Source organism: Amblyomma americanum, chromosome 9 (assembly GCF_052857255.1).
Source record: "Amblyomma americanum isolate KBUSLIRL-KWMA chromosome 9, ASM5285725v1, whole genome shotgun sequence".
NCBI classification, from domain to species: Eukaryota; Metazoa; Arthropoda; class Arachnida; order Ixodida; family Ixodidae; genus Amblyomma; species Amblyomma americanum.
The window spans coordinates 77,979,569-78,122,277 of record NC_135505.1 but is presented as its reverse complement, the minus strand read 5'-3'; the positions used below and the strand labels follow the sequence as shown (position 1 = coordinate 78,122,277).

At 48.9% G+C, this 142,709-nt stretch overlaps 5 protein-coding genes and 1 pseudogene across 5 annotated transcripts; 4 read left to right on the top strand and 2 right to left on the bottom strand.

Annotated features, from left to right (window-relative positions):
- Positions 1-25,198: 25,198 nt before the first annotated feature.
- On the top strand, positions 25,199-26,471 carry LOC144103442 (uncharacterized). The gene is made up of 3 exons (XM_077636157.1): positions 25,199-25,504; positions 25,588-25,735; positions 26,143-26,471. The coding sequence occupies exons 1-3, from the start codon at positions 25,199-25,201 to the stop codon at positions 26,469-26,471; spliced, it is 783 nt and encodes a 260-aa protein (XP_077492283.1).
- A 673-nt stretch (positions 26,472-27,144) lies between these two features.
- Positions 27,145-28,905, top strand: LOC144105411 (uncharacterized). Its single transcript, XM_077638528.1, has 3 exons — positions 27,145-27,375; positions 28,466-28,639; positions 28,704-28,905. The coding sequence occupies exons 1-3, from the start codon at positions 27,205-27,207 to the stop codon at positions 28,902-28,904; spliced, it is 546 nt and encodes a 181-aa protein (XP_077494654.1). The 5' UTR covers positions 27,145-27,204; the 3' UTR covers position 28,905.
- A 446-nt stretch (positions 28,906-29,351) lies between these two features.
- LOC144105410 (uncharacterized) lies at positions 29,352-32,529 on the top strand. The gene is made up of 4 exons (XM_077638527.1): positions 29,352-29,567; positions 29,847-30,018; positions 30,091-30,239; positions 31,744-32,529. The coding sequence occupies exons 1-4, from the start codon at positions 29,459-29,461 to the stop codon at positions 31,935-31,937; spliced, it is 624 nt and encodes a 207-aa protein (XP_077494653.1). The 5' UTR covers positions 29,352-29,458; the 3' UTR covers positions 31,938-32,529.
- Positions 32,530-33,094: 565 nt separating this feature from the next.
- Positions 33,095-40,416, bottom strand: LOC144104900 (uncharacterized). Its single transcript, XM_077638135.1, has 3 exons — positions 40,138-40,416; positions 39,863-40,063; positions 33,095-33,355 (listed from the first exon to the last, which is right to left on the bottom strand). Exons 1-3 carry the CDS (start codon positions 40,389-40,391, stop codon positions 33,196-33,198), a joined length of 615 nt encoding a protein of 204 aa, XP_077494261.1. The 5' UTR covers positions 40,392-40,416; the 3' UTR covers positions 33,095-33,195.
- Positions 40,417-50,275: 9,859 nt separating this feature from the next.
- LOC144103441 (uncharacterized) lies at positions 50,276-108,532 on the bottom strand. Its single transcript, XM_077636156.1, has 5 exons — positions 107,361-108,532; positions 106,997-107,017; positions 55,925-56,012; positions 54,035-54,538; positions 50,276-50,722 (listed from the first exon to the last, which is right to left on the bottom strand). Exons 1-5 carry the CDS (start codon positions 108,530-108,532, stop codon positions 50,276-50,278), a joined length of 2,232 nt encoding a protein of 743 aa, XP_077492282.1.
- Positions 108,533-124,509: 15,977 nt separating this feature from the next.
- LOC144103440 (uncharacterized) lies at positions 124,510-133,256 on the top strand (annotated as a pseudogene).
- The last annotated feature ends 9,453 nt before the right edge of the window (positions 133,257-142,709 follow it).

The following is a 142,709-nucleotide window of genomic DNA, read 5'->3' as shown; positions in this document are numbered from 1 at the left end:
AGTTCATTCATGTTCCTTTATGTGCGCACCTTCAAATTAGAGAGGTTTTGCAGCCAGGATTTCGCTGTGCTAGCATCTTTAGACAAACAACAACCTTCGTGCACCACTTGTTTTCTGCGAAGAGTGAAGTGGCAACGACGAATTGTTACTTAGACGAGCAACCGTCGCTTCGCTGGGTGCCGACATGTCGGCCGATTCTATTCAGCTTTAGACCCATGCTATTTCGCCGGTTTCGCGTTAGCGTCAGCTGCTAACCAAAAGATGCAAGGAGCGTATTCGTTCTGCACAAGCCCACTGGCCCTCCATAATCCTCTATCCCTTAACCAATAAAACCATCGTATTTAAAAGTACGTTGTGTTGGTCAATTTGGAAGTAATTCGTGTTGCGGACCAGCGCAAAACAGACAACGGGCCTCGGAAAGAGAAGACAACACGGGCGCTGTGTAGAAACTAAATTTTATTCAAAAAAACACATGAAATGTATAAAGTCAAAAATGCACGAAACCAAAAAAAAAACAAAAACAAAACATACACATATCGAAGGTTGCACTGCGCATCGGCACGTTTTATAGAGGAAGGCTATCTCATTTTCCTGTAAAGCCACGGGTGGTTTTGCCACACACGTGTCAAACATAAACTCAAATGTGCGCAGCGATGCTCCTGCTGGTGTAAACACGTTATGAAACACTGCATTAACACAAATAATTGTATAGATATTATAGGTTTGCGCCAAACTCCCTTTGTGTATCCCCCTAATCTCATCGAATGCAGGACACTGGGTTGTGAAGGAAAAAGCAACGCCCCGCCACTCTGGCCATGAACTATTTTTTTCTGAACAAAAGGGTCCCGCGAAAGTTTTGAAACGAAATTCGGTGTAATTCACATTTGAGTTGTTTTTTTATCGGCACAGCATGTTTGGATTCAGGTCAAAGCTGTCTACGCAAGACGTTCTCCTACAACTCAAGGAGGACGTTCTCGCCAACATCCCGAAGGCTGGAGAGAATGTTGTCATGGCCCTCGACATCAAGGGGGCCTTTGACAACGTCAGCCACCCGGCAATAATGGAGGGCCTCCAGAACATAAATTGCGGAGAAAGAACTCACAACTACGTGAGGGCCTTTCTCGCAGGCAGAACTGCCACCGTAGGGCTGGGAGACGTGAGAAGCCAACCCTTTAACACCCCCCACAAAGGAACCCCACAGGGGTCGGTGATTTCGCCCGTGCTCTTCAACCTAGCCATGATCGGCCTGGCCAAAAGATTGGAGGAAACCGAAGGCACACAACATGCCATGTATGCGGACGACATCACGGTGTGGACCAACCGTAGATCGCTAGGAGAAAAACAAGAGAGACTACAGAGAGCCGCGACCTGCATAGAAGAATACGTGAAGGCAAGGGGTCTAGCATGCTCGACAGACAAGTCAGAGCTACTCAGAGTAGCGAGGAAACCCACGGAGGCGAGCCTAGAGATCAAGCTCGAAGGCCAAAACATACCAGAAAGAAGCACCATAAGAATTCTGGGCATGTGGCTGCAGAGCAGCGGCAAATGCAGCCACACGATCAGCCTGCTACAGAAATCGACCGAACAAGTCGGCAGAATGATAAAGAGAGTCTCCAGCAGAAGACACGGAATGAAGGAAGAGGACGCCCTCAAAGTAGTCAGGAGCCTGGTAGTCAGTAGGGTGACGTACTCCCTCCCCTACCACCCGGCGATCAAGAGGGAAAAAGAACAGATCGAGGCATTAATAAGGAAAGCCTACAAGACCGCACTAAACCTACCGAGAAACACCCCGAACGACAAGCTACTACAGCTGGGAGTCCACAACACCTTCGAGGAGTTGGCGGCGGCCCAGCTGAACGCACAGCTAGAAAGACTAGAACTTACAGAAACAGGCAGGCAACTCCTGAGAAGACTTGGCCACAGAGTGGAAACCACAGCAGATCCGGACGAGAACATTCCGGACGAAATCCGGCAAACCCTCAGAATCTGCCCACTGCCGCGCAACATGGACCCCAACCTACACGCGGCCAGAAGACAAGCAAGAGCAGTACACGTGGAGAGACATCTAGCCACGCAGGAAAACACGGTGTACACGGACGCAGGACTATATCCGAGGGATAGGCGCAACAACATCACGAGAGTGGCGGTGGCGGTCGTAGACCACACGGGCGACACGATCAGCTGCGCATCCGCGAGAGGACGTACGGTGGCAGAAGGGGAGGAGATCGCTGTGGCGCTTGCAGCGGTCGAAGGCTACCGCAGAAACAAGCCACAGATTATAATAACGGACTCTAAAACGGCCTGCAGACGATATCAGCAAGGAAGGATCTGCAGGGAGGCCCTACGCATCCTCCTCGGCGCGAGAGCCTCGGGATTCAAAGCGAAGCAAAAGGTCTTCTGGGTACCGGCACACACCGGAGTCGAGGGCAACTCGAGGGCTGACAGGCAGGTTCGCGAGATCACGCACCGAGCCTTGCTGACGGAGGACCTCGAGAACCCCTCGATGGTGGACCCGACGTACGCAGACATCCTAAATCACTACAGAGGCTGCAGGTTCAAGTATCCCCCGCCCCACAAACTCCTCACACAGCAAGAAGCGGTCAGCTGGAGGAGGCTGCAGACTGGCAACTTCTTTAACTTACACGTCCTACGCAAAATGTTCCCCACCCAGTACAGCGACACCTGCCCTTGGTGCGGGGACGTCCCGACACTTTACCACGTCACATGGGAGTGTAAACACAATTGCACCTTCCACAAACAGACTAACCCGAGTGCGGAGCAATGGGAGGGCCTGCTCACCAGCAGCGAGCTCACCGCCTAAAGGGCATTGGTGCAGCACGCGTGCGAGGTGGCCAGGACCAGTGGAGCCCTGGAATGAGGGACCACCCTTGCTAAGGAGCCCCCGACGGCGGCGGCGGCTGCGGCAGGCGCCAAGACGCAGCTGCAAGGAGACTTTCCGGAACTGACCAAAAGAATTCAATAAAGTTTTTCATTCATTCATTCATTCATTATCGGCACAGGGCAGCTGTTTCTCCTTTGCTTCCTATAATTGAGTCTGTCATGAAAGACACCTGATCATAGATAGCAGCTTGCGGTCTTCATCTCAGCATGGAATCGTACTGAGTACAGAATAGCATTCTCCTTCAGTTCGCAGCATTCCAGAGTGGTGAAGGACGGGATAGCAATGTCATCTCAGTCTACAGCGCTTGAAAATCCATGTCACCACTGGATGGAGGAAAGTTTCCTTGGACAAGTGGCCAGCCTACGTGAAGCAGGATATCAAGAAAGGAACCTTGCACGGTTAGCGCAACGAAGCTTGTGCAGGCTAAATGTAAAGGTGGCACCTTGTCCTCAGGGGCAGCAGCAAGATGCACGAAGGGAAGTCGTGTGCATCCCGTATCTACACGGTGTATCACATCGTCTGAAGAAGATCGCTGCCTGGCTGAAAGTGCAGGTGAGGTTCTGCGCCGAACATAAAGTTGGAAACGTGCGCGCTGCTGTGCACAAGAAGCTGGAGCCAGCCTCTTCCATAGAAGATAATCGGCAGTGCCCAGTGGCACACGCAGAAAAGATCATAAACTGCAAAAAAGGCGTCGTGTATAGGGCTCCTTTGCCTTGCGGAAAGGTATATTATGGCCAGACGGGCAGGTACATAAACATCAGACTGAAAGAGCCCGAGAGTTGGCTCGGCATGAAATAATCCCCTTCGTCCAACCTAGTGCAGCATTGCCGCGATTGCAAGGATCAAAATGACGACCCTTGCCTGCCTTGCATTATAGTGAGATCCAGTACTACAACAGCAATCAGGTAGGCAGGGAAGTCTTCGAAGCTTATTGCATCGCTCAGAACACGGACACGTGTGTGGCGAGACCCTCCGTGGCTTTACAGGAAAGTGAGATAGCCTTTCTCAGTAAAAGCCTTCCATCCGGCGCGTAAACATTAATGTGTTTGTTTTTTGTGTTTTTTCTTGGTTTTCGCATTTTTAAGCTTAAATATTGCACGTGTTTTTTTTTCCCAATAAAATTTAGTATCTAGATAGCGCCTGTGTCGTTGTCTCTTTCCTACGTCGATTGTCCGTGTTGCGCTGGTTCTCCCTATTCTAGAATTCTTGCGTTTGGTCCGGGAACCCACACACTCACAGGAGAGGTGGCTAGACAACCCCTGGCTGCTGTCATCATTGTTCTCTGCGTAGCTGACCTTCTTGAAGGTGCGCTTCGGGTAGTGCCTGTTGTCATCTCCAACACGGCCAGTTCCTGAGTCGATAAGATGGGATATTAGGGGTTACAATTTGCAATGAGGGCACAAGCATTGCGAAGCCAGCGGATTAGGCAAGATAAGTCTAGCAGCTCTGCATATCGAACTCCTTCACCCCAAGACGTCACGAAGATGCGGTGGCGCCGATGTCAGCAGTGACTTTCGCATGGTAGGCAAAACAGCTACCGCCAGCCAGTGCCTACCGCAGCTGCTGCAGATACCGGCGGCTGCATCATGCCTGCGCACCGCAGAAGCAGCATGTATTAATCAGCTGTGTCACTGTTCGATCCACGTAGTAGCATAAAAGGAAATTTAAATTAGCCCCGATAGGATTCTCGCGATAAATACCACATTAGTAAACTTGCTAATGGGGAAAGGGCAGCGGTACTAAAGCGCGAAGTCTGGGAGTCGATCGGCACTGCCACTCAATGTACTTAATAGCATGTAAGTTACTGCGTTCATTCACCTGAACATCAGCATAGTGCTCTTATAACTGCGTAAGGAAAAAAAGCACGTATGTAGCTGCGCACGCATTTATCACCTTGAGCCGGTGTGAACGGGGCCCCCGCCGGCAGGTTCACTCGCCCCCAAGGAATGCATTCTTTTGTTAATAGCACAGCATGTTTTAATGACACGTTTTATGGCATTTGATATTTACTTGAAAGTGTTTCTTTATATGGCATGTAATTATTTGATTCGAGCAGAAAGAAATCTGGTAAGTTCATGCACGGTCACGTTGGCGTGCTTAGAATAGCGTACCTTAAGTGTGCTAAAAGCCACATGCTTTTTCATTACTTCATGCATGTGTCATGTTTCATCATGCAGTCCATGACCGCGAAGCTTGTTTGGAAAGAAGCAGCCGCAGGCGTGCTACTAACAGACGTGTCGAGATTAAGAGGGGCGTGGCAATGAAAAGTGTTTTCGTTATTTATGCACGCGATATGAAACTAAATTTGGTGCAAACATGAAATTGCTACGCAAGTTTCAGTAATGCCTTTTATTTTTAGCTATACCTGGTGCAGTTCTTGAGTAATTATAATTAACACCCTCATCAAGTCACCTCAAGGTCTTAAATAATTGAGTAGAAAGTGCGCAAATTTTTTATGCCAGCATGCTCACAAAGTCCTGTTCTGCATATGACGCTATTACTTCTTTTTTTTAGATGATCATGTACTTATGCATGCATAGTTATGTGAAAACGTTTCTTACAAAAATAACGAACATAATACTGCACGTGTAAGGAAAAAATCGAGAGATAAATTACACTCCTCATCATCTCAGGAATCGTTTGCGACAAATAGAATCATTCTATTTTCATGTGTTACGAAATTACGAAGGTGTGAGTGATGCCAATCGCAGAAAATGTGAAAGGTCAGAAAACAAACCTTAACGTTAATTTCCTCGTTTTTGGCCTCTTAGCTTGCGCTTTGGTCAAAGAAATGCGGCCCTGAACTCAAAGAAAGCCTCAAAGAAATTACCTCACAATTTTCGACGACCACGCATCTCAAGAGCGTACTTTATAAATTTCTACTGAATATTAAGCTATAATTTTTCGTCACGAAACAGAACACCCCAGGGCTAAGAAAGAAAATATTTCCTGAAATCAAAAATTTTTACCAAATCGACCAGTTTAACAAGGGGATAAGTCGGCCTGGCTGGTGCGTGATCCTGCGGATAAAACCAGCGCGTAAGCGGGACAGCTAGAGGAGAATGGGGACACGACGCTGTCCCCACTTTTCGCACAGCACGACACCTACGTATGTCAGCAGATGGTGAGCGCACGTCTGCTTCGCCGAAAGAACGCCAGCACATCCTCTCACTACTGTCCCGAAGGAAAATCATTCTGGCTAGAGCAGAGTGTCAAAAACTTCCTATTTTATTCAATGCCTAGCATAGAAATCAACGCCAGAAACGCTTCCTGTTTAATACTAACCATATATACAATACACAGTGGCGAACTATTTCTCTGAATACGCCGCACGTGGCCAAAGCGAGCTGGTGTACTTCAAGAAATTACTAAGCTGTAAACGTCAACTATTGCTGTGATTCGCAGAAACTGAAAACGCGCCTGGTACAAGCCTTGAAAACCTGCACTCAACGCCTCTCCGCAACAACACTCCCTGGCCTTTTGCCTACCACGAGCCCGCTAGCGACTGCAGCGCCACCTGGTTTGTTTACAAACATGCAGGAGGTCTATAGATTGAGCTGTTCACGCATTCTATAGGGACCGCTGTATTGATCAGGTTGCGCATATCTGTCGACCGTTCATCAATATACAAGAGGAGTTTGGTGGCAATCCGACGGCATTCAACCTGCACCAATGAATGCGCAGAAAAGTCTAAAGGTGATAGTATTACTTAAACAGAGGCAGGCAGTTCAACTTCGTGAAGTCTGCAGAAACTGGCTTCGTAAAGTCTCGGACATTTTGGTTTCCTTTGGGGCAAAGGTGCGGCGGTGGCAGTGGTACCATACTCAGTTCTCCGCTTGGAGGAAAACCTCGAGCTCGCTTTTTCTTATTTTTCTCTCCTCGTTTTACCAGCCTCGCAGTTTCTCGTCTGACATTGTCAGGGACATGATTTAATTTTCTTCATGCTTCTTTCAGCCGCCAAGGTGGCATTTTGCCAATGCGTCTCCGCTTTCATCAGGGTTCAATAGACCATTTGCAGAAATCTGCAAGGCAGCTTCTCCGAAAGGCATGTTTTCCAGCCAGACAAAGAGGTCTCGTTTCTAGACGACATTCTTGCGTTCTTTGAAGGAGTGAAAAGAGTCAAGTTACCCCTTCTGAGTAAACTCGGGAATGTCGCTAGTTTACTTAAACATGGCCCCGAGAGAGCCGTTGAAAGTGCATAACGGCTGTGATGACCCCCATAATGCGCAGGTCCACACGGGACGGAGAGGCAAAGAGACACCGTATGGCTCAGTTTAAACAAACAGGTATGTTCAATAATTACACATGATTAAGATTATACATCAGAGGCTGGGGCGTCCGAGCTTACGTGCCGACGACTTCATGGGGGCGATGGAGTGGCTCCGGAGTTGGGCTCGAGCGGTTGCTGGCAGAAGCTGCACGCCGTCGGGCTTCGGCGCTGAAGGCCCTCTTGGCGAACGATGTCGTCCTGAGCGTGCCTCTTCCGTACTGCTTGTCGATTTTTATATCCTCTTCTCCACACTCCCTAGGGTGAGGACGCCCACGCCGGAGGGGAAGGAGGGGGGGGGGGGGCTAGGGCTTTCACTTGGGCGCACAAACATACCACCCACTTATGGTCTCGCCCCCTCACGTGTTGAGTCCGAGGGAAAAAAGGTTGTCTTCGCGGTAGCGCATAGCGTCGGCTGTGGTACGGCGCGCTCTGGCCCGCTGACAGTTCCCGCGGGTCACCGGCCTCCATTCTTCATCCATCAACTGACACTCGCTCCTCAAGGTAAGGCGCGCTCTGGATCGCTGACAGTTCCCTTGTCCTGGAATGTGCCCGGGAGGGCCGCCCCCTGGAACCGCCACGCCAATTGGGAAGGATAAAGCCTGTTTCCCCGCGGCGGCGGCGGCGGGTCCGGTTGGGTCCAGTTGGGCTTAGACCCCTTCGTTCTGGTTGTCACTCTCAACGAGCATGGCTGGGTAATTTATGATGCCTGTCATCTGGGTCTCCGTCTACGCCGCGCCGTCGAACGTGGAACCTCGTAGCACACACAAGGAATGTACCTCGTAGCACACACAAGGAATGTACCTCGTAGCACACAAGGAATGTCACACTCGCTCACCCTCCAGAAGAATGTTCTCCAAACATTTGAGTCCCTGCAGCTCCCCTTGTCTTTCTGAATCGCCTCGCACAGTGCGTCCGACAAAACACTTTTCGCTGCACTCAACACCACTGCACAACACCATATGCCTCCGCTGTCATAACTGGCGTCTCCAGGGGCAGCACTGATCTTCTTTTACAGATAAACATGAAACTCAGCACCCAAGCCTCTCCTTTCTAGTCCAAACTGGACGAAATAAATTTACCACAGTTACAAAGGAGCTCCCACTTCTAGCACGATCACGGCACAGACAAAAATATAGATAACGAAAGGAAGTAGGGCAGGTTCTGCATGCGCTCCGCATGCTCTCCTGTGAAGGTGTTACTTAATGACAGAAAGGTTTAACTACTAACTCCGATAACTTAACACATACGCATATAGCAATGTTATGAGCTGCGGCATTACACAATTCTGACCAGTTCACAACTCCGCTCTGTTTACACCATTAGTCCGACTTAGCTTTCCGATTTCGCAGCGGATATCGGCCTTCATGAGTCATACTAAGTAAGTCTGTGACCCTTTGTCTGCTTTGGGACTCGCGAGGGCTCGTGGCAGGAGCCTCTCCTGGCGTTATCTGCGCGGCAACCTCGCGCGCTTCTTCTTCTAGCAATGCATGAAGTAAATCCGGTGGGATTCCGGCCGTCACCTCGGGCGCCTGCCGAACAAATGCAGGAGAGGGCGTTTCTTGCGAACTATCTGCGCGCTCCGCTTCACTTCTGTCCCCATCAAAATCCACGCTTTCCCTTTCCTCATTTCGTGAATACTGAACCGGTGCCGACTTGAGGCGATTTGCGTGTATCCTTATCAAGCGCCGGTTCACGTCTCGGACTCTGAAGTTTACCGGAGAAAGCTTCTCGGCAATCTCGCACGGTCCACTCCACTTCGTCTGGAACTTACGAGCTAGCCCAATCTGCCTTTGGCAGTTTTCAATGTACACGCTGTCCCCCACATCAAACGGCGCGTCTCTAGCACTGCGATCGTGCACCTCCTTCCTGCGCTTCGCCGCTTTCTTTAAGGCCTCCTTTGCGATGTCCCTCGCCACTTGCAAGCGCGATTCTAGCTCAACCTTATAGTCGTCCAGTGAAGCGTATGGGACACGACGGGGGCCCTCTGGCACTTCACTAGGCTGGTCCGGGTCTCGGCCGTAGAGAAGAAAGAATGGCGATTCGCCCGTGCTCTCGTGTGCTGCGGAATTGTAGGCAAACATTGCATACGGGAGCCACAAGTCCCAGTCCCGCTGGTCGCGCGAAACAAAATGCGACAGGAACCCGGCCACGGTTTGGTTCAGTCGCTCCACCGCGCCGTTGCAAGCCGGATGGTACGGTGTTGTCTGCTTCTTAGCGATCTTAAGCAGCTCGCAAACTCTCCTCATTAGCTGCGACACGAAGTTCGTTCCCCGATCTGTCAAGAGTTGCCTCGGGGGTCCATGTCGGAGCACGATCTGTTCGACAAATGCTCTTGCAACCGTGTCTGCCTTCTGATCTGGGAGTGCTACCGCTTCCGCGTATTTTGAAAGGTGGTCGACAAATACTAAAATGTACTTGTTTCCGGAAGTGGTCGTGGGCAATGGGCCCATTATGTCCATACCTGTCCGCTCGAAGGGAGCCGAAACCTCAGGGAACGGCTGAATTGGAGCTGGTCTTCGTCCCTTGGGTGTTTTTCTTTCGAGACTGGAATGACACTTCGCACAGTAGTCTCTAACATCCTGTCGCATGCCACTCCAAAAGTACAAACGCTCCACACGCCTGCGTGTCTTCGCTACGCCAAAATGACCGGCGCATGGCGCATCGTGAAACGCGCGAAGAACCCTTTCTGTCCACGACCGAGTTATGACGACTCTCTCCCAAGCGGTTTTCTCTGGTCTCCCTTTCCTGGTTGGCCTCGTGCGCCGACACAGGGTGCCGTCTTTGTCAATGAAATAACCTAGCTGTTCGGGGTGAGACGGTGCGCCCTCTAAGCTTTCGATTATTCGCTTCAGGTCAGGATCTTTGCACTGCTCTGTGCGTAATTCGGCGGGGTCGACTACGGGGACAAACTCTTCTAAAGCTGCCACGGCAGCTGTGCGGCTGAGTGCATCAGCATTCAGATGTGTCTTTCCTGACTTGTGCTCAACTTCAAAGCAGTATTCCTGCAGGTGTAGATTCCATCTAGCGAGTCGCGAGCTAGGGTCCCTGACTCTCATCACCCATTTCAGAGGATGGCAGTCTGTGACTAGCTTGAATTTGCGGCCGTAAAGGTAGCATCTGAAGTGCTTTACTGCCCAGACAACGGCGAGGCACTCCCTTTCCGTAGCTCCGTACTTTTGCTCTGTGGGGCTCAGCTGTCGGCTAGCAAAAGCAACGGGATGTTCTTTGCCCTCGATAATCTGAGATAGCACGGCACCAACTGCGAACTTTGACGCATCTGTGGCCATAACGAAGGGCAAATTAAAATCCGGGTGGCGCAACAGCGGTGCACTCATTAGCTTCCTTTTCAGGGCCCCAAAAGCATTCTCCGCGTTTTCGTCCCAGCGAAAGGCGACATTTTTGGCTGTTAAGGCGGTGAGCGGCTTAGCGAGCTTGGCGAACTCCTCTATGTGCCTTCGGTAGTAACCGATCAGGCCGAGAAACTGCCGGACCTGGCGGACGCTAGTCGGGGATGGAAAATCCGAGACACACCTTAGTTGCTCAGGGTCCGGTCGCACGCCGTCAGCTGAAACAACGTGCCCGAGGTATTTCACCTCGTTTTTGAGGAATTGGCACTTAGAGGGCTTCAGCTTGAGACCCGCTCCTCTTAGTCGCACCAAAACCTGCTCAATATCGCGCAAATGGTTCTCAAAACTGTCACTGTATATGATAATGTCATCCATATACACGAAGCACAGCCTCCCCAGAAGACCTGCCAGGATAACATCAGCGGTTCTCTGCCAGACAGCAGGGCTGTTGGCCAGACCCATCGGCATTCTTTTCCATTCATAGTGCCCTGAGGGCGTGTTGAATGCCGTTTTCTCGGCATCTGCCGGATCCATTGCTATCTGCCAGAATCCTGCCGCCATGTCCACTACCGTGAAGTACCTGGCAGACCCCAGCTGAGAAAGCGTCTCCTGTATATTGGGGATGGGGTATGGATCGATGCGAGTTACGGCATTTAGTTTGCGGTAGTCCACTACCAATCGATACGAGCCATCTGGCTTTTCCACCAATAGTGCTGGTGCTCCCCAGGGTGACTTTGAGTGTTCGACAATGCCGCGATCAATCAGGTCCTGCACCTGCCGCTCCATCTCCTCACGTTGGGAGTAAGGAATCCTGTACGCACGCTGGTAAACGGGCGATGAAGTGCCGGTTTCTATCCTGTGCTTTATAACGCCTCAGCAGCCCAAATCCAGGTTGGACGCGGCGAATACCTCCTAGTAGTCGTTCAGCAAACCAGCCAGAGCCTCCCTCTCCCTGGATTTTACGTGAGAAAGATCGAACGACACCTTTGGAGCAGCCGAAGGACTAGCATGCTCTACAGTTGCGAGTACCGTATCGGTGGGCTCACGTTGCTCTATCGCAGAGGTGAAGAAAGCCACTGTTTTGTTCTTGGGAAGGCTCAGTGGCTGCTGGCTACAGTTAACCACCCGTAGGGGCACTCCGTGGGCGTCATTAACTGTCACGAGGCACGCGGCTGCCTTCAGGCCATTGCTGAGAGAGTCGACCGGCTTAAGCACTCCCACGGCGCCGCTCTCTACATCTGAAGGCACAAACGCGTACAAAATGTGCTCCGACCAAGGAAGGACGACCGCCTCCTCGACCAGCCGGACGGCAACCCGCGAATATACCTTCTCCAATGATCCCACTGTTTGACGGGGGTCAATATCGGTAATGCGAATCTCAACCCCTCTCCTGTTCAAAAACGGAACTTTTGAGCCGCCCGCATTAACCTCTTCCTCAGAGAATGAGACTACTACCTTCCCTTTTCTCAAAAAATCCTGCCCTAATATACCTGACACTCCGTTTGGCAGAGACACCGTGTCAGGGCATACGTAGCAGGGATGCTCCAATGCAATTCCGCCGAGAGAGAAGTGTAACCGGTAGAGTCCACTTATGCCAAGAGGATCCCCCGTTATGCCTACAAATTTGGTTGCCATACCACCAGACGCTTCCAACACCTCGCGGTCCCCCTTCCTTCGAAGCGTGTTAAAACTACTCTCCTTAAGCAATGTCACCTTTGACCCCGTATCTATCAACAATTCCATACAACAACCATTTAACTTGCAACGCACAACAAAGCATGCCTCGTCGGCCACACAAACTACCACCACCTCATCATCTACTGCTCCCTCCCCACGCTCCTCAGGCTGGGGAGGACTAACTAGTTTTTTGTCTCGGTATCTGGAGCCCCGCTGTAGGCTTGCTTAGGGCGTGTCTCGCCTGCTTCTCTTTGTGGCTCCCCACGGCGCACGTTTTGGCAGAACCTGGCGATGTGTCCGCGACCCTGGCAAGCGAAGCATACGATTTCTTCAAAATCTCGCATACCGCGCCTGTAGCTTTGTGGCGGTCTCCGGTTTCCAGCGAATGGGCGCTGTTGAGCGCGCGCTTCAACCTGGCATTCTACCTGCTGAGATAGCAGCTGTTCTAAGCGATCTAACCGCTCTGTCAAGAGAGCAACCTCAGGGTTGAGCACCGCTCTCTCTATGACGCGTACTCTCGCTGCGGCTGTCGTTAACGCCTCATTTTGTTCCTCATCCAATGCGGCCTGCACGGCTTGGTCGAAATTGCTCGGCTTGCGCGAGAGCACGAACCGGCGCACGGGGTCTTGCAGACCAGCCACGAACAAAGCGGTCATTTCCTCTTTAAGTAGATCCTCCGCGTATTTCTTCCTTAGCTGGTCTCCTTCCTCCTCCCTGCTTAACGTATCGCGTGCTAGGCGCTGAAGCCGCGACGCAAATGTTCGCACGTCCTCCCCTACCATCTGTCCGGCGTCACGGAACCTCTGTACCCGCACGTGACGTGGTTCAGTGTCGAAATGCTCAAACGCAAGCTTCTTAAATTCCGCAAATGATTTTGTGGATTTTACTTTTTCGTCTCGCCATGCAAAATCATGAGCAGCTCCTGCCATCTTACACCTCGCCATTCCCAGCATTTGAGCATCGGACCATCCCCCCATTTTCCCAATCTCTTCTAGCATGGAAAAGAAATCGCAGATTGGATCCCCTGTCTTGTCTCCCGTAAACGTCGGAATGACGCTTCCTAATGCCAGCATGCTTGCTCCTAGCGACGGCTGTGGAGTGGGAGCTCCCTCAGATACAGACATTTTTTTTTTCTCAAGCCCTCCAGTGCCTCAAGCCTCTCAAATGGGGGTAAAAGTCCCACAATCAGACCCGTGATTCCCTTTTGATAACAATTTTGAAGTCATGAATGTCACAGCATTCAGAGGACATTTGCTTTTGAGACCCCACTTCTGACACCAGTGTGATGACCCCCATAATGCGCAGGTCCACACGGGACGGAGAGGCAAAGAGACACCGTATGGCTCAGTTTAAACAAACAGGTATATTCAATAATTACACATGATTAAGATTATACATCAGAGGCTAGGGCGTCCGAGCTTACGTGCCGACGACTTCATGGGGGCCATGGAGTGGCTCCGGAGTTGGGCTCGAGCGGTTGCTGGCAGAAGCTGCACGCCGTCGGGCTTCGGCGCTGAAGGCCCTCTTGGCGAACGATGTCGTCCTGAGCGTGCCTCTTCCGTACTGCTTGTCGTGTCGATTTTTATATCCTCTTCTCCACACTCCCTAGGGTGAGGACGCCCACGCCGGAGGGGAAGGAGGGGGGGGGGGGCTAGGGCTTTCACTTGGGCGCACAAACATACCACCCACTTATGGTCTCGCCCCCTCACGTGTTGAGTCCGAGGGAAAGAAGGTTGTCTTCGCGGTAGCGCATAGCGTCGGCTGTGGTACGGCGCGCTCTGGCCCGCTGACAGTTCCCGCGGGTCACCGGCCTCCATTCTTCATCCATCAACTGACACTCGCTCCTCAAGGTAAGGCGCGCTCTGGATCGCTGACAGTTCCCTTGTCCTGGAATGTGCCCGGGAGGGCCGCCCCCTGGAACCGCCACGCCAATTGGGGAGGATAAAGCCTGTTTCCCCGCGGCGGCGGCGGCGGGTCTGGTTGGGTCCGGTTGGGCTTAGACCCCTTCATTCTGGTTGTCACTCTCAACGAGCATGGCTGGGTAATTGATGATGCCTGTCATCTGGGTCTCCGTCTACGCCGCGCCGTCGAACGTGGAACCTCGTAGCACACACAAGGAATGTACCTCGTAGCACACACAAGGAATGTACCTCGTAGCACACACAAGGAATGTACCTCGTAGCACACAAGGAATGTCACACGGCACAGCATAGAAAAGAGGATTGCAGTCAACCTTCTGTAGCTCAGCAGTAGAGAATAGGCCGGAAAAAGAAGGAAAAAAGCATTTTGTTCCTGTCCCAACAGTAGTATGCTACCTGATACAAAACTGTATGAAAATTTTCTGCTGATCTACACCACCGTTGCAACTTCCTCCCTTAATCCCCTCTGGCACCCATAAAGCCAGAACAAGGAAGAACCCACTCCTCACAGCACTGTGACAAAAGACTGTCTCCTTCCTTTTCCTGCCTAGAGTCTGCTGCAGGCAAAGTGTGAGAATCCATAGTTTTCATTCGCACGAAGGATATGAGCGGGTCTTCTGGCTTCTAGACCTTTTGGTTTGAAAACATACTTGTAGAGAATACGACTTACAGGTTTCCGTTCCAGCACACGTCCCCGTTTGTGCTACCGTTTGCGCCTGTTTGATCTGATTTTTTTTAGATGCTCAGCAATGATATACTACTTCCTTTTTCTGAACCATTTGAGTTGAACTCTTCATGTGAGTACAGGTGCTGAGCAGGGTTTGGAGGCGCCTCTGCTGGGAAGCAAGCTAGAAGGCTCCTTTGTTGACACTTCGTGTTTCTTTTGATTAAGTTCCGCGATTCTTTCGCTTGCCAACTTCCATCCTTACATACCTCCGCCCGCGTAGTAAACTATAATAACCCCGTCAAGCGCACAAGATTAGTGCACTTACAGGGAGTGCACTTCGGCATCCCGAGTGACAGTTTAGGCTACACGGTGTGGGAAGGCAATATGCACTCGTAGTAAAAACAAAATTGGTGACACGAACAGAGCGGAATTTTTGAACAGGTTGACGGAAAGGAGAAAAAAATTTAAAAATTGACTGTTTCACGTGATAGCGCAAATAAAACAAGCTTAAGCAGTTCTTAACAATGAAAAAAAGAGGAATAGGAAAAAGGCTAGACCAGCCAAGAACTATCCAGAATTTTGAAAACGAACAAATGGCGGTGTGCAGCGGAGTTGCATATTTGCATGTGATCGGGTACCTTAATTATTGCGTTGCTTTGCATGTAGCTAGAATGAATAAATATGTTTTTTAAACAGTGTTATAGCAACTAAGATAAACTAGTCAGTACTTTATATGCCCACACATATTTTGAAGGCAGTGCCTTCAAAATCGCTGCTGTCGAGATTACGCACTCGGCCCTCAAAGTTTGTTTCTTGAACGCACTCCGTCCAGAGTGCATTCTTCTGCGAGTGACATTCCACTTGCGACATATAGATTTGAGAAAATGCACATATAGTGAGTGACACTCTCCGTAAGTGCACTTAACTTGCCCTCTTGACAGGCGCATTAAGTTACTCGTTCGTTGCACGTACTGCACGATGCGCCCGTTCGAAGAGCAGAACATTTTAAGTATAAATATGCGCAAGGCTTGTTTGTCCTAAACTTTGGAAGTGAGTTCAAAGCCTCCTATTCAATTTAGGATTTCGCAAGTAGCCCCCCCCCCCCCCCCCCCCTTTGAAAACGTATGCCACATTTGCAAACTTAAGTCTCGCGTCAAGCCAGCTGCTCAGGCCAGCAGAAAGGCGCTCAATCTCAACGCGAGAGCCTATACACAAAGTGTTCGTTCTGACTTGAAAATATCTAAGCGCTTGCACGAACTCTGAGAGGTATTAAAGTTTCGCCCGTAACCAAATCCCCAACACCGCAACACCTATTTGCTGGTCATCGGTGCAAAAAACACGAACGAAACATGGGCAAGTCCGCGCGACAGCGACGCGTATATGAGCAATTGGTAGGCCGGTAGCAGCGCGTCACGTGTGAAGCCAGCTTTGGTCGATAATAGGCGCGACGGGGTGGACAAGCTGTTCGTGCAGGAACTTCCGCTTAACTCTTGCCTCGTTGACACATGCACAACATATTAAATAAAGCCCCTATCTACCAGTCACAGGCGCGCGCAGGGGGGGGGTCACGGCTTTTCTAATACACATTGGGAAGGGGGCGCCAATTTTGTCCCATATTGTTATCTGCTACCAGCGAGACAAGGACGGGTGCCACGTGAACATTGTCCCGTATGCCCTTATGCTGATGCCTACGGAGCAAACATATGACAACTGAAGCCGTGGTTACACACACCGCGGAACTGGCTCAGAATCTCGCGTGTCGGGGCGCCGGGAAAAGTTCGTCAAAAGCGTCGGCAGCCAGCTCGTCGCGCACTGTTTTGACAAGCTCACCGGTTGTTGCGTCGCTGCAATTGGGAAGCTTGGCACGCATCAGAGACCGAGTAGAAGGACGGTGGCGGGATGCGCGAAGCTCCATGCCGGCTTCCAGCGAGTACAGGCGCTGCGTCACTGCTCTTCGGCACGCACTACACTGACCTCGCGCACCCATCCAAACACTGGCGGCACGGAGCAGCAGCGAGCGACAAACGCCGCAAGGGAAACAATGTGGAGAGGGTCGCCGAATAAGCCTGGACGGAAGTGGCCTGCCCTTTCCTTCCTCCTGCAGGAGGGTCGCGTGTTTGCGCCGTCGGCGCCGTTTACAGCGCACCCCTCCCCTCCCCCCCTACCCCCCTTACGTCCCCCACCCCTCCCCTGGTCCCCAAGAGTGATGCCCAAAGGATCAACATACGCCGGTACCAGTATCCCCTCCCCACCCCACCCCCGCCTCCCCTCATGGCAACAACCACCACCACAGCGCACAACCACGCAGCGAGCGATGCATACGCCCCACTGCAAGTGTGTAGTGCCTGTTGGCTGAATGCTGTGCGCGTCTTCAAGTGCTTTATCTCGTCGTGTACAGTGCGCACTGCATGCAACTCGGTAAACAGGCCAAAACGTATTTCTGTTCATTACTGCATTAAAGGAGACTCGAAGGGTGCCACGCGCAGGGCCTCCCCTTTCTGGGAAGAGAGGGGCAATGTTTTTTTTTTTTCCCTTCAGCGCGTGGTCCGCCTTCTCTCCTCCCCTCTGCTGGGGCTTGCGGCATGCAGGTTCTGTTCAGCTCATCCTCCGTGGTTCAGCTCGTCGCGCGCGCCGGCGGCCATTGCGGCAAGTGTCTATGCAGAAAGACGTTTCAAAGGCGGTGTGTGCGGCTAGCAATCCGTCAAACATGTCGAATGAGAAACGTGAGGGCAGGCTGAAAGGGCCTACTCCATTCGTTTTGCGAAGGAAGTGTCAGCGTTAACGTTACAGGGCTGGGGGGGGGGGGGGGGGCGCTTTTCTTCCCCCCCCCCCTCACTCTTCAGCCGGTGTGCATGACTTGGAGAAGGGGCGCTTCACTGGCAGTGTTAAGAACATGGTGTTAAGAAGGAACCCTATCCCTGGTATCTCTGTTTGTTGTGAACTGCACGCGGCCGTTGACCTTCGCGCCGCAGCAAGGGGCGCACGTCCTTGGCTTTGCCTTGGAAGCCTCCGTCCGTAGTTGTCTCCGGCTCTGCGGCATCGGTCATTAGTGCGTTCTGTTCCTTCATCTGTTAGTAATTTCAGTGCAGGAACAGCTTCGACAGAGTTTGGTTTTCTGCCAGTGATCTTCGAAATCCGCCCCTCCCTCGTGACTCCCGCCTCTGTTTCTAGGCTTGCGTTACTGGTATGCCGCTGTGAATCCTCCCGTGTTGTAGTTTGTTACAGTCAAAGACAGTAGCTGTGGTGGTTACCCTTGTGCTTTGGGGCTCGCGCACCACCCCTACGTGAGAGGAAAGTGTACGCTGTCCCGTACACCTTTCAGTTACCAGGCGTCAGCGAAGTGCAGTGTTCCACTCCGTAGGGCGATCTCTTTGGGCGTGCGCATCACAAACGGTAAAGTCCGGCTTCCGGCAACGCGCTCTAACTAGGGAGGTTTAGCACCACCGTACGGGTAAGCACGGCAAGTTCGGTTTTACCGTGCGGGAAATGTAGCTGGGCAAGCCTATCAACGGTAGCAATGGCAACGGTAACAACGGCAACGCGTTACCGTATTTACCGTACGTCTGCCTTGCTAGGCTCCCTCGACCCCCGTCGCGCCCCGCAGCTGACGGAGGGGCTGTTTTTGGACCGGTTACTTCGCAAAATCGGGCAGCCGGTGCCGCTGGCTCCGCTCTGCTTTTCTGTCGAACGGGGGCGACGGAGCCCGCCCTCAGAAGAACGCGACAGTCACAGGGCGAGCTCGCCTTACGTGAACCATGGCTTTTAAGCTGCGAGCGAGAGTTGACGCTGGCGAGCGTCGCGGCGTTCAACCTAGTGGTATTTTTGTTGAAAACATTTATTGAAAAAAAATAAAAGAAAATCATAAAATGAAAGCTTGCAGAGCAGGTGGTCTCCTCGTTTCAGGACCCCAGTGGCTGTCGCTGCCGGCCGGGCTTTAGTTGTAGTTTTAGGTTTAGTTCTATTTGTTGTTTTAGTTGTAGTAGCAGTTTTAGTTGTAGTGGTTTTGGTAGTGTGGTACGTTGTGGGACGTTCTTCGCACCATGGGAGGGAGCCTTCGTATCGGTCCGGGAAAATAATGTGGTACCTATATGGATAAAAGGCTAAATAAAAGGCTAAATGCTCAGGAGGCGCGCGAAAGGAGGACAACTCCAGACCGACATCTTTCCCAACATAGTGGTGCCTGCCCATTAGAAGGGATAAGGGCCCCAAGTATCGTCTAGCACTTTCCTGTCAATGGTAAAAGTAGTGGTTTTTCGGTGGTATAGAAAATGTTTTTGTTCCTTTAATGGAACGTACTTCATACTGAAGCGAATTGTATCATTGTTGCGAGGAAGAAATTGTCCTTTGATTTGCCTTAGTCTCTGTGAACATGTTTATTGGAAAAAGTACGGGGAAAAAATTTACAGAAAAATTTCCAACACCGGACAATATGTACAAAAACATCAACAATTTTTCATACACACAAAATATATAAAAAACAAAGTATATACACTTTGTTTAGGAGGTATCTGTGCAGTGTTTCACAAAATTTCGGCTTTCTATGCACAGAACTTATTGAGGCGCAAAAAAAAAAAAACGCCTCGTGGAACTCCGGAGCGCGATGCCGAGGCCTGGTTGTCTTACAGGGGAAAACACGACACTGCGCGGCCGCCGGCAAATGGTCCCTCCCGAAAAACGTTGACACAATGCAGATAAGAAATCTGACCTTCAGCACACGTAGGATATCTACAGATCAGCGTGCGAGCGCAGTGAAACGATTTGGAGAAAGCGAAACTTACCGACGGATGCATGTTGACGTTCCGGGCTGGATCGACGCACTTTCGCTTTCCGTGATAAAATCCGACGAACCGAAGGTGCCCTCCGAGTCGCTGCTGCTATCATCGGCCCTCGCAATGCCATTTGGTCTCTTTCCGTCTCCCGCCGCTCCTCAGTGGGGTCGCCACTGCTCCACCGCTCCTAAAGCCCCTTATTATAAAGGGGCTTTAACCACTCCGGCGGTGCGACCTCCGTTCACTCCCAGTTCGGCCCGCGTAAGCGGTAACCGTCAAGCCTTTATATTTTGCCCCTTACGCTTTACGCAAAGACCGCGTAGTCAGCCCCTTGGCCATGGGAGAAATCTCAAACAACGGATTAACGTTAGCGCGCTCTCTCCTTGAGCCCGACTGTGTATGGTCGAACGTATGCCTATAGCACAGACGTGAACACGTTCTACCCTTATATTTGGCTAAAAAGCAAGGCCTTCAGCTTCTATAGTTCGTCTTCCAGCAGGTTCTTTATGAGTGTGTAGAATGATATGTGGCATGTAATGCTTGGATGGCACGTTTAAAAGAGTAAATGATTCTGCAGAGCAAATATAGCTGCTGAATCTTCCAGCGCAGCTGCTTTAAATCTGCACAGCAGCGGCATTAGCAAGAATTAATGGTTCTACCCAGGAAAACGCACCATGTCATTCCCGGAAGGAATGGCTATAGACGGAACCCAACCCTGGCTCCAGGAGCAGAACACGTTGCAAGCACGCGACGTCCAAGATTTCCTCTTGTGAAGACATATTGAACTTTAGCGGCGTCTCACGACCGGCCGTCCCACCCCATGACAACGCGAAAATTAAGTCACTTGTTTACAGTAACTGCAAGCATGAACTAACTGCCAGTAAATCAAAATTAGTCAGGAGCAGCGCTCTGTCTTAATAAAATCGCCCTTTACGAGCGAGCAGACTTATCTGAGAGGCGATGATTACCAGCTTTGCTTTATTCTCCTGCATATGTGTAGCCTCGTCATCGCTTTCGATAAACCTCCCGTGAGCATGAACTTGCGTCACGTGATTCAGGAAGCAAAGTAGCGCCACAAAGAAGAAGTTTTCCACAACTTTGCAGAGCTCTACATAACCTCACAGCAATGCGCGTTATACCAGCTGAATTAGCTTACAATGTAAGGAACTAAAAATGAACATTTGCAATGCTTACATGTTAATAAAAGTCCCTGTATTTAAGAAAATAGAGGGCATTGGGAATTCAAGTGCATAATCTGATGTCCTTTACAATGATATTTAAACAAAATATTTTAGGCAGTTTCAGGACACGCCACAGGTTGAATATACGTTGACAACAAAAAATGGTGCTCTTTATTGTAGCAGAAGTGACTCATTGCACATGCATACTTTCTGAAATTTCAATACTCAGTACGCGTTAATATCTGTGACAGCATACGCAGCTTGTACTGGTTGCTTCTGTTACGTTCTATATATTAACGTTAGTCAGGCCAGAATGACTACAAGGAAGCTTGCGTCCAACTCGAAAATTGTTTGTTGGGCTAATTCGTGTCCTCAAACAATGCAGTTCGGCGGCGCAGCGATCCAGCAAGTGCTCGATCAACGAAGGTCAGAAGGACGGTCGCTCTCGGCCTTGCAAAATTTAAAGGTGACAAGGAACTTGAAACATTAGACGCCTAATGCGCTTACGACTATTTTGAAAATGAAGAGAGACTTGCACGCGGCTAGAGTCATTCCAGAGAAATCTGGTGGCATCGTATTTGACAACTTCTGTCGAAAAACTTAGACCGCGGACACACAATAGCATGGGATGCGACTCCACTATGCAATGGGGAATGCCCTTCAATGTAGGGCCTGCAACCAATGACCGTGACTGAACTTGAAGACGTCCCCGTTAATATCTTTGCACCTCTTAGTTCCCTGGTACGTCATTCTAGTACGAAAGGGGATTAAGTAAGTACGACGTCATGACACTTTGTTGCCGCCATTCGCTGGACGTCCTGCTTTACTGAGCTGTATCCGACTATAATCGTACGAAGTCCTTGGATTCCCACTGATGAAATAACCAAAGATGGTTTGGTTTATAGGGGTTTAACGTCCCAAAGCAACTCAGGCTATGAGAGACGCCGTAGTGAAGGGCTCCAGAAATTTCGACCACCTGGGGTTCTTTAACGTGCACTGACATCGCACAGTACACGGACCTCTAGAATTTCGCCTCCATCGAAATTCGACCGCCGCGGCCGGGATCGAACCCGCATCTTTCGGGCCGGCTGCCGAGTGCCATAACCACTGAGCCACCGCGGCGGCAAAATAACCAAAGAATTGAGGCCTGTATAGCATGGAGAACAAACCGCGAGAACTCCTTGTGTGGTCCCTTGGGCTGCCTGCTCGACGGAAATTGGTAATGATGCCAATCCCACTGGGCTCACTTAATCATGAATGACATTTAATGGAGAGTTTGAAACAGGAGAACCAAGGGTAGGAGCTCCTGTGTAAACTGCAAATGACAGCCTTCCGGTGAACCTTCCCGAGAGCCTAAGAATAGGGGGAGGCCGCATCTGGGTTATGTTAGCCGCTTTTAACGCCATTTAGCGTGAACAGGGAAACGATGAATTGTAGATATCGTCAATTTATTTTATTTTCGTCTTTCTCTATGTAAGTACCTTAATATTAGGGAGGTTTTGCAGCCAGGATTTTGTGGCGTTAGCACCTTTAGGCAAATAAAAACATTGGTGCACCACTCGTTTTCCGCGAACAGTGGAGTGGCACAACGAATTGTCGTTAGGCGAGCCGCCTTCACTTCTCTGGGCGCCGACACGTCGCCCGACTCTATTCAGCGTTAGGCGACCATGCTATTTCGCCGGTTTTGCGTTAGCGTCACCCGCTAACCCAAAGACGCAAAAAGCGTGTGCGTTCTAGGCATGCGCACAGGCTGTCCCTAATTCACTGTCCCCGTGATCGATAGAATCATGCTACTTTAGAATTCTTGAGTTTTGCTCCTGGAATCCCCACACTCACAGGAGGGATGGCTAGAGGACCCCTGGCCGCTGTATTTGACATCATCTGCGTAGCTGATCTTGATTTCGCGCTTGGGGTAGCGCATGTATAGTCAGCTCCAACTGCGCCCCTTCCTGAGAAGATAATGGGATTTCACGGGCTACAACTTCCCATGACTACATAGGCGTTGCGGGGCATGCGGTAAGGCAAGGTAAGTCTAGCAGCTTCGCATACAGACTCAGCTGTTCACGCATTCTAGGGGCACCTGTATTGATCAAGTTGGGTATATCATTCGTCCTTTCATCACTAGATAGGAGGAGTTCGAAACATTATAATCGTGGACATTGTGGTTTCCTTCGAGCGAAAGGTATGACGGCGGCAGTGGTATCATACTCCTCCCTCCGCCCCGGTGTTTGGACGAAACGTCGGGCTCGCCTTTTCTTATATTCCCCCCCCCCCCCCCCTAATTTTACCGGCAAAACTGTTTTTCATCTGACACTGCCAGGTTCACGCTTTCATTTTCTTCATGCTTCTTTCAGCTGCTACCGTGGCACTTTGCAAATGTGTTTCCACTTCTCCCCAGGTTCATTGGACCATTTTCAGAAATCTTTAAGTCAGCTTCTGCGCAAGGCTTGTTTTCCAAGCAAAAAAGTATCGTTCCTACACGACACTCACATTCCTTGTGGAAGCGATAAGAGTCAAGTTCCCTCTTCTGAGTAAACTAGGAAATGTCACCAGTTTACTTCAAGATGGCTTCAGAGAGCCGTCGATAGAGAGCAATGGCACAGCATAGAAAAAGGGATTGCAGTTAACTTTCTGTAGCACTGCAGTAGAGACTAGGCAGGAAAAAGAAGGAAATATGCCTTTGTTTCTGTGCTGATATTAGTAAGCTACCGCATGCTAACCTTTCTAAAAATTTTCTCCTGAACAACACCTTGGCTGCAGCTGCCTCCTTTCACCCCCCTCCCCCCGGACCGCTAGCCAGAACAAGGAACAACGCGCTCCCCACAGCACTCTGGCAAAAGGCGGTCTTCCTCCTTTTCCTGCTTAGACTCTGCTGCAGGGAAAGTGCGACCATCCGGAGTTTTTATTCGCTCGATGAATGTGAGTGGGTCGTCTGGGTTCTAGAGCTTTTGGTTGGAAAACAAGCCTTCCAGAGAAGCCGACTTACAGGTTTCCTGTTCGGCACATGTCCCCTTTTGTGCTACCGTTCTCGCCTGTTTGATATGATTTTTTACACCCTCTAGCAATGATATACACTTCCCTCTTCTAAACCATTCGAGTTGAACTCTTCGTGTGAGCACAGGTGCTGAGATAGGTTCGGAGACACTTCATCTGGGAAGCAAGCTAGAAGGCTCTTTTGTTTATACTTCGTGTTGCTTTTCATTTTTTATGGTCTTTTTTCCTTCATCCGCGCCGCCTCCCATCATTATGTTGCGCCGCGCGCGTAGTAAACTTGTGAAGTCGCTCGTTGTACGTAATGCATGATGCGCCCGTTCGAGGAGCACAGGAACATGTTTAGCACACAACACATATGCGCAAGGCTTTTCTTTCTAAACCTTCGAAACTAAGTTGAAAGCTTGCTATAGCATTCAGGATTTGGCAAGTAGCCCTCTCCCCACCCCCACCCCCACCCCCTCCTCCCACCTCAATTGCAAACGTATGCACCATTTTCGTGCTTAAGTCTCGCGTCAGGCCAGCTGCTCAGACCAGCAGAAAGGCGCTCATTCTCAACGCGAGATTGAAAAGAAATCTGTAAGCGCTTCCACGAACTCTCCGGAGCTTTAAAGGGGTTGTGAAAAGAAAATGAAGCCGCCCGGTTGTAATTTACATTGATTCAATAAATATTGTACATGCCGATTCCGAAATATTTCAGCGCAATATTGAGTCTGCATTTAATAAAGCCCGTTGGAAATCGTTGCCTTTTTGCGCTCGTGAAACGACCATGCGACCCCGGCGGCTGACAGAAGTACTACCCAACTACGTCACATTAAGACGCTTAGAAACTGATATACCTTTCAGTTTCGTTTAGCCCAAAATAATAGATTAGTATGAAAGTTAGAAAGCGAAAAAAAGTGCGACAATTATTTGCACACGGAACTTTACTCGGCAAAGAACAGCACGTGATCCTAGATCAGTCATTGACCTGGGATCAGTTTCGGTTTCGGTTACGCTTCTCCGTCCTCCGTGGGGTCTTTCGTTTACATGAACTCGATAGCGGGTGGTTCTGTCAGGGCATCGAGTTGAGAAAGGCCGGCCAAACTCGACGACTCTCCGTTTACATGCGCTCAATACGAGTGAGTCAACTCTCGTGGCGCGCCCTGCGAGGTGCGACTACACGAGTTGTCAACCGGCTCCCGCTTCTGTACTCACCTGCAAAACAAATGTTTTCGGAAACCAAAGCGTGAATGATTGTGTATTTTGCGGAGGCGGTTGCTTGTCAATGCACCCTTCGGGTGAAGTGGAAGGGTCGAGTTCAGCCCGACACGACTCGCGGCGTTTTCACGATCCCAATAGCCGGTTTGTGACCAAACAACTCAATCCAACCCAGGCCTCCGGCTGCACGCTACAGTAGCTCGCTGCTCTTTGTGTCGTGGCAGTTCCATCCAGGCTGTGGTTTTCAGCGTGTTATCCGCGTTTCAGTGCACGCCATGCCAACTGTGTGCCTTGTGAGACAGAGCCGCACGACTTACCAGAATGGAAGCAATGTGAGATTTCACAAGTTGCCCGGAGACCCGCAGCGAAGAGCCCTGTGGCTTCGAGCCATTAACCGCGATATGGGCAGTCAGACCGGGTACGTGTGCTCCGAGCACTTTCTACCGGGCGACTACGAAACGAACCTGGATGTCCTTCGAAGCCTCGGTATGGATTTGAAGAATGCTCGCATCAAGCGAGACGCCGTACCGACGCAAAACCTCTCGCCCGGCGCACCGCCAAAAAAGCGGAGAAGGTCCGAGGTAAGTTCGCGAGACGAAAATGATGAGCTTTATTACAGTTTGTTGTCCTTTCTTTCGGTTGCTAACAGCTTTTCCTTTTTTAGGAACTACCCGAACCGCAGGATGTGGAAGCAATTTTGACAGCCGAAGAGGCGCAAACTTCGCCTCAAATGGTTGACAGCTGCACACAGACCCCAAGAAACACCTTCACTGTTGCCTGCCAGACTGACGGCCGTGATGTGCGAACACGATGTAAGATTTTCCTTGCAGCAGTGGCGCGTTCGTGTTCTACCCACATTCCACAAGAATAAATTGGGTCGCAATAATTTTTTCGCGGTTTAGTTAGAGGGAAGGAGCACTGTTTGATGCATTCATTGTTCACTGGTACCACTGAATGCTTGACAAATTCTGGAGGAGGCATTCGTGTTGTCAGTTCCAATCTGGGGAAGTGCTGGAATAATGTATAAAATTTTTTTTGGCCTCCGAAGGAAGCCATCACGTATTTCACATGCAGGTAGTGATAGCATAACTGATACCAAGTTTGCCAGTCGCATGCCTATTAGTTGATAATGAGGATTCCATAACTGTGTGATATCAACATTGTATAAACAAACAGCTCTTGGCATTGCATGAGTTTCATTTTCTTCATTAACTTTCAGATACACAGGTGAACCTCCACATTTCCGTGAGAAAGGATATCCACGTGCAGACAGATGCCGGGCAGACCACCAGCGCACACTGTGAAGCTTGCACGAATACAAGCACAGCTCCAGCCTCCACAACGCAACCTGTTTCTTCTCTACCACCTCCTCCCTGCCAAACAGTCCCCTCACTACCAGTTGATGGTCGAGCACCGTCTCCCATCTCATTCGCTCCACGACAGTCATCCAGCCCCATAGAATCCGAAGCCTCAGACTGTGAAGAGGAGCATAACACTCTGCAGAGCTCGGAGTTTTTCCCATCACTTAACGAGACCTTCTTGGGGTAATAATTATAACTTAATACGTACCCCTTTAGCATGTGCACTGAATGCCGTTCCATTATGATGGCGTGACTAAAAATCAAATCAGTCATTTAGTAGGTAGAAGAGCACATAAGGTTGTCCTCCCTTTTCTCGGGCAGGGGCAGGTATGAGTATCGTACTGTCTGCGCTCGCATAATTTCGTTGTGGTGGTGCACATGTCCTCTCCCCAGCTGGCCAACTTCGCACCCTATGAATATTCATAAAGCAGCTCTTGATCCATTGAAATGCTTTTGCAATATTCCATGGCACAAGCAGCTGCTCATGCAGCATCAATGAGACAAAAAAATTTGCAAGCTTTGCAAACCTGTCATAACATTAATTACAAGCAAAAAAAATGCACAGAATGGAAAAATGCGCACTACAACACAGAAGGCGCAGTGTCGGTGTGGGCAACCATTACATTTACTGCTCTTTAATGCTGTTAAATTCTAGCTTTCAGTTATCTCGGCAGCATCACATGACTATTTAACCATTGCAACTCACTTTACTTTGTTTCAGACTTGACTCCAGCACTGAAGAAGTCCTTCCACAGGATGATAAAAAATATATAATATTTGAAAGTTGCCTGAAAGAACTATTCCAAGTGTGCCGCAAGTGCTTTGCCGCTTGCAAAAGTGTATGTCATGTGTCTGGGACTTGGCTTCAAATACAGACACTGTGTGCAAACCACCACTTCCTGACATGGTCAAGCCAACCGATGATCAATGGCAAGGCGGCGGGCAACGTGCTGATGTCAGCAGCTATGTTGTTCGCTGGCACCAGTCCCACCTCAGTGCTCCGGATGTTCAACTATGTGAACGTGCAGGTGTTCACGCCACGAACATTCTACAATTACCAACGAGGCTACCTGCTTCCTGCAATCGACAAGGTAGGAGAAAGGTTGTGCATTGTAAAATGAATTGCTGAACCCATATTTCACAATTAGTTACTTCAGTTCAAGCAGTAAGTCATCCAGTAAGCCATCATTTGGAGTCAAAGCACTGAGAAACTTGATCACTCTACCTTGCTTATAATATCGAACAACCTCTCATGAGCTGATCCCCCTCTCGGGTGAAGACCCTGGGTCTGCCCATGTGCCTGTCAACATCAAAAACCCCTCTCGTTTTAAGACACAAGGTTCTATCTGTATGTGCTGATGTAATATCTGGTCTGTGAGGCATGTGTTCTGGAGGGTCCACATACTATCTCAATCAAAAGTTTATTGGACACGAGTACATGGGAAAAAAAATTGTGGCTCTGTTGCGTAATCCAGTCGCCTGAAATGTATCACGGTATGTGGGGGCAAATATGCTCTATACCCTGGCAGCAATACCACGCAGCTTCCTCACAAGACAGAGCTGGAATAAATTTTTTTTTCGAGAACACGTGTCCCATAATATTTTGATCGTGAATTTACATAAAGGGTCCATGAAATGATTTTCTGACAGAATGACCCCAAAGCAGCTTCAATTTCCAAAAGACTCAGCAACAGCTATTCATTTTCGATCCACTACACTCACTTTTGAAGAAAACAAGGGTAGAAAATTCCAGACGCCTTTTCTCCTCGACTCTCCAATGAATGGTGCGGCCCAAACCGTCATTACAGTGACAAGTCCTGAAGTCGACAGTGCACATCTAGAACATAGCTAGCACCAGACGAGCACAATAATCAAAATAAAAGAGCAACGCTGTTAGCAACATCTGCTGCAAAACAAGTGAAGCAATTAAAGTTCTTCACGCATGCGTACAGTACTGCCCAGAGATTTCTATATGTCCCATTTTATTCAACTATGTATAACACATTAATTGCTTTTGGTTGCGAATTGCAATGGTTCTTCACCCTCATATCTTAAATAAGGAAGAGTTCTGAAAAGAGGGTCTCAAAATCATTTCATGGTACCTGTCAGGAACAGAAGAAGCAGCGTAATAGTGTTCTGCATTTGATGTGATGTTTAAAAACTGCACCTTTGTCATACCAGATCTGGCAACAACAACAGGAGGAGTTGTTTCGCCAGTTGGAAGGCTGCACTGTGGACTTGGCTGGCGATGGACGCTGCGATTCGCCAGGATTTTGTGCAAAATTTTTAACTTACTCTTTGCACGTTGCCCAGCTAAACAAAATTCTTCACTTCGAGCAAGTGCAAGTCGGGGAGGTAGGTCAGAGCTTTTTAATAAAATGGCTCTGTGATGTAACTTAGCTTTTTTTCCCGACAAAAGTGTGCAGATGTACAATCAAGCACCTCCATGGAGAAGTTCGCCTTTGTGAAGAGCCTCAACATGGTGAAGGAGCGGGGGCTGAAGGTGGCGTCAGTGACAACTGACCGGCACGGCCAAGTCACCAAGTATATGCGGACGCAGGAGCCCACCATCCGACACTACTATGATTGTTGGCATATCTCAAAAGGTAGAACCGAATGAACCTACGCTTCGCAGATAAGACTGTTTCCTGCATCATATTTTGTAGAATGCGGCGAAATTTTAGACTAAATTTCATTGTTCCAAGCAGACTTTACTACAAGAAAAGCGGGGCGCACAGCAAAATTGTAGTGAATATAGTGAAGCAGTGGGAGAGGTTCCTGAATTTGAAAAGGCAAGAAGATAAGGGAAGTTTTATCTGTTTGCTGTCCTTTTTGGCTGTGGTTTATGTCAATGACTATGAGGGAAAGGCCAGCCATGCATGCACAGGTTGCGGATGGGCACTGTGGTGTGAAACCGGATTCCTTGAGTTCTGCAGGCTAGAGGAGGGAAGGTGGGTGTTTCGGGGTGGAAGCTCAAGAGCCAGGTTAACATGTAATGACTGAAGGATTAATCTTCATTAATTATTACACCTCCATTCCAGGCATCAAGAAGAAGCTGCTGCCCATGCAAAACGAGCTGGATGCAGTGTGCTAAAAATATGGATTCAGCCAGCCAGTAATCACCTATATTGGTGTGCAGCCCTCAGCGATGGCAGTGCAGAACTACTGACAGACATGTGGAAAAGCATGGAGCGGCACGCTGCAAATATACACACGGGACATCCAGGCCTTTACACGCATTGTGCACACGATGAACTTGGAGAAAGGGAATGGCTAGTTCCTGGTGAGTAATGTAACTATTTGAAAGCAAGATATGCTCTCTGCAAGGAACTGAATTTGTTTCCTAAATGTTCATTTGCTTTCCACATTAGAATCATGTTCTTGTGATGAAGTATGGCATGCGACATGCTTCGTGAAACAGCGAAGTTGCGGGCATCCAGCTAATTTTGAACCTTTCCCAAAGAATTATTTGTTGTTGTCATTGGAAGTTATGCCCGCCTAAAAAGATGGAGAAGGCTTTTTTCGGAGAAGGCTTTCCTGAGAAATTGATTTGTCAATGCAGGGACAACTGCACACAACAAGTTTGTAGAGGTTGTGAGCTCACCTCGTATCCTGAAAGACATCAGGCAACTGGCTCCCTGTACACACACCTTCAGCTTGGAGGCTTTCCACAGTGTACTGATAGGCTTTGCACCAAAGTCTGTATGCTTCTCACCTGAGGGCATGCGTGCAAGGTAAGTAGTGAATGATGTTATGCGAAAATTTACACCTGATGACCCGCTCGAATTATTTGTCTGGTTTTTCAGAACACAACTGGCAATACTCCATTTCAATGAGAATGCCAGCAAAGGACAGGCCACCACAGCTGAAGGACTGTCCAGATGGAAAATAAAGCACCCAAAAGCAAGGAAGGGTACAGCCGTTGCTTGTCCCGTGAAAGCGGAGCCTACATATGGTAAGCAGTTTACTTAGCATTACAAAAACAATTTTTTGTAAACTCTTTAAGGTCCAAGACCTCAAAGGGATACAAAACAAAATGTGGGCTAAGAAAACAAAAACAGAAATAACTAAAGTGTAACTTTTAATATCGGCAACAAATTCTTTTCTTTAATATTTGAATCTATATGCTCCAAACCATTGTGAAGCCATATTATCAAGCACAGCGTGCCTAAGGATATCCATCATATATGGGCATGACTGCTCTAAGCCACCTGGTGGTGTCAGTGCAACACAATATCGTGGGTTGATGCAGCCTGGGACCAGACAACCCCCAATGACAGCAAACTTGAAAATGGCCATTGGCCACGCTACTATATAGAGTACATTACAGGCCTCGCTTTATGTATATACATTAAAATTTTACTACAATCTTTCACACGTGTACCAGCATCTAACTTTCAACTTTGTATTTAGAATATAGGCTTGGCCAGCATTTTGGTGGCATATTCATCCAACCAATCAAAGTACAACCTTTGTCCGTAACGTTTTGAGACTGATTTATTTTCTTCTCTAGAAATGATTCCTGAAAGGAAATGTTGGTGTGTATGTGCCATCTTTCCAAGCTAACCTGAGCAATTTACATGTAGGAAAATACGTTCTCACTGGTCGTCTGTGCATTCTACTGTGACGAAATGTGGAGATGGACGTCCACCTCGAACAGCGTGCAAACATTAAATTCTGAGTGAAGCTTGGCACGACAGCCACACAGACATATGAGCTCCTTCGTGACGTTTACAGCAACTAGACATTTTCACGGGCGCAAGTTTTCGAGTGGCACAAGAGGTTCATTTCGGGGAGAACACCGGTGGAAGACAACACAAGGCAGGGACGCCCTTCAACCTCACGGACTGAAAACAACGTGGCTCGGATCAGGGAAATCGTACCGCGATGACGGAAGGCTGCACACTGCTCTCAGCGTGATAAAATTTCTTGCTAAGCACAGCATTACTGTACTTCCCCATCTGCCATACTCGCCTGGCCTCTCTCCATGCGATTTTTACCTGTTGCCTCCTGTGAAGAGAGCCCTAAAAGGTAACTGAATTAGGAGCGTGGAGGCCATTCAAGACGCCACGACAAAGGAGCTGACAGCCCTGCAAAAAGAGGCATTTTCCAACTGTTTCCAAGACCTCAAGAAGCGTTGGGAGCTGTGTATAGACTTCAAGGGAGACTATTCTGAAGGGGTGTTGCACAAATGCTTTCAATGTTAAACGCATTTTTTTTAATGGACTCATTCTCGGAACATTACGGACAAAGGTTGTATTCAATTTCAGCCACCAAGTTCTATTGTAGGCGTTTCCAAGAAAACCTAAAATATGGGTGTGTATGGGCATAAACAAAGCAGTATCTCCTATACCCTCTTTAGTACGCTTCAGCACGCTCTTTTTGTATAACTGGTTAGTGTCAGGAATGTTGGCATTAATAATGCTGATGTTATTATATGCACGCTTGTTGTTTTCCAGATTATGTTGGCCTGCTTCTGAAGGAGACAGTCCATTGCTGTGAACAGTGGCCGTCTTTCAAGGCAGCTTTTGCGGAAAACCTTTCGACTGCCCCACCCCCCATGAGTCGCTCTTTCCCGAGGCCCTCTAAGAATGAACTCGTGGCAGCAAGAAGGTCTAGGTTTGCCAGTAGCATGGGGAGCACCACTGTCTAGTACAGGTGCGTATTCCCTAAAATTACGAAATCAGTGTTGAAGGATAGGCCCATTACTTTCAAAACAAGTTGTAGTCTGGTCGCATGTTAATACGCATGAATTTATGCAGGGCGTGTTGCTGGGCTAGTTGTTTTTTGATCAGACATCGTGGATTCACAACGCTTGCATACGAGGACACAGAGCGGACATGCAAAACTGTGCAGCTGTCTGTGTGTCCTCTCTTTGTCCCCGGCTATAAGTGCTGTGATTCCATGATGTCTGCCATGAAGCATGGCAGAGGTTGAAGTGTAGGTCGTCACACACTCAGACAAAAAAAAAAGAAATACTCTCCATCTCTCAAAAGCATAGGTTGGGATAGAGTGCGAAAATGCAATCAATCTGTCCCTACCTATGCCTTGTACGCAACATCAGCACATTAAAAATAATAACATGATAACAAAGTGGATGCAGATGAAACTTTATAAAAATATTATTCAGAAATGGATGGATACAAGTATAGGATTTTTAAAAGCAACCCTTTCACAAAAATAATGAACACCTAGGGGGTGCTACTTCTTTCAAATGCTCCCATCTGCAGCGAAACTTTTCTCACTTTGAAGTCTCTTGTCCCAAAGGTGCATTCCCCTCTTCCATACTTTTTGAATTGCATAATACAGTGATGTGCGGTTAATATGGACACTTTTGTTCCCAGAAAAAATTATTTATAATATGAGTGGTCAAAAATAACGAATGAAGGTCAAAACTCAGCTACTCAGCCAGAGTACCCTTGTTCGAACCTGACCGTGGCGGCTGCATTTCGATGGAGGTGAAACACAAAAGGCGTCAGTGTGCTGTGTGATGTCAGTGCACGTTAAAGATCCCCAGGTGGCCAAATTATTCTGGCGCCCGCCACTAAGGCACCTCTTTCTGTCTTTCTTCTGTCAGTTCCTCCTCTAACCGTTCCTTTACTGCATGGTTGGACACCTAGACATGAGACACTGCGCCATTTCCTTTCCCAACAACCAATTTTCGACTTGCATATTATACCCAATGAGCAAGGTCCCAGAGGACCAAAGCAATGTCTGCAAAACTGAGACAAAATGTATCTTTTTTTGCTTTTGGTTTCCAAATAAGCTGTCCATAGTCTACGCAGAGAGTTTATATATCACAAAGGCAGAATGGAATGGGAGGGGATCAGTCCTTGAAAATTGTCCTTATAGCAAGGTGTCCATGTTAACAAGACATGACTGCAAGTTCACAAGCATTGCTGAACAAACTTCTAGAGCCCTTGTGCATACTGGAAACCAGTGTAACCTTCCGATGGAAATCTCTCCCTTATTTGGCATACAGCACAAGCAGGGAGGACCTTCCGGTGATGTCTGCCCAGGCGTCCCCAAAGCCAGTGTGCAAGCTGGCTGTAGCTGATGTAGCGGTACCTCCTGTTGACAAGAGAAAAACAAGTCACTATTTTTTTCAGCATAGCAAAATGAAAGTTCAGTTTCAGGCTTTTACAATGCTGAAAGCTAATCATGTTATCAGTGTCTGTACAGTTAGTTCCAACGTCATTGTTTGCAAGTTAAATCATGTGATTGTCACTGTGTGTTCTTCCTGGCAGCATTGTGAACTCTGAATTCTATTGCAACATTTTGAAGTTATTGACAGAGAATGGTAGACAACAAAAATGCAACAGTGGCATGACCCCAATTTCGTGGCAGCATTGAAACTTTTTGTTCATGGTGCCACGGTTCTCCACAGGCAGCACAGGCAAATGTTGCTGAACTACTATATTGGCGCGTGCTCATGGGAGCGCGCCGACGATGAAGACGAAGTGTGCGTGTGCCAGTGGACAAAGACGAAGTGTGTGTGTGGTTCAGACAGCCATCTTGTGAGTTCCCTGCTGTGCGTTGGACTTCGCTGAGACTGTGATCTGTGCCGGTCCTGTCTTCGTTACATTTTTGGTGGAGGTGCTGGGTGCTTTCCAACATCTACGTGCCCCGAAGGCTCTCAATGAACACGGATTTGACTCCGATTCATCGCAGTACGAGCCGCCGAATCCAAGGTCAGTCACCAGAGTACGGTCCGTTATCCCCTAGGACCAGGGCTCCAGCTGCGACGCGCAGGACTGACGCGGCACCTATGGCTAGCAACGGAGACGCGGCAGCTATGGCTGACAACGGGAACTCAGCTGCTCATTTCCTGGTCCTCCAGCCGCGAACGCCGCCGACCTTCCATGGCGAAGTGTTTGAGGACGCGGAGGACTGGCTTGACCAGTTCGAGCGCTTTGCCAGGTACAACGGCTGGGATGCGGAGCGGAAGCTGCACAATGTTTACTTCGCTCTTGACGACTCGGCGCGGACGTGGTACGAGAACCACGAGACAACGTTTCCTTCTTGGGAACGGTTCCGTAGCCAGTTGCTGGCGACCTACGTCAACACCGACCGTCGGGAACGAGCTGAGTCGGCGCTGCAGTCAAGGAACCAGCGACCCAATAAGAGCGTCGCAATGTATTATGAGGACATGACACGACTGTTCAGAAGGGCGGATCCAAACATGGCCGAGGACAAGAAAGTGCGCCACCTGATGCGCGGGATAAAAGAACTGTTTGCTGGGCTTGTGCGAAACCCACCTAACACCACTTCGGAGTTTCTATCGGAGGCCACTACCGTAGAAAAGACCCTGCAACAACGCGCCCGCTATTACAATCGCGCCGTGAACATCGTATCAACTGCCGACTTTGCCCCAGCCTCCAGCGATTCCGCTGACACCCTTCGGGAGCTGGTTCGATCTATTGTCAAAGAAGAGCTGCACAAAATGCGCCTCTCTGCCCAGTCGCAGCTGCAGTGTCCATCGTTAGCACAAATTATCCGAGAGGAAGTGCAGCAGGTGGTTCCTGAACCTGTTGCCCCTGCTGCCCTTACACCGACGCCCCCGCGCCAGACGTACGCGTCGGTACACCGACAGAACTGCGACCTCGCCCCTTGGAGCACCAGCCCATCTGCATCTGCTTTCCAGCCGCGGCCCCCGCCTGTCCCTGTGTTGTCCGAAGCCAGGCTGCGGAAGACGGACGTGTGGCGGGCACCTGACCAGCGGCCCCTTTGCTACCACTGCGGTGAGGCTGGCCATATCTTGCGGTGGTGCCCTTATCGTCGAGTTGGAATTCGCGGATTTCATCCGCGAGTCCCCTATCCGCCCAATGGCGAACGGTCCCGCGAAATTGAGGAGCACCTGTCAACGCGCCGGGATCATACTCACACTGATTTCCCTCGCCCTGACTACCGCCCACCAACCTCTACCCGCTATCGTTCGCCGAGTCCCCGTCCTCCGACAAGCCGTTTCAGCCGCTCACTGAGTCCTCGCCGGGGAAACTAGACCCAGCGGCCTGCGGAGGTAAGGCCGCTGACGAGCGAACAGCCGAACATCCTCCATCGCGTTCCCGACCAGACGACGGCTATCAAACGAGGACACGTGACGATCACAAAGGATGTGCAGCTTCGAACTTACCGGTCGATATCGACGATTTAGCGGTTACGGCATTGGTTGACACGGGAGCGGACTATTCGGTTATGAGCAACGAGCTAGCAAAAGAACTGAGGAAAATTTTAACCGCGTGGACTGGGCCTCAGATTCGCACAGCTGGTGGGCACCCAATTACCCCTGTTAGCCGGTGTACGGGGAGAGTTACAATCGACGGATTTATTTACGTTTGTGACTTTGTTGTCCTACCTCACTGTTCGCGCGATGTCATTCTCGGCCTGGACTTTTTACAAGCTAACGGCGCCGTTATCAATTTACAAGAGCCGCGCGTGACGTTTTCGCCGACGCAAGCAATTGAAATAGCCGACCCAGACGACTCCAGGATACCCGCCCTGCGTATTGCTGCTGATGACGTGACGGTGCCTCCGCGGTGCAGCATGATGGTCCCCGTGCAAAGTGACTCGCCCGGTGATCGAGACGTTATGGCAGAGAGAAACGTCAGCCTTCTACTCGAGAAAGGGATCTGCGCTGCAAGAGGGCTTGTTCACTTACAGGATCGCTCTGCGACACTCTTGATCACCAACTTCGGAACAGAGTTCCAGCCTATTGCGAAAGGAACGGCCGTCGCATACGTTACCGACTTCGTTGAGCCCGCAGAAATATGTGCTCTGGGGCTACCGTCGCCGGACGGACGCGATGCAGCAACCGTTCTGTCTACCGTGGACATTAATCCCGGCTTGTCGGTGGGTCAGAAGCAGCGCTTGTTAGAGCTCCTTCACGATTTCGCAGAGTGCTTCGCCACGACATCAAAGGTAGGGCGCACCCCGGTAGCCAAACACCGCATCATCGTCAACGAGGAGACTAGCCCCATATCCCAACACCCGTACAGGGTGTCGCCGGTGGGACGGGAGGCTATACGATCCCAAGTGCAAGAAATGGGACGGCTTGCGAGATGGAGCCTTCGCCTCCAGGAATACGACATCACGGTAGTGTACAAGTCCGGCCGTAAGCACAATGACGCCGATTGCTTGTCACGTGCACCTGCCGACGTTGCTCCGGCCGAAACGGAGGACGACTTCCCGTTTCTTGCTCTCGTCACGTCGTCCGATATGGCCCGGCGTCAACGGGCTGACTCAGAGTTGCGTCTGCTCATCGAGCATCTGGAGGGCCTGAAGACGTTAAGCTGTTCCGCGGCTTTTCGTTCGAGGTTTGGGTTCCTACAGTCTCCGAGATAGCGTCCTTTACAAGAGGAACTTCGCCCATAACACGGAAACCTTTCTTATGGTTGTGCCATCCGAACTCCGTCCAGAAATCTTGCACGCCTGCCACGAAGAGCCATCGGCTGGCCATTTGGGTGTTACGCGGACGTATGCCCGCATTCGTGCGAAGTATTAATGGCCAAAGTTGCTCTCATCAGTCCAGCAATATGTGAGGACCTGCCGTGACTGCCAGCGACGAAAGACACCACCAGTTAAACCCGCAGGGCTTCTCCAGCCCATCCCACCGCCTACAACACCTTTCCAACAAGTGGGCATGGACTTGCTGGGCCCATTCCCATTGTCTTCCTCTGGGAACAAATGGATTGTTGTGGTGACAGACTACTTAACGCGGTACGCCGAGACACAGGCGCTCCCCCACGCTAGTGCTCCAGAAGTGGCTCAGTTTTTTATGACATCAATCGTCTTGCGTCACGGTGCGCCATCAGTCGTCATCACGGACCGTGGAACCGCCTTTACGGCGGCATTAATGCAATCTCTCTTCGAACTCATCCACACCAGTCACCGGAAGACAACAGCCTATCATCCCCAAACAAACGGCTTGACTGAACGCCTCAACCGGACGCTTGCAGTTATGCTTGCTATGTATGTCGATGTTGAGCATCGTACGTGGGACGAAGTTCTTCCTTATGCAACCTTCGCCTACAATACGGCAGAACAGGAGACTACCCGTCTTACACCTTTCCAGCTGGTCTACAGACGGTGTGTCACTACCATGCTGGATGCTATGCTACCCGCTGCTCACGACGACGGAGACATCGGCCCCTACGCTGACGTTGACACATTCGTCCAGCGGGCTGAAGAAGCCCGCCAACTCGCGCAAGGTGCCGGATTCGACATCAACAACAACTCGACGCTGGTCGCTACAACCTCCGCCACCGATGCGTTCGGTACGAGCCCGGCGACTCTGTATGGGTATGGACACCTGTGCGCCGCCGCGGACTCTCCGAAAAGCTCCTCCGACGCTACTTCGGTCCGTACGAGGTGGTTCGTCGTATAAGTGATGTCACATACGAAGTTTTTCCGCGGGACACAACCTCCTCACCACGTCGGCGCCATCCGACCGAGACTGTCCACGTGGCGCGCATGAAGCCCCACCATGACAGGCTGCAACCCGCCGCTTTACCAGCTTAACAGCTCTCTGTATTCTCTGCCGTCCGCCGTCTATACCGAACATTACCTTTGCTGTCCGTGTTCGTTTCCGGCGTTGGGCCGCCGCCTTGATGGAGGGGGTAATGGCGCGTGCTCATGGGAGCGCGCCGACGATGAAGACGAAGCGTGCGTGTGCCGGTGGACAAAGACGAAGTGTGTGTGTGGTTCGGACAGCCATCTTGTGAGTTCCCTGCTGTGCGCTGGACTTCGCTGAGACTGTGATCTGTGCCGGTCCTGTCTTCGTTACATTTTTGGTGGAGGTGCTGGGTACTTTCCAACATCTACGTGCACCGAAGGCTCTCAATGAACACGGATTTGACTCCGATTCATCGCAGTACGAGCCGCGAGAGTTGCGAGAGCAGGAAAGCATTTATTTACAAGGCCAAAGCGGGGATTGGGCACGTCACTGAACAGTCAGTGGCGAGCACCATAGCTCATTTTTGCGCCCACCGAGTCTGTCGTCATTTTCTCACTGCACTATAGCGCGGCTTAGCATTTCGCCCCAGGTCAGTTGAAGCTTGTCCTCAAGCAATTTAGACAGCATTGTGATGGCAGCATTTGAGGGAGGCTATGTGAGTCCATTCGGCCTTAGACACGCACCAAGGCTTCTGTCTGATGGGCAGAGCAGTACCAGTGTTAATCTATAGTGTTGCATGCCATAAATTGGCAGCGGAGAGGAAGTGGCTGGCTGAGCAAAATCAAACACTGACACATACTGGCTAAGAACAGCCTGTAATGCAAGCAGTTCGGACGACAAAAGCGACTTGTTAATCATGCGATCGATATTGACGGTGAAGTCTGTGGCTCGACTGGAATGCTCACACTTAGATATGGATCTGATAGTATGAATGTCATAAGCATCAAATCAAGTGAGTTTAAGCCCCAACAGGATCAGAACAGGTTCTGATGAGGCATTCACTGTCCACACTTGTGCGCAACCGTCATCTACGATAAGAACGACCTGTGGCACGAGAACATTCTGTTTCGCAGTGTTGTTCACATCTGGCTCAAAAAGCAAGGCTCAAAGCACTTTTTGTGCGGTGTTCAATGCAAAGCTATTTGTGTAATTAAATAATTCTGTTTGATTTTGTGATACCACCTCTTCTGTCACGCTGGTCGGCCCTACCACTTTACAACTTTAGAGCTGGTGGGTGGAGCTGCGGAACAGCTGGGAGTTTCAAAGAGGTATGCCTTGCACCGTCAGCACATGCAAGATGCCAGTGTCGACACGTTTAAGACAGCTTTACTGTGTGACTGCTGAAGATGCGGATTTTATACACCATGCTGTGGCACAAGCATCCACACATTAGTAGAAGTGATGATGGATGCAATGAAGTCTATCAGCAAATTCTTTTTAATTGAAACGATTTGTATGGCACACTATAGAATGTTACCACCTAATGCACGTTGCCAAAAAATGATGGCAATGAGGACAGCGTTGGAATGGTGATTGTTCTGGCAGTGAGTGGGGCTAGGTTACTTTGCTATGAAATTCCATTTTGTACAGTCTCCTGCGAAATAAAGGATTGATTGTTTTGTACGGATTTTACTGCAGTTCTCACAATCCTTTCCATTGCAATCGGCTTCTCTAGTGCTGCACCTGTTAAAGATGTAAACTCAGCCAATAAAACAGAAATGTGTCTGGCCAGCATCCTTACAACTATGTGCATGATCTTCAACTGCATTATCCAAGTTCACACATGCCAGAAGACACATCTCATCTGCTTGCACGTTTACTCGAGAATATTTTACCGCCTGAGTAGCAAAACATCGTGATCGTCCACGCATATGAAAAAAGACCACCGATGTTGTGTTCGCACTCGCGTGCCGCGATGTGTATACACACCGTGGCACCTAGTGCAAACACATCGGCGCATTTACGCATTTTCCTAGGGAGCGATGTCATCCCAGAAGTTATCGCTAGGTTGAAGTCTTTGATGAGCACTGGCTCCCCGTTTGATTACAGCGCTTCGCATATGAGAAAAGAGCAAAAAAAGGCGGTCGCTTGTTCATGCTGCGTCTCTCTTTGAGCATTGTTCTTACCCTGTGTGCTCGACGCGTAGCTCGTGATCGAAAAGCATTTGCAGTGCCACCGTAAGCACCACCTTGTCGAGGCACAGGGTGTAAAAGTGGGGGTGCTCCGTGATGCACCCGGACGGCTGCTTCACAGTCGCTGCAGGGATCTCGCGGCAGCAGGTGCTCTCGAGTGCAGTGGGCATCGACACGCACCGCCCGCAGAAACACCTATTCGAATGCTTCAGTTAGCGATTGCACTCTCTCGAAAACTGCTCAACGTAAGCAACAAGATTCGGACATACCAGTGTGTATTCCCGACACGACCGGGTTCGGGAGGCTCACGGTCGGGGCTTCCGAAAGTAGCGGTTGTGCCGCGGGCTACGACCGCTAGTTGCTGGCCGCACGCTCCGTCTTCGCAGCCATTATCACTGCCACCGCTATCGTCCTCTGACGACGGCTGATCTGGCACCCGCAAAGGTGTGTCGCCGTACGGCTCAAACCCCAACAGCCGACTCCTTTCCAGCAAGCGACGCTGCAGCTCGGGAAGATCGGCCATTTTTAAATAACCTTCTGCGCGTGATGCAGCGTGACGTCATTTTGACGCCACTTTTGAGTACATATAGTGCTCTGACCTCGGTCAACTATGGGCCAGCAGGCCTCGCTTAGCCGCCATGTTGTGTCGGCGACAGAAGCCTCGGATTGGCTACTTATGATGACGTTTCCTGCAGAGTTGAGGAGGACGCGTGCCGGGAAATCGAAATTAACTTTTTTTCGCTATTCGATCAACCCGGACGATGAAACGAATCACTGTACGCTATAGAATGAAGGGTCAGAATTCCAAATATACACGTCGTCCAAAATTTTCGGAAAACACTTCACGACCCCTTTAAAGTTTCGCCCCTAAGAAAATTTCCACTATCGCAACACCTATTTATCTGTCATCCGCGCGAAAAACACGTACGAAACAGGGACAAGTCGGCGCGACAGTGCCGCGCACATGGGCAATGGGTAGGCCGGTTTTGAGGGGAGCGCGCCTCGTCTTCGCGCTAGAAGATTCTGTACTCCGGTCAAGGCAGCGCACCACGCGTGATGCCAGCTATGGTCGATAGTAGTCGCGATGAGTGGACACCTTATTTCTGCAGAAACTTCCAGTTAACTCTTGCCTCGTTGACACATGCGCTACAAGTTAAAGCCACTACGTACCAGTCACAGGCGAGCGCAGAGGGGGAGGGGGGTCATGGCCCCTCTATTATACATTGGGAAGGGGGCGCGAATTTTGTCCTCTGTCCCGTATATTGTTATCAGCTACAAACGAGACATGAAAGAACGCCACCATTAACATTGCCTTCTCTCCACCGAAGCGATACCTACTGTCCTACATACTGTCACCGAGAAACGGTTGACGTAAGCAGGGCTGGTTAACTTGCTTTACTTATACGCGCAAGACGTTGGGACGCGCAAGGCAGCAGGCAGCACGAGAGATGAAGAAGACAAAGCATCTAGCCCCGAGATGACTCAATGCCTGCCAACTGCTAGGAAATGCAGTTTAGCCGCGGTATGGCGCCACTAGAGGAGTTAGTAGTGTGGCATTGCTTCCCCTCTCTTAAAGACACTGACTCGGTGTGGTAGAATTGGAGGCAGGACCACAATGGTAGTCGCACGTGTCTGGCGTATGGTGTAAACACGCGCGAGGGGCTAGCGGGCGTGTTACGGCTTCATCCGAGCGACGTGGACAACTTCGGAGGTCGGCCGCCTATAGAATAGCGAACTGTTCCTTGGGCAAGAACTTCGTAGGTAACTTGACTGAGCTGGCGGAGCATCTCGTAGGGGCAAAAGTATCTGCGTAGAAGCTCCTCAGAGCATCCCCCCATGCGGATTGGGCTCCAGACCCAGACTTGTTCTCCGGGCAGGTAACGCACATTTTGGTGGCAGAGGTTGTAGCGCCGAGCGTCGTGAACTTGCTGGTGCAGGATGCGCTGTCGAGCGAGTTGGCGGGCGGCCTCAGCGTAACGAACAAATTGGACAGAACCCATAACAAAGGGGGTAGCGCTAGCTGGAAGCAGCACTGCATCCAGCATGGTTGTGGCTTCGCGACCAGGTACTAAACGAAATGGAGTGAAGCTTGTCGTTTCCTGGACCGCAGCATTATAGGCAAAGGTGACGTAAGAGAGTATGGCGCCCAGTTCCGGTGGTCCGCGTCGACATACATAGAAACCATATCGGTGATCGTCTTGTTGAGCCGTTCGGTGAGGCCGCTCGTTTGGGGGTAGTAAGCAGTTATTTTGCGGTGACTGGTGCCGCTCAGGTGCATAACCTCCTGCGTAAGGGCCGAGGTGAACGCTGTTCCCCTGTCAGTTAAAACGATGGTGGGTGCACAGTGAGGAAGCACAATGTTTTGAATGAAAAAATTCGCAATTTCGTCAGCAGTACCACGGGGAAGAAGTTGTCTCACAGTATCGGCTGAGGCAGTCGATGGCGACCTCAATGTAGCGGTTACCCAGTGAGGACTCCGGAAATGGGCCGAGTATGTCCATGCCGACTTGGTGGAAGGGGACCTGAGGCGGATCAATAGGCTGGAGTAGGCCGGCTGGCTTAGTCGGCGGCGTATTGCGACGCTGGCACTCGCGGCAAGTTGTTACGTAACGCTTCACAACTGCAGCAACCCTGGCCCAGTAGTATTTTTGCCGTATTCGTGCCAAAGTTCGACAAAAACACAGGTGACCAGAAGATGGGTCATCATGGCTCGCCTGCAGGACTTCGTCGCGAAAGGCCGTAGGCACGACGAGTAGATAGACAGCTTGTGTTGGACTGTAGTTTTTCTTATACAGGACGCCGTCACGTAAACAGAACGAGGACAGCCCGCGCGAAAAGATTCGCGGGGGGACTGAGCGCTTCCTTCTAGATACTCAATGAGGGGCCTGTAAGGTTTCTGGCGACAGCCCGTCTGGTTCAGCTGCGTAGTCGGCCCGGGACGCCTGCAGCCGGGGTCACTGCACGGCGATAGGCATCTTGATACCCACGGCCGGTCCCCGCTTGGTTTATTGGATTCGAGACGGAGGATTCTGCTACCGTTTTTAAACAACATTGTTCCCGGAAGATCGACCGTGCGGTACGGAGGCAGTTAGCGACCGCCAAAACCGAGCAGGGGTGGCTCACCCCTTCAACTGTGCCTGCTCGCCGGCGCCTCGCCCATTCGGACTTCCTGGAAGACGCGTCCGGCTTGACAGCGTGAGAACTGTCGTTCGGACGCGAAGACAACGCTCTCTCAGGTGGGGGCGATTGTCCAGCGGCACCCCCTCTCTCCGGCGAGGCACGTGACGGGGGCGTGTCCCTATGTGAAGTGGTGCGACAGCGCAAGTTAGGCCACGCCCAACCTGGCGAAGACCTCCTCGAACCTGGGGAATCCTAGGGACCAGACCCTTTTAAATCAGGACGGCGAGTGCCATGAGGAAGGAACCCTCGATCACCCTCAGATCTTCTCAGATCCTCCGACCTTTCCCCATCACCTTGCAATGGGTTCCTAAATCTTGTAAATAATGTAAATAAAGCCCCTGTACAGTTTCCTTCATAACCAAGTCCGACAACGTCATTCAGAGAAGAGACCTGCAGCGCTGAAAGAGTCAGCTCACTCAAGGACCCCTTATCTCTAACAGGCCCTAGTTCGCTTTCGTCCGATTGGTGTTGAATGAGAATGGACGTGTCGATGGCGCCAAGAAAAACTGAATCGTCGTCGGGGTCAGCTCGGGGGTCCTCGATAGGAGCACGAGACAAACAGTCGGCATCACTGTGCTTCCTACCAGACTTATAGAGGATGGTGTCATCGAATTCATGAAGTCGAAGGCTCCAGCGTGCAAGCCGTCCCGACGGATATTTGAGGTTCGCCAGCCAACACAGCGACTGGTGGTCGCTGACGACCCTGAAGGGCGGCCATATAGGTACGGGCGAAATTTGGCTACTGCCCACACAGTGGCCACGCATTCTTTTTCGGTGGTGGAATAGTTTGCCTCAGATCATGACAAGGTGCGGCTCGCGTATGCGATTACGCTCTCGAGACCATCCTGCCTCTGCACAAGGACCGCACCGAGGCCGATGTTGCTGGCGTCTGTGTGTAGTTCAGTGTCGGCTGAGTCGTCGAAGTGTCCAAGGATGGGCGTACTTTGGAGACGAGTGCGGAGGTCTTCAAAGGCTTGTTGTTGCTCCAGGTCCCAGAAAAATGGTTCGGAATCTTTCGTGAGTCGGGTGAGGGGCTCAGCGATCTGGGAGAAGTTCTGCACAAAACGCCGATAATAGGCGCAGAGATCCAGAAAGCGGCGCACACTGCGCTTATCGGTGGGTACAGGAAAAGCAGCCACGGAAGCAGTCTTACTTGGGTCTGGGCTAACCCCTTTAGCGCTCACGATGTGGCCCAGAAACTTCAACTCTTCGAAACTGAAGTGACACTTTTCGGGCTTCAGGGAAAGACCGGCCGACCGAATCGCTTCGAACAGAGAGCGCAGGCGTCTCAGGTGCTCTTCGAACGTGTCAGAGAAGATGACAACGTCATCCATGTACACGAGACAGGACTGCCATTTGAGATCGGCAAGAACGGTGTCCATCGTCCTCTGGAAGGTTGCAGGAGCCGAGCACAGGATGAAAGTGAGCACCCGGAATTCGTACAGACCATCCGGTGTAATAAAGGCGGTCTTTTCCCGGTCGCGTTCGTCCACCTCGCTTGGCCAATAGCCGCTTCGTAAATCTAGCGATGAGAAGCACTTGGCGTCGCGCCGCCGGTCCAGGGAGTCATCAATCCGCGGGAGAGGATAAACATCCTTTTTTGTGACTTTGCTTAAACATCTGAATAAACGCAGAACCCAAGGGTTCCATCTTTCTTTGCCACTAGAACAACAGGAGACGTCCACGGGCTCGTCGACGGCTGTATCACGTCGTCCTGGAGCATTTCTTGAACTTGGCGGCGAATGGCATCGCGCTCCTTTGAGGAGATCAGGCAAGGTGGCTGACATAACAGCCGTTGGTTGGCGTCAACTTGAATTCGGTGCTTTGCGAGCGGTGTCTGTCTAACCTTGGAGGTCGAGGCAAAGCAGTCGCAGAAAGACTGGATAATGCTTTCCAAGCAGCGTTTCTGATTAGATGGGAGGTTTGGGTTCACGTGAGTTATTAATGGACTGGTCGCTTCCTCCACTGATGCCGGGGCTCCGGACAAAGCGTGCTGTCCTGCGAATTCGCTGAGTTCCCCGAAATACGCAATAGCTGTTCTGCCAGGCAAACACTGAGGTTCACAGCCAAAATTGGTCACCAAGAGTTCGGTTCGGCTATTGTTCAGTTCAGCAATTCCTCGAGCAACACAAACTTGCCGACCAAGGAGCAGCGACATGTTGGTTTCAGCGATGCCACGAATTTTGGTGCTGTAATCGCAATCTTCAGTAACAAACGTGCTGGATCTTCACGGGATCAAAACGTGGTCGTCACATACGCATAATTTAGCCCTGCGTGGCTCGGTATCGTAGTCGACAGGGCCTTTCTTGGGTGGAAAACGACACAATTAGCTCCTGGAGGTTGATAACGGCACCGTATTCCTGAATGAAATCCAAATCGAGTATGAGGCCTTCGGAGCACTCGGGTAACACAGCAAAGCAAGCAGGGAAAGTAACACCGCGGATCTGGATCCGCGAAGTGCAGTCCCCGATCGGAGTTACCACGTGGCCATCAGCCGTCCGGATCTGCGGCCCACACCAAGAGGTCAGAACCTCCCTCAAGTCCATAGCTAAGCGTCTGCTCATTACAGAAAAATCGCCGTTGGTATATACGAGTGCGGTAACGTCCTGGTTGTCGGCGGATACCGGAATTTTAGCGGAGACCAGTCGGTCGCAGCGCGTCGTCGTCGGTCGGAGCGTCGCGGCGAATCGTCGGGTGGAGGCTCTTGACTCGGTCCAGTAGCGGCCGCCCTGCCGCCGGAGGACGCCGTCTTCAGTTTTCCCACGTGGGGACGGACCTCTGAACTGGCCAGAGGATGACGGGCGGCCGGGCGAAGAGAACCGCCTTGGGGATGGCGATCGGGACTGGCGTCGCTGCGAAGGCGAAGATTGCACGTTTTCAGCCAAGTACTGTTCGATATCCAGTGGTCTTTCACCGTAGCGTGGTCGAGGTGCGTGAGGTGAAAACCCCTTTAAACCCATCCTGCGGTAGGGGCAGTGGCAGAGGATGTGGCCGGGTTCTCCGCATTGGTAACAGAATGGTCGATTGTTTAACGTACGCCCAACGTGCGCTTTGCTCACGGGGGGCCTGAGTTCCTGTGGCACGGAGGGTACTGTTGCGATTGGCTCCTGCAGGTATGGCACAGGAGCGACGGGGGAAAAGGCTCGCATCGCTGGCCTGGGACTTCGTGGCGCCTCGCTTTACGTCATAACGGAGGGCGCCCGGTGGGTAGCGGGGGGTGGCTGCACAACTCGTCGGATTTCTTCGCGGACCACGTCGGTTACGGCAGCGACGCTGACCTGTGGAGCTTCAAGGCGAAGTTTCACCAGTTCTTCGCGCACAAGGGTTCTTACAAGCTCCTGAAGCTCCTCGGCGGACAGCGACGTTGACGTGTACTGGGAAGCGGCTGCTGCAGTAACCTGACGTCCGTATTGGGCGCCCCGTTCCTACAGAGAGCGCTCGATACCCATTGCCTCCTTGGTGAAGTCGGACACTCTTCGTTGCGGGTCACGAACTAGTCCGGCAAACAGCTCCTTTTTTACGCCACGCATTAAGTTGCGTACCTTCTGGGCTTCGGGCACAGCAGGGTTGGCCCGATTGAACAGTGGGGTCATGTCCTCGATGAACATTGCGACGCCCTCGTTCGGTTGCTGTGATCTCGAGCGCAGGGCGATTTCAGCTTTCTCTTTTCTTTCGCTGCTGGTAAATGTCGCCAGCAGCTTTCGACGAAAAGCCTACCAGGTGGTAAGGGAAGCTTCGTGGTTCTCAAACCACGTTTTGGCCGAGTCCTGCAGCGCAAAGTAGACGTTGCGAAGCTTGCGCTCGCTTTCCCACTCATTGAAACCCGCCACTCGGTCAAAGCTGGCCAACCAGTCTTGTCCCCCTGGAACGGTGGCGGCGACCGAGGTGCGTGAAGGAGGAATGGCGAGGCACTCCCGGAATGCCGAGTTGTATGGCTAGCCGCGGTGGATGTCATGGCCATTACCATCGCTGTCAGGTGGCCGAACTCGGGTTGTAGGCCTCGCAGGCGGCGGCTCGCCTTGTGGACTGGAGCTGTAGCCACGCTTTGAGAGCTGACGTGAAAGGTGTCCTCGACGTCAGCGTAAATGGGCCGTTACCCAGCACCTTCACCAAATATGTCACCGCGAAACGGTTGCGTAAGCAGGGCTGGTTTACTTGCTTTATTTATACGCCCAAGACGTTGGGACGCGCAAGGCAGCAGGCAGCACGAGAGATGAAGACAAATCATCTAGCTCCGAGATGGCTCAAGGCTTGCCAACTGCCAGTAAATGCAGTTTAGCCGCGGTATGGCGCCACTAGAGAAGTTAGTAGTGTGGCAATATGATAACAGCTGAAGCCGCGATTCCACACACCGCGGAACTGAATCCAGAAGCTCGCGTGGCGTTGCGCCGCGAAAAGATCGCCACAAGCGTCGACAGCCAGCGCATCGAGCACTGGGTTGACAAGCTCACCAGTTGTTGTGTGGCTGCAGTCGGGAAGCTCGACACGCATCCGAGACCCAGTAGAAGGACGGTGGCGTGATGCGCGAAGCTCCATGCCGGCTTCCGGCGAGTGCAGGCGCTGCGTCACTGCTCTTCGACACGCACTACAGGCAGCACTGAGCTCGCGCACCCATCCAAACACTGCCGGCACGGAGCAGCAGCGAGCGACAAACGCCTCAAGGGAAACAATGTGGAGAGGGTCGCCGAATAAGCCTGGACGTAAGTGGCCAACCCTTTCCTCCCTACCCCGGGAGGGGTGCCATGTTTGCGCCGTTTACAGAGCGCAACCACGCAGCGAGCGATGCATACACCTCACTACAAGTGGGCAATGCTTGGTGGCTGAATACTGTGAGTGTCTTTGAGTCCTTTGCCTAGTCGGGTGCAATGCCACTGCAGCTCAGTCCAAAGGTATTTCTGTTCACTACTGCTGTAATGGAGAGTCGAAGGGTCCCATGCGCGGGACCACCATTTTCCGAGAAATTGGGGTGACGCATTTTTGCCTTCCGTGCGTGGTCCGCCTTCTTGCCTTGTCAGATGGAACGGAGGACAGCGATAGAGTACTTTCCCCAGTGAGAGCCCCGACCTCAGCCGACCATCATTTTCAAGCTCAACCCCGGGCAAGGCCTTCCACACCACTGGACTGAGGGGGGGTTTTGGTTTGGGGAGCGGGCATTTCCCTGCCAAGGGGCTCATGAAATCAGGCTCGTCTCCACAGGAAGGGGTGCGTAGTGCCAGCGCACCAGGCTCGCACCACTCCGATGGATCAAAGCCCGACGCGAGCAGATCTTCTAATACTTGACTTCGATTTTTCCGGCACATTCTTCAAATACAATAATTGGGCGGCCTCATTCTTCAAATAACTTCTTTCGTCCAAGATGCCGTCGCTCTCTTTCAAGGTGAAACCACAGCTCTTTGCGGGTCTTGTTCTTCACCTCTAGGAGGCTAGGTGTCAGTGCAGTGTAAGCCGCGTGGCAGCGCGCAATCCAAACCCGGTAACTCATCTTGGCCAGTGCCAGGACGAACTGCTTCCGACCTTCACTAGACAGGGGATTCAGGTAGCTCACTGTGCGGTAAGGGATACCTGGCTGTTGTTAAAGGTCTCGTAGATGCTACAGCAGTGGTACCGGTGGGATACACTCGAAGAAGGTGTGCTCCGGCGTCTCCCGCACTCCACAGAAGAGGCATGCCTCAATCAATCAATCCTGACAGTGACGCTACAGAGGCGCGGCGGCGGATGGAAAGGATGCCGCATGAGGGACGCTCGGCGTGAGCCCAGAAAATGTGCGCTGATGTAGTGCCACATTGGTCGCACTGCCGACTTGAGCTCTCTGTGCAAGTGGTCTGGAAGGGGAGGGGTGAGGAGGCCTACTATATGCTTCAGTTGGACGGACAACGGGTCGTTTACCAGTTTCCTTCTCAGTAGCTGCATGTTTGCAGCGGCCTTGTAATAAAAGGCGATAGGAGCTCCCGCGTGGGGTGTGCTGTAAGACAACGGCTGTCTTGTGAAGGCTGTGAGCCGTGTCGACAAGAAAAAGGTTGTGAACGTTATTGTGAGGGGCACATCGCACTCCACCGCACGGGCGGTCCACTTGACGTGCAGTGCTCTGGCCAAAGCTGTCAGGTCTGGCATTCCCAGGCCTCCCTTCTGTCTGGGCTGGCGGACTACGGCGCGCTTCACTTTGTGTGAGGCACCATGCCACAAAAAGCGGAAGATTGTCTGGTTCACGCGCCTATGAGTGGTGGCGGGCACTTCCAAAATGGTTGCAATGAAGCCCAAGAGTGTGATGAGCAAGATGCGAGCAGTCGCGGCTTGGGCTCTCAATGGACAGCGCATCTTGCTCATTTCGGACACCTTCCTGGCCATCTTCTCCTCAGCTTCCTCCCAGTTTCGCGTTGGGGTCCCGTCGTTGCCGAAGAAAAATCCCAGCAGCCTCGGGCCACGAACTGTTGGGACTCCTGGGACCGCTAGAATGTTGGCGCAGATGAGGGGCACGGCCGAGCTTTTGCTCTTGTTTAGGCGTGCACCACTTGCGGCGCATTACTCACTTGTGAACTGCAGCACTGTCGCGGCTGAGTGACTGTCAGGGACGATGACTGTGATATCGTCGGAGTAGCCGAATACAGGCACGTCGGGGGCTCCCACAGAAAGAACAGTTCTTGTGATGCGCGGATCGGTGGCCAGACACTGCAGGAGCAGCTCTATAGCAAAAACAGAGTATCGGGGGCAGTGGACACCCCTTACGGACGCCCCGCGTGACCGACAAGTGCTCGGAGACGCGCCCCTGGACTATCACCGCCACACGTGGTGCCGCGTATAGCGCACGCGTCATACTGATGAAGCCCGCATTCAGTCTTGCGTGTTCTAGTTGCCTGAACAGGTACGAGTGGCACAGCCGGTCGAAGGCCTTCTCCTTGTCTAAGGAGAGCAAGGTGCCTTCGAGATTCCGTGACTTGAGCCACGTTATCATGTCCTTTAGGGCGATGCCATGCAACTCTACTGATCGTCCGGGGGCGCAGCAGGCCTGATGTGGTCCGACGATGGAGGAGAGCGCCGGTGTTAGGCGCAGTGACAAGCACTTGGCGATAATATTATAATCGCTGTTTAACAGCATGATGGGACACAATGCTCTGAGTTCCATCGCCCTGCTTTGGTCTTTGCACAGCAAGGTAACCAGGCCTTCATTCATGGTTGGTGTTAGCCTGCCCTCCTCTAGAAGTGTGTTGAGGAGATTCGCGAAGGGCTTCCTCAATAGTGGCCAAAGGTCTTATAGAAAGTATGTGGGAGGCCGTCATTTCCGGGGATTCTGTTTGGTTTCATCATTTGTAGGGCAGCATCCTCAGTTATCCAAGTCCCATCGACGACGGGCTCGTCCTGTGGGCTGTGGAGTGGGAGGGCCTCTGGATTGCAGGGCTCTGTCATGTACAGGTGGTTGCAAGAACTTTGGGTCTCCTCAAGGACTTGGTCCGGGGCCGTGGTGATCACTCCGGAGGTGGGATCGTGCACTTCGGTCAGCGTGTGGCTCTTGGTGGTGAGGCGATGTCTCAGAAAGTGTCTTGAGCACCAAATCTCGCACTCCCATTTCTCAGCGCGCGCATTGCTCGCAGCTTGTCCCAGCGCCTGTTCAGGAGATGGTGCAGCTCTTTTCGCAGCGCCACTAGCGTTGGGGCGATGCTTGGCCCCTGCGACAGTGGGCTGGACAGCACGGTAATTGCGTCGGAAACAACAGGGATGTCATGACGCTCCTTCCTTGCCAGTTGCTTCCCTCAGTTCTGAAAAACCTCCATGACCGCGCTCTTCATCAAGTCCCATGCACTCCCGGTCATGGTGGGCGATATGTGCTGCTGGAGGACGACCAGTGCAACTTGTAGCACTCTTTACTCGTCGAGGAGGCGCGTGTTAAGCCTCCAGCAGCCCTTCGCGCGCGGTGCTTGGTCTACTGCGCACAGCCTTACTACGACCAGCCTGTGGTCGCTAACTGCCATGGAAAAAACGCAAGCAGATTGGAGGTCGTCCACAAGCGTGGCCTAGATATAGACGCGGTCAATGCGGCTCTCCAGACCCCGGCCTGTACAAGTCATGCCAGCGCGCCCAGGCTGCAAAGCGCGCCAGCATTCGGCGAGGCCCAGTTCATCTACAAGGGTGCCTAGCGCCTGTGCTACCCGAAAGTCGCGCCCCAAGCGACGCGATGTGCGCCGAAGTGAGCGGCGGTCCTCGGCAAACAGTGCACAATTGAAATCCCCATGAAGGTGACTCGAGTAGGGCCTACCATCTGTTCTTTCAGTCTTCCAAAGAAGGGCTGTTGTCCGTAGCGGCACGGCACGTAAAAATTGGTGATTCGCGTGCCGTTATTCAAATGAACTGGGATAGTGCGGCCTGCAGTATCGCGGTTGTGGTGCAGAACCGCGAGGCCGGTGTCGCGGAGGAAAAAAAGCCCAATTCCCCCCAAGCCCTTCCTTCCAAAGCTCCAGTACGACTTGGCATTGAATCTTGTGTCGAAATTCTCAACTTGGTCCATTCTGTGGATGAAGGTCTCTTGTAAAGCCAGGATGTGAATGCGCTTGTTGCGCGCCATTTGAATAACCTCCGCCTGTTTGGCAGCTCTTGTAAATCCTCTGACGTTAAGCGTGGCTATTACCAGACAAAAAGCCAGGATGCAGCTGTGGAGGAGGTGGGGAATGCGCTGCCACTTCATGCTAGTGATTCTGCGCCTTCTACCGCGGAAGAGGAGGGGCCGTCGGCTCTGTGGACTCATACGAGATATCTGAGACCAATTCGCAATCGCAGGTTTGATTGTTGCAGTACGGGCAGGGGTCTTGTGGTTTTGGGACGGCAGTATCACTTTCAGAGCTGCTGTCGCTCGCGATCGGCCTTATCAGGAATGCGCGTTTGGTTAGTGCGACGCTATCTGAAGATTTCGAGGAGCTTGTTGTCGTACTTTTCTTATTCTTCTGCTTCCGTGGGCTGCGCTTGCGCTTTGCCCGAGCGGCCGTCGCATCCATTTCGTTTTCTTCATCGTTCTCAGTCCCCGCGTTGGCGAGAGGGTTCGTTCTGCTGCGCCGGGCGCACTCGCTTGCTCCGCGCTGGCGGCGGTGGCGGCTAAGGGCACCTTGTGTTCTTCAGTGACAACATCCTCTTTGGGCTTCTCTTGGGTGCCCGCAGGCGGCGCAGCGATGGTCGCTACCGGCTCGCGAGCGTCTTCAGGGGGCGTTGGCGTTGGAGCTACTACTTGTTGCCTCCTCGGATACGGTCGGTGTCGTACGTTTGCTAAGGCGGATTTATAGTGGTGGCGAAGGCTGGGCCGAAAAGTGGTTTAGCGCGACTGCAGCACAACCAGAGGATGGGGGGGCAAAACACTCATATAAATAAATAATAAAACTACAAAATTGGAATGTAATCTGCCAATAGAAAAGAAAAAATATATTAGCACCTTGTTTTATGAAAGAGGTAAGTCATTTTATTAAAACCTGGCAAATTTTGTATTTTTGCAACACTCTTCACCTGCCCCCTATTCATGAGTGTGCGGTGCATTACAGCGCGTCTTTGCAGCCCTTGTTTCGATACCCGGCTAACCCGGCCACACGGGAGCTTACGAAGCGATTTCTTATCGCCAGCTGTCTGCGATGGCGCGCCTGGTAAAGCGTATAAATTTAGCTCGCCGGTCTCAAAATGCTCCTTTTGCGAAGTTTTCGTCGTCCTTGCACGTCGCTTCTTTGTCACCGTTCGGTAAGATTTGCACCCCGCTGCACCGCTGCGGCAGTTTTCTCGGTTTTGTCGTTTCCTTCGGCGTGCGGCCAGTGCGAAGTCTTTTTCCGTCTTTGCACGCTTCGCGCTCTTCTTTTGAAGCGCTTAGCGCTTCATTTCAAGATGAGCTTGCGGCATGTGAAGAAACGATGCTCCGTGGTACACCAAGGCGGTACACTGCGACAGCGTGGATAGTACCATTGGTGTCACGCTACACCGATTCCCGCTGGACTTTCACAGGTGTGTCGTCTGCTCTAGGTATGCGCGATAGCTTCGATATGGTTTCGCCGGGCTGTTCGCTCGTGTTTCATAGCTGTAACCCGTTCGTGCGTACTTAGCTTCATGTCTTTTTCAATGTATGGTATTTGCTCCTACGTTGAGCGCGTTTGAGGGTGCTAAAGCTGGCTTTAACATTGCCTTGCAGATGTAAACGCACCTGCTATATTCTTTCAGCTGAAGAAATTAAATGTGAAGAATAATCCCATTGTGCTCTATGGTCTGTATTGATGCGCCTACTTATGTCATGTTATGTTTGCTTCAATTGAAGCTGTCGTAGCATTGTTTTCTATACTTTTCAATTTCCTAACTGACAACGTTCGTGGCACTTCAGGGCTTTTTCCTTCTGCACTGTGACTATTGAGATGATTAGCCAACTTAAACAATACTGCTTGTGCTGCCTGTGACATGTATTTTTTGTTTGTGTGCCAAGGGTGTGCTTTGTGACTGTATTTGTTTGGTTGCTGCAATAAACAATGAATATGAAACTATGAAAACCATACTTGCCGTACACTCTATTGCGAACTGTGCACTTGAGCCAGTGTTTTGTGCATCATACCTTGCTGTACTCAAAAGCTCTCAAAAGTACTAGCACCAGTATTTGCACTACGAATCATGCATGCTTCGCCAGTGTCTGGAAGTGTTGCTGCCTTTCTATGCTGCCCCTCCTTTACCAGTCACTTTCATTGCGTTCCCAATTGCACATTAACAAGGCCATAACTAGAAGGAACTCGAGCACATTTGACTGGCAAAGGTTGGGGCGCGCTGAAAGGCAGCAACCTTCGAGAGATACGGGCTCGAAAACGCGGTTTCTACAGAAAGACCGCTTTATAATTCGCGCCAAAAGCATACGTATGCGTGACGTCATTCTACGTCACGTTTGCGTAGTTTGCCCCCCAAAATCCAGGGGGCGCTGGAGTGCCCATGAGCCGCCATTTTTTGGACCAATGGGCGTCTATGGAGCCTTCGCTACCAGTATACATCTACCTTGCGTTTGCGCGCTGAGGGCGCCTGACGGTTGCACCGCCGTGGGCTGCTCCCAGATTGCTGCAGGCTGTTCAGGTTCTTCTGCACCTCCGGCCACGGACGCAAATCTGCGCTTTCTGCACTCCCTAATGGCATGGTCCTGGCCACACTGGGGCATGGAGCCTCGCATAACTCATCCCGGTAGGCGCCGCAACGGCTACACTGTGCGGTCTCGCAGTTCGCTCCCATGTGCCCCTGAGCGCTGCAACGACGGCAAACGCGCAGCACGCCCTCGTACCCAAGTTGCACCGTGGTGTCGATGATGTCCAGGAAGTTCGGCACCGCAGTCTTCATCTCCATTTTTATGCGCCGGATTCCCGTGGTGACAGTCGGGAAACCGGGCACAGACTCTCTTGATACACTAAGTATCTTACCATAAGGCTGAAGCGCCGTCACCAGCTCTACATTGTGGTGCTCTGATGAGTAGCCGAAGGCTCTCACGAGCTTATCCCGCGTTCCCCGGTACTGAAATGTAACAGCCGTGCCCTTCACTTCAACCACGGGATCTTGCAGGAACCGTACCACTGCGGCTCTAGTCTTCAAAAAGATTTCGAACTTGCGCCCAGTGAAATCCTGGACGCCGCCCAACTCTGCCTTCGTGAAGCGGTCAGGTCAAGGGTCGTGGTGCCCTGCGGCACACGCGTGAAGAAAGTAAAAGGCTTGAGCCTCTTAGTTGAGGTCATCGCTGCACCACTCGCGGTACACGGCTCAGCGCGAAGAAGCGCCCTTTCGCCGTCCTCGCGTGCCGGACGGAGCGGCGACGCGACGCCCGCCCACCCTACGAGCGCGAGAAATCAACCGCGCGACAACTCAACACAAGACAACCAAAGCCGCGCCTGACCCTATCAACCAGGGAAAAGGCCAGTTGGCCAACTTTCCGAGATCATGCTGCGTAATCCAATACAGCCAGGGATCAGCAGGCCAACCGAGCGTCACTACCAGCCTCCTGACATGGTCACTTTCTGCGGCCTGACATGATGACTGCTGTATGCTCGAGAAGGGCGAACGAGGCGTGCGAGCACGGACAGGAATAGGGTGCTGGTTGATACGCCTTCTTTCCTCTGCATTGTGTCTTGCCGCGTGGCAGGTTCTGTACATCTCGTCTCCCACGTGGGCGGCATGTGTCTCTGGAGAAAGGCGTCGCGAAAGCGGTTTTCGAAGCTTGGAATCCATCGAAAATGTGGGAAGAGAAACTTGAGGGGAGGCTGTAAGGGCCTACTCCATTCGATGTGGGAAGGAAGGGTCGGAGCATGGCGGGTAAGGCGGGCGGCGGCGCTTGAGGGTTTTTTTTTTTGCCCTTCAGCCCGTGTGCATGACGTGGACAAGGAGCGGTTCACTGGCAGTGTTAAGAACGAACACGCTCTCCGGTCTGTCTTCCTATCTGTTGTGAATTGCACACGGCCGCTGAACATCGCGCCGTAGCAAGCGGCGCACGTCCTTGGCTTCGCCTCGGAGCCGGAAGCCTCGGTCGCTGTCGCCGGCCCAGCGGCGTAGGTATCTTTGGCGCTGTGTCCTTTCATGTGTTTGTAATTTCAGTGCAGCACCAGATTCGACAGAGTTTGCTTTTCGGCCCGTGACCTCCGAAATCCGCCCTTCCCCGGCCTCTTCTTGAAATGCATTTCCTGGTGCGCATGAGTGGGTTCTCCTTACCCTCTTGAAGTACTATTGGCGTCAAATGAAATGCGAACAGCAGAACGCGTGGCCAAATATCTAATCTATGCCATCTGCATGTCGTCATCAGAGACAGGCGCGCTGTTCCGGTTTGGGATTGTTTTGCTGCTGTTTACTTCGAGGGTCGCTTTCTCGCCTTTAGGGCGCCTGGATACCAGCGCATCGATGCACCCTACTCGCCTTGCCACTGGAGCCACACATTTTTGGTGGTGGTACGGCGATGAAGTTCTGCTCACTGCCAGAAACAAGCGATTCAGAGACGAACACGCTGGACACCAACCGCAACCGGATCAGTCTTTTTAACTGTTCGCGTCGCAAGCAGACGCTGATAGCAGGGCAATGATCGAAACAAAATCAAAGCGCTGCGGGCCAGGGAGATAAGAGCGTTCGCTTCATGCACGTGGCCTACAGCCGCTGATTCTGAGATCGCTGGAAAGTATAAATGTGGCGCTCCGGTGGCAAAGCGAGAAAACGAACGTCAAAGAAAACAGACGCGAAACTATTGCAAACCGGATGAGCGCGTGTATCACTGACGATGACAGGTCGACGGGGTAAGCTGGACCTTTGTCCACGCTTTCCGCAGTTCGCATTTTGTTTGATGCTGATGGAACTTTCTTATAATCAGTTGCTCACGCTGCGAATAAACAGATGCAAGTTGCGCCTGTCCAGTCTTTCTTGCTGTGTGTTGTACGATTTGGCGCCAAAAATCTTCTCTGTTGTCCCTTGCTTTTTTCACAATGGTATTTACTACGCGAGGTCACGTATGTAGTACAGAAATGGAATATATACATAGTGCTTACAAAGCACGCAGCCAGTGACGGCACTGCACTAGCTGAACAGAAAACACCATAGCTAGAAGGACGGCGAAAATAGACACCGCATAACAGTGGAAACCAACTGCAGAACGGCCTTCTCGTCATAAATATCCTTGAGTTGGACTGAAATGGGTTGTGGGTGAAGAAAGAGGTTCAGCGTCGTGGCCTATCATGCGCGTTTACCAACGGCTGTGAAGTCTACTAAGAAAAAAAAAAGTAATATTGTTCGTAATCAGGTTGAGTAGCTGCGAGGTAAAGAAAACTGCAGCAATTTAAAACAAAATCTTTCCTTGGCGTCCTCTGCAACAACTCTCAAAACAAAATCGCATCCTTGCAGTTAATAAAAAGTGTTCAATGGTTTCAGGTACATTGCAGAGACAGCAGTTAACAGAAGGCACACAAAAGCTTTTCCTATGGAGCCACGTGTTAACAGATAAATCTTCGATGTGTATTTTGTAAAAGAAGGTTTTTGGCGCAAAGAGGGATTGGCATCTTGAAAACTCGCGTTAGCACATGTCCCCTGAGGCCAAATTACAGAGAACGATACAATGGCGACGGCGAGACCATCGTTATCAAATTTCTGTACAGACTCTTATGCGGAGCAGAAAATAAGTGCTCGTTAGAAAATCGTGCTGTCAAGAACCCCACAGAAGTACAAACTTCCTGCATAAACCCAGTGAAGAGGGGCGCTCAGTAAAATGTGAAGAAATCATGAAGTATGGAAACAGGGTCATGAAAATAATCTGCAAGAATGCTCTAATGATTGTGTGGGAACAATCGAGAAAAAAAAAAGAAGAAAGGGGCAACTACCTGTCTCATATGGAGGTGAAAGCAGCCAATCCTCCTGACCAAACAGGCCTGAAAAGATTATCACCTCTTATCGGCACGAAATTGGATGCCGAAATAATTGTCTGAACTATTCGGTGAAAACGCTGGATGTAACGTATAGCGCAGCGCAAGACCTAGAGCACGTAATAAATTTTTGTTGCCGGAAAGGTGCTGGAGTCCTGAACGCGAACGAAAAGTGAATATTGATGTGGACAAAACTGAGCATAATGCTTGACTACCGAAAAACACTCCTTCCAATAATGTGCACCAGACTTAAATGCATGAAATGAAACGCCAAGATAAATGGGTCGCACACATGGCCGTTTCATTCCGGCATAACATAGCTGTGTTGAGCCCCTTGAACAGAGCCAAGGCCAAGACTTTCAGAGCGATTCATCTCAGCGTCGGAGAGAATGTCAAGTTTATCTATGCCGATACAACTTTATCAATGTTGTGCTTGTCAGTGCAGAAAAAAAAGCGAGATCGTCAGCATATGCAAGCACTTTGATTTCATTACCCGAAACAGAGAAGAAATGAATATTACTGTTGCTCAGAACACTCCATCAAAGCGGCTCCAGATAAAGAACAAAAATCAGAGTTGACATCGGACTCCCTTTTCTCAAAGAAGAGAGGATTTTTACAGGGTTTGACAAGTGACAATTTACAATTAGGCGCGTCGAACTATTGCTGTAGAAATGTTCTACCCCTTTAAGTGCAGTAAACTCAACATTTGCTCGCTCTAGAAGGGAAAACAGAAAAGAATGGTAGACGCGGTCAAACGCCTTCGGAGATCGACCTGAAGCAAAGGAAGCTGATGATGAGAGCAGTAGGAAGTTTCGAGAATTATACACGAAAAGTGTACATTACTTTAAATTGAGCGAAGCTACAAAGCTACGAAGACTAGTTGATTCGAACCGAATAAAAGTGGACCTAGTGAGTGCGTTCTAGTCTTCCACTTCGTGAGGTGCTTTGTATAGTGATGCGCACATTAGTAATACTCTGGCAGCGCTGCAACAGGCTGTCGCATTCCAGTCTTATAAAGACGAAGCTTAAGCGTCCTCCAATTTTTTCATAAAAAAAGAAAAGCCATTATATGCATATGGACTTCCAATATTTTGGAGCAGATGTGTTTGAAGGCCGACAAAAGGTGAATAAAAAAGGTTAAAGGCGATGTTGTTCGTGATGATGCCGTATTAAAGCCTTCGCAGCTCACAACGTGGGTTTTGGTATTAAACGTGATCTTTTTTTTTTAGATTTCATTTTTTGTGACCTCAACCGTCGGTCAGGGTTTGACATATGCGAACCGTATTTGTATGTTTTTAAAGCGTGCATGAAACCAGAAGGTGGCATTCTGATTTTGTCGGTTAAACAAAAATAGAACAATCTTCATGCCTTAGAGGCTTACCAGTGAAATGTGTGCTTCTATCGTGCCTATTTCTTTAAGAACTAGGATCAATAGTTCGTGAGTATTCTAAGCTTTATGTTGATCGTATGGAACCTTTCAAAACTCAGCCGTCTCGTTTTAGTAAATCACATGACTTAGTCATTATAGAAATGTGTGGAAATAAAAGATCAACCTTCGTGCAATCAGTATTTTTTGTAATTCAGCTTTGCTTACACTGCACCTTGAAACGCCGAGTTCTACCTGACAATGTAATAGGTTTTTTCCTTATTACACTTGAACGTCCGTGGCATGAGGAACAAACAAGATGAGCTGTGCATTTGGCTTATGTTCCTGTAAGTTAATTTTGACGCATTCATGTTCACAGAAACATGGTTAAGCAAAGAAGAGCCTTCCACTACTGTTACTGATTACATGCCAATGCTATTGGACAGAACTGGTAAAGGTGGTGGCCTGATTATATATCCTCAACACAAGTACGCATATCCTATTGTTGATGAGTGCACAGTTATGAATAGTGATATAGAGTGCCTAACGGTGGAAACCAGCACGTTTTTAGCTGCTGACCTGTAGAGACCACAACTGGATACAAGCGGCATTTTCTAGAGCATTTATAAAATGTAATAATCTATTGTATCAATACTTATAAGCAGTTCATTCTCTTAGGAGATGTAAACACCAACACATTGGCTGACAACTCTTCTGCGCGCGACTTGATGAATCTTTTATCCTATTATGGGTGCGAAAATGCTATTACCATGCCAACCCGAATTACTTCGCTTAGTTCTACTTCTATAGATATATGTGTTTCAAACCTGAATGCATCAGATTTCAAACCAGGGGCATTATCATGCGACAACAGTGACCATCTATATTCTTTGCCACACAACACACCCTAACCACGAACTATAAGCGCAGCAGGCTTGAATATAGGGTAGTGAATGACTCCTTCTTAAGCTATTTTCATTCTTTATTTGAGCGGGCTGACTGGTCAAATGTGTACCTACAGCAAGATGCAAATTCTGCGTACGAGGTTTTTCTTCGAGTCTTTCTTAATAGCTACAGTGATGCATTTTCACTGAGAGAGTAGAAAAAGTTCAATCGGAGAATTAAAAACGCCTGGATAGACTCCGCCTAACTAAAACGCATCAAGAAGAAAAATAGTATGTTTCACATATTCACAAAATGCAAAGACGACGACTTTTTCAAATAATTTAAAAAATATCGCAATAAATTAAACGCTGATATCACGAAAGCCAAATTTGCGTATTATGAAACAATGTTTTCCAGTATAAAAACGGATCCAGCAAACATCTGGAGGCAGGTAAATGACCTTACTGGCAGAAACCCATCGCTGGTTAAGGCTGACCAAATAATAATCAATGACTGCATAGTAGGCAAGACGCTAGCAGATGAAATTAAGGAGTATTTCATTATAGCAGCCGTACCCCAGCCGTCTGTACAACAAAGTGGGAACTACTGGCCTTCTCTTCGAGTAGATTCATTCGTTTTGGAAGCCGTTACTGAAAGAGAAATCAATGGTCTTATAATACACTTAAAAATAATGTCTCAAGTGGGTATGATGAAATTAATGTTGAACCTGTAAAGCGAGTGTCATTAATAATCAGCCCTGTCGTAGCCTATCTCATTTGTCTCACGTTTTCTACCGGAGTCTTCCCGGATAAACTAAAGCTGGCCAAGGTTATTGCAATACAATAAGGGGGTAGAACTGACGATATTACAAATTACCGGCCAATCTCAGTGCTGCCAGTGTTTTCAAAGATTTACGAATTGTCAATCATTATCCGGCTGCCAAAATACCTAACCAAGTATGATATAATATCACTATGACAGTATTGTTTTCAGAAAAATAAGACAACTCAGGACGCTTTTCTTGCTGTCAAGCTGCAAATAATCACAAATTTTGAATATCAGCTCTTCACCTTAGGAATACTTCTCGGTCTACGCAAAGCTTTTGATTCTGTTGACCACGAAAGCTTAGCTATAAAATTAGATTGCTATGGAATTCGAGGCATCACATTGGACGTTATCAAGAGCTACTTATTGTTTCGGCGTCAGTTTGTTAAAATACACTGTACCTTTTTAAAACAAATTGACATTAAACTAGGAGTCCCACAAGGTTCGATATTAGGGTGAAACATATTGACTACTTTGGTCCCTGTCTGTGTTTGCGCTAGTCAATATGTTTCACTGCTACAAACAACTAGCGCAAATGAAAGCCTTCGATATTAGGCCCGTTAATTTTCCTTTTATATGTGAATGATATTACGGAAATACAAAGAACACCCACAACAATCATGTTTGCAGACGAGACAACTGAAAATTTACACGTAGAACACTGCATGACATTGAGCAATCGGCCAATCTGCATTTAAATGATTTATCCACAGGTTTGCAACACAAGAAACTTCAGTTGAATACAGTAAAAACGAAGTGCTTGATATCTAAGCTAATCAATAAGCATAAAAAATGATTAACTTATAGTACAGAGGACACATCTCAGAACAAGTAAGTGCGCAAAAGCTGCTTTGGGTATGGTTTAGTGAAGAGTTGTCTTGCACCCCTCATGTTAATCATCTGCTCTCCGAACTCGCGAAGTCTGTTGGATGTATTTTTGCCTCTTTGGGTAAAGCAATCACTATATTACTCCCTCTTCTAATCTAAACTTTTGTATGGGATTCTGCTCTGGGGAACAACGACAAAAGGGAACCATGATAGGCTAAAACTGCTGCAAAAACGTGTCCTCTGAATTTTTGTGAACCACACCGGCCCTATCAGATTGTTCTCGACGCAACCAGTTTTCCCAGATTTGGTGTTTTACTAGCAAGTGTTACGTTTCGCCTACGACGCGCGGTATAGCCGGCGCGGATGCAACGGACGCCGGGGCTTCGTTCAAAGTGGCGGTCATTTTGGGCCCGTTCAGTGCTGCCGCAACGCCTCCCGCCAAGCGCGTCCAGGCAGGTTTCAATGCCAAGTGTCGTCGTGTTTGCGTGTGTGTGTGTGTATGTTGGTGCCCACGCTTGTCAAAGCGCGGAAGCCGGGGAGAGGAGCTCCCCAACTGGGAGGCGAGGAGGTCTGACCGGCGCCGGCCCGGCGGACGCGTCACGTCACGTCTCATCATGTCCGTGCGTCGCCGTCTCGTGCGCCCCATCCCGAGCCGTTCCTTCTTGCCCTCGACTCCTAGGGTATTGACCTCCTGCATGTTCGTAAACAAACGAGGTGGCGCTGCAGTCGCTAGTGAGCTCGTGGTACGGATAGGTGTTGGGCGCGGGTTTTCAAGGCTTGTAGGCGCGTTTCCAGTTTCTGCGAATCATAGCAATGGTCGATGCTTCCAACTTAGTAAATTGTCGAAGTACACGAGGTGGCGTTGGCCACGTGCGGCCTATAAAGAGAAATAGTTTGCCACTGTGTATTGTATATATGGTTAGTAGTAAACATGCAGAAAGCGTTCCTGCCGTTTATTTATGCGCTAGGCATTGAATAAAACAAGTTTTGACACTCTGCACTAGCCGGAATGATTTTACTTCGGGACAGTAGTGAGGGGAAGTGCTGGCGTTGTTTCGTCGGAGCAGACATGCGCTCATCGTCTGCTGACATACGTACGTGTCGCGCTGCGCGAAAAGTGGGGACAGCGTCGTGTCCCCGATCTCCTGTCTCGCTTAGCGCTGTTTTTAGCCGCATGACCACGCACCAGCCAGGCCGACTTGTCCTCTTGTTAAGCTGGTCGATTTGGTGAAAATTTTTGATTTCTAGAATTATTTTCTTTCCTAGCCCTGAAGTCTAGTTTCGTGACGAAAAATTATAGCAAAATATTGAGTACAAACTTATAAATTACGCTTTTTAGAAGTGTGGTGGTCAAAAATTGTGAGGTAATTTCTTTGATTCCAGTGCCGCATTTCTTTGACCAAAGCGAAAGCGAAGATGCCATAAACGAGGGAATAAACTTTAAAGTTCGTTTTCTGACCTCTCACATTTTCTGCGACTGGATCACTCACCTTCGTAATTCGCATGAAAATCAAATGATTCAATTTGTCGCAATCTATTCCTGAGTCGTTGAGGAGCGTAATAAATCTCTCGATTTTTTTCCCTACAGGTGCAGTATTGTGTTAGTTATTTTTTGTAAGAAACGTTTTCATGTAACTATGCATGCATAAGTACTGATCATATAGAAAAAGAACTAATCGCGTCATCATATAGAACAGGGCTTTATGTACATGCTGGCATAAAAAACTTCGCACTATCTACTCAATTATTTGAGACCTTGGGGGGACTTGACGACGGTGTTAAATATAATTGCCCAGAACTGCACCAGGTATAGCTATAAATAAAAGGAATGACTGAAACTAGCGTAGGAATTTTATATTTGCACCAAGTTTAGTTACATATCGCATGCATGAATAACGAAAACACTTTTCATGCCACGTCCCCTCTCAATCTCGCCACGTGTCTGTTAGTAGCACGCCTGCGGCTGCTTCTTTCCAAACAAGCTTCGCGATCATGTATTACCTCATGAAACATGACACATGCATGATACAATGAAAAAGCATATGGCGTTTAGCACACTTAAGGTACGTGCTATTTTAAGCACACCAACGCGACCGCGCAAGATTGGCACAACTTACCAGACTTCTTTCTACTCGAATGAAATAATTACGTCGTCATATCAAGAAACAGTTTCAAGTAAAAATTAAATGTCACAAAACGCGCCATTAAAACATGGTGTGCTATTAACAAAAACACGCATTCCTTGGGGGCGAGTGAACCTGTCGGCGCCCCGTGCACCCCGGCTCAAGGTGATAAGTATGTGTGCAGCTACATATGTCTTTTTTTTCTTTGAGCAATTATCAGCATATACTATCCTGAAGTTCAGGTGAATGAACGCAGTAACTTTCATGCTATTAAGTGCATTGAGTGGCAGTGCCTAACGACTCCCAGACTTCGCGTTTTACTACCGTGGCCCAATGCCTGTTAGCTAGTTTCTGAATGCGGCATTTATGCGCGAGAAACCTATCGAGGCTAATTTAATATTTTTTATGCTACTACGCGGATCCAGCAGTGACGCAGCTGGTCAATATATGCTGCTTCTGCAGTGCACAGGCTTGAAGCAGCCGCCGGAAGCTGCGGCAGCTGCGGTAGGCACGGGCAAGCGGAACCTGTTTTGCCTACCATGCGAAAGTCGCTGCTAACATCAGCGCCACCGCATCTTCGTGACGTCGCGGGGTGAAGGAGGTCCATAAAGGCAGCTGCCCCGGACGCCCAGAGGAGACTTCGATTTCTTCCGCCGAGTAACGTGGTCGCCCTGACCGGCTGCTCTTTTGCGATGCCAGAATAAACAAGTGGTTCTGTTGGTAGTCGACTCATCCTTTGCCAGGACCTTCGGATGTTGCCAGCTGTGCCCCAGGCCGCCAGGCCAACACTACTCTTGGGGCTTGCGACCCATTTGCAACAACTGGTTGCCAGCGGTGGTATCGCGACAACGGAGGCCAGCAGCGAAGATATGCGGTCAACTGTAGGCTGAGCAGCACAACAAACATCCGGGAGCAGTGCAACGAGCCCTGTGTGATGACTGGTTGCCTACAGTGGAACGACTGCGCTGAATTCTTGGCTGCGAGGTTTGGTGAGTGCGGGACTTTCTTCTTTTGAGTTTTGCCAGGCTTTTGTTAGTGTCAGAAACAGAGCTGGTAATTGTGTTGTCGTGGCTGCCGGGTTAGTTTGCCGCAAGACAATAGTAGGCAGTAGAGAAAGCAGCATTCGGAGCAGCCATGGATTTTGAAGTCGTTGCGCAAACCGAAATTGCTGGAGCTTGCAAGAGAGTTGGGTCTGGATGTCTCAGACAAACTCAGAAAACCAGAACTGCTAAGGGCTATTCTTGAGTTGGAGGCTGAGGATGACGAGCTGTCGGAATGCCTTGAGACCATTGAGGAGAGGGAGCAAAAAGAGAAAGACGAGCGCGAACGTAAAGAGCAAAAAGAGAAAGACGAGTGCGATTTTAAAGAGCAAAAAGAGGAGCGCGAACGTAAAGAGCAAAAGAGGAGCGCGAACGTAAAGAGCAAAAAGAGAAAGACGAGCGCGAACGTAAAGAGCAAAAAGAGGAGCGCGAACGTAAAGAGCAAAAAGAGAAAGACGAGCGCGAACGTAAAGAACAAAAAGATAAAGAAGAGCGCGACCGTCAACACGCTTTGGAAATGAAGCGTCTCGAGGTAGAGATGGAACGCGCTCGTAATGGAAGCCAGGCACACGGTGCAGGAGAACTAGTACCGTTCAAAATGACTGACCTGATGCGGCCGTTTAAGCTTGGAGAGGACATTGGTTTGTTCCTGGTTAACTTTGAGCGAACGTGCGAGAAGCAGGGGTTCTCTCGGGAAACGTGGCCACAGCGCTTGCTCACTTTGTTACCCGGCGAGGCGGCCGACGTAGTCGCTCGCTTGAAGAGAGAGGAGGCAGAGGATTTCGACCAAGGGAAATCGAGTCTGCTAAAAACGTACAGGCTGTCAGCGGAGGCGTTCCGTCGGAAGTTTCGGGAAAATGAAAAAGGCAGAAGTGAGTCATATACAGAGTTTGCCTACAGGCTTATGTCAAACATGCAGGAGTGGCTCAAAGAAGAGAAAGCGTTTGGTGACCACGAGAAAATTCTGCAGTGTTTCGGGCTGGAACAGTTTTATAGTCGGTTACCTGAGAACGTGCGGTACTGGGTCTTGGATAGGCCAGACGTTAGTACAGTGGCTAAAGCCGCCGAGCTAGCCGAGGAGTTTGTGACGCGTCGGGCTCGCGGAGCTAAGGACGGTCAAAAGGGTGAATTTGGCTCCAAGTCTGAGAGGCCGAAGTTCACACCCATGAGAGCAAGGGGGGACAACACACGTAGTGCGGATGCGAGTGAAAGCAGTCCGACCGAACGTAAGGAGACGGCGGCAGCCGAAGCCGAACGCAGAAAGCGGTTCGAGACGAGGCAAGCGCGCGTGTGTTATACGTGCCAGAAGCCGGGTCACTTTTCGGCGCAGTGTCCAGAAACAAAAACAAAAGTCGTGCGTTTGTCATTATGCAGCACTGACGAGAATATGAAGCTTCTCGAGCCTTACATGCGAGACTTCCTCGTGAACGGGAAAGAGTGCCGAGTGCTTCGTGATTCCGCAGCTACAATGGATGTAGTTCACCCCTCTTACGTAGAACCCGATATGTTCACGGGCGAGTGCGCATGGATCAAGCAAGCCGTGGAAGCTCATAGCGTGCGTCTGCCCGTAGCAAAAGTGCTTATTGAAGGACCTTTCGGAGCAATTGAGACGGAGGCCGCAGTGTCATCTATGCTGCCCCCCCCCCCCCTCCCCCAGTACCCGTACCTATTTTCGAACACCTCCGATCACCTCCTGCGCGAGAAGGGGCTTTTGTTTGGTGAGGCTAGAGTTCAGGCCTTAACCAGATCGAGAGTTCGGGAGCTCGCTGCAAAGGCGGTAGTTGCGGGGCCGACGTTGTCGAACAATGAGAAAGGGTCGGAGGCGCAGCAAGCTGATATTGAGAGCACGTCCGAACTGAATATAATTGAGCCTGTGGCGTTGAAGGCACCAGGTACTGGAGAGGAAATGCCCGACACGGGAAAGTTAGAAGAGCTATCTGCATATTTGCTCATCGCGCCTACGTCAGATGGACTTAATAGGTTGCTAAAAGTCAGCCGGTCGGCTTTGATAGCCGAGCAAGAAAAGGATGGCAGCCTAGAAAACATGCGCTGCAATGTCAAGGAAGGTATCGCCAAGAAAAATGCTCGTTTTGTGGGAAGAGGTGGGGTCCTGTACCGGAAGTATCTAGACCGCAGAGGAGTGGAGTTCGATCAGCTGATCGTGCCTCAGTGCTACCGTCAGGATCTGTTGCTCTTGTCGCATGGCGGTTCGTGGTCCGGACACCTAGGAGTTAAGAAGACTAAGGACCGTCTCTTGCAAGAGTACTATTGGCCAGGGTGTTTTCGTGACGCAGAACACTTTGTGAGGACATGTGACACCTGTCAGCGGGTTGGCAAACCAGGGGACAAATCGAGGGCGCCGTTGAAGTTGGTACCTATCATTACGGAGCCTTTTAGACGGCTCGTTATGGATACAGTGGGACCTCTGCCGGTAACAGCCACGGGGTACAGACACATTTTGACTGTGATCTGCCCAGCGACAAAGTTCCCTGAAGCAGTGCCGCTTAAAGAACTCAGCTCAGTTGAGATAGTCAATGCACTACTGTCCATATTTGCGCGAGTTGGTTTTCCTGCGGAAATCCAGTCAGATCAGGGCACAGTGTTTACTAGCGCTTTGACGACAGCCTTTCTCGAAAGGTGTGGGGTAAAGCTGTTACACAGCTCAGTGTACCACCCACAGTCGAATTCCGTTGAGAAGCTCCACTCTGTCATGAAGCGCGTGTTGAGAGCATTGTGTTTTGAACAACAAAGTGATTGGGAGCTGGGTCTGCCTGGGGTGATGTTTGCATTAAGGACCGCGCCGCATGCGGCTACGGGGTTTTCGCCAGCTGAGCTGGTGTACGGTCGCTCGCTGCGGTCTCCGCTCTGCATGCTTCGAGACTCGTGGGTAGGCAGGGGCGACGACCCAGTCGTGGTCAAGTACGTGCTTAGGCTCCTCGAACGCTTAAGAAGGGCACAGGAGTTGTCAGGTGAAGCAATGGCAAAGGCCCAGGAGAGGGCCAAGGTTTATTATGATCGGACAGCCAGGGCCCGTCGTTTTGAGGTGGGCGATGAGGTAATGATATTGCGCACATCGCTAAAAAACAAACTCGACGTGCAGTGGGAGGGCCCAGCACGGATTGCTCAAAAACTGTCGGACGTTAACTACGTGGTGAGTCTGCCAGGAAAACGGAAAGCACAGCAAGTTTACCACTGTAATCTGCTCAAACCCTATAGACAACGGGAAGCAGTGGTGTGTATAATGGTAAACGTTCCCGAAGAGCTTCCGGTCGAGCTTCCGGGACTAGGCTCAGTGACGAACAGGGAAGACACTGATCAGGTCATTAGTGACTTAATCATTAAAGCACCGCTGTCGCCTGAGCAGAAAACCGAACTACACCAACTCTTACAAGAGTTTCAAGGTCAGTTCTCTGAGAGGCCTGGTAGGACTTCTGTCCTTACTCATGAAATAGAACTTACCTCCCCAGAGCCAGTACGATCCAAGGCGTACCGGGTGTCACCCCGCCAGCGCGATATTATGGAGGCTGAGGTAAAGAAAATGCTACAGCTCGGTGTTATTGAGGCGGGTGACAGTGATTATACTTTCCCTTTGATTTTAGTTGAGGTACTGAGCAAGGAACCTCGTCCTTGCGTCGACTACCGCAGGCTTAATTCCATCACTAAGGATCAAATTTATCCGATCCCTAACATCGAGGAGGGCCTCTAGAAAGTTAGTAGCGCTCAGTTTATTTCCACCCTAGATCTTGTCAGGGGTTATTGGCAGGTTCCACACACAGAAGAGGCTAGTAGGTATGCGGCGTTCATTTCACCAACGGGAACATTCCGTCCTAAAGTTTTGAGTTTTGGTTTGAAGAACGCGCCATACTGCTTTTCAAGCCTCATGGACAAAGTGTTGCGGGGACAGGAAGAATTCGCTTTACCGTATTTAGACGACGTAGCGATATTCTCCGCATCCTGGTCTGAGCATATGGCACACTTGCGGGCAGTGCTAACCCGCCTGCGCGAAGCGGGCTTGACAGTCAAGGCTCCCAAGTGCCAATTAGCACAGGCCGAGGTTGTCTACCTCGGTCACGTGATTGGACAGGGTCGTCGCCGCCCCTCTGAAATAAAGGTGGCCGCTGTGCGAGACTTCCCGCAACCGCGCACGACGACCGATATTCGGTCGTTCTTAGTTGTCGCCGGCTACTATCAGAGGTACATCCCCAGGTACTCCGATATCGCGGCTCCCCTGACGAATGCTCTAAGAAAAACAGAGCCCCAAACAGTCGTCTGGGGCGAGACAAAGGAAAGAGCTTTCAGCGCCCTAAAGAGCGCCCTAACAAGCCAGCCTGTGCTACGATCGCCAGACTACACAAAAGGGTTCGTTGTTCAGTGCGATGCTAGTGAGCGAGGCATGGGCGTTGTACTGTGCCAACGGGAAAATGGAGAAGCGGAACACCCCGTCCTGTATGCTAGTCGTAAGCTGACCTGTCGTGAGCAGGCGTACAGCGCCACCGAGAAAGAGTGTGCGTGTCTCGTGTCGGCCGTTCAGAAATTGTCATGCTACCTAGCCGGCTCGAGGTTTATCATTGAGGCGGATCACTGCCCTCTCCAATGGGTGCGGACCATCTCTCCCAAAAATGGCCGCCTCCTGCGCTGAAGCCTCGCTTTGCAACAATATTCCTTTGAGAGGCGTTACAAAAGGGGAGTCTCAACGGTAACGCCGATGGCTTAAGTCGAGGCCCCTAACGTAGGAATCCGCCTCAAAGTTGTTTGTTACTGATGTTTTCTTCCTGAGGCAGGATATTTAACATATTGCTTTTGTTTAGTGTTTCAAAGTGATGACGTGCTTTCTAGTGCAATTTTCTTATTTGTGGACGCGTTCTGAGTGCTGCTTGACTACTGTAAGGAACTAGGCAGTAGTATAAAAGGGGAAACAGCCTGGCAGAGCTTAGTGAGGGTTGTGTCGTGCTTGCTGACTGAGCGGTTGCGTTTCGGCGTAGTTCTAACGCTTGCTGGGAACGAGCACAAAAATGGCAACTCTCCCGAAGTCACTTTGCAGTGTCCTGTGTGAACCTGAACCTGAGAACGAGGCTTTCTCTGTGCGCTGCGCTCAAGCAACGCCGAGGGACGAGCGATTTCTATTACGAGCATCATCGAGCGACATCCCTCCGGACAGCGGATGCAGTCCCCTGACCATCGGGATCTCCTTCTCCCGGCGGGGCGGTCTGTTACGTTTCGCCTACGGCGCGCGGTACAGCCGGCGCGGATGCGACGGACGCCGGGGCTTCGTTCAAAGTGGCGGTCATTTTGGGCCCGTTCAGTGCTGCCGCAACGCCTCCCGCCAAGCGCGTCCAGGCAGGTTTCAATGCCACGTGTCGTCGTGTGTGCGTGTGTGTGTGTGCATGTTGGTGCCCACGCTTGTCAAAGCGCGGCAGCCGGGGAGAGGAGCTCCCCAACTGGGAGGCGAGGAGGTCTGACCGGCGCCGGCCCGGCGGACGCGTCACTTCACGTCTCAACATGTCCGTGCGTCGCCGTCTCGTGCGCCCCATCCCGAGTCGTTCCTTCTTGCCCTCGACTCCTAGGGTATAAAGGCAGCTGCCCCGGACGCCCAGAGGAGACTTCGATTTCTTCCGTCGAGTAACGTGGTCGCCCTGACCGGCTGCTCTTTTGCGATGCCAGAATAAACAAGTTGTTCTGTTGGCAGTCGACTCATCCTTTGCCAGGACCTTCGGATGTTTCCAGCTGTGCCCCAGGCCGCCAGGTCAACGCTACCCTCGTGGCTTGCGACCCATTTGCAACACAAGTAAAGTCCTTTTATGGGTAGTGGCACTGCGAATATATAAAAAGAAACTCCACAGTGTTTACACACCTGTTTTGGCCCAATATGATATCCGTAACCCCAAACGCAGGAATAAAAAAGTCAGAACAAATTATGGAATACAAGATCTTGAATACCAGGTAATAGACATGTTAAGTAACTCTGCTACTACTTTATATTTCTGCCTACCCAGAAAAACGTTCAAACGTGAACTGCGTGCAATTTTGTTTTCCGTTGAGATTGTTAAGTAAGAAATGAAAATGTAAATTTTCTTTTCAATTGCTGGCTTTTTTACGTGTTTTTGTGATATTTGAGCGAATCTACAATGTGATTTAAAAAAGGAAACTCCCTAGTGCTTAAGTACAGCCATGTTGTATAGGATGTATGCGTGTACTACTCAGTAACGCAGCTTCTCTTTTTTGTACCAGCTCTCTGCTGTACTGTTGTAGGCTGCTCCTTTTGTTACGGGGGCAAAGACGTCGTCAGTAAAAGCATGCCTTTAGTCTCCGCCACCGCAGGATGATGTGATTTTTCTCCAAATAGAAAATGACTGACTGACTGAGAGACTGATTATATAATATTAAACAACCAAATCGTTTTTTTTTGTTGAGAAAAGGTTTACTGAACTCAAATTGACGAGCCCAAAAATCAGAAAGAAGACACCACAGATACGGCAAAGCAAGTCGACTTAGCACCGCCGTTCTTTTTTCATGTGTACGCGTGCAGTTGTGCCAGAATGTAAGAGAAGCATCAATACAAAGTATAAAAAGAGCAATGAGGAAGTTACGGACACAATTGCGCGCCTTGCCTTGTAGATCCGGTGTCAGTAATGATTGACGGTTAACAGTGTGGGCTGTGATGAGAGATTTAAAAGTTCTTAGATTGGAAGATGTTTTTTTTTGTGGTACGTTCGCCCTCTGAGGATGCAAACAACTCACCCACTTCACCCATTGCTTTCGCTTGTGACATATGCAACGAATTGTTCTTTAGAAAAGTGACTTTGAAAGAGTATAAAAAAAACGAGCATCCGCCCATTCCGCACGGAAGATACTGTTGCAAATTTTGCCCTTACTTCACCGATCACAACTAAGCCGAGGTTTGACTCTGCATTGCGCTGTGCTATTGATTTTTAGTGTAGGTTGTTAACAGTCGTACCTCTAGACTGAAGCGGAGATCAACCATTGTTTGGCGCTTTTTGGCCACACAATTTCATATAGATACACCGTTTCCAAGGATTTCGCTTCCCTACGTAAGGAAAGGAATGCGATAACTTAGTCTACTGTTGATTCAACCGGCGAATGCGCAGTTACAGCAGATTGCAGGCCGTCGCATTCTTCGGGGAAGCTGACATGAATTCCTGATAAAATAATTTAAATGTTGGAGAAAGTTTCATATGCCGCCCCATTGCAGTGGTCGCTGTGCCGACTGGCTGCTATACACTTCTTTCGCAGCCATCTGAACGCTGCTACATAAAGCTGAATGGGCAGCTGTGGTGTTTGTATGATGCACGGATAAACTCCCTGCTTTATAAATAAAGGGTAACCTCTCCCTCTCTCTATGAAGCAAGGGTTATTTCGGTCTTCCTCTTCTGGGGCGGCTTTGAGGCTGTCTTGCGCAGTTTCTCAGATCTCCTCATTCTGTTCTTTTCCCCCTACCAGAGGGAATGTCAAGAAACACGCACTGACCCACACGGGTGAGAGGCCTTTGCTGTGCGACAAATGCGGGAAAGGCTTCACAGAGCGGCAGCATCTCGTCGACTACAAGCGTGTTTACTCAGGGGAGAAGCCGAGTCAATGCCACGACTGCGAACGCTGTTACACCAGTGCTTCCGCTATGTATCGTCACCGCAAAGAGCAGCACCCTTTCCAAGGCAAGCCTAGGCCATTTGTTTGTCCTTGCTGCAAAAAATATTTTTGTTGTGAGTTCCTCTTTAACAGACACCTGGAGATGCACTCGGAGGAGAGAGCCCACACCAGGCAGCATGGTTTTGCGGAACAGGTTTCCGCACTGCAGCTAACGTTATTCGATTAGGTCAGTTGGGACAGATCACGCGCTTGCCATGTAGACGGAGCGGGCTTCTTCCGTATCCCGCGCAGCGGGGGCGCTCCGGTCGCGTTAGGATTGCTTCTTCAGGTATTGTCTGCTACTTCTCCGAGCGCTCCCTGCTGAACGGCGGAAACCAGCAGCTTTCGCATCAATGCAAAAACCTTAAAGCAGCTCAGAACAGCTATTTGAATACTATATACACACAAAAATAAAATAAAAGCCGGGATTGTAGTCAGGGGAAAAATGGTTAAACTAAGCAATCGGATTGAGCCGGCTGATGGACGACGGCGGCTGCTTCGTGCTGACGATTCCTACGCTCTCACTCCGGCGCGGCCCTCCTAACACGAACCACGTGCGAGACGGTTGTGCGTTGTCGCTTCTGATATTGCTAGTCCATACCTCGGTCGGGTACATTTCGACACACGGCTGCGCTTTTCAAGCAGACGTGCCCATGGTTGTTCTGTGTGCATGTTTAAGCCTGCTCATAAATTGAGCGCAAGAATGTTACAAAACCACCAACTACTACGTGAAAAATGTACCCTTAATCACCATTCAGAGTTCAAAGTGCCCTTTTTATGTGATTAGGCTCCGCGATGATACCTTGCTTCCAGTCGGTAAACTCGCCTCACCACTGGGATGTGTCTACCTTTACCGCCGCATTTACTTGAAGAATGCCGCATGTGTGTAGGCCTCCTGGCTAAGAATTAAAATGTTCTGAACAGCTCGGAAGAGGCTTGTAATGCTGGAAGAGAAATAAGCTCAAGCTGAATTTCACTGCTTTAAACTTTATTTAGGTGCATCTTCGTTGCACGAACTTCTTTCTTCGCTTTTTGTAGAAAAATTGTGGCTCTAAAAGCTTTCTTCTGTTGTTTCTTGCTTTTAAACGAATCACTTGTTCAGGTATGGTCCGGTCCTTTCCTCTGTTTTCTCGGTTTCGCTTCTCTCGCGCACAGATATTTTTCCTTGCGCTTTTGCATAGTGGGCACAAGCTTTGCTGAGAGAGCCGAAAGCACTTTATGCTCCTCCACAATTTGTGGCTCTTGAGAGCAGTTGTTGCGGCCGCAATCGGCGGAAATAAACTACAAGGACAACCCGTTCACACATTAGCTGACAAAGGATGACACTTTTTTCAAGCTTGAGAGCTGTAGCTGGTTCCCCGAACCGCACTCGGTATATACACACGAAGGTACAAGCTTTCCCCTTGTGCTGACAGCAACAGTGAAGTCTTTCTTCACAGCCACTGCGCTTTCAATTATTTGCAACAATACCGCTGCTTACAGCAATTTTGAAGAAAATAGCTTCCTCGATTGTCAGCTCCACATTCCGGGACTCAAAGTTTGAGTGCCCCTAGAACGCAGGATGCCAAGTTGCTTCATTTTACCACAAATCTGGTTCGGAAGAGGTCCCAGTTTAATCGAGAACGATATTTTCTCTATTTACGCAGCATACACTATCATCACTTTCCGACAGGCGAGCATCGTGATTCACTGTATCTCTTCGTATCGGGGATTTCTTTCCAGGCTTCATTCAATGCCTTTGACTTTGAGAGGTGCGCAGGAATATTTGGGAAAATTCGTGGCACCGCATCTTGTTCAGCAGTCCGCCTTCTTCGTGGAATTACAACAGTGCTGCCATTAATGATGTGCTCGTAGCAAGTGATGAGGCCCTCCGGTTCAAAATGCACATCGCAAATGTACGTCTTCGATGTTACCTTGAAGGCTTTTCGCGAAATAGCAGCTGCCCACGCCCTCAGCACTTCGGGGTCATTGTGAGGTTTGAAGAAGTGCCGCAGATCGCAAGTTTTTCTTCAAAAGCATATGTCCACTTCGGCAGCTCGGCGCGCTGCACGTCGGCATGTTGATAACGCGTCAAGCTTGGCCTACAACACAACGACACACGTTCGTCATGTTGCATTCCTATAGAGCAAGGCAGAAAAACCCAATGACAGTGGAATAACTATTCTGAGCGCGCACCAGTGATCGACAGCGAAAAGATGCACAGTAAACAAAACACTGAACTCGGCTGGCGCGGCGGCAGCGGGCGACGGCCACTCTCCACAGCAAACTCAACGCGACGCCAGCGCCACTGCTAGGCTAGGATACGAGTTAGGGCCGCTTACGACGCGGGGTTTTCCAAGTGACCTAATCTTAAAACGTTGACCTCAGCCAGGCGAAGAAGCGCGAGAGTGGGAATTGGTTCCGGGGGTGCCGGCAGCCTCTGTACATGGACGCACTGTGCGATTTGCTTATGTAGCTTCAAGAATCTGACACCACGCGCATTTGCTTTCATCACGTTTACGGAAGAAAATCCGAACCCCCAATACAGCGACTAGCAAAGAAGCAGGTGTAAGAGCGCCCACAAAAAAAGACAGTGCGGAAATCCGTTGGCTGCAAAGCCGACATGAAAAATAAAAAAAAGCACACCACAAGCAACCGAGTGAGAGCCTGCTATTTTCTTCGCTGGTACGCGGATTAATTGTAGGCGAGCTTAAACCATGTCAAAACCCTGAACCGTTGGAGCACTCAGTTGTCTGTGCGTATGACGGATATAAAGGCGTGAGGAAAGGCGTCAGGGAACGGTGCCATACCCGCTCGAGAGCTCACTCTGACGGAGCGTGCATGTTGTGAAGGCAAACGCCAGAGACCCCATGGTAAAACAGTTGCCTGTTCGCCCGAGCACTTATTCCGTGCACGGCTTTTTCGATAACTAAGCCAGAAGGAAATGCTTTTCATTTTTGGGGTGGAAGATTTGTGGGCCAGTGAGTTAGCGCTGCCGATCCGTGTCATAAGTATATCTTTATTGCAAATGGCTGGGAGAGCAAAACTCTGAGCGCATGTTCATCTGGTTTTGCACGATTAATCAGTGTAAAATCATCGGGGTGAGAAATGTTCTTGCTACAGGCAGAGGCGCTTATATATTTATTCTTTTTATTGCCTCACTATATATTTATGTTTGCTACATAGGAAACTGAGCTTAATGACATGGGTAGTGTATATGGTTACGGGGAACTAAGCACCATCAAGTTGAAACCGGGCGATTCAAAGGGATTAAGAAACAGCAAAGTAGTGCTACTTTTGCGACTTCCGATAACGGCTTACCTGTGAAACGGCTCGCGCGTGCTACCTGCTGACGAAGGCTACCCGCCATCGCTGAAGCAAAGACCGGTGCCCTCGGCTTCTCTGTTTAAAGATCCGTGTGAAACAGAAATGCGTCGGCGAACAGGCCAGCGCGTTAAGGGTGACTCGTTACACTTTCTTCGACAAAAAGGACGAACCGTCAGATAGTGCTGACAGGCACTCCTGCAATTGGTTGCGTCGTCTTGCACTTTTGATCACCCACTTCATGGCAAATGTTATGCCCGCAAAACTGAAGAAACGCATGCCTCTTGAGTCGAGTGCTTCATTTTAAATGAGGAATTCAAATTTGATGATTGTGGTAGAGAAAACAATGTGCTGGCTAAAATATATAAATGGTTGTCGGCGCTCTGCTTAGAGAGTTGTGCTTTCTAAGGAAGGTTTCATCGGTGGGACCACTATGAAATATATTGTGTTCCATCCCTCTGCTGTATTTCCCCGCGGGTAAATGTAGTTATATACATCAATAAACAAAGAAAGAAAACAGGTAGAATGAAGAACTTCTCAGAGAGCAATGCCTACCTGCTGTTTATGTCTTCCTGCCTACAGCACAGGCTGTAATGAACTGGGTGGCGACTGTGCACTATAGACCCTATAGAGTGCAGAATGCTACTAAGGCGTCCGAAGAAGGTCGACATGTTGAACGGTTTCTGTTGCTCGAAAATAAATGCTATGTTTCCTGTTTTCTTGCTCTTGTTATGTTCGAAAATTATGTATTCATGCTGGCCGCCTTGGTCGCTCAGTGGTTATGGCACTCGGCTTCTGACACGAAAGACGTGGGTTCGATAATGGCTGCGGCGGTCGAATATAATTTCGATGGTGGCGAAATTCTAGAGGCCCGTTGTACTGTGCGATGTCAGTGCACGTTAAAGAACCCCAGGTGGTTGAAACTTCCGGAGCCCTCCACAACGGCGTCCCTCATAGCCAGAGTCGCTTTGGGATGTTAAACCCCAATAAACCATAACATTTTATTTTCACGTTGTGTGGAATAATTGCAACTTAACCAGCCCTTCTTCTGTTTTGTCATAGCGTTCCTCTGTTCGGAAGCTCACACTTGGCGCTGTTGGTGATCATAGATACACTATATGACGTTATATGTTGTCTTGTTGTCTTGTCGCGAACTGATAATAGTTGTTGCTTGAATTCAAGAAAAGGAGTTCAGCTGCAGTCTTGTCGAGATTGCAACAACCCAACCGATGCCATTACAAAGACCACATGATTTACTTTCATCGCTTGCGTCATGAAGATTTCGTTCACCCGCCTTCAACCGTCCTCCCATGCATTGACCGTCCTGTCAACACCGAACGAAAGCACGCTTCAACCTATGTAAAACATTTCACACCGAAAACCATTACTATCTTGAACTATTTGTCTTCTATAATCACAGAAGAAACTAGGCCTTGTTTCTCACTCCTCTTAGCTCGCGGCCATCTTGCATAGTGAATATTGTAGAGGCAGCGCCCTGCACGTCGTGCGACAGCAGCCAATAGCTGGTATGCGACCATCCGGTCGTGTGTCTCAATGTTGAAGTTGTCTAACTTGGTGAGCCCGGGCGGATGTGTTCGTGCGCCCCACTGTTCGGCCTGGGCGCATGGTCGCAAGGACACGTCCGCATGCGGCTCAAAAACGATCGTACAGCGGGCCCTTACTATACGCGACCTCCGGAAACCACTCTCCAATACGCTCTTTATAGATGCGATTCTTCGGACTGCCCCAATCAATCTCGCGCCTAAATGATTCATTCCGTGGCGCACACCATTTGCACCACTCGCTGCGAACGTAACTGAAGATAACATGGGTTGTGTGCATTCTTTTTCTCTGCTCGTTCTGTGTCGTCTAATCCGCTGTAGATATGTAAATCAAAAACTAACTCGCTCAACGGAACGTATCATTTGAAGGAGGATTTGGCGCTGGCAGGTGTTAGTCGTGGCAGAGATAATGTACTGTCGCGTTAGGGTAAGCTGCCCGTTGAGCCTATGCGTTTTAGTGTGCAACACATGAATGCTACCTTGATCCAATGATTCTTGTGTTTTAAGCTGTTTTAGACGCGTGTTAATTCTGGGCCAAGAACGAAGTTTTGACCAGCAACGTAGTTCGTGGGATGATGGCGGTATGCAGCGCAGCTTTCGGCAGTTGTAGACATGCTGTAACGGAAAAATCGTAGGATTTTGGAACATTTGGGATGGATAAGTAGAGTAGCATATTTAGTGTAGTTGAAATGGCCGCTTTCGAGTTTCTAATATTTGTTTGAAGGTGAGTACCGTGATTGCGACGCTCTTGGCATGTATTTCGTTAGTCGTGCACATGGGATTACGCATGTCCTCTGTTCCCGGTTACCAAATACACGTCATCAGAAATTTTCTTTGTCGCAAGAGGACGACCAGAAATCCGAAATGAAATGGCGCCAACGTCCACAGCAACGGCTCCCCTGGTTTGTTTGGGATTGTCAGTGTTTCTTAACGTAAATCTCGAAGGTTTCTTGAACTGCCACAGATCTCTTGCTTTTTTTATATATTTCTCGACCACTGAGGACGACCGTGCATGTCTTCCCTGACGCGGGACGGGTTCATAAAGGGATTACTCGTCCAGAGCAAAAGCCCGCAGCATCATCACGAACGACTGTAAAGGCAGTTTGCTAATACAGAGGGCGACAGGCTGGTCCATAATGACAGAACTGTGTTTTTCGCAGCTCTTATAGCCGTTGGGACATGGAAGGCACTAAGTTACGATTAAATGCTTTGAATTTAATTGCAAATGCTCACATCCAGGCCATTTTAATCAAATGTGAGTGATAGACATCACATGTTTAGGCCAAAACACGCGTAGAACGTGTTGTAGACAAGCGTTTTGCCCTTTATATACATGAGAAAAAGGAAGATGCATGCAGAAATGCACGAAATAGTGTAAGATTCATTTGGTGAACGTTTATGTTTTACAGCTGCAGAACGTACTCTAAAACGCATTGAAACACTGGTGAGATCACCCAAGAACATTTATAAGTAGCACCAGTGCGTACGGTGAAGCAGATTGAGACAATGACCATAAGAAAGCGCAATGCAATGAAAAAGTTAACCGCACCAAATGTGTGCTTTATGCGCCTCGTTGTCAGAAGTGCAGTTAGCAGTAGGCGTACCACTGAAGAGCTCTTAAATGCAGGCTTGCATCCAACAGTTAGGCGCGACCTGGGCATTCTAGCTCGATAACGTTAAGGAGCTCATGTCGGATAAAAGGCATTGTCGGCGTTGTGGAGACACGGGAAATCGAACACAGGTCTTCTAGACTGCGAGGCAAGTACGTGCAAAAGAAGCTACCAAGGCTCGTTGGTTCGAATGGAATATATGGGTACCTAGGGTATGCGTTGTGATCTTTGACTTCGTGAAGTCCGTTTGTGTACTTATGCGTACATGAACGATACCCTGGCAGCGCTGCGACACTTTTTCGCGTTCCGCTTTAAAGGCGAAGCTTAAGCGCCCTCTGGTTTTTACTCCACTCATGCGCGCGTGCCATTCGACAGGCATGAGCATTCAGCATGCTTACGTAAGCATATACCTATATAAACACAGTGATCTGCATACAAATCCATGATTCAAAACATGAAAGAGCAGTTTTTTTTTTCAGCATGCACACAATCGTGCAAGACTAGCGTGCATATGGGTACCTAAGTACAGTGCTCTCAATTGTTAAGACCGATTATGTACTAAAAAACGAAAACAGCATATTTATTTATTCAGCGTACAGTTAAAATCGCCCAAAAGTAGAAGACATCATGGAGATGGGGGAGGGCAATACAATATATGTACTACGTATACAAAATCAATCAAAACATTTAGGCTAAATATCAAAAAAATTAATCCAGGATAAAAAAGCTCCTGCGCATCGTCCACGACATCACATTTCCATCTGGATAAAAACGGGCTGCAGCGGCCTGCGCCTTTCAGTGGGCGTGGGGACAGCCTCGTCATGCGGCTGCTTCACGGAATTCGTTTCTTCATGCAGATAACGGCAATACTTCAACTCAGCGCGGGACCTATGGCACCAGCTGATGCCATTCCGGCTACGCCTGTGACTGTCGACGTTCAAGTTGGCAGCGTGGAAATTGGAGAACTCTGGCAACCCTGCTACACTATGGCTCCATCGTACAAGTCCTGCGCATCGTCCACGACATCACCTTTCCCTCTGGATAAAAACGGGCTGCAGCGGCCTGCACCTTTCAGTGGGCGTGAGGACAGCGTCGTCAGGCGGCTGCTTCACGGAATTCGTTTCTTCATGCAGATAACGGCAATGCTTCAACTCAGCGCGGGACCTTTGGCACCAGCTGATGCCATTCCGGCTACGCCTGTGACTGTCGACGTTCGGTTAGCAGCGTGGAAATTGGAGAACTCTGGCAACCCTGATACACTATGGCTCCATCGTACAAGTCCTGCGCATCGTCCACGACATCACCTTTCCATCTGGATAAAAACGGGCTGCAGCGGCCTGCACCTTTCAGTGGGCGTGAGGACAGCGTCGTCAGGCGGCTGCTTCACGGAATTCGTTTCTTCATGCAGATAACGGCAATGCTTCAACTCAGCGCGGGACCTATGGCACCAGCTGATGCCATTCCGGCTACGCCTGTGACTGTCGACGTTCAGGTTAGCAGCGTGGAAATTGGAGAACTCTGGCAACCCTGATACACTATGGCTCCATCGTACAAGTCCTGCGCATCGTCCACGACATCACCTTTTCATCTGGAAAAAAACGGGCTGCAGCGGCCTGCACCTTTCAGTGGGCGTGAGGACAGCGTCGTCAGGCGGCTGCTTCACGGAATTCGTTTCTTCATGCAGATAACGGCAATGCTTCAACTCAGCGCGGGACCTATGGCACCAGCTGATGCCATTCCGGCTACGCCTGTGACTGTCGACGTTCAGGTTAGCAGCGTGGAAATTGGAGAACTCTGGCAACCCTGCTACACTATGGCTCCATCGAACAAGTCCTGCGCATCGTCCGCGACATCACCTTTTCATCTGGAAAAAAACGGGCTGCAGCGGCCTGCACCTTTCAGTGGGCGTGAGGACAGCGTCGTCAGGCGGCTGCTTCACGGACTTCGTTTCTTCATGCAGATAACGGCAATGCTTCAACTCAGCGCGGGACCTATGGCACCAGCTGATGCCATTCCGGCTACGCCTGTGACTGTCGACGTTCAGGTTAGCAGCGTGGAAATTGGAGAACTCTGGCAACCCTGATACACTATGGCTCCATCGCACAAGTCCTGCGCATCGTCCACGACATCACCTTTTCATCTGGAAAAAAACGGGCTGCAGCGGCCTGCACCTTTCAGTGGGCGTGAGGACAGCGTCGTCCGGCGGCTGCTTCACGGAATTCGTTTCTTCACTGAAGATAATGGCAATGCTTCAACTCAGCGCGGGACCTATGGCACCAGCTGAGGCCATTCCGGCTACGCCTGTGACTGTCGACGTTCAGGTTAGCAGCGTGGAAATTGGAGAACTCTGGCAACCCTGCTACACTATGGCTCCATCGTACAAGTCCTGCGCATCGTCCACGACATCACCTTTCCATCTGGATAAAAACGGGCTGCAGCGGCCTGCGCCTTTCAGTGGGCGTGCGGACAGCGTCGTCATGCGGCTGCTTCACGGAATTCGTTTCTTCATGCAGATAATGGCAATGCTTCAACTCAGCGCGGGACCTATGGCACCAGCTGATGCCATTCCGGCTACGCCTGTGACTGTCGACGTTCAGGTTAGCAGCGTGGAAATTGGAGAACTCTGGCAACCCTGCTACACTATGGTTCCATCGTACAAGTCCTGCGCATCGACCACATCACCTTTCCATCTGGATAAAAACGGGCTGCAGCGGCCTACGCCTTTCAGTGGGCGTGGGGACAGCGTCGTCATGCGGCTGCTTCATGGAATGCGTTTCTTCGTGCAGGTTGGTAATAAGGAATCCATGTTTGCTAAGAAATCGAGCAATATCTGCCTGCTCCTGTTCCCACGCCCGGGAGTGCTGCTGATTTTGTTCGCCCAGTGCTTCAATGTTTCTCGTCAACTACTTTTGGTGTCGGGGGATGTTGAGCTTAACCCTGGCCCCGGGGCGGGCTCTGGCGCTGCCACGCGGTCCAAAGACAGCGCTGTTGATATTTCTCTGCAGAAACAGCTTAACAACATGTTCACTCCGTCAGAAGGCGTTAATTCAAGGACCGCTAAAATGGAGTTAGAGCAATCACACTTAATAGCCTCTATAAGTGAAATGAAACTAAATCAAGAATATACGATTAGAAACATAGCCGATATTGACGCGAGGCTGTCGGCAGTCGAATCTAAATCATGCGCCAGCAGTGCGGCGCATGGGGAATTGCGGATTTCGCGTGAGCTAACCGATCAGCTTGTCAATGAAAATAACAAGTTACGTCTTGGACAGACTGAGCTTGAAGACCGGCAGCGCAGGGACAATCTTCTGTTCTTCGCCGTACCCGACAGTTTGTCCGAAACGTGGGATAAAACGGAAGGAAAATTATTGAACTTTGTTTCAGGCTGCTTTGATCCTGCTCTTACAAATGACATGTTTGAGCGAACACACAGGATTGGTGCGTTCTCGGATGAAAAGTGTCGTCCGATTGTTGTGAAGTTCCGGTCTTTCAAAACAAAACAACAAATCCTAGTGCAGTCTGCCAAACTTATAAATAAAAAGGTCACTGTAAGTGAAGATTATTCTTTGCAGACACGTGTCGCTAGAAAGAAGCTTGTGCAGTTCGCGAAGGATGCTGACTATAAGTATAAGTTGAAGTATAACAAACTGTATTGTAACAACAAATGCTGCGCCTTTGACCCTATTCACGATAGCATTTTCAAGCTAACTAGCCCACCGGGATCTTTAGTGGCCCCTTATCGCACTGCTCCTGCTTCTGGCTCGCCCCACGCTTCGCCGTAGAGATACGGGAGGGGCAGTGGACGGGCGACTGGAGATAAGACAGCGCTTTTAATTTTTTTCACAAAGATCAGAAGCATAATACCAAAGCGGGAAGATCTAAACTCTGTCATCGGCTCATGTGATGCCGATGTTGTATTGCTGACCGAAACGTGGCTCTCTGCAAAGATAGAGAGCAAGCAACTGTTCGATTGCAAGAAGCGCTACAATGTTTATCGTTCTGATAGAGGTCACAGAAGTGGAGGAGGTGTTTTAATAGCCATCGCCGATAATATTGTCTTCACCCATAAGTCTAACACCTTAGAGTTGGTTTGGGTTGAACTCCGTGTTCATTTCAGGAAACTGATTCTGGGCATATGCTACCGTTCCCCGTCTTCGTGTGCAACTTTCGTTGAAGATTTGCATGATGCTCTTAACATGATCTCAGTACGTTATTCGGGTGCGGCAATCCTTGCTGCTGGTGACTTAAATTATCCCAGCATCGTGTGGGCTAATACATCGCCGTATCCTCGCCCCTTTTCTACCAAATGCAATAACTTTTTGTGAACCTGTTTGGATTTCAACCTTTCGCAGCTAGTTACTAAGCCAACTCGAGTCACGCCATCATGTTCCAGTGTATTAGACCTTGTGTTAACCAACGCGCCGGATCTTATCCCTTCAATCTCCTGCTTACCTGGTCTTAGTGATCACTCCTTGCTTCATTTCAATGTAAAAATTAAAATTCCTAATCGCCGGAGCATCTTCAAGCCTATTAGATATTACAAACGGGCGGACTATGATGCCATTAATCGTGAATTGGCTCTTTTCTTAAACAGTTATTTACCAGAATTTTTACAGCGTTCTGTCCACACTACCTGAGAATTGTTTAGGGACACTGTTGAACGTCTCACTAATACATTTGTGCCACTAAGGCTTTCGCGGTGTAATAGACAATCACCATAGTTTAATGACATTTTAAAAAGGCTATCCAGTAAGAAAAAGCGTTTGTTTCGCTCGGCCAAATCATCGAATTCGCAACAACGATGGGACGGTTACCTTTCTGCGGCCGCTGAGTACAAATTAGCTCTGAAAAATGCTAAGGACTCCTTCTTTAACAGTACTTTGCCTGCTCTGCTGATTAATAACCCTAGACTGTTTTGGAACACCGTGAGCCTGAAAGATAGTTCGTCAATACTACTTACATCTTCTGATGGCGTTGCATATTCACCTAATGAATGCGCTAGTGTTCTTAATAGAGTTTTTTTAGCTGCTTTTTCTGGCAATGTTTGCCTTTCCAATCTGGAGTGTCCGGTCTTGGACGCTTTTCCCATGGATCCAATTCTTTTTGACACAACTGGCATCCTGAGAATAATTGAAAACCTTAAAATTTATTTCTCCTGTGGCGTCGATAACATTAATTCGAAATTTCTGGTTAATACAAAGATGTACAGTTCAATGATACTTACCAAACTGTTTAACCAGCCTCTGGAAACAGGCTGTATTCCCAATGACTGGAAGGTTGGGAGGGTGATTCCGCTGCACAAGACTGGCGATAAACATTGCCCTGATAACTTTCGCCCTGTGTCGCTCACCAGCATTCCATGTAAAATCATGGAACATGTCATCGACTCTCATCTTGCTACCTTTTTAGAATCCAATTGCTATTTCAGTAATGCCCAACACGGCTTCCGTAAATCATTTTCATGCGAAGCGCAACTCATATACTTCACAAATGGCTGGCATTGCATTCTAAATCGCGGATCCCATGCTGATTCTATATTTATGAATTTTTCTAAAGCATTTGACAAGGTTTCACATGAGCTTCTTTTCTTAAACTAAATAGCCTTAACATCGATTCCACATTACTTGCATGGTTGTATTGTTTTCTTTCAAACCGAAGTCAGTTCGTAACAGCAAATAACGTCAATTCAGATTCCTCGCCTGTTGGCTCTGGTGTGCCTCAGGGGTCCGTTCTTGGGCCCCTCCTCTTTCTCATTTATATAAACGACTTACCAACTACTATATCGTCTTCCGTTTGTCTTTTTGCCGATGACTGTGTTATTTACCGCGAAAATAATGAGGATAATGATACATCTGTTCTTCAGTCAGATATTAACAAGGTACTGGATTGGTGTAACCTGTGGAATATGAAGCTAAACATTACTAAATGCAAGCATTTGCCCATTTCTCGTCTTTCTACTACACACTATACCTACTGCATTAATGGCATCACTCTTGAAACTGTGTCGTCTTATTAATGTCTGGGTGTTCATGTCTCTTCTAACCGGTCTTGGAAACCTCATGTTGACTACATTATAAATAACGCTAACCGCATCTTTGGATACCTTCGCAGAAATTTAGTGCGAAATTTAGTGCGTTAACAATCTTAGCTACAGAATACCATGGCAGATAATTAAACGTCTCATGCTTACAGTGAAAAGATGAGAAACTGGGATTACTGGACAGCAGAAACTTAGGAAGCCAGAAGTTGCACATTCTAAAAACACTAAAAAACACAGGTCCCGATAAACCAGCACAAACGGTAAGAGTATTACCTTTTATGACATCCTGACAAAATAACTCATGACACTATTTGCCTTTTCTGTCCGAGCGCATGAAAAGAATAAATAAGGAGCATACCCGTTTGGTTATGTAAAAAAATGAACGTAGCGAAATTTTAGCTATGTAATGGAGCAGCAAGTTAAACATACCGGCGCGATTAAACGCAAACGTGGGGTGCGATATACACGAAGAAAAAGCACGAACAGAATAGCACTTAACATCGGTGGATATCAGGGTGTTTGAACTGGTAGGGTGCTCAATCTTCCCGTGCTTTCGTTCAAACCAGAAGATACTGTATTAAACTTATAGATCAGGAAAGAGTCTCTAATTTCTTGGTCGTCATTAGACTTCAATGCAGATTCCAGAATAGTAGCTGTAATATGATCAAATCAATGACCTGGGAGCTGAAACTTCGTTAAAACATTAAGTTGGGCTAGTTGGTAACGGCTTAAAGGAATCATATTCTTAGCGGTAAGAAACAGACACAACACCAAGCTACACACACACACAGGACACTAGCGGGTGTCCTGTGTGTGTGTAGCTTGGTGTTGTGTCTGTTTGTTACCGCTAAGAATATGATTCCTTTAAGCTGGGAGCTGAACATGTCTCGATAGGGGCAGGTTTGGGAGGGATTTAACATGGGCTCTGTGGTTATTGAAGCGTAATCTAAAGGGGGTTTCTGTCTGGCCTACATACTGAAGGTTACATATGGTACACTGGAGTAAGTAAATGACGTTCGCGCTATCACAGGTGAAGTCACCCTGAATTTTTAGGTGAAAGTTAGAACCCGTACTACTAACGCTCTGAGACGTCGTCATAAGCGGACAAACTTTACAGCGGCTCTTGTTGCAAGGGTGCCAGCATGTGGGTTGCGGAACACTAGATTTTTAAGAAGTTAGTATGTCCCGTAGAGGATTTCTCGATCTTCTATAAACAGCCCTTTGTGGCTCTACGAATATTTCCTTCAGGCGAATACTTTGCATGAGAATATATTGTAATGTTTTTTTTTAAGATAGCCGGAACTTTTGGTGCGCATGCAGAATGAGTGAGGACAAGGTTGGTATTCGAGTAGGAAGAATCTGGTTTTTCTTTAGTGAGTAGAATCCATCGTGATTGTGTATCTGCGCGCACTCTGGCGTCATCGATCAGCTGAGGGGGGCAATTTTGTTTAATGAGCGCGCTACAAAGTGTGGCGCAGTTGCTTTTAAAGTCTTAACATCTTTGACATGGCTACTATCAAAGTGCAAATATTGCTGGCGGTCAGCAGGTTTTCGGTACACCGTTGTAGTCAATCTGTCTTCGTGAAGCGAAACGGTGACGTCAAGAAAATTCACTTTACATCTAGAGTACGTATGGGAAAATGATACAGAATGATGTAGGTTGTTGAAATCGGCTATAAATGAAAGCAGCTCGTCTTCGCCTTAGGGCCAAATAAGAAATATGTCATCAATGTAACACCTATAGTAAAATGGTACTAATGACCGGATTTTCAAAAATTCGGTTTCCAACAAACTGATAAATATGTTTGCATAATTAGGGTCAATGCGCTTGCCCTTAGAAGTGCCACTACTTTGAACATAATGCTTTTTCTCAAACTCAAAGTTGTTAAGTTCTAATATCAGTTTAAGTAAGGTTGCCAGTGCACCGGCCACGACATGCCCGGATACCATCTGCATGCGGAATGTGCGTATAGAGTGAAGTGACGTCGAGGTTGACAAGCAAAGAACCCGGAGGAATGACAGGATGAATGATATCGGACCGTAAGTTAGTAGTGTTCTTTATGCAGGACGGAAATGTGGGCGGATTTCGATTAACTAGCTTATCGACGTAACAGGATAGATTTTCCGTAACTGTGCCGACACCAGAAACGATAGGTCGACCCGGAATGTTTACTTTATAGATTTTGGTAACAAGTAGAATACCAGCAACAGGGCTAAGCGGAATGATTGAGCGAAAAACGTTTTCCGTAATTTGGTTATCATTATAAAGGTCTAGCAATGTATTCTTGAGAATTTCTTTGAACTGATTTGTGGGGTCACAGTCTAGAAGTCGATAAAAAAAACTGTCTGCTAGCTGCCTGCGTGCCTCTGCGACATAACTCTTGTTCAGTCCAACCACAGCTCCAACCTTGTCAGGAGGCTTAACAATGATTTCATTACGAGATGCTGACTGTTCCATTGCTCTAGTTTCGCGAACTGAAAGATTACGGTGGAGAGGTACCTTACTCGTGTACAGTTGTAGAATGTTTTTTTGCACAGCACCAATATACAACTCTATAGGCACTTGTATAGCTATGTTAGGGGAGCCCAGTGCTTGTAAGACGGCAATGAATTTCGCGGGACGTTAGAATTAGGTTTGTCGTAAAAAAATTCTCGAAGGCGCAGGTTGCGGGCGAAATTGGCCAAATCTGTCAGCAGCTGGAACTGGCTGTAACCGCCTATAGAGGGGCAAAAACTAAGGCCACAGGGACAACACGTTCTTTTCTTCCGAGGTTAATTTGTAAACAAAGATTTATTACGGTCGAATTATCTTGACTACTAAGTTCTTTGTTGACGGCGGGCACTTCCGAGAAAGCAGGGGGGGCAATCTGCGGCTGTTGAATGAGGACCGAATTCATAACCATTAAGTTGTTGCTGGGGAAAGGAGCACTCCTCGTTGTCACGAAGCAACTTTTTTGCTTTTGAGGCGCGAAGTTCATTTAGTTTTTTGGTTTCATATTTTTCTAATGCAGCTGATTCGACACAACCGAGTTTGTGATGAGAGCGCATTTGGTACTCTTTGTTAACAAGCACTTTCTTGGAAGAGGCATAGTGGTCTAAGACAACACTGGTTAGTTCAAGTGAAGTGGCCGTTAGTATTGTGTTCCACTTTGTTTTATTTCTGACGGACATTTCACGAATAGCTAGTTTTACTGTTAACCGAAGGCCCTTCGGGGCGATTGAAGCTGCCAAGTAGGTTCTAAGGGTGGAAATATGCAAATCATGACGAATACGTGTTTCGGCAAGTTTTCTAAGCTTTAGAAACCGGAGTGAAAAAGACGCAGATTCACAGCTACCGGAAAATGGCGTGGCTATTCAGTCATGCTTCCAAGGCCAGGAGGAGTTCCGATTGGTACTGCGGAGGTTGTGGTGGCTACCTTGGCATGTAGCAGTGGTAGTCCGACGTGCTGCCGCGGAGCGTGGCTTAGGCTTAGAGGTGGTCGATGAACTGCTTGAGGCTGAAATAATTCCTACACTTGCACATAATGGGTGAGTCTCGAAGGCGCACTCGTTGACAGTAGTATGCCAGACGTGGAGTTCCTTGAGCGTCGGGTGCCCTGGGCTGAAGAAGCTACTGCATATTCATTGGACGGCTGAAGTGGTGCCTTGTTCGTCGACGTTAGGCTTCTAGTGCGGCTAGTAGGTTGGCGGTTGCTGCAACTTGTAGCAGCAGGAGTAGCAGTCGTGCCGGCAGGCAGGCGGTTGGGAAGATGCTTTACTGAAGCAGTGGACGGTAATGTAGGCCATTCGTTGGTGCTAGACGGAGGAGCAGGAGGCTGGTTTTTTAAGGAAGGACCACTAGAAGTAGGGCTCGATGAAAGACTGGTCTTTGCTGCTGTTTACGTGGAAGAGGAAATTCAGCACCTGAAATTTCGGTGCAGGGATGAGGAGCAGATGCGCAGTCATTTCAGGAAGGTGAAGATTTGTCGTACAACGGTTTGAAACAGATCTCTCTGAGGTGGCCAGCAAGTAGTGCAACGCCTTCGAAATTTGGGTGCAGGCCATCAGCTGCTAGAAAACGGGCCGTCGGTAGCCATTCGAAGCCGTGCTGTAGGAAGGAGACGAGTTTAGAACGCCGGCAGTAGTGTTGCAGAAGGTGATTGAAGTGGCTGGCTTCTTTGTTGCAGCGGTGCACGAACACGCCATATTGGTTCCCTCGACGACAGTTTGGCGTCCTTGCCAAGAGGAGACTTGCATATATTCGGGTGATTTCTGGGCGTCTCTTTAGATGTAACCAAGTAGGGCGCTGTACCTTTTGAACGCTGTTGCTCCGGAGCTTGACGTAATATCGTTAGTGCCGACATGAAGGATCAACGTTGTTGTCGTCAGAGGCACGAAATCCACGATTGCCCGTACATCATCGATAACCGCACCGCACTGCGAAACAAAGGCTGGTGTGCCACTTAATATTGGGTCAAAGTGGTGATGAAGGTGTTTCGTCTGGGAATCACCGATGACGGTTGTCGAGGCTTCACTCTTTGGAAATTGCCACAAAATATGTTTCAACGTGGTTTTCCCGTGGTTTATTGTTTGCCAATAGTTCAGGGAATAAGACTTCTTGGCACGGTCAGTAGTAGTGAATAAACGTTTGAAACAATGTAATTTGACGTTTCGGCCGTGGAACGGCCTTCATCAGAATAACAGAATAGGGACGGAGAACACAAAATATGACGGAGGGTGCAAGAAAAGACGTACAAACATATAATGCACAGAAGATTAAAAACGCATCACACACGTGACTAGAACGCGAATGCGGTCACAATGGCTGAACAGGAGGTCTACGTTGCAAAATTTAGTGCGTTAAAAATCTTAGCTGCAGAATGTGATGACAGATGATTAAACGTGTCATGCTTACAGTGCAAAGATGAGGAACCAGAATTACTGGACAGCAGAAACTTAAGAAGCCAGAAGTTGCACACTCTAGAAACACTAAAAAATACGGTCGCTAAAAAACACAGGTCCCGATAAAGCAGCACAAACGGTAACAGTATTAGCTTCTATTACATCCTGACACAATAACTCATGACACTATCTGCCTTTTCTGTCCGAGCGCATGAAAAGAATAAATAAGAAGCATACCCGTGCGGTTATGTAAAAAAATGAACGTAGCGAAATTTTAGCTAAATTATGGAGCAGGAAGTTAAACATACAGGTGCGATTAAACGCAAACGCGGGGTGCGATATATATGAAGAAAATGCACGAACAGAATAGCACTTAACATCGGTGGATATCAGGGTGTTTGAACTGGTAGGGTACTCAATTTCTCCGTGCTTTTGTTCAAACCAGAAGATACTGTTTTAAACTTATAGACCAAGAAAGAGTCTCTAATTTCTTGGTCGTGATCAGATTTAAATTCACATTCCAGAATAGTAGCTGTAATATGATCAAATCAATGACCTGGGAGTTGAACATGTCTTGATAGGGGCAGGTTTGGGAGGGATTTAAAATGGGCTCTGTGGTCACCGACTCCTTATTGCACCTCATAAACTACTCCATCAAACGCTTGGATGCCTCCTGAGTGTAAACTGGCCTAGAGGATCCCTTTACTTAAAAATCAGAGTGGAGACTGTGAATTGGATAACATTATGCCAATTTATTTAACATCGAAGGAGGTAAAATTAATAGAAAGGGTGTTACTAATTCGGTTGTCAGCCTTCGTGGACAGAAAAAATATACTCAACCCGTGTCAATTCGGATTCCGACCACGGTGTTCGATAAGGAATGCACATGATGGTCTTGAGATCAGAATTCTCCTTGCTCGTCGTCAACGCCAGGTCACGGTTTTGGTTACGTAAGACGTTGCCAAAGCTTACGACAGTGTAGAACACACCATACTACTACATAGGCTACAGCCTCTTCATTTCCAGATTATATAGTTGCTTGGATATCTGCATTTCTTTATAACTGGGAATTATTTTGCGTCCATAATGGTGTTCATTCAGAGAGGTACAAACAACCTAGAGGTGTACCGCAAGGAGCTGTTCTTTCTCCTCTGCTCTTTTATATTCTGTTGAGCTCAATTCGTCTCTGTCGCCATGTACGCACTTACATCTATGCGGACGACATTGCGTATTTTGCGGCTTCGCCGGCTATACATTTCCTGTATGGTCTGTTGGAGTCATATTTGAGTACACTGGAGCACTGGCTGAGCAGCTTACATCTGAAGTTAAATGTTAGCAAGTGCGCCATCCTTGTTTTCTCTCTACAGAATCCTGTAGTGGTCCCTCTCACTTGCCAGTTAGAACCAATACCGCAGGTTCAATCCTTTAATTATATATGGGTAATATATGACGAGAAACTCACCTGGCGACCCCACATTGACCATGTCGAAGTGAAAGGGGCTCGTGCCGTGGACATGTTACGTAGATTATGTAGTTATCGGTAAGGCATGCGAAGAGGTGCGCTGTTAAAGATTTACAAAATGTATGTCTGGCCAATTCTAGAATTTGGATCTGTTGTTTCCAGGCTCGGGTACATACGGACTTCGTCCTCTCGTCATTTTGGAGATGGAAGCACTCAGGATGTGCCTCGGCCACCTAAAATTTGTGGCTACCAATGTGCTATACTTTGAAGCCTGCATTCCCCCTCTCTTGTCTCGACTTCGATTTTTAAGTGCGCAGACTTACCTAAGAATCTATGAATTTCATTTCCGGCATTCACAAAGCATTTTGTGAATGGTACGCCGTATTCCAAATGGTCTATTAGAAGTTCATCTAAGGACGCTACCTGCAAATATTTCAATAGCAACCGACACATCGCAGTGCAATAAAAGCAGGGGTGGGAATATTCTGTTCGCACTTAGACTGGCTCTTTTCACTGCGCCTTCCAGATTTCACCCTTGTTTTTCAAGCAGAATTTATGGCAGTAGTACTTGCTCTATGCAAGCTAGACCCTTCTATTGCCGCAGTGGCAGTAATTAGCGATTCTTCATCTGTGTGCTCGTCCTTTGCTGCGAATGTTGACGGTCCTTTTTTCAACACATTCTTGTCCCTGCATCCTCCGCATTTGAGTCTTGTTCATTCAGTATGAACAAACAGTCTAAACAGTGTGACAGGTAATGAGATTCGGATACTCTCGCGAAGGCTTCCCTAAGCGGCCCCGTGTTGCCTAACATCCCGTCTACAGCCCATATTACAGCATCTAGGCTTCGGCGACGTGCGTTTTTAAGCACGGTAAACAAAGTGCTTCTAACATTGGCGGATTACCAGGACCTCAGATATTCTTGGAACAGGCAAGTTTGGCGATCTCGACCGCTTAAAGTTTCTCTGACGAGGCTGCGGTGCAGTATCCGTCCTCTAAATTTCTATTTGCACCGGTCAGGTTTGGCGCTCTCTCCCGTTTGTGCATTTTGCTGTGAGCCTGAATCTATTGAGCATTTTTTGCTGTATTGTCGCCGATACACCTCTTTGAGAAGAAAGTTGCTGGAGGAGCCCTTGCGGCCACTTGGCCTTAGTTTAAGAAGCCTGCTTTGGCTATAATTTGGGGCCGCCATATTTCGGTTCAGCCACAGATCTCTTTTTACCACTGTTATAAATAACCTGCTAGAATCTCACCGACTGTCATGCTATTGCTACAAAAATTTCTTTTCTATCAATTATTACATTTTCACTTAATAATTCTGTTTCAGTCCCCCTCTTTGTTATTATTAGTATTATTACCCCTAATCTTAAATCGAAACTTTTATCCCTTTTCTGTTCACGAGGAAGAATCATCTGGTGTTGCTTTCCCGCGTGCTCTTCATTTTAATTACCTTAGTACAAGTGAATAGCCACCAGATTTTTGGCCTTCCCCCCAGTGTGGGTATGTGTCATCTTTTGATAGGCTAACAACAACACCAACTACAACATTGCGTCAGCTTCTTCGAATCTTTACATGTTAATCGTGCCGGTTCCTGCCACTCTTCCTGTCTTAGACTTTGTCGCCTCCTCTGGTCTCCCTGCTCACACTTCTGGTGAGGTCGTACGAGTTCTTGGGGGGTTTTATCCAGGTGTTTTTGTTAAAACAAAATCTTTACTGGCCTAGCGGAGCCATTACGACGTGGGCTGCAAGTTTGGTCCCTGCTGCGCCACTGCCATAGCAATGCATTACGTGACTTCGCCGTGCCGCCATGCAGAGTATTCGCTGTCACTGAGTCATCTCGTGCAGTCCCTCACCTCTTTAATTTCATTTCTCCATTCTGCCTGCTATGCTTCATTTCCGCTGGCCTAGCTCAGGTGGTTCAGTATCGTCGACGGATGCCAGGGCTAACAAAAATCTTTTCCTTCCTTTTTATTATTATTTTAATAAAAAACCACCTACTACTCTGGCTGAGCTGGGGCTCCACAGTCGCGGAGGGGCTGCAGCCTTATCCCGTGATCTAGTCGAGAAGACGGGGCTTGGCGTCTGTAACGTTTTGCGCGTTCAGCACACTAGATTGGCAGCGCGCCCACCCTGTCATCCTGGCAGGTGGCAGTCAATGGTTGATCGCGAGAGGTTGGCCACGCAATGAACGCTGCTGCATATTGCTGAAGCGCCGCGTGTCTGACACGACTTTGTCACCGCTAAAGCTTGCAGCCCACATCGCTCTGGTACCATCACCACGTACCTCAAAGCGCGATTGAGGCGTGCATTGAATAAAGGAGCCAATTTTGCGCTCTTCCTTTCCTAAAAACCATCGGCGTCTAGAACATTGTCAACGCCAATGAACGTCGAAAGCTGTCCCTTTGTATGCACTGGATATTAGCTGAACTAATCAATATATATTTTTATTGTTGAAGCGGAAGCTAGATTTAATGTACTCTTGGGCTTCGAGCAAACTATAGCTTCCCCGGGTGGGGGTCCGGCTCCTTGGTTCGCCGACCTGCCGGCTCAAAGTTTGCCCCTGGATTCATTAGGACGGAATGGCGTCCGTGACATTCCAGTGGTGCTTGTACACATTGGAGACAGTGCTCTAAACCTGAAAGACTCTAAAATCTCTGTAGCGTTCCCTTTCGAAGGTAGGGGCATTCTGTGCCGATCCTTGAATGTGCAGTGTGTGTCGTAGTTCCTGTATTGCACATCCTTCGCGTCGTTTCCAGTTAATCTCTTCACAACGGGGCTACTCGCATCTTCCAAAGGTATCATCCGCGGCGTGGACCCATTGGCCTCTCTTACGGAATTACTTGAGTACTTTCAGGACCCCGGTATTGGGGTGTTATCTGTATACCGCTGTACCAGAGAAGCTAATGGCTGACGTGTGCCGACAGATTGCGTGATTGCGATGATTGCAGGATTATCGTGCCCGTCTGAGCTTAAGGTTTGGCCCATAGTGTACCTCTTCGGCCCGCTACAACCTCGTCGCTTGCAATGCAGAAATTGCCGGCGCTTCGGTAACAGCAGCAAAGCTTGCAAATAATCGACGCGTTGCGGGCTATGCGGAGACAATAATTCCGCAGATCTTTGCACATCTGAGGGGCCTAATTGCGGGCCCTGTGGCGGCGTTCATCCGGCTGTTGACGCTCACGCGGCATATCTGGTGTCTCTCCTCAGCCTTCTATTCCTGCTGCGTCTTCCTTTGTGCCTGTACATGGTGCCCGGGAAACCGGCCTCTCCACCGTCTGGCCTACGGACGTCGACATCGTGAATCCTTCCCTGAAGAGTCGAGCTCCTTCCTCTCCGTCAACCTCTTCACACCCAAACAACAAAAGTAAGAAAGGTTCCCCCCAGTAATACGCCAAAAAAACCGATGTGTTAAAGTAGGCTGCCACAGCCTCTGTGCTCTTACAGTAACCATGGCGGGGTTGAAAGTACTACTGTGGAATTGCCTTTCAGTCGCATCTTCTTTTCGCGAATTACAGCACGTTCATTCGCAATTCGACCCAGGCATAATTTTACATCAGGAAACTTGACTTACTGCTATTAGGTCATTTTCTCTAAATTTTTTTTCGAGTATTCCGAGCCGATCACAACTGCGGCCTTGGTGGTGGCATTCTAGTCCTAATCTCTAAAATATTTCTTCTGGAGCATGTGCCACTCCAAATTCTAACAATTTGCTGCGAATGGTTTGCTGTTGATACTGCAATTCCACAGTGTGCTCTCCTTACTGTTTCTAATGTCTACTTTCTTCCAGGTGTCCACAGTACATATAATTTAAATTATCTTTTTCGTTTTGACAACGAAGTGATGATAGCTGACGCTTTAAACTCTGATCACGTAATTTGAGGTTTCCGTGTATATAGGCAGCTTCTTTGTCCTGGATGACCCCAAGGAAAGTGCGTTGCAGCAACAGTTCAGGAGTTACATGCGTGCTGATTCTCAGTCTGTCATTCAATTAACATTGGCAGCGAACGGGGTGCAGATTCCTTCTTGGTCAACAGTGGATTTTGGTATTTCTAGTAATGACTTTACAATAACTTTCACCCCAGTAGATTGTCCCCTTAGGGCTACTGCTTCTCCACAAAAATTTGTCATCCACACACTTAAAAAAAAGCAAGAACTTGTGCAATCCTCTTTCTACTCCATTGCATTATTTCATATCTAGGATCACGCTCAGCAAGTTCTCTATTCCGTGTTAGGTGCCAGTGAGCTTATCGTGTTCATGGCGCAATCTACAAAGACAAACAGCCCTCTTTATGGTGGAATGACGAGATGTGAGATAGCATGTCGACCTAGAAGAGCTGCCTGGAAGAGCCTGTGTCATGCCACTGCCCGCGGAATTGGATAAATTACAAATCTTTCGCAGCTTCATTCCAAAAGGATCATTGGCAAGGCAAAGTAGTAGTGCAGTGCGAAGTTGGATAGTTATCTATCAAGAACACACAAGTGCAAAGTTTCGTACTTGTTCATGAAACGCAACCATAATTCGCCGTCTTCTCATGTTACAAAGCCAGTGGTGTTACCACCTCAGTAAGCAAAAAATCATCCTTACCAGGCAGCGCAAGGTCTTGTTCTGCGCTTGAAAGCGCGGTTGGTCGTTCCGTTCGTCCTACCCACTCTGGGTGCAGACTACATTGCGGTTACACCCACTGAATTATTGTCCATAGTTTCTGGCCTCAAACCTACATTTTATTTATGCGGCGGCGTGACTATCTGAATGTTGAAGTCTCTTGTGCGCTCTCTATCTATGCAGTATTGCATACTGTTAGCGTTTCATTGTACTTTTAAGGCAGCAACCCCCCCCCCCCCCATACACATAAGAGAAGAGTACGGGAGAGTACGGGGAGTGTGTGTTTGTGTGTGGTTTGGGCGCCTTAAAAGTACAATGATCAATTACCAACTAGAACAACAAGAAGTTCTTTCATGTAAGCGTATCCATTGAGATAACTTTGCTCCCTCCTGAATGAAAAATTGCGAAAATAATGTTACTTCTCAAAGTTTGCAAGAAGGGTTCTGTAGTCGACAACATTCGGCCGATTTTTTCTTTTGACCCATTCAGTAAAACTTCTGAACGCGATGTTCAGAGCCGTCTTACACATTACGTTTGTTTTTTACAAGCCTTGATTGCTCCTCAAATAAGGCTTCGCCATGGGTGCTCAGTCTGGACTTCGCATTTAGATTGGGAAAGTGGAATAAAGGCTGCATTAAATAAGAAAGAGGTCGCGGCTTTATTCACATTGGATATCGCGAAAACATATGATAGCTTAGAGCACTGAATACTCTTGAACAAGCTTGAGGGAATTTGTTCGCGTTTCTGCATTCTTGCACGGGTACAGGAATTCCTAAGAGGTTGACGTTTCTTCTATTCCGGCGGTTCCTTTACTTCCGAAACCTTTTCTCAATCTTGAGATGTGCCTAAACATTCGCTCCGGTCACCTTTAATTTTTAACATACTTATGCGGGATGTACCTACTCAGGGCGAATCGAAGTTTATTTGTACGCGGATGGCATAGAATTTTTCGCTTCTGCTAGAGCTGTACCATCTTTTGCAAGCCTACCTTAATACCATGAAAGTATGGCTCTGAAAGTTATATTCAGTTCTCAAAGGGAACTCCGTTCTCGTTGTTCCTCCAGCGTCTCCTCTTTATATCTATCTACTGTATCTTGGTGCCCAAATCCAGAAAATTGAGTCCATAAAATACCTAGGTGTAATATACGACGCTCATCTAGGCTGGCCAGCTCTTATCAAATGTATTGCCCTAAAAAGTGAGCTAGTTCTCCTCCACCTGACGCGAATCAGCAATAAGAAACCTGGCATGCGCAGCGACCCTCTTTTATTTCTTTATCAGACTTACGTAAGACCAATTTTTTGGTTAGGTCAGTTTCTGTTCTCCGGATGTCCTAGGTACAAAAATCAACCTCTGGTGCTCTTGGAGGGGTGCGCTCAACGGCTTTACCTGGGTTACCAAAATCAGTGGCAAATTGTGTCCTCTTACAGAAAGCCCGCGTACACGTCTTGAACTCTCGCTTCCAGCTCCTCACAGGGCGCACTTTTTGGGGGGTTTGAGCCCATGCGTGGAGAGGCTCCACCAATTTTTGTGAGAAACCCAGCTTTGTTTCTAGATAAACATTGGCCGCTCTACAGACTGCTCCAGTTTGTGTTTACAGAGTAGTTGTCTAGATTTGCAGTCTCGCTTAGGCCCCAGAAATGCATTAGCAACGTGCAGGCGGCACCATATGTTTGCTGTGACCATACGCTGCCGGTATATGCGAAGAAATTAACTGCCATTGTGCTAAATAGTCTCCTGGAAAAATATCTCTTCTATTATCCGAGCCACGCAGTTATTTTTAAAGATGCCTCTCAACATGGCGAAATAGCAGCAGTAGGTGTTTATTTCCACGCACTAGGCTGTAGTTGTTCTATCCGGGGCCCTGACTACACATCAGTTTTTGCTGCGGCATTTCTCGCTACTGGTTCGGCCCTTAAAAAATTCTCCGGCAATATATCTCATGAAGTCATTCTCTCGGACTATCACTAAGACTCGGTAGCGCTTAAAAGCCCTAGGACTAACGTCTTCTGCATATTTCTGATGTACGATGGGCCACTTCATGTGCCAGAAGTGCGTTTTCTGTGGATTCCAGGGCACTGTAGCAATACTTCAAATCCGATGGTCGATTTCTCAGCGAAATCTGCCGTCAATGGGCCTGTTGTCCGCGTAGTTCCAAACCTTACCCTGCTGACCACGATATGTTATGGACGTTTCCAACTACACCAGAACCTGAGCCATGAGCCCATCCTTGGTGCAACGGATTTCGAACCCATAAAATTCCCGTGCAACAAACGTTCATGCGCGTCAAGGATATATGAGGTTTCCATGACGGTGTTGCGCTGCAGGGTTCCTCGCCTCCATCTTCATTTATGCCCTTCTGGGTTCACTCCGTCGAATCTGTGTGGACCATGCGGGGACGTTGAATCGTTCGGTCATTTCATTCTCTCCTATCAGTGCTTTGCACAGCAGAGAATCAAGTTTTAGCAAATTACTCTGGCTCAATTAATGCCGTCCTCCTCTCCTTCGCTGCAACCGTCAAAGTTCATGTCCTTAAGAAGGTGTGTGAGCTTCTTCACAGGTATGTTATCGAAGCCGGGAGGTTTTTGTGTTAGCTCTTCGTTGCCTTTACTAATCTCGCAAAATTTATTCATATAGTATTATTTCTTTAAAATTAACTTATTTCTACCCTAGGCGCTTTGTTTTCTCGATTATCAGCCCAATTTCTTCGCGATCTTTCAAAATCGGTGCTTTATTTTTACACACTTCATTATTTATATTTATGAGCCGCTTGAGAAAATCCTCGATGAATTTTTCACCTGCTTGGATCTGCACCAAACACTAGCCAATCCCCCACTGTGGGTATGTTCCATCGCTTTAGAGGCAACAACAACAAGCGCAGGGAGTGTGATCGGCTGTGGCGATAGCATAGGCCTTTCGTGCACTGGCCAGCGAAGCTGGTCTGTTCGCGCCGCCGTGGGTTCGAAACCAATTCGGGGCAATATTTGCTCTATTTCCTTATTAATTCAAGCTGAAGCTTAAGCGATGGAGTTCCCGTGGTTTCAGTGACGGTTGGCTTCTTTGATGAACCTTTTGTAAAGGCCGCAGGCCCTGAAATCACGAAGAAACGCAGTCCATCGTCGAGTGTACGCCGCATATCACTGTTTCCGCTGCCAACACAGACTTCAAGCGGCTAGAGACGCCACATTTTTTTGTTGCACCTCTCAGTTGTAAATAATGCGCAGTGCTTCTGTAGGCATGGTAGACTATGTTAGAAGCACGAACTCGTATTATAAAATTAATAATCGTACAATCTGTACCCACCAGTTTCGGATTAGGCGCGCGAACATACGACTACATCAAGGACTTTCTGTCAGAAAGAAGAGGCGATGCATCTCTATGACGAGGAGGCAAAGAGGCAGAGAGAGGAGGCTGATAGGCAGAGAGAGGAAAGGGCGCAAGCATGCGCAGACGCTCGCGAAGCAGAAGAGCGCGAGGCAAAAAGAGCTCGCGAGGCAGAAGAGCGAGAAGCTAGAAGAGCCCGCGAGGCAGAAGAACAGGAGAAAAGAAGGATAGAACGGGAGAAGGAGTTTATTTTGTGGAAACAGGCGCGTGTCGCGGGCAATGATCACGGACAATGATCAGCCGATATCACGGACAATGATCAGCGTTCCTTGGCGGGTAGAGAATCTCCCAGACCGGCCAAGGTTTGCCCAAGAAAGCTGATGGCTCCTTTCGATGACAAGAGAGATGATTTGGATGCATATCTTAAACGATTCGAGCGGATAGCTTTGCGGCAATGCTGGGAGCGCAGTGAATGGGCCATGGCATTGAGCATGTGTTTAGTCGGAGAGGCGCTGAATGTGTTTGTAAGGATGCCTGCTGTTGATTTCATGGACTACGAGAAAGTCAAAAAGGTTCTCCAAATATTCAGGCTTACGGCAGAAGGTTTTTGTGAGATACTTCGCACCGCGAAGCCTGATGATTCCGAAACCGCTAAGCAGTTTTCCTGCAGGCTGATCAACTATTTTGATAGGTGGCTTGATATGTCAAACACAGAAAAGAGTTTTGAAGGTGTGCGTGACAAGCTGATCACAGAGCAATTTTTAGCGTGTTGCAGCTCAAAGCTGGCGCTGTTCCAGAAAGAAAGTTGTGTTCATTGGAAGAGTTCGCGGACACTGCAGACCAATTCATCGAGGCTGAAGGGCTAAGAAATTTCAGTAAGGCAAAGGAGGAAACCCAAAAAACCCTAGAGACAGATGCGGCAAAACCAAGATTATATGGTGGTGCATCTAAGGCGCCAGTAAGGTGTTTTCTCTGCGGCAAGGTGGGACACCGTGCAGCTGACTGTCGAACTAGTAGCCCTGCCCCCCCCCAAAAAAAACACAGGTTGTGTATCAAGGTTGTAAGAGGAGGGGTCATACTCTGGATGAGTGCCTATACAGAACGCAGGACCGAGCTGCATGCGTTGTCGACTCTGGGGTAGAACTTGTCACGCCACCCAAAGTTCCACAGCTGAAAGGAGAGCAAACGCCGCTGGAAAATGAGGCAGTGAGTGGAACACCCAAGTCGAAAGCAGCAATGCCAGTGGTGGTTGGGCAAATAGGGGACCGTCCTATATTGGTGCTTAGAGACAGCGGAGCTAACACAGTCTTGGTTCGTAGAAGCCTAGTGAAGGACGAGGATCTTACGGGGGAAGCGTCGGCCGTCACTCTTGTAGATAGCACAGTAAGGTACCTTCCTGAAGCCAGGATTCTAGTGCCCACGCCATATTATACGGGGGAGGTAAAGGCAAAATGCCTAGACCAACCCATATTCGATCTCATCCTGAGAAACATTACGGGTGCAAGTAGTGTCGAAGACCCCGATGCCCAGTGGAGGATGCTCGACGTTGAAGAACATCCAAAGGAGGAAAGGCCCGCGACAGGTCAGACGGGTGCCGTCAGTTTCTCGTCGGCACTGGAGACAAGAGCTCGAGCGACAGCCCGAGCAACGCAGCGTCCGCTCTCTACGCCTGTTACGATGTGCCTGAGCGTAACACCGGGCGAAATTGCAATATTGGCAAAAAGAAGACCCGAGCCTGAAGACCTGCTTCGAAAGAGTCGGGGAAAAAGTGAAAAGAAAGAAGAGTCGCACATCCTTCGAATATCAAGTAGCAAACGGTCTTCTGCGCAGGGAATGCATATTTAGTTCAGGAAGGCGGGTCCAACAGCTGGTGTTACCGAGAGATATCCCAGAGACCGTGCTACGCTAAAGGACATGACGCCATTATGGCCGGACACCAGGGTGTTCAAAAAACGGTGTCTGGGATCACCGAGGAGTTCTTTTGGCCGGGTGTTCAGAGTGACGTTAAGCGCTTTGTTCGCTCATGTGATGTGTGCCAGCGCACAGCTCCGACAAATTCACTTACGCCATGCTATACAACCTCTCCAATGATTCCCTTGAAGTACTTACCGAGCCATCGACCTACCATTTCAGCGAGTGGCGATTGACATTGTGGGGCCAATCTCCCCAGTATCCGCCAAAGGCAATAGGTATGTGCTTACTCTGGTTTACGTGGTCACTCGTTATCCTGACGCTATTCCACTGAGAACTATTGACAGTGTCCAAGTGGCGGAGGGTCTCGTGGAAATGCTTTCGCGTTATGGGTTCCAGAGGGAAATTTTGAGTTACCGGGGCTCGAACTTCACATCGGAACTAATGAAGGAGGTTAACCGTCTGTTGTCAGTAAGGCAGTCACTGACGACGTCTTACCATCCCATGTGTAATAGGCTTGTAGAGTGGTTCAACGGCACCCTCAAAAATATGATCAAGAAAATGTGCCAGAAGAGACCTACTGATTGAGATTGATATCTCCCAGCTCTTTTTGTTCGCTTACCGCGAAGTACCACAAACGAGTCTTGGTTTCTCGCCCTTTGAGATGTTGTATATGAGAACCGTTTGAGGTCCACTTACAATACTCAAGGAGCTGTGGGCTAATAAAGAGATTGCATCAGATCTCAAGACAACTTATACATACGTTCTTGAGTTGCGCGACAAGTTTGAAGAAACATGCAGGTTTGCACATCAAGGCCTGGAACGGGCTCGCGAACGCTGTAAGGGCTACTATGACAAGAAAGCTACTCACAGGAATCTGAATCCAGGCGACAAGGTTCTCATCTTGCTACCCACGGATCATTATAAGATACTGACGCAGTGGAAGAGCCCTTCTCTGGTGACGCAGAAGAAAAATGACATGGATTATGAGTTACTGATAAATAACACCAAGAAGGTTCTCCATGCACACATGTTGAAAAAGTATGAATAAAGAGTTCCCGTACAGTGCGCCCCCAAGGTAGTATGCTCGGCAGTAGCCGAGGAGACAGATAATGTTGTCGAGATGCCCCCATGCAGTGGGAAGAAAACTGTAGGTTGGGATAAGGTGCTAATAAACCCCAATTTGAATGAAGCCTGAAGCTCACAGATAAAGGCCCTACTCCAAACCAAAGAGGACGTGTTTTCAGATGTGCCGGGCAAAACGGATGTCATATGTTGCAGACTAGATCTCTCTACAGATAGACCAATCAGCGTGAAGCAATACCCACTACCTTTAGCAGTTGCAAGAATTAATAGAAAAGGAGGTGCGGGATATGTTGGAGTTTGGTGTGATTGAGAGGTCGTGGTCAGCATACAATGCGCCTCTCGTGGTTGTCAAAAAAACCCGATGGTACTCACCGACTGTGTATAGATTTTCGTCGGCTATATGACATCATAGTACCCGATGCAGAACCCATACCAAGAGCGGACGTGGTGTTCACTAAGGTGGCTCACAAAAGATTTTTTTTTCTAAATTTGACATAGTTAAAGGGTATTGGCAAATACCAATGGAAGATTCTTCTAAAGTGAAGACTGCCTTTTCGTGCTCGGCGGATTTATTCCAGTTTAAATTCACGCTTTTTGGTTTGAAGACAGCGTCTGAAATATTCACGAAGCTGATGAGGAAGGTTTCGGATGGGCTCCAAAATGTAGAACACTATTTTGATGACATCCTGGTGGCAACAGATACGTAGGAAGAGCATGTAATTACGTTGGAAAAACTATTTGATGGAATTCAACAAGCCATGTTGACCATAAAACTGGCAAAATGGGAGGTGGGCTTTGAAGCCATTGCTTTTCTCGGACACAAGCTGGGGATGGGCCGTATCGCACGAAAGACGACATCTTGGACAAAATACAGCAGGCCCAGACACCGATGACCAAGAAAGAGGTACAGTCGTTCCTGCGTTTAACGGGATACTACAGGGACTTTATTCCCGATTATGCCCACATAGCCGACCCGCTTGTCAAACCCACTAGGAAGGGGGCAAGCAAAAAGCTGAATTGGACTGCTGAACATGAAAATGCATTCGTGATGTTATAAGGGCATATGGCAAGACCGCCCGTTCTGCTTGCTCCGAATATGGGTAAAGAGTTTGTGCTTCGCACTGATGCACTAGACCGAGCTTTAGGAGCCGTACTCTTGCAAGAAGAGAATCGCGTGCTACATCCGGTATTTTTTCAAGCAAGAGACTATCGGCTAGTGAACGCAACTACTCCACCGTTGAAAATGAACGTTTGGCGGTGGTGTGGGCGGTAAAGAAATTCCACATTTATCTGTATGGGAGACATTTCAGGATTCAGAGAGATCATCAGTCGCTTGAATTCTTAACCAAGGCCAAAATGAACAATAGTAAAGTTATGAGATTAAGTATGGCCTTGCAAGAATACACATTTCAGGTGGAATATATTAAGGGCAGAGATAACGTTGGAGCGGACTTCATGAGTAGAGCCAACTGAACAGCTCTAGGTATCTCTGGCATATATCTTGTTGTTGTTGTGTTAATGTATCTCTGGGATTATCTTGTTGTTGTTGCTGTTGTTGGTGTTATATGATTATACAAGGGAGTGTGTTGTGGACACGAACATGTTTATTAAGGACTCTGTGCGGACAGCGGCAGTGGTGTGTTAGTGTTCTGGAAACGCAATTTGGTGTGCTGTGTTAGTGGTGTGCGTTTGGTGTGTGCTGGACCTCTTCGGTGTGGTGTGTGCTGAGTCCAGAATCGCCACAGAAGATAGTCGGTTGGCTGGATGGCTTGGAGGTGAGGGTGACGTGAGCAGTTTTTCATGGAAAAACTCTTGAGGTGACCCTTGTCACATATATTAAGGAGCCTAAGTTAAATTTTAAAGGAAAAATGTGTAAAGAAGACGATGCGAATTAACCGAAGAATAAATAAGAGGAAGAAGAAGCATTCGTTGAGGTGGAGAGATGTGATTGGTGGAGAAGCATTCGGTGAGTGGAAAGAGATGATTGGTGGAGAAGAGAAGACGACGACGACAAAGCTCACGTGGACTAACATCGAGGCTATAGAAGGGCGAGTGAGAGCGAGGCACAAGGGGGAACAGCAGAGAAACGGAGGCTCCGGCAGGTCAGGGACACATCGGCTGGAAGATAGCGACGCCGGCTACTGCTCCGGTGAGCTCGCGTTCTACGACATCGCATCGTGGACTTCCTGCCGTGCTTGAGCCCGTTACAGGGAGTCAACAGAGGACGCTACCACCTGCTACGGCCAGGGGTGTCTCCAGTGCTGTTGCCAGGTGGTGCCCCCAACGCCAACAACACCGGCGTCACCTCCACGGGCGCTTGGACCGGGAGCTTGTACGACACAGCCAGCGACGCCGCCAGCGACGCCAGCCCAAGCACGTCGAACGCCGCTAGAAACGCCAGCCCAAGCACGCCGAACGCCGTCCCGACGCCGGCTACGGGATCCATAAGCGCCGCAGCCGCACCGAACCAACCGTGAGCACGAACGCCGACCACGAATAGTAGAACGCTAGTAGTAGACGCTGGTAGTAGTGTGCCCGGGTCGTGTGCATTTATAGCCTTTGTGTTATGTGTTAGTTTTGTGTTCTAGTGTGTGTGTCACGTAGTGTGTATTAAATGTGCGTTTGTGTGGGTACACCTGTAGCCTAGTCCATTCTTTCGGTCCGAGTGTTCTCCGGAGAGATCCGTGACAGGAATGGAGCATGCGGTGGTTCTAGCGGCCGGAGAAGACCAGCTGGTCGTTTAGAAGGTCTTTTCCGTCTTTGACACTCTCGACAAGTTTCACGTAGTGACGGACGTACTTGGGAAGTTGCGGCCAATAATACTTCTCTTGAATACGTGCAAGTGTTCGGCTGTAGCCAAGGTGACCGGCAGTAGGATCATCGTGACAATCTTCAGCCACGTCGTCGCGCAAGTCTTCTGGCACAACAAGACGCCATGACCGAGGGCTGCTGTCGAAGTTCTGCTTGTACAATACGCCGTGCAGAATCCGGAACGTCGGCAGAATACGCACGAAAACGCGGGGCCCACGTCTTCATGGCCTTCCAGGTGTGCAATCAGCTGACGAATCTGAGCATCATTGCGCTGCCGAGCAGCCATACCAGCCGTGTGCAATGCCCCAAGAAAGCAGTCCTCGTCGTCATTATCGCCCCCTGGCGCCGGATTCACGGGGGCTCGAGACAAACAGTCAGCATCATGATGTTTGCGGCCGGATTTGTAAATGACTGTGACGCCGTATTCCTGTAGCCGCAGGCTCCACCGAGCAAGGCGACCTGCGGGGTCCTTGAGATTGGCGAGCCAGCACAGGGAATGGTGTTCGGTAATGACGTGAAAAGGGAGACCTTACAGGTAGGGCCGGAATTTGGTGATCACCCAGATGGCAGCGAGACACTCTTTTTCAGTTGTCGAGTAATTGCCCTCCGCCTTCGAAAGAGCTCGGCTGGCATAGGCTATAACCCGCTCGGCGCCGTCCTGGATTGGCAGAAGCTCTGCCCCTAGTAGTTTGTTGCTGGCGTCCGTGTGGAGTTCAGTGTCGGCATCTTGATCGAAATGGCCTAGTATAGGAGACGCTGCAAGGGCGTGCTTTAATTGGCGGAATGCTGATTGCTGCTCCTCGGTCCACTCAAAGGCGACGCTATCCTTTGTAAGACGGTAAAGTGGCGCTGCGATCTGGGCGAAGTTGCGAACGAAACGTCTGAAGTACGCGCAGAGGCCGAGAAAGCTGCGGACAGTCTTCTTGTCGGATGGTGCAGGGTAGGATTCTACGGCAGCCGTTTTCTCTGGATCTGGCTTCACACCCAATTGGCTGACAACGTGGCCTAGGAACTTCAGGTCACTGTATGCGAAGCGGCACTTCGAAGGCTTGAGCGTGAGTCCGGCGGTTAGGAGAGCTTGAAGAACCGCTTTAAGGCGCACAAGATGGTCAGCGAAAGTGCTGGAGAAGATGACAACGTCATCCAGATACCCGAGACACGTCTGCCACTTCAGTCCGGCGAGCACAGTATCCATGACTCGTTGAAATGTCGCGGGCGCTGTACACAGGCCAAACGGCATGACCTTAAACTCGTAGAGCCCATCCGGTGTTATAAATGCGGTCTTCTCGCGGTCGCGCTCATCCACTTCAATCTGCCAGTATCTACTCTTCAAGTCGATAGACGAAAAATGGCGGGCATGACGGAGACAGTCGAGAGTGTCATCGATGCGAGGTAGTGGATGCACGTCCTCCTTGGTCACCTTATTGAGTCGCCTGTAGTTGACGCAAAATCGAAGGGTCCCGTCTTCTTTCTTGACCAGTACTACACGGGCGACCCACGGACTGTTGGATGGCTCGATGACGTCGTCGTTAATCGTTTCGCCCACTTGCTCTTGTATTGTTTCCCTCTCCTTCAAGGAAACGCGGTATGGCGGTTGGCGAATCGGGGGCGTCGCGGCGTCGACAATAATTCTATGCTTGGCGACGGGCGTCTGGTGAACTCGGGGTGTCGTCGCGAAACAGTTGTGGTATCGATGCAAAAGCGAGAGCAGTTCGCGTCTCTGGGAAGGCTCAAGCTTGGGATCGATGTCCAGGGGCAACGTTGTAAGGTCACATGACCCGGGCGGGGCGGCCTCCTCCTTAGGCAGCGCAGCAGCTTCGCTAAGTTCGTACAGTTGGGCTATAACTACCCCTTTCGTCAGGTGCTGCGGCTCGTTCCTGAAGTTGGTCACTAAAATGTTGGCACGCCCACGTTGAACTTTGGCGATCCCTCGCGCTACCCCAATGCCCCGCGAAAGCAGCATCTGGACACTTCCTTCGAGAACGCCTTCGCCACGTACGGAGGTATCGGCTCGGACCGGCAGGAAAACGGTCGACAACGGCGGCAAGTGAACATGGTCGGCATCAAGATCCATGGCAGCGCGGGGGGGGGGGGGGGGTCGAGGAGGTATTGGTGATGAAGAACGTGTGCGGAGGGTCAACTTGTTCCGCCCTACGTCGATTACAGCGTCATACTCACGGAGAAAGTCCATGCCAAGAACAACGTCTTTGGAGCAATTCTACAGGATCATGAATGTGACTGGGCACGTCTCACCTTGAATCTCAACGCGGGCAGTGCACTTGCCAACAGGGTTTACGAGGTGACCTCCCACGGTACGTATGGGCGAGGCGTCCCACTGGGTGGTAACCTTGCGAAGACGCCGAGAGAAGTTTCCGCTGAAGACCGAGTAATTTGCACCCGTGTCGACAAGCGCCGTTACTTCACCACCGTCGATTAAAAGGTTTACATTGCTAGGGGCCACAGAGCAGTCTTCGCTTCCAAGGGTGCCATTAGTCGAGCGGGGACATTCCAACGTAGGCGGAGGTTCTTTACTGCGTGCAACACCGGCAACGCCACCTCCAGGCGTCGCCGTACTTAATTTTCCCGACGTGGCGAAAGACTCCCACGGCGAGATCCGCGAGAAGGGGGTGATGATCAGCGAGAGGGCGGCGACCGGAAGGTGCGAGATGAAGCTGACCTTGGCGATTGAGAGCGTCGAAGGTAGTCCTGTATATCGCGGGGATGTTCACCGTGGCGGGGGCGCGGATCAGCCCGGTTGAAACCTGGAAGGCCGAGTTCGCGGAACGCGCAGTAGCGGTATAAGTGGTCAGGTTCACCGCAGTGGAAACGCAGCAGCCTCCGGTCTGCAGTCCTCCAGATGTCGGTTTTTCCGCGGCCCAGTGGTTCCAGGTCCAGGCATGCATCAGACGGGGGCACGAACTCGTGGCGTCGAGAGCCGGAATCGGCAGCGGCCTGATACTGACGATGTACGGGAGGTGGACGACGGACGGCGGCGGCGTAGCTCAGAGATGGTTGGTCGGCTGCAGCTACAATGGGTACGTCTTCGGACGCCAGCGCGTGTCGCAGTTCGTCCCGAGCAGCCGTTGCGATGGAGACAGATGCAGGCTGGTCAGGAGCTGGGAACAGCCTTTTCAGCTCCTCTCGGACGACGTCGCGGATAATTTCGCGAACATCGGCCAGGCCACCACCGCTCAGGCCGGACGAAGCAAAACTTGAGACAACAGGAAGGGCGCTTAGTCGTCGAAAGTGACTGGTTCTTGTCGCCAATGCGTGCTCGATGTTGGTAGCTTCAACGACGAATTCGGCTACTGTGGTAGGAGGATTACGGACGAGGCCTCCAAAGATGTCATTCCAGATACCCCTCATCAAGGCCCGCACCTTCTTCTCTCCAGTAGCCCGAGGGTCAGCGCGGACACTCAGACGCAGTACGTCTTCGACGAAACTTCTCACGCTCTCGGTGGGAGCCTGGATACGAGTGTGGAGCAGATCTTCAGCATGCTGTTGCCGATGCTGGTTTGCAAATGTGCGTACCAGTTCGCTCTTGCATATCTCCCATGATGTTAGCGACGCTTCGTGGTTCTCGAACCAGTATTTCGCCGTCGCATCTAAGGAGAAATACAGGTTCTGTAGATATTGGTCGGGTGTCCACTCATTATGAGGAGCTACCCGTTCGTAGTGCTGGACCCAGCATTCAACATCATCAAGTCCATCGCCACGGAACGGAGTGACAGATCTTGGGGTGACAGGCACGTAGACGATCCTCGGCGCAATCGCGGGGTCGGTTTGTTGTAACTGGGACGGCATAGTGGCGTTGGTCATCCTAGATGGCCTCGATCCCGCGGGCAAGAGCCCGAATTCCGGCGCTTGGCCTTGCTGCCGTCGTCTAGCGCGAGTCGGTTCCTCCGGAGGGCTCCAGGAAAACCCGACGGCCGGGACATAGTACCAGGCTCCAATAGCGAGGCGGGGTGTGTGTCACGGGATGCGTACCCAGCAGCTCCACCAAATGTCACGACTTGCTTGACGTAGAGGCCGGCGGCAAGCACAGCTGGAGATAGCCGGAGCACAAGAACACACGATCCAGAACGCAGGTCCGCCAGCAGCAGCGTCGTCTTCGGCACGCGGCAATCTCACTTCAAGTTTATCTTCGCTACAATATTTGCAATCACGCACTCTGTCGGCACTCGTGAGCCACTAGCATATCTGGTACAACGGTATACAGATAACACGCCAATACCGGGGGAAAGTACTCAAGTAATTCCCGTGTGAGAGGCCAATGGGTCCACGCCGCGGAGGGTAACTTTAGCAGATGCGAGTAGCCCCGTTTTGAAGGAATTAACTGTAAACGACGCCACAGATGTGTAATGCAGGAGCTCCGACACGCACTGCTAATGCAAGGATCAGCACAAAATGCCCCTACGGCCGAAAGGGCTCACGTCACAGGTTTTAGAGTTTTTCAGTTTTAAAGCGCTTTCTCCAATGAATACAAGCGCCACTGGAATGTCATTGGCTAAACAAAGATCCGGTCCTCAACCCGGGGAGGCTAAAGACATTGCTCTAAGACTAAGGGTAGATTAAGACTAAGTATCGCTTCAACAATAAAAGAAAAACCACACCTGGCCAGAACCCCAACGTGTGGATCGGCCTCACCGTAGAAGACCGAAGAGGGCGTCCAGAGGAGACAACAAGATCGAAGACAAGAAGAGCGGCAGGAGCCGGCAGTCACAGCTTAGCACATCCTGGGCTCACTCGCCGGATTGGGATCTTGGTGTTATTTTTCCTAGATAGGACCGCTTCTTCTGTCCAGTTCTTCGTTTGCTTTTCCCTCTGTTCTTGCAGTGAGCATTTTTCATCGGTTTCCCGATAATATCGGACATCCAAACATTCAGCCATCTTCTTCCCACAGATCAATTCCCATAATCATTGCATAATTGATTTGGGAAGATAAATGTTCAAACTTTGTGCAAAGGTGCTGATTTTTTTGTTTTAGTTACAGTGCACCTTGAAGTGCTGAGGCATTGCAGCAGCGGTCGCAGGTTTCATGATGCAATAGACAACGTAATATAATAACACACACACTGTTTATGCCTTGAAAAAGTTTTAACTGAAAATGGGGAAACGCGACTGTGAAAGATTAGAAACTACAAATCTGGTAAATCGGGCCGCCAAGGTGGCTCAGCGGTTATGGCGCTCGGCTGCTGGCCCGAAAGACGCGGGTTCGATCCCGGCCGCGGCGGTCGAATTTCGATGGAGGCGAAATTCTAGAGGCCCGTGTACTGTGCGATGTCAGTGCACGTTAAAGAACCCCAGGTGGTCGAAATTTCCGGAGCCCTTCACTACGGCGTCCCTCATAGCCTGAGTCGCTTTGGGACGTAAAACCCGAATAAACCAAACCAAATCTGGTAAATCACCTCGACCATCTGCTGGTCTTTCTTTTTGCTACACGTGTGGACTTTTTGTAGTAACAGGATGCAGGCAGTATTACAAAGTATAAATACAAGAATGAGGCAGTGGCAGCCACAATTGAGGGCCTTCTGTTGCGCTCCGGGACCACCGGTACACCGGAGCAGTCGCTCTATCAACTGAACTAACCGGGACGGCAAGCGGTGGTCTCGAATTCTAACCCCATACCAGAACAAATTTTTCTTTAACTAGGAAGTTTCTGAGCAAGCTGTATATCTTTCTTTTTAGCCGCAAGGCTGACCTTGGGTGGATGCCAATGAGTAATTACTCTAATATTACAGACCTGCGTATAATCAAACAAAAAGTAGGCTGTCGCTGAATGTTGCTATCAATCTGCTTTCCCGCAGCTTCTAAAAATTTTAGACCGGGTATTAGAATATTCGCCCGAAATATTGCACAAAGTAATCACAGGCGCTGCAGCCATCTAAATTTGACGTCGCGTACAACGCTTTCTCGGGCTATTTCAAGATTCCGTGCTTTTATCAAATATACACCATTAAGGCCGTTTTCCGTCCTTCTTTTGAGACAGACGGAAATCTGCGGTAAAGAACTTCTATGCACTGCTTATCACTCCCAACTGTTAGACCAACACACGCAGACAGGCATTGCAGATACGAAGGATATCATTTATCCAAATCTCTCCAAATTCTACCAGTTTCTTTGGATGCAGCATAAATTCAACATACAGACATTTCAAGTACTTATAAGGCCAAAATTACCATAACTTTAATGTTGGCAGAAAAATATGGGCGGCACACTATACGTTCGTGCTTTCGGTAGGCTATGCAACACACAAAAGGACTGGCCGCTGAGGGTGATAAGAAGATTCCTGTGTTCGGTTGTTCTTATCCCCAGCGCTGGCTTGTAGCGGCCTCTAAAACTGATGGAATACCTTTAGATATAGAATGGGTACAAATATCCTACCTTGACTTTTCGCTCCCGGTTCGATATCCTAAACAAACACAGGAAATCCAGTTCCCCCTTGCCAACGCAACCTCCGGCGATGACACCACATTTCCGCACGATGACACCACTTATAGAGCGATATCAATTCTTTGCCGAGCGCACTCATGGTATTGATGCGACATTTCTTCATCAGGTTCTCAGGCGCATTCCATCCGATACTTTGAGGGGATGTCGTAGTCGTTGTCCGAGAGGTGGTTGGTTGGATGGTTGGTCTCAAATAAAGATGGCGCATACCCAAAACGGGGCAGTGGCGAAGACACCCGACAGGGGCCGAGAGGGCCGACAGGTGCCTGAACCGCGTTGCATCTTATTACTCGCCGGCTTCCATGGCTTCAACCGACGACTTCTGCGGGTCCAATTTGATCTACAATAACGACGGCATGCGGTGTCGGCCGGGTATGGCCCAAAAAATGCATATCGGGCGGTTGACCGACGTGAGCCATGGAGTGAGTGAGTAAAAACTTTATTGAAAGAAAGTGTAGATTCGTGGTCAGTAAGTGAGGTCCAGACCATGTAGGTCTCGTACCGCACAGGCCCATTCGACAGCCTTGACTTGAGTGCCTCGGTCGTCGCTGACCTTTACTGAAAGCCACGCGTCAGGTGAGGGAGCAGCCATGAGATCTGGGGCTGGGGGATGTGCTTTACAGTCCCAGATTATGTGGTCTAAAGTAGCTTTTGCACCGCAGAAGCGGCAGTTAGGGCTGGAGGTTGTAATAAATATGAGCGAGTACACATTTGGGTTGGGGAAAGAGTCAGTTTGTAGTCTTCTCCACGCCACCTGCTGCTCCCTTGACAGGGAGGGGTGCGGCGGCGGGAACTGCCTACGTGCGAGTCTAAAATGGGTGGTGTGGTCCTGATAGGAGGTTAGCGCTTCACCGGTTGCCTGCGGGTTCGGACCGTCTACTGCTCGACCGGCTTTAACTCGAGCTTGTGCGTTGGCGGCCTCGTTTCCGGGGTTTCCGGCGTGCGCCGGGACCCATACCAGGTCAATGTCTCGGAGGGGGGATGTGTCTAACATTTTCCAGGATATTTCTGGCCGTGAGTGAGATGCGGCCTTTGGCAAAGTTCGCAATGGCATATTTGGAATCGCTAACGATGGTTGTAGCGTCCGTAAAGGCGATAGCAGCTGCAATTGCAGCTTCGTCCGCGGTTTCCGCGTTCTTGGTAAATACTGTAGCGGCCATGAGTGGAGTGGCCGGGTCCGGGTCCTGAGGATGAGATACCCCACAGATGGCGAATCTATGGGGGCTGTCTTGGTAGTTGGCTGCATCGACGTAGATGACGTCTGGAAGACTCTGCAAGCGTCGATGCAGAGCTCTGGCTCTTGCTTCCCGCCGACCCTGTTGGGTTTGCGGGTTCATGTTCTTGGGTAGAGGTAATATTTTTATTTTTTTTCGGATATGGCTAGGAACTGGGCCTGGATGGTCCGCCATAGGCTCCCCTTCGATGCCAAGTCTGTCCAGGGTGATTCTGCCCGCTGCAGTGCTGGAGAGTCGAGCCGTCTGTGTTGTTAGGTGGGCATCCTTAAGTTCAGAAAAGGTATTGTGTACTCCCAGGGCGAGGAGTTTCTCGTTGGCTGTGAATTTAGTAAGGCCCAACGCCGTTTTGTATGCATGCCGTATTAGGGTATCGATCTTTTGTTCTCCTTTCTTGAGAGGGAGATATGGGAAGGCATATGTAATTTTGCTGATGACGAATGCTTGAAGGAGTTTGTATAGGTCGTGCTCCTTCATGCCTCGTCTCTTGTTGGCGATGCGCCTGATCATGCGCGCCACCTGGTGTACTGAGCTTTCGAGTCTCCCCAGTGCTACAGTGTTGCGGGAGGTGTTGGAGATGTGAAGTCCTAAGACCCGTATGTTCTCCACTTCATCTATGTTTTTGCCTTGGATCGCAATGTTGATGGGGATCCTGTCTTCAGGTTTCTTGCTCCGCCGTACGATTAGGACTTCTGATTTTGGTTGGGAACACTCGAGGCCGGCTCTCCTTGCCTCCAACTGAACCGTTTCAGCCGCTGCTTGGAGAGCTTCTTCAATTTGTCCATCGGAGCCGCGGTTCGTCCAGATAGTTATGTCGTCTGCGTACAGAGTGTGATGGATGTTTTTAATTGCGTTGAGCCTGTCTGGAAGCTTGATTAAAGCCAGATTAAAGAGGAAGGGTGACAAGACTGCTCCTCGTGGTGTCCCTCTGTTTGCGAGCCTGATTGGGGTGGATTTCAGTGGTCCAACGGTGATCTCCACCGTTCTATTTTCTAGGAAGGCTTTAACATAATTGTACGCCCGTTCGCCTGGGTTGAGGTCGGCTAGGTGTTTCAGAATGGTATTGTGTGACACGTTGTCGAATACCTTTTTGAGATCGAGGCTCAATATTGCTCTTGTGTTCTTAATGGAGGGGTCGAGTATGTCACGTGATAGCTGGAGCATGACGTCTTGGGTGGAGAGTCCTCTTCTGAAGCCCACCATGGAGTGTGGCATGAGGTTGTGTTCTTCGGTGAAGTCCCGTAGTCTGTTCAGAACCACGTGCTCCATGAGTTTCCCGAGACAGGATGTGAGGGAAATGGGTCTTAGGTTGTCCACGTTGAGTTTCTTGTTGGGTTTTAGAATAAATGTCACTCGGGCATGTTTCCAGCTGCTGGGAATGATTCCTGTCTCCCAGCATACGTTGAAGTAATCTGTGACTGCAGTGACACATTTCAGGTCCAGGTTACGGAGGACCTTATTCGTAATCAGATCTGGTCCTGCCGCTGAGGTTGTTCTAAGCTGGCCCAGCGCTGCCCAGACTTCTGCATCACTGAACGGCTCGTCCAGCTGCGGATTTGGTTGTCCCGAATACTGTGGGCTCGTTTCTCCGTCGTATGCGGTATTTAGGTATTTGTCCCTGAGGAGGTTCAAGAAGTAGTGTTCGTCCCCGGGGTGTTGATGGATGACTTTAGCGAGCTGTCCTTGCGCAGCCGACTTGGACTGTGTGGGGTCGAGAAGGTGGCGGAGCAGGTACCACGCCCTCTTACTACCCAGTTGTCCGTTCAGGCTGTCACAGGTTTGATACCATTGTTGCCGGGTAAGTTCTATCGCATATTGTTCAATTTCTCTTTCGAGTTGGGCGATTCGACTTCGTAGCCTTTTCTTGAGTCGCTGTCTCTTCCACCTCTTCATAAGACTATTTTTTGCCTCCCACATGTGTGCCAATCTTGAATCGAGGTTAGTTGTGCGGCGTCTGTTGTTATTTCGCTTGTGTGCGACTCTACATCCTTACATATTGATTTAACCCAATCTTGGATGTCTTCAATTTCAGTCGGGGCCGTTTGATCCCGTTCTTTCCGAAATTTTTTCCAGTCTGTAAATTTCGTTACCTTCCAGCCCTTCTTCCGAATCTCGGTGCGAAGGGTAATGGCCAGGATGTAGTGGTCGCTGTTTAGATCCGTCTCTGTGTTTCGCCAGGCGGGGTTCTGCACATTCCTGGCTAGCGTGAGGTCCGGGATGGTGTCTCGGCTAACGCTGTTGCCAGTTCCGGTCGCTGTGCTAGGATCGTTTAGTAGCGAGGGTCCTAATCCTTGGATTTTGTTCCAGAGGATGTTGCCTTTCCTGCTTGACTTCTGGTATCCCCACTCTACGTGTGGCGCGTTGAAGTCGCCCGTAATCACTAGCTGCCAATTCTTGGCTAATTTCGTGGTGGACTCTAGTAATGCCGGGATTTCTCTGGATTGATCTTTTGGGGAGCTGTATATGTTAAGAACGTATAGGCTCCCCTGCCTCTTTCTGGCGGGAATATTTTCGGTGAGCGTGTAGTCTGCTTGAGAATCGTCGAATTCATGTTGAATTGCCGTGAGTTTGTTACCCACTAGCGTGGCTGTTATTGCTGCTTTGTGTGGTATAATTTTTTGTGATATGGTTTTGTATCCCGGTAAACTAACGGGTCCCATCGGTTCTTGGATCGTAATAATGTCCTTTTTGACTTCTAAGTTTTGAATATAAAGCTGCAGATTGGATTTTTTGCCTCGAAAACCTCTACAGTTCCATTGCCAGATGATGATATCTTGATTACGAGCTGCCATGTTGGGGCACTGTCAGCTGCGTAACGGCGCTCGCTATTGTGCTCACTTGGGCTTGTAATGCCTTGATGGCGTCCATCATTTCTTCTCTGGTCTGTTGTAGGTTCTTGGCGATATCTGTGCATGTCGCGTCTAGCCTATCTGCTCGGGCTTCCAGTTTGTTGACCCTCTCATTCTGCTGGAGAGCTAGCTTGGCTTTAACAGCGAAAGTTGACGTCGGTTGAGACGCCGCGTCTGTTTCAATTCGCTTCTTGGGATTCTGGGCCTCTTGCTGGTATTTTGGGGCCTGTCTTTTTTGAGCCTTCGGTTGTTCTATATCCGTACCCGCACCTTCGGAAGGAGGGAGGGATTGAGACCTGTGATTAGCGGTTGTTGCGCTTTCAATGTGGCGTTGGGTTTGCGTGAGGCTCGCAAATTTACTGCCTAGCTCACTGATCTGGGACTGCATGCGTTCTATTAAAATGGCTTGCAGGCGGCTGCACAGGTCTAGCAAAAGTGCGTGGCGATCGTACCAGGGGAGAAAGTTACGCATATGCCGGGAAGGGGCCGGGCAAGCCACGGCTTCGGCATAGGGACGCAGCGCCGCAAGAATGCGGTGTGGCGCGAAGATGTTAGGGTAACTCTGCGGCGCAGCGCTGGGGGAAGGTGGAATAGGTCGCCCGTCGGCAACGGCGCCAGCCATAGGCAGCAGACTCAGTCGACGCTCGCGCTCTGGCCACCAGCGATGACGACGATGGACGGTAGTGCTGAGTCGTCCCCATCTTCCTTTTCCAATGATAATTTTAAAGTGGTACCCGGATCATTTCGGACATCAAAACAGCCAGCCGTCTTGATCGCATATCTCACTTCCCATAGTCATAACAAAATTGATATCGGCAGATAAAAGATCAAACATTATATAAGCAGCAGTGCTTTTATTGTAGTTTAGTTTCCAGTCTACCTTGGAACGCTGAGCTGTTACTGCAAGGGACGCCATTTCCAATATGCAATAAATCGCATGATATGTGACAACACAAAATGTTCATGACATGAAAGAATTGTTATCTGAAAACCGCAAACACGACAGTAAAAAAAATGGAAACTGCAGATATGGTAAAGCCGTGGCAATGTACTGTTACTTCTTTTACTACACGTGCGCACTTTTGGTAGTAACATGATAAAGGCAATTTTACATAGTATAAAAAGAGGAATGCGGCAGTGGCGACCTCAGTTGTGCACCTTCTGTCGGGCTTCGTGCGCCTGTGAATATCGGTCATTATGACTTCAGGCTGTGACAGAACAGCAGTAACATATTCTTCGTCCAGTGGATCTTCTAACTGGAGTTAGTTCGCTCTCCGAGAATGGAAACAGTTCACCCCCTTCACCCTCGGTGTTCCCCTGCGATACGGGCGGTGGCCTCTTTTCTGAAAGGCAAGCTTTGGAAGGGCAGCGGCTCAGCGAGCATCCGGTGAGGCTGCGAGCAAAGTACAGCTGCTCCTTCTGCCCTTACTCCACCGATGACAGATAAGCCGAGGTTTGATACTGCATTGCGCTTTGCTATTGATTTTTCGCATAGGACACGAACAGTGGTAGCGTTAGACTGAAGCGAGCATCAACAAATGTTTTGCGCTCATTGGCACACGTCTACCTATATATACAGGTGCAATACGAGTCGTTTTCAGGCATATCGCTAATCTAAGTAGGAGGATTAGTGTGATAGCTTGGTTTTCTTTTCAGTCAAGACGCAAATGCGCTGTTAAATCTGATTGCACGTCTTCGTATTTTACGGCAAAGCGTTCATATATAGCTTGTCTATTCTTTCAAAAGGAAATAGTGATTGAAACAGCGTTTTTGCTTCCGCGACAGTTCACGTCGTTACGGAAACGCATTAATGGTTAGATCCGGAAAGAAAGAGCTTCTGTAGTAGCGGCCGTTTCCTACAGAGGGGGGCACCACTAGCGTCACTGCACATGAAAGGGATGCAACCATCCATCCATTCGGCGAATAGTGTGTTCCTTTGCTCATATTCTCCCTCGCTGCTGAGTCGAGAGGTCTGCCATAAAATTCAGGGCAGGACATATTTTTGCGGTTCGGAAGTATCAATGCTTGCATCATATTTTGTTATTTTAACATATATAATGTAAAATATGCTAAATGCGTTTTTGAGCGCTGATAAAAGATTCATAATGCTGCATCATGGCAGTGGTCTCTGCTCCAACAGGCAGCAATACGCTTCTTTCGCAGCCATGTAAACGCTAATACATCTAGGTGAACTGTCTCATGTGGTATTTGTGCAATGGAATGATTACTTCTCGCTTCGTCAGCTCAGCCGGCGGTGAGGCTGTCTTGCTCGGTGTGTCAATCCTTCTCCTTCTGTTGCCTTCTTTCCCTAGGTCCAATTTCCAGAGGCACACACTGACCCACTCGGGCAGGCGGCCTTTCCTGTACGACGAATGCGGGAAAAGCTTCACAGAGCGAAAGAATCTCGTCGTGCACCAGCTGGTCCCCTCAGGGGAGAAACCATACGAGTGCGGCTACTGATGGGTTCGCTTCGGCAGTTTTCAACTGGAAGCGTCACTGCAAAGAGCAGCACTCTACTGGTGGGAGCGTTTCGTCATTTGTTTTTCCGCACTGCAGCAAGGGCTTTTCCCGGAAGCACAGCTTTAACACACATACCTAAAGACATATCTGGAGGAGAGACGCCACACCACATGGCATGCAGCTCCGGAACAAATTCCGGAACCACAGTCAAGCGAACAGATACGAAAATGGGAAGCGCAGCCTTAAATGCCATCCATGGATATGGACTTATATACAATCCAGAACAATGACGCCATGCACGTGCGCTTCCGCCGCGGTTCAACTGAGAAATACGAACCACAATACAATTTAAGGGACTGACTTGAAATCCACGCGATGGCGTCTGTGGTCTGGACTCCAGAGCGGGCCAGGCTTCTGTAGCCCGCAGGAGACTTCCTTGTTGATACAGTTCCCGTTGCTCGAAATTCATTCCGCTATGTTCGCCTTTTTCTTGCTGTTTTCCTCTTCGGGAAATATTTCATGATGGTGCTTTCGTTATTCGTAACTTGACTGGCTCATGTTTGGTTTTGTAATAGCGTTACTCTGTTCAAAAATTGTTTATTCACGCTTTTGTTGCTAATCGACACTCCCACATTATATAACGTCTTGGTTTGTTGTTCGAAAAATGATGTTCCTTGCCATTGCAGCCATAAAAGTTACTACACTAATTTAAAAATCTTTTGTAGTTCAAGGCAATTAAAGCCACAGCGGAGTATCTTTTTTTTTACTTTTCTGGAGCGCTCCTTTTCAATCTTTCGCTGTGCATAAGGGCATTTGCGGCCGTCCGAATTGAAACGCCACAGCCACCATATTCTTTATAGGCTGCATTAAAATTTCAGTAGGGAAGTATCTACTAGAAAACATCTGAAATGACCGCTTTGCTACCATAGTGCTCAGCAAAGTCAGCCACAAAAATTCAATAAGGACGGGTATCAGGCAGGGTGACACGACCTTGCAAATTCTAACCACCACCTGGTTACACAAGGCATAGAGAGGGCTGTGTTTGGAGCAGTTGACGATAAGAGGGAGTGGAGATTGACTTAGTAGTCTGAGCTTCGCTGATCACATTGCCTTGCTAACTCACTCTGGAAATGGGCCGGAATGCATGATGATGCGTTAAACAAGCAGAGCAGAGCGGTGCGTGTAGAATTACTATGCAGAAAACCAACCGAATGGTCATCAGTCTCTGAATATGCAGCTAGGTGCTGGAAGTGGTAAGAAAATACGTCTACTCAGGGCAGGCAGTCACCGCCCTATCTGAATTACGATATGAGTCACCCAACCGTAATAACTGGCCTCATCCACCTTGTTTTGCCGGGCCATGCATTTTGACGGTGATAACCTGTCCTCCACATCTTGGTCGCAGATGCCACTGAAGATAGCGGGGTCTTCTTGACGTAAGGCGTGAGAACAGGTGACGGGTGGAAGCGAGGCTGGTTGCTGGTAGCTCGTCTCAGCATTAGGAACGGAAACCTTGCTACTGCGGTTTCCAGTGCGGCGTTCTAGGTGATTATCGACGCACTTCCACCAACTTAAGAGTGGATTTATTGACTGGTCACGGCGAGCGACAAACACTGGAATCATTTCCCACCAGTACAAGACAGCCAGCTGGATACAGCAGGCTCAGCCCGAGGCTCGCGTTCTAGCCGCCAGCGATGATAACGAAGTTTGGAAGTGCTGAGTGGTCTTTATGTACTTTTTACAAAGAAAATGTTTAAGCTTGCGTTTTTACCACATCTAGAGACTCTGGCAAACGGGTTGTTTTTAACACCTCACTTCATTGTTTTTATTTGCTCCTTGTTATTTTGCCGTGTTGTGTGTTGGCCTTAAGCGGATCATTTCACCTTTGTGTTTTTGAAAGGCTTTAATGGTGTTTTTAACGTCTAAAATGTCTCTGGTGTTCATTTTATGTATGATTTTAACATTTTGCCGTGTTATTTGTTGGCGTCGGTTACTTTTTCGTTTTCGCCTTTAACTTCCTGACTGTGCCCATTGCCTATAAAGTGTTCTTTCTCTTTTATTCATACCATGATTGTACACCCCTTTTTCATCGCCATTTCACCTGTCATCGTCGCGTTTATTTTACTCGTTACTGCCACTGGCACCTCCAATGTTAATGGCAGAAGCACAAGCGCGATTCTCTTTTATCTGTTATTCGTTTAATATTACTTTAGTAATGGTTTTCCATGTTACTGTTTGCACGTGTCATGAGTGCCTTTTCACTGTGTAATGATCGCCAGAGTGTGGGGCGCTTTTTCGCAGTTCCCACTGGCTGACAGTGTATCACGTGGTCCAGGTAAATGGAATAAATTGTACTGGTTTTTATGACGCAATAAAAGTTGGTAGTCAGCGCCCGTCCTGTGTTTTCGTGTTTCTTCTCGTCCCGTTGCGCAGTGTCAATCTCTGTCGTAGTATGCACCAACTAGCCCACACCAGAATTGTCTTAGAGACCCGTATTTTAGTCCGTTTTCCCTTAGAGCACGGAAACAGTTCACCCGGTTCACCTACGGTGCTCCCCCGCAACACATGCGGTGACCTGTTCTCTAAAAAGAAGCTCTGAAGGAGCACCGGCTGAGCGAGCATCGGCTAAGGCTTCCCGGAAAGCACCGGTGTACACTTTCTGTCCTCACTCCACCGATAACAAGTAAGGCGAAGTTTAACTGGGCATTGCGCTTTAGTATTTATTTTTGGTATAGGTCAAGAGCAGTGGTTACAAGACAGAAACGAACACCAGGTAAATTTTGGCGATATTTTGCACAGGATTCATATATATACACCCGCAGTACCAAGCGTTTTCTAGAATTTCGCTTTTCTAAGCAGGGGAGGAGTGTGATAACTTGGTCTCCGGTTCATTCAAGCGTCAAATACTCCGTTAAATATCATTGCATGTCTTCAGATTCAACGACGAAACTGTCATACTTTTTGTCTTCTTTCAAGAGGAACTAGGGATTCAATTTGCGTTTACTACTTCTGCGAGAGTTCGCGTCGTTACGTGAACGCATCAAAGGGAGTAATGGGAGGTCCAACAAGAAAAAATTGGTAAACAAGAGCCCGCTTCCAACATACGGGGGAATCTCTAGCGTCGCGGCACATGAAAGCGAATCGGCGAATTCCTTTGTTTTCCTTTGTTTCTTGTGTTGTTCCTCTGTTTTCTTTCCCCGTCGCTGCCAAGTACTCAGCACTGAAATTGAGCGCGCGGCATATTTTATCGGTTTCTAAGCATCAATGCATTTGTGTATCTTCTTTTGTAATTTTATGTCATATATGATGTAATATAAGAGGATTGCGTTTTAACTGCTGATCAAAGCTTCATAATGCTACATCATCGCAGTGGCCTCTGCTCCAACTGGCTGAAATACCCTTCTTTCGCAGTCATGTAAACGCTAATAAAAATAGGTGAACTGTCTCCTGTGATGGTTGCACGAACGATTGATCATTTCCCTGTTCCTCCTCTGAGCCTGCAATGAGGTTGTCTTGCTCAGTTTGTCAGCTCTATTCCTTCTGTTCTCTTTCTATTCCAAAGGGCATTTCAACATGCACGCACTGACCCGCACGGGCAAGCGGCCTTTACAGTACGACGATTGCGGGGAAAGGTCCATACATCGACCGCATCTCGTCAACCATGAGCGGGTCCATTCAGGGGACAATCTCTAAGTGTTCAGCGACTGCGAGCTCCGCTTCACCCGAGAATGTAGCCTCAAGCGCCACTGCGAAGAGAAACGCTCTACGTTTTGGCAGGTCGTCGTCATTTGTGTGTCGTCGCTGCAGAAAGGGCTTTTCCCGGAAGGGCAACCTCAGCACACAACTAAAGACGCATCCGTAGGAGAGACCCCATAGCTCATTGCATGCCGCTCGGGAACAGGTTCCCGAATCACGGACAAGCGAAGAAGTACGAAAGTATAAATTGTACCCGGGGGGGTGGGGGGGGGGGGGGGGGGTTGACACTAGCCTGTGCACAGTACGCACCGGGATATGGGCTTATAATCCATCCCGAACCATTGACGCTATGCACGTGTGCTTCCTCCGCAGTTCGTCTGAAAGATACGAATCGTAATGCAAAGACCAGCAACAAAGACGGAGCCGACTGGCTTCCCCCCTCCCCCTAAAAAAAAATGCAGTGTTGTCGCATATAATAGGGAGTCTAAAGTAAAATTATGAAGGAAAGAGGTTTCAAAAAGACGACGAGGTTGGCGATAAGGATGACGTGAATTAATCGAAGACTAAAGAAGATGAGGAAGAAGCATTCGGTGAGGTGGATATAGATGATTGGTGGAGAGGAGAAGAACAAGAGGACGACGACAAGACATACGTGGACTAACGCCGATGCTATAGAAGGGCGAGGGAGAGCAAGACACGTGTGGGGGGGGGGGGGGGGAGAACAAAGAAGCGAGGCTACGGCGGGTCAGGGACACTTCGGCTGAAAGAGAGCGACGCCGGCTACTGCTCCGGTGAGCTCGCGTTCTACGGCTTGGCATCGTGGACTTCCTGCCATTCTTGAGCCCGTTCCGGGAAGTTAACTGAGGACGCTACCACGCGCTACGGTCACGGGTTTCTCTAGAGCTGTTGACACCCATCCGGGTTGTGCCCCCGACGCCAACAACACTGGCATCACCTCCACGGGCGCTTGGACCGCGAGCTTCTACGACGCCTGAAGCGACGCCAGCCGAAGCACGTCGAACGCCATCTCGACACTGGCTACTGGACCCATAGAACGCCGCATCCACCCCGAACCAAACGTGAGCACGAACGCCGACTACTAACAGTAGAACGCTAGTAGTAGACGCTGGTAGCAGAGTTCCCGGGTCGTGTGTATATATAGCCTTTGTGTTTTGTGTTACATTGTTAGTTGGTTTTGTGTGGTAGTGTGTGTATCACGTAGGGTGTAATAAATGCGCGTCTCTGGGTTTATGGCTTTATGGAAGTTTAACGTACCATAGTGACTCAGGCTAGAAGAGACGGCGTACTGAAGGGCTCCGGAAATTTCGACCACATGAGGTTCTTTAACGTGCATTGACATCGCACAGTACAGGGGCCTCTAGACTTTCGCCTCCATCGAAATTCGACCGCCACGGCCAGGATGGACACGTGCCTTCCGGGCCAGCAGCCAGTCTATTCTTTCGGTCCAAATGTTCTCCGGGGAGATTCGTGACATGTACAGAAGTGCTTTGGTTAAAAAGCCGGAATTACTGGAATAAAGAAAAACGCAACAAACAACAGCGTGAAGCCCAGTAATTTTCTTCGCGGGTAGAGAGATTATTCTAGCAGAGTAGAAAGCATGTCGAAGCCCTGCGCCATTGAAGGACTGTCCGCCTGTATGTCTGACGCATATAAAGCTGTGATAAAAGGTGTGCAGGCCAGAGGAACGGTGCCAGTATGCTGGACAGCACACTCTGACGGAGCGTGCATGTTTTCGAGAAAAACGCACAGTGCATCCTCCTCAATACGGTGGCCAGTTATTGCCCCCACGGCTATTCAACTACGTGCGGCTATTTCGAGAATTGAGCCACAAGGAAACGCTACTCACGAGCGAGATAACGCACCCGAGCCGTTTTATTAGTATACCTGAATTGAAAATATTCATCACCAGACACCTCTGCACACGCATGCTTGTGGTTCTGGGCGACTAATAAGTGAAAAGGAGGTATGGCGTATAGTGTTCACGCTGTGTGCAAGGTTGCAGACAGAGCTCAAGGACAGGACAGGTACAGGTCTCGATTTTGACAGGAGACAAGAGCTCCGCACAACAAATTTTCTAATGTATCCTTCGCAGAGTAGCATTGTTACTTGGGAACAGTAGATGGCGTCTGTGGTCTAGAACCTAGAAAACGCACAAGGCTCCGTAGTCTGGAGAAGACCGACTTTTTGATGCAGTTACGATTGCTTTCAATTTCTGCTGTTATGTTCTCTGTATTATTCTCCTTTTCTTGTTCGGAAATTATTCCTCAATGGTGTTTTCGTTCTTCGTAACTTCACTAGCCCAAATTTGGTTTCGTAATTGTATTGCTCTGTTTGGAAGTTTATGCTTGGCGGTCTATTTGCGCATTGATACTCTCTTTGACACTGTATTTTATGTTGCTGCCTTGTTCGGGAACTGATGTGTGTTGTAGTTGCATTTGCACGTAAATTCAATTTTTCTAAAGGAGTCATTGATCGCACTTTAATGGTTGCTATTCCTGACGCTCCAGTTTTTCGTCTAAATGATCCTCGGTGTTAAGTTTGATAACTCTTTAGTTAGCTATCTCAAGTGTCAACACGAGTGCTGAGTTGTTTAGGGTTGTTGTCGCATACAATAACATTCCGTACTGCTTCTGGTGTCTGATATCAATATGAAACCTGTTATTGATCTCATTGATTTTCGGTGTGGTCGGTCTGCCAACGCAAATATTGTTAATAGCGTACATGATGAAATTTGGCTGGGATGCATGCAGCATACCTTTGTGTTGTCGGACCTTATTTTATAGGCTAATTATTGTATGTAGCCATGAACACTTACCGTAAAATACCGAGGAAGCGCCCCCACTCGTGTAAACGCCCTCGCCCATTTATCCGCGACTTTCACATCTCACTAAAGAACCAAGCAAGCGCCCTCCCTCGGTCTCGAAAAGAAGTATCTTTGTGAAAATTTTGATTTGTAGCGGGACATGCTTGTCGATCCAAGTGAATCCAAGTCGATCCAATTCAATAGTGAATGAACACCACGTGAGCGGCCTCGCTCTCCATTTTTTTGTTTGACGGCGTCGAGGACAGTCGTGTTTCTGCGTGCGCTATGCATTCATACACAGTGCAAACGAACATCGAGGTAATCGACTGGGATACGTTGAATGAAAAGAATGTGCATTGAACATCTCGAGAATTCAAGCGGGCGTTCAAGCAAGAGAGTACGCGAATTCGACAAGAACTACGAAGTTCTTCTACAATAGAACTTCGGAAAGTCTAAGGTACGGCGCAAGTTAGCGAAAGGAGCCCCTGTTTTCTAGCGAGGAAGTGGACGACGCACTTTTTGAATTTATGGAGCGCGAAAGAATTACTGGACGCGCCGTCAGCAACAGACTGCTTTCTAAAGCAGCTTTGAGGCTAGCGAATAACCTGCAGCTTTGTAACTTTTTGGCCTCCAGCATGCATTTGAAAAGGGGGAAGGCATGGTTGAAAATGAAAAAAATAATGAAATGAAAAATCTTTATTTGCCATCAAATACAGATGGGGGGATTGTAGAAATAAAGCTGTCCTTGGACAGCTTGACGGGTCCACAATCCCTTATTTTGGCAGAGTGGCGGCAACACGTAACATATTCTTGATATGCAAACATATACATACATATTTAATATGATACAGACTTAGTACTCGTAAACGAAAACAACAGAAAACAAAAAGAACAGAAAACAACAGCGGAACTCACTTCTACAAATCCAAACGAAAGCAACAGCAAGGCTAGATAACATAACTTAGAAACCAAATACATCTGCCGGAGGTCCTTGTAGGTTGCCGTGAAGAGGTCAAAACGGACAGAATTATAATAATTCAAAAGCGTTGGTATTGTGTACTTAAGGCACTGTTTACCCTAACTTGAACGTGACATTGGTACTGACCAATCCTCGAAGTGTCTTGTAAGGTAACTTGGAGTTCTGTCTTGTAATTGGGATAGGTTACGTTTATTGTTGATATTCCTGTGGATTTCTTGTTTATATACATGGTTTAAGCGATATCTATAGAGATTGTGAGCTGGAATTACACCAGAGTTGCCAAAACAAGTTGAGGTGGAAGCAGTATAAGAAGCATTATATGTGTGTCGGAGATACTTTTTCTGTAACAGGTGGATGTGTTCTATATTAGTGGATGTTATGTTTCCCCATACTAATTGACAATAGTTCAAGCGTTACTGAAAGAGTGAATGATAAAGCAAACGTTTCATGCGTGTGGGAAGGATATGCCCTAAACGACCTATTACACCAGTTATTTGACTTATTTTGCTTAGAACATGCTTGACATGATTATCCCAGGACATATTTGCGGAAAAGGTGACACCCAGACATTTGAAATTCTCGACTAAAGCGATGCATCGTGAGTTTATTATAATATCTTGATGCTGAGGTATGTGCTTGTTTTTCGGCCTAAATATAATCGCTTTTGTTTTGCTTTCATTTACCTTCATTGCATTTACTCTCGACCATTCCTCTAAGGATTTCATTGCACTGTTACATTGTTCAACAAGAAGATTAATATCATTCCCAGCAAAAAAATACTAGTGTCATCTGCATAAATAATAAATTTTGCTTTAGGGTTAATAGTGACGATATCATTCAGATAGAGATTAAAAAGTAAAGGTCCTAAAATACTTCCCTGCGGCACTCCACAACTAACAGCTTTAGCTTTCGATGTGAAGGCACCTATTTTCACAACTTGAGTTCTATTGGATAGGTAGGATTTCATAAGAGCTAGTGCCTGTCCTCGTATTCCGTACTTACTTAATTTTTCCAGCAAAATGTTATGGTTAACTAAATCGAAGGCTTTAGAAAAGTCCACAAAAATGCCAACAACTATTGCTTTGTTTTCAAACGTCGTTAATATATACTCTTGCTGCTCTAGCAACGCTAATTCAACTGATTTGTTTTTACGGAAACCGAACTTGTGTGGTGTTAACAGATTATGTTTTTCAATGAAATTTGCCATCCTCGAATACAAGACTTTTTCAAACAACTTTGAAAAGATCGGTAAAATAGATACCGGCCTGTAATTTCCCAGCTCATTACAATCTCCTTTTTTGTACACAACGGTAACTTTTGCGCACTGCATTCTCTGTGGGAAAGTTGCTGATTCTAAACACATATTAAAAATGTGGGTGAGGATGGGAGCAATAATATCAGTTACATGTTTGATTGGGCGTACTTGAAGACCATCGTTGTCTCAACTGCTAGAGTTCTTTAAGGATTGTATAACGGACATGATTTCATCCACTGTTACGGGTTGAAGGTACACTGTGTTGTTAATATAAGTGGAAACGTATTTGCTAGCATGAGAGGATATAGAGGGAGCAGACGCGATACTAGTGAAAAAATTGTTAAAAGCATCAGCCAGTTCTGCACCGGATAATTCTTTTCCGTCAACTTGTAATTTCAATGAAGGCTTATGCGAGTGACCACGATTAAGGATGGTGTTCAACCTCGACCATAACAGACTGTTTTGACGGCACTCAATATCCTACAAAGATGAATAATATGCTGATCGTGCATTTCGCAACTTCTTTGTTAGCTTATTACGATGCTTTTTAAATTGGACAAGATCATCTGCTGATCGCGTATGAAGGAAATGTTCATATAGCTTGTCCCTCGTCTTCATTTCACTCCGTAATTCAGGTGTAAGCCATGGTTTGCGTGTTCTTTTACTTTTTTTGCGTGTTCTTGACGGGAAACTCTTGTGGTATAGTTGGGTCAGTATATCCATAAACTTATCGTACGCTTCACTGGCATTTGTGAGATTACCGATCGTGTCCCATTCCACTGACAACAGGGCGTCACGAAAGGAATTCAGTTTTGTGTCTGTTATTAGTTGGTACATTATTGGTGGGGATTTTTTTTCTTATTGATCTGCTTGATTCTACACACAAGAATACTGGCAAATGATCGCTGATAGAACATGACAAAACTCCAGATTTAACATTCGGCCCCAAGGAATTGGTAATAAATAAATCCAGAGTGGACTGTCCTTCAGGTGTAATCCTGGTTGGTGTGTCAATTAAGTTAGCAAAACCATTCGATAATATGATCATATTGCAAGCATTTGATGATGGACTGTTCACACTCATGTCGACGTTAAAATCTCCACCAGCTAATTGAGGTTTAGAGTTATGATTTTGAACCACATAAGCCAGGAACTGATCATAGAACTGCAGAAACGCAGGCAAATCACCATTCAGTGGTCGATAGCACACAGAAAATACATGTCTAGCAGTGCACAGGGTCAGCATTTCATAGTCTGGTGAAAGCACTGAGTAAGAATCAATGATCTGACATTCTACATCATTTGTGATCAGCAATAACACTCCGCCCCCTCGAGAGTCCGACTGGTTTAGATAGTGGGTATTATAATCAGGCAACCTAAAAATATCACATTCATTAGTGCTCCCTGTCTCTGTTAACATAATACCCGAAAATTGAAAAGAGAAACCAGTAAATAACTGCTCCAGGGATGACACCTTATTTCTGACAGAACGCGTGTTCATGTGGATACATTTTAAGGGAGATGCGGGAAATAATGCGACAATTTCATCTACATCATCAGGCAAGTAAATATCCACTTCGTTATGCAACCTTCTTTTGTTGCAAAAAAAAAACGCACCCTTTAAAGGTCGTCCACCTCTCCCTTAACCCTGACGTGAATTGCACTAGCTCCGTCGGTCTTTCGAACAAGGACCTTACCGTTCACGTACCAAATAAACTTATAGCCTTTTTCTTTTGCTGCTTCCTTTACCGACCGTAGAAGGTCCCTGTTATGCCGAGTCAAGTTTTCTTGAAAGAAAATTGCAGGGGTTTCATTCCTCAGGGCGTTTTTTTTTCTTAAGCCATGTGTCCCTGGTTCCCTGCTTAGTGAAACGGACAATAATTCCCGGCACATTGTCTTGCCTAGTGGGCAGCCGATGCACGGCTGAAACGTCAGCCTCTTCAAGCTGAGGTATCTGGAGCTTATCAGCTACCTCATTTAGACAGCATATGAGTTTTTCACCCTCCACAACAGGGATTCCATGGACCTCAAGGTTCAGTCGCCTACTTCGGAACTCAAGGTCATTCACCTGACGTTGAAGTTTGGATTCAACGGCTACATGCGCTGTCTCTCTTTCCTCCAGTTCTGCCACTCTTTTTCTTAACCGTTTGATTTCAGTACCTTGATTAGAAATCTTTTCTTCTTGAAATTCATCGAATTTCTGCGACAGAAACTGAACTGCCTCTTCCATGCTGTTTACTTTTTCAACTAGAGCTGGCAGGCGCTCAAGTTTTTCGTTGATTGACGCAAGAACTAAGCTTACATCAGTGTCATCCTCACTGCGGCTAGACCGCGAGCCTGCGCTCTTACATGTCACGCATTTCCAGGCCTTTTTAGCTACCTTAGATTTGTAGGTTTTTCTTGCAAACCAGCACATTTCCCGAAGTGGTACATATATGAACACTCACTACATTTCGCAGCCCCTTCATCCTGCACAGGCAGCTGACATGATAAACAAATGTCAGACATAGCACGGAAGAATCAAGAAGAAGCAAACGAAAATGAAAACCAAAAGCGAGAAAGTTCCGCAAGGCAACTGTTATGCAACTGTTATGCAATCCTGTTGCATAATTTTATGGTATTGGCAGTAGTGGCAGCAGCGACAGCGTAAAAGAAGCATTGAAATGCAAAAGAAAGCTCAGGATTACTAACCTGCAACAGCAGAGTACAAATGTTAGGCGTGCTTCCAGATGCTGCCGCCGCTGCCAAATGACCGCCGACCGGGAAACGCCCCACAATTTACAGGCTGCGATGCGTTGAACGGCGCTTGCGCAGACGGTATCCTCGCATTCGTGAATCCAGAAGCAGAGTGCAGCCTATCGCCTGGATTTTGTCGCAGGAACACTGACGATAAGGATGGCCGCCGGAAAATTGTGCTTCTGACGATGCCCCAGTAGGGTCGAATGCAGCACGGCTTGAATACAGCAACTGCAACAGCAGAGTACAAATGTTAGGCATGCTTCCAGATGCTGCCGCCGCTGCCAAATGACCGCCGACCGGGAAACGCCCCACAATTTACAGGCTGCGATGCGTTGAACGGCGCTTGCGCAGACGGTATCCTCGCAGTCGTGAATCCAGAAGCAGAGTGCAGCCTATCGCCCGGATTTCGTCGCAGGAACACTGACGATAAGGATGGCCGCCGGAAAATTGTGCTTCTGACGATGCCCCAGTAGGGTCGAATGCAGCACGGCTTGAATACGGCAACTGCAACAGCAGAGTACAAATGTTAGGCATGCTTCCAGATGCTGCCGCCGCTGCCAAATGACCGCCGGCCGGGAAACGCCCCACAATTTACAGGCTGCGATGCGTTGAACGGCGCTTGCGCAGACGGTATCCTCGCAGTCGTGAATCCAGAAGCAGAGTGCAGCCTATCGCCCGGATTTCGTCGCAGGAACACTGACGATAAGGATGGCCGCCGGAAAATTGTGCTTCTGACGATGCCCCAGTAGGGTCGAATGCAGCACGGCTTGAATACGGCAACTGCAACAGCAGAGTACAAATATTAGGCATGCTTCCAGATGCTGCCGCCGCTAAATGACCGCCGACCGGGAAACGCCCCACAATTTACAGGCTGCGATGCGTTGAACGGCGCTTGCACAGACGGTATCCTCGCAGTCGTGAATCCAGATGCAGAGCGCAGCCTATCGCCCGGATTTCGTCGCATGAACACTGACGATAAGGATGGCCGCCGGAAAATTGTGCTTCTGACGATGCCCCAGTAGGGTCGGTTGCAGCACGGCTTGAATACGGCAAAGGCTGCGATGCGTTCAAGGGCGCTTGCGCAGTCGGTATCCTCGCAGTCGTGAATCCAGAAGCAGAGTGCAGCCTATCGCCCGGATTTCGTCGCAGGAACACTTACGATAAGGATGGCCGCCGGAAAATTGTGCTTCTGACGATGCCCCAGTAGGGTCGAATGCAGCACGGCTTGAATACGGCAACTGCAACAGCAGCGTACAAATGTTAGGCGTGCTTCCAGATGCTGCCGTTAGTATGTTAGTATTCGGCAAGCAACGAATGAGACCCAGAAAAAACCCGAGGAATGCGTGGAGGAGACGAGAGCAATAGGTGCTGCTATCGGTTCTCTACGACGACGCCACGACTTGACTCTCTACAACATTTAGAATATGGACCAAAACCATGGTTCGAATGGACACTCCGGCGAACCGGACTAACAACCTCGTGGGGGAAAGTACTGTCCGGTTTGCGAACACCGGCTGCGCAAGGCGGGGTTTTACAGTTGATTTAGCAGCTTGTGACTCCGGGCACAAGCTTCTGACATTCGTCATCTTGAAGGAGCCAAGGTTAATAATTCCAACGAAGGCCTTCATGAGCCTTCGTGTGCCAGATGAGAACTACATTTGGCTTGCTAATATTCCACCGGGATAATAGTGCGATTCATTATCGGCTCTTGTGAAATGCAATGTGTTTTGTTTCATCTTTAGCGAATTGCCATGTGACCGTTTCAGTTCAGTTCAGTTCAGAAAAACTTTATTTCCGGCAGATGGTGGTCTCCCCACCCCCTCTCAGGCTCGGCCGAAGCCTAAGCCCGATTAGGAGAAGAGGCCGTCGGCTGAGGACGGTGTAGCTGATGCTTCACGGCCTCAGCCGCCACGCGGGTGGCTTTGCGCTGCGCGTTGGGGTCCTCGCTCCGCAGCAGCGCCTCCCAGGCTTCAAAACTATTTATTTCTTCCTTAGCCCCTGGTGAGCTAAGACATTCCCAAGTAATGTGGTTTAGTGTACCCTTTTCCCCACAGTCGATACATTTTTCGTCACCTGGGTTCTTAGCAATTTTGTCTGGCGATATGTATACCCCTGCTTGGATCCTCCTCCAGATATACGCCTCTTTGTGAGTAAGGGATACGTCTGGAGGAGGGTATATTCTGCTTCCTAATTTGTAACCATCCGTATTTTCCTTGTACGTGATTGGGGCAACCTTAAGATTTGTGCAGACCGGTTGCTCCGCTGCTGCCCGGATGTAGGTTACTCGGGCTAGCAGGTGAGCGGCCTCGTTACCAGCTATTTCATCATGTGCTGGTATCCAGAATAGTGCAGCAGACCTATGTTTTGGCATGCTTTCCAGAATGCGTTTGGCTTCCCAAGAGAGCAAGCCCTTACTAAAATTTCTGGCAGTGGATTTACTGTCGCAAAGAATGTACCCTGCATTAGATCCTGCCAGGGCGAGCGCCACCGCCACTTCTTCAGCAGTTTCCGTGTTCTGGGTTCTGACTGAGGCTGTGATCAGGGGTTTTCCCTGACCGTCTACAACGGCCGAAACCGCAGCCCCCTCCAGACCCCTAGCAGCGTCTACGTATGCTACCTCCACAGCAGGCAGCTCTCTGAATTTTTTTGCCATAGCCTTGGCCCTATGTTTTCGTCTATCTTCGTTGAACTGAGGGTGCATGTTTTTGGTATGGGAGGAATTTTTATTTTGGACCTGATGTCGAGAGGTATAGCTACCTTGCCTTTTGTTTTGCTGTCAGGCTGTACTCCCACCCATTCCATAATTTTCCTGCCTGTCCGGGTTTTGCTAAGTCGTTCAAGCTGTGAAATTCTAACTGCTTCCTTAAGCTCCGCCCATGTGTTATGAACCCCCATTTTTTCTAGTTCTTCAGTGGATGTATTTACAGGTAAACTTAGGGCTCTTTTTACACTTTTCCTAATGATTATATTCAGTCTGTCTACCTCCCCTTTGTTAAGTTCCATGAAGGGGGTGGCGTAGCAGATCCTGCTTGTGATGAAAGCCTGCGTGAGCCTGAGCAGGTTCTGCTCCTTCAACCCCCTTCCTTTGGTAGCTATTCTTCTAATTAACCCTGCTATCTTATCTGTATACTGTTCTAGTTTCTTTATTGTGCTAGCGTTCTTGCCTTTGGAATTGATGACGAAACCAAGGATTCTGATTTCTTCAACTCTGGGAACCTTGCGGCCCTCAACTATGATGTTGATGTCTGGCTTAGGTCCGTATATTCCTTTGGCGTACACTAGAACCTCTGATTTTTTAGGAGAGCAGGCCAGCCCTCTCTCTTTGGCATATTTAAAAATGATGTCCGCAGCCTGTTGTAGCTTATCTCTGGCATCGAACGTACCAGGTTCGCTGATCCAAAGATTTATATCATCGGCGTACAAGCTGAATTTGAGGTTGCTAATTCTGTTGAGCAGGGGTGGGAGTCCTCTCATTGCTATATTGAAAAGAAATGGGGATAGTACTGCCCCTTGTGGCGTGCCGGACCCCCCTATCTTAATTGGTTCCGACTTTGCATCCTGAAACCTCAGTATCGCTTCTCTGTTTGCGATTTCTCGTATGTTCTTAGGCCCAGGTTTGCTTCCTGTATGCCTCTAAGTATAGCTTCATACCTAACATTATCGAATGCCTTAGTTAGGTCTAGGCCTCATATAACTTTATCCCTCATGTGAACGGTTCCTGATTATATCCTGCTCTAGTCTTAGCATTATATCCTGAGTGCTTAACCCTGGTATGAAGCCAACCATCTCGTGTGGCCATTTGTTATTGTCCTCCATATGCCTGGAAAGTCTGTTGAGCCCTACATGCTCCATTACCTTTCCTACACAGGATGTAAGTGAGATTGGTCGCAAACTATTGAGTTCCTCGGGTTTCCCCGGTTTTGGTATAAATATTACTTCTGCCTTTTTCCAGGCTTTGGGAATCTTTCCGGTTTCCCATGCTTTCCCAATGTAGGCCGTGAGGTTGGTGACGGATACATCATCAAGGTTTTTAAGTACCTTGTTGCCAATGCCATCTGAGCCGGGTGCTGACTTAGTTTTTAGATTGCATAACGCAGCACGCACCTCCGCTTCCGTGATTGATGCATCCAGCTCCGGGTTGTCCTCACCACTATATTCTGGTAGAGGCCCAGCCGGTTCCTGGTTGATATATACTTCTGCCAGACGCTCGCATAGTTGTTCATCTGTGCCGTTGAAACTGTGCCTGACTTTCGTTTGTCTAACTCTTGCCTCTGATTTGGTTTTATCTGGGTCCAATAAGTGTCTGATTATATTCCACGTCTTTGTCAGACATTCCCTTTTCCATCTGGTCGCAAGCGCTTAGCCAATTTTGCTCGCATACCTGAAAGGCATGCTTTTCTATTTCCCTGTTGAGTTTGCTTAGGTCCCTCGTTATCCGCCTGTCGTTCTTATTTTTCCTTTTCCTTTCCTCGAGGGTCGTTTTCTGCCGAAAAAGACTGAGAAGCCTGCTGTCCACGTTTTGTGGGGCGTCCTTGTCCTCTACCTCAACTGTAGTGTCCTCTACGTGTTTTTTCAGCAGCGTGGTCCACTCGCATATGTCGGTTATGCTGCCCATGTGTTCTGCTTCTCTCATGGCCCTAAATTTATCCCACTCCGTGATGGTTGGCTTCTTATATTTTCTCACCGCGATGCCCTTTCCTAAAGTGAGGGATATGATGATGTGGTCGCTACCTAGGTTCTGCCCTGTGGTGGCCCAGGTTGCCTTAGTAATGTTTCTGCTGAGGGTGAGGTCCGGAGAAGTATCCACCTTTCCTCCTGATCCTTCTCTCGTTGGCGTGCAGAGATCGTTATGCAGTATGATTCCTAGGTCTTGAATGCATTCTAGCAATTGCCGACACTTGGAATTTGCCTGCTTGTAGCCCCACTCCGGATGGGCCGCGTTGAAATCACCCATAATAACTAAGGCACATCTGCCTGCGATTTTGATTGCCTCCTTAAAGGTGGCTTCTAAGTTGAATTTCTGCCTTGGGTTGCTGTAAACGTTAAGAAGAAAAATGCTGTTAGATTCCCTCCTTCCGGTGATTATTTCAACAAAGACGGAGTCTGGTCCTTCGGACTCTATGTCATGTTTTATGACGGCCAGATTCTTTTTAACCAAAGTTGCCACCCTGGAGTCCGTCTTCCCGTTCCCGTAAAACTTATAGCCGGCTATTGTCGCCCCTGTTTTCGATGTTTCCTGCAGGGCCACGGCTATGGGTTCGACACCGCACATCGTTATGTACTGTTGCAGTAGCGCTCGTTTTCTGGAAAAGCCTCTGCAGTTCCACTGCCACAGAGCTTTAAGCTCCGGGCTTTCCTTGGGATTACTGTGATTGGGTTTCCCTGCCATTTTGTTCGTTTAAAAATTCCTCTATTTGGACAATTTTGGCCCCGAGGCTTGTCCCGATACTGTTGAGCGCAGCCGCGAATGCTTGCATTTTTTCGGTTCTGTCTTTGATCTGTTCCTGAAAAATCTTAAAATATCCCTCGTATTCCTTATTTTTGTTTGCCTGATCTCTGACTTGTTTTTGTAATGGGTCCAAGTCTCCACTTTTCCTTTTTGGCGGTGGGCGTCTGGCCTCGTCTTGTTCCATGCAATCAGCTGACTCTGTTTGTACCAGGCCTGTCGTAGTGTTTTCCTCCCCTGCTGGTCTCTTAGCTGTCGCCGCGGCATCCTGGAGAGCCTGGCCGTTTGAGATCTGAGCTTTAAGCACCTTAATTTCTTGAGTTAAGGATGTTATGAGCTCCCTCTGTGTTGCATTTGCTTTCTTTAGCTCCTCTAGTTCTTGATTTATAGCCTGGGAGGCGCTGCTAGCAAAGCTTACCCGTTTGGCTTCTGCTCCATTCTGCTCGCCCCAGCGGTTTGTCGGGTCCCTGGACGGCAGCCCAGGACCTTTCCGTGTCGCCGCCAGGCTCTGCTCACTTCCTGTGGTGGTCACCTCTGCATCCGCCGCAGCGTTGTCCCTGGTTGCAGATTTGTACCGGGATCTCGATGCGGTCCTGGATCCTGGCCTCGAACTCGACCTGGACTCCGAGTTGGATCTCTCCCTGTGGCCTGGTTTTGTTCTAGACTTGGGGCGGCTCCTGTCGAAGCTGCCAGTTGCTTCCTCTTCTTTTTGGTGCTGTTGTTGTATTTCTGTTTTCTTACATATCCTTTTCTTCGTGAGGTAAGGGATCCTATAGATGTTCTTGCACCTGTTGTCTCCCAACAGATGTGGTTTTTGCGCAAAGTTGGCACTAAGGATGACAATCGTGCTCTTTCTCTAAGTTTTGTTGGCCGCATCCACGGCACGTCCTCTCATTTGGGTTTGGGCATACGTCTGCCCTGTGTCCCAGTTTTCCACACTCGTAACAGACCTCATATTTCTTTCGGTACAAGTAGCACCTCATACTCATTCCCAACATAAAAATCCGCATGGGAACTCGCCAGTCCTCAAAAAGGACCATGATGGTCTGTCCCTTGCCGAATCTTCTCACCCCCAGGATGGGCGGGTTGCGTTCATCCATTCTGATGATTCCTTTCAGCTGTTCACTGGTGCGTGCGGTGTCTATCCCATGGATAACACCCTTCCCGCAGTTTTCTGGGGCGACCTCGTAGGCCGTGACGTCTACGACGGAGTCCATGCTCGTGGCCAGGCCCTTGATCCTCAAGTATTTACGTGCCCTATCTTCATTCGTGGTAGCGATGAAGATGGACTGCTGCTTTAAGTTCGGGATAACCGTGTCATTCGCCCTTCCATCAGGTCGACTCCAGCTGCCTGGGCGATCACGCAGGCTAAGTTCAGGCTTCCAATCTTATGGAGGATGCTTCCCACTCCTCCGCTTGGTCTCAGCACTATCTTCAAAGCTTCGCTTGGCAGTCTGATCGGTAGTTTTTCAACCGACCTCTCCGCTAGTCTTCTGCCGCGTAGCGGCCGGTATCCCTTCATCCTCGCGGGCTCCTCTCTACCGCCGACGCTGGCCAGCACTGGCACATATCCCGCTTTTTCTTCCTCTCGAATCAATTTCCTTCCCGTAATTCTTCTTCCGTAGCTGTTCGTCCATCTACGGTAACCATGTTGAAGCTCGTAGCGACCACTTCCGCTGCCGGGGCCGGCGAAGACCCGGCGTGCATGGCTAGGCAGCAAAGGCTGCCCTTCTGCCTCAACACGTGGTCGAACTTAAAATAGTCGTAAAACCTCAAAAATTCGGCCTACCTTCGAAATAATGGTATCCGTAGGCAGGGCTTGTACATCCGGAGCCAAATCCAGCGATATTTCCTATCGATGGTGCTCCTAGTTTTCATACGCAGCGGATTTCTACGGAGCAAACGGACGCACGTCCGAGCAGTGCCGCGTCCATCGCCAGTTCGTATTTTTCCGGATGTGACGTCGCTCGGCGTCAAAAGCGGCCGAATCCGCTTCGCTTGTCTGATTTTTGGACAAGTGTGAACGGGCCCTCAGACTTTAGAATCGCGGGAAAGCGGTGTTGAGCAACGTTTTCTTTCCGCTTTTGGTATTAAGTGTAATGGCGATGTCATCTTAGTTCACATACAGTAACAAGGCTATACAAACTCGGGCTTGGAGAATAGCGGGCCCTTTCCTGTCCGCGGGTTAGAGAGCCTGACTGCGGTCATTAGCATGCTGTGTCGTTAAAAAATTACAGCCGGTTTGCGTAGTTAATCAAATGCGAAGTAGGTGTGCTAGCACTCCTTACGCCTGCTATACATTTATAAGTGACGCAAAGAGTACCGGCGTTCTATGAGCCCGGTCCGGTAATTGGCAAATTGGTTGGTTTTTGGGGAAAGGAAATGGCGCAGTACCGGGCTCACATCTCGGCTGACACCTGAACCGCGCCGTAAGGAAAGGGATACAGGAGGGGATGAAAGATGAAAGGAAGAAAGAGGTGCCGTAGTGGAGGGTTCAGGAATGATTTCGACCACCTGGGGATCTTTAACGCGCACTCACATCGCGCAGCACATGGGCGCCTTTTGCGTTTCGTTTACATCGAAACGCTACCGTCGCGGTCCGGTTGGAACCCGGGTAGTCTGGCTTAGTAGCCCGGCGCTTTTGCTACTGAGCGGTACCCAATTAGGAAATACATGGGAACTTTCAGAAGCTGTAGCGTGTCTAAAAATGGCTGGATTTTCATGAGGTCTCTGACAGCGTTTACTTCTATGATAAGTAAAAGAAATGTTATGAACAGATATTATTTTTGAAGCATCATTTTTTTACAAAGCAGAGGTAAATATGCAGAAAAATTGCACGTTTCGATATGTCGGTATTTCATGTCATCTCGTGAAAAAACTAAGCCTAACGGGCCTCTAGAATTTCGCCTCCATCGAAATTCGACCGCCGCGGCCCTTATCGAACCTGTGTCTTTCGGGTCATCAGCCGAGCGCCAAAACCACTGAGCCACCGCGGCGTCCATATTTACTAGAAGGCTGCAATATGTCCTTTCCGACATCTGGTTGTATACCTTTACAGTTTACGAGATGATGTTTAATGTTTTCTACGCTGCAGGCTGCTGCATGCTACCCAAATATCTCCCCGGTCATACCTGCTTCTATATAGCCTGGTTCTAAGGCAACCTGATCTAGCCTCAAATAGGAGGTATACTGCCTCTTGAAATCTCACACTGCACTTGCATCCGGATTTCGATCTTAACAGGTCTGTACGCATGCACGCAATGATTCTTTTGTTTCCATTGTTTGCCCTTACTTACCAGATTCAATTTCGCGCACCTTCCTTTTGATGGTCATTATTTACCTGTTGTTGCCTGCGTAGAGTGTCGTGAGCTTTCTAGTCTTCCTCCACCGCATTTCCGCGTTTTTTCTGCGATAGCTTCACTACGCCATGTGAAGCCGATTTCGCCGTTCCTGGCACAGTCCTCTACTGCGCATGCGCCGAAATATTCGGGGGCTGCGTAATAATCAGGGAGCACGCACACTCAGTAAAAAAATAAAGTCGGCGTCCAAGCCGGGATTCGAACCAGGGCCTTCGTCGTTCGAGATGGGGTCGTTTCCATCCCGCCACGACGGCTCATTTTTCTTTATTGCGTGGAAATCGTACGCCTTAAGATACCAAATGCTTTACACGCATACTATTCCGCGATGCGGGCACGCATTCTCATGTCGTCATACACTGCACCCCCACCAGCACGTCAAAATTCATAGTCGTAACCATGCGTCAAGAACCGGCAACCATTCAAGCGACCGGTCCTGCGCAGCATAAACCCCCTGCACCATGGCGCACTGTTCACTACGGCTCGACGTTTAACATGGATGAAGGCGCGTCTAGAAAATGCACGGGTATCTTAGAAAACGTATCTTCGAGATCTGTGCTGAGGCATACATGAGTAATTACGAGCATGTAAATTGCATATGTCGGAATTAAGCGAGTGCAGTCGTAGCGCCATCCTGCAGGCACGCACTGAAAACCCCGTCGCCATGCATGGCGCTGGCCCGACAGAAGGCGCGCGTATCTTCTGAGTCTTAATGTCCTGTATATGCTCCCACAGGGAGCAGAGTTGCACGAAGGTACGCCATCGTGTTCCAAGTTGTGCGGGAAAGCCACCGCTCGTGCGTACAGGGGCTGCATTCATGGGCTCGCTGTGTATAGAGCGCTTGGGCTTTTTTTTTTATTTGCGTACAAATTGCACTCGGTCGCAAGTTTAAACGTAACATCAAAAATTAATCGGTGATTTGCCGAGGGTGTACATACAGCATGAAAAAAAAATCGCCAGTGGTTAACAGCAAACTGAAGTCAAACTAAAAATGGGCTGCAAGATTTTTTTTTTATTTTTTTCTGGAATAAGTAACTTCAGATGAACAAGCAGTCCCGTTCCGGATTGTACAGCGTCTGTCCCGTCCTGTCTTGCTGCGTGCTCGTCTTAAGAAAAACAGAGTATAGCGATGAATTACTTTTTCACAACTCTCCCCGCCGCGTGTTTTGTGCGAGTTATGCACGGAAAACATGAAAACGCATCTCCCTATACCTACGTTAAAATGATTCTGCAGCTTGTTTCAGGCAAGCAGACAAAAGCAACACCAACACACCAATGCTCTCAACAGGCGAGTCTGACCTAACGAAAAAAGTTTCAAACTCAATACCTTGCCTAAAACATGCTACAAGATGCACCCCCGTTGCTAAATGCAGTGAAATGACGAATTTTAAAGGACCTTGAAAGTACTCTTTCTCGTTGACATTAGCTTACCTAATTTTTATAGAAAAGGATCATCTTTTCATCTGAGTTATTAAATTATGATACTTGGTCGCGCTTAACGAGGCCCATTCTCAAAATCCACTTCAATCCCCGACGCACTCCAGCCGCTGACCTTCCAAATGGCAGTTCGTAAAACACTTTGCCGTTTCCAGTGCGGTTGCTGCAGTTTGGCCCACTGCACGTAGTCATAGGTTACGACTGCGTCGCTCACTACCACAGCAGAACCCCAAACCTGATGCCACAGTTGTGCACGGAAAATGTGTGAAATGTAGCCCACAGTGTGGGCTCACATGAGGAGTCGAGCTGACAAGGGGTCGCTCTGCACTGCGCCTGTGAAGTCAGCTTCTCCGCAGAATGTTGAACACTTGACGTCACGAAAATCATGTGATCGCCTCACGGCGAATGGTGTTCGGAGCGGCGAGGGAAAACAGACGCGCAACTCTGCTCCCTGCGGGAGCATATACAGGAACACTACTGAGTCTACCGAGTCAAGGGGCTTTATTAAGTCTTATTGTGCCTCGATGCCCGCGCCCCTGAGTCTACCGAGTCAAGGGCTATACTGAGACTTATGGTGTCTTCGACTGGTCGCTTTAGATCGCTCTAGAGCGCTCTGAGAGGCGGCCGCATATTCGGCTGGTCGAAACCGGGCGCTCTGACTACATTCGGCTGGTTGTTTCTGAGCACTCGCCTCCAGCTCAGAGCGCACTGACGCGCTCCGAGAAAAAAGTCGGAGCGGCTCCGAGATGTGTTCACGTGACAGAGCCACTTCCGCTACGTCGCGGAAGCGGTGCGAGTTAACCGCGGCGTTCCCTACTCGTAGCAAGAAGCAAGTGTCGGCTTTTGGTGTAGTCACGCATTTGTAGCGTCCTTGCTGAGTTGTGTTTTGCGTGGGCCGCGCTGTGTGAAACAAAAAATGTCCAAGAGGCGCCGGTTAACTACGCTTGGAATGCCGTCTGTGTTGCTGTCACATCTAGCACATGACAACAGCGATTCCAGCAGAAGCTCAGACGAGGACGACAGTGCTGTCTACAAGGCGATGTTTAAAGAAATCTTCAGCGTGCCACTGTGTGTGCCGAAGGTTGCTGACTATGTCTGCACAGTGGTGCAACACTACTCCGGAGAAGAGGTAAGTGTTTATGCGCGAGTATGGTCCGATGAGTAATGATGTTTTACAGTTCCGCAGGAATTTCCGCCTGAGACGCCAGGCATGCTATGACCTCATTGCGAAGTTCGAGGAGTCTGAATGTTTCCCGTCGAATAGACACCACGGCGGTTCTCCGGCAAAGACGCCGGAGGAACACATTCTTTCCTTTGTCTGGTGAGCTTCATTTTAAGCACCAAGAAAATGAGAAACGTTTGGTGGGGAGGCGAATACTGCGCGTGATAGCTGAAAAATTTTTTTGAGCTGTGTGGCTGTTTGTGGATGCAAAACAAGATATGCAATCTCACTAATGTTTTCATGTCGTACTCACGTTTGCTATAGTTTCTTCCAGTTGAATATGTACTTAATTATAGTATAATAATAATAGAGTTTATTTCCATCAAAGAGGTGGTTGCTGAGTAAAAACTGCCCGAAGGAACGGCAGCTTGACTTGAGCTCAAAGCTCCCTCAGCATGTTTCCACTTCTTTTTTTTTTCTTTCTGATGCACGCGTTCTAAAATTGAGCCTTGGTTACTTCTATAAAATCATTGTATTGTATGCACTTGAAAAGAGTGCTGAGGAAAAAGAAATCGATGATACCTCTTATTAGATCCCAGCATGTTTTTATTTGGCACACAAGGACATGCTATGAACAAATTTTTAAAGACGATAAATGTAGCAAGGCTTGCTCAGAATAGCTCTACTAAATTATCATGATTTCTATTCATCATGTAACTGCAAGAGTGTTTGATAGTGACTGCTGGTTTGGTAAATTATAATTACTGTATTTATTTAACAGGTATGCTGCCAACAAGGCATCGATGCGAGAGTGTTCTGTCCTGTTCAACATGGCAGAGTCAACCCAGCTAGTGGTCATAAATAGGGTCCTGGATTTTCTGTGCCACATCGCTCCGAATGTGATTCACTTTTCATCAGATAAGGACTGGTTGGCCGAATATTTCCGGAAAGTGAGTGTTTAAATCCCTCTTAGCCTACTGTTAAACTTTGAATAACTGATTTCACCAATGCCATGTCCATGATCCTTGGGCTTAATGCAGTGTAAACAATGCATATGTTTAAATGTTGAAGCATTTCATGTATGAAATTTTCTAGCTTTTGACTTAAGCATGCTGAAGAATGCTCCTTTCTTACATGTAAAACTGAGGCAAATAGAAAATGCTCAGAAGCAAAAACTAGTTACCGGTTGGTTTTGCCTAAGCTTGCACACTGCTGTCATGTAACTAAATTCCCCCATTTGCCACAAAGTTATACCACTATGCTTGAGCAGTTTCATTGACCAACCACGGTGAAGGTCCTGGCTTTCCCATTGTAACTGTGGCTGTCTCGTCTTTTCCAGCTTGCAGGCTTTCCAAATGTCATTGGATGTATTGATGGGACCTACATACCAATATGGTGCCCTAGCAACAAGTTCAGGTCTACTTACATAAATTGACATGATCAGGTGTCAATAACTATGCAAGGAATATGCAATGCAAAAGGAAAATTCATGGATGTGTTTACCGGGCCACCAAGCAAAGTACATGATGCACGAGTGTTGAGGTTGTCTCCGGTGCACGAAGACTTGCCTACAGTGTGCGAAGTCAACAAATTCCACATTTTAGGTGATGCCGCTTATCCCATTAGAGAGCACTTGTTGACGCCATTCAAGCACTACGGGCCGATGACAGCAGCCAAAACTAATTACAACCAGTGTCATGCAACTACGAGGGTGATAATTGAAAATGCGTTTGGAATGCTTAAGCAAAGGTTTCGGCAGCTTCGCTACGTTGAGTTTACAACTGTAGACAAAATAACAAAGTTCGTCGCAGCATGCTGTGTGCTCCATAACATATGCTTGGATGGAGGTGACTTTGACGTCAATGATTTGCTGACAGATGATGAGAGAAAAGAAAGAAGAATTGATGCTGCCCTTCACAACAGGCTCAGCCTAGCAGAGTTAAGGGCAAGTCGACAGCCTGTGTCCGAAAGCGAAGGCGCTCTTCGCCGATTGGGCGAATTGAAGAGAAATTCCTTGGCCGAGAACCGATAAGCTGCATTCACAGAGATCAAGTTTTTGTTGTAGAAACATTTATTGCACATCAAATGTTTTTCTTCTTGTCAAGTTTGCT

Coding starts and splice junctions, on each gene's coding strand:
- LOC144103442 (XM_077636157.1), top strand. CDS start 25,199: ATGCCAACTGTGTGCCTTGTGAGACAGAGCCGCACGACTTACCAGAAT. Junction 25,505..25,587: donor AAAAGCGGAGAAGGTCCGAG/GTAAGTTCGCGA, acceptor TTCCTTTTTTAG/GAACTACCCGAACCGCAGGA. Junction 25,736..26,142: donor CCGTGATGTGCGAACACGAT/GTAAGATTTTCC, acceptor ATTAACTTTCAG/ATACACAGGTGAACCTCCAC.
- LOC144105411 (XM_077638528.1), top strand. CDS start 27,205: ATGATCAATGGCAAGGCGGCGGGCAACGTGCTGATGTCAGCAGCTATG. Junction 27,376..28,465: donor TGCTTCCTGCAATCGACAAG/GTAGGAGAAAGG, acceptor TTGTCATACCAG/ATCTGGCAACAACAACAGGA. Junction 28,640..28,703: donor AGCAAGTGCAAGTCGGGGAG/GTAGGTCAGAGC, acceptor TCCCGACAAAAG/TGTGCAGATGTACAATCAAG.
- LOC144105410 (XM_077638527.1), top strand. CDS start 29,459: ATGTGGAAAAGCATGGAGCGGCACGCTGCAAATATACACACGGGACAT. Junction 30,019..30,090: donor CCTGAGGGCATGCGTGCAAG/GTAAGTAGTGAA, acceptor CTGGTTTTTCAG/AACACAACTGGCAATACTCC. Junction 30,240..31,743: donor GAAAGCGGAGCCTACATATG/GTAAGCAGTTTA, acceptor GTTGTTTTCCAG/ATTATGTTGGCCTGCTTCTG.
- LOC144104900 (XM_077638135.1), bottom strand. CDS start 40,391: ATGGCCGATCTTCCCGAGCTGCAGCGTCGCTTGCTGGAAAGGAGTCGG. Junction 40,064..40,137: donor CGTGTCGGGAATACACACTG/GTATGTCCGAAT, acceptor GCATTCGAATAG/GTGTTTCTGCGGGCGGTGCG. Junction 33,356..39,862: donor CTACGCGTCGAGCACACAGG/GTAAGAACAATG, acceptor TCTTGTCAACAG/GAGGTACCGCTACATCAGCT.
- LOC144103441 (XM_077636156.1), bottom strand. CDS start 108,532: ATGACCAACGCCACTATGCCGTCCCAGTTACAACAAACCGACCCCGCG. Junction 56,013..106,996: donor TCACCTCGTAAACCCTGTTG/GCAAGTGCACTG, acceptor GTTGGTGTCCAG/CGTGTTCGTCTCTGAATCGC. Junction 50,723..54,034: donor CCTCAGCGCGCAAACGCAAG/GTAGATGTATAC, acceptor CGTGCTGTCCAG/CCCACTGTCGCAGGGGCCAA.